The following is a 138,554-nucleotide window of genomic DNA, read 5'->3' as shown; positions in this document are numbered from 1 at the left end:
ATAGAAAGGTTCAAGTTAGAAGGAGTTGTGATGAGTGTATCTATCAAAATAATGATTATTTTTTTATTAAAAAATTATTTAAATTTACCCAGGAAAAGTAACTTTTTCAAAAAATAGACTACAAAATTAATAAATCCACCATTCACAACTCTCTCTATCTTGAACCTTTGTAATTTGAAGGGTTGTGAAGTTTAGTATATCCCACATGTGTGTGTGTGTGCGTGTATATATATATATATACCAATTTCGGCGGCGCAAGATCTACCCTATCTTATCCTACGGATTTTATCATAAATAGGCAAAGATAACAGAGTTATAAGCTATTAATTGTTGGAGAAGTGTAACATAATATAGAAAAGCACTTATGAGAATTAAAGCAGAAATCCAAGATATATCAAGAACAATCCACGAAGTATGAGTAAGATTGCGAATTTAAAAGTAAATACAAATTTCAACTGCATCATAGATTAAGAAAGAAACAACATAACTTACTGTTTACATATACATAAACTGGCAAAGTGTTTCCACTCGGAGGGATAGTAAGAAGATAGAGAGGAAATATTACAATCACACATTTAAAGTAGTAAGAGGTTACCGACTTGATGTACAGATGACTGAAGAGAATAAACCTACTGTCTACAGAAAATAGAAGAAAGCAAAGTAGAAGAGAGAGGCAAATGAGAAAGTATGAAACTATGAGTCCATATGTTGAGCTTGCTTCATATGCTTTCTTTGTAGTCCTTGCGAAGTCTGTCTTTCCTTGGAGAAGGGAGGAGGTTTTTATAGGCACATGACGAAGTTGGATGCCTTCGTGTCGAAGGAAACTGTGTGGCTGAGGAAGGATGTCGTAATGGCGAAGGACGCTGAGTGGCTGAGAAGGATGCCGTAATGAAGAAGGAAGCTGAGTGGCTGAGAAGGGATGTCGTAATGGAGAAGGAAACTGAGTGGAGTCACATGGATGGTGAAAGCGGACACATGGAGGACGCAGGAGGTGGCCGTACATTTGTGATGGTGATGGCGAATCTTTTGTGCGAGATGGCAGTCGTATGTGCAGGCGTCAGGGAATCAGGAGAGGCCACGTATGCAAAGGTATGGCCTTGATGTGACTCGAAATTAGTCACATCGGAGGAAACGGAGCATCTTCACTGTGGAGGGTCATATCAACTTTTATAGTGGATGGCTTTATGCTTGTTAGGTCATATCGATGTTTATAGTGGAGTCATATCAATTTTTTAGGGGTTATATCAACTGCAGAAACTACCGGGCCGGGCTACTCATCGGGTCTTTGACTGAAATCTTCGAGAAGCGGGTTGTCTGACTGTATAGTTTCTTCTGAAGTGGTTGGTCCTGGATTTGGTGCTGCGAAAATATGAAAACGTTGTTCTTCCAGTTCTTCTAATGTAGCATTTGGATGTGACCGTCTCATCTTTTTGAGATACGCAGAAAAAGTGGGAAGACTGACAGTATTATTTTTTTGAGGTTGCAGTACATCGAATTGAGGAGGTATGCGTTTGAGTGTCAAAGAGGAGGGTTTAGTACTGTAAATATCCCACCATTTGATTTTGATGGTTTTACAAAGGCGAGGGACATATTCAAAATTATTGGTATTATTTTTAGAAAGAGTGTAATCCCATTTTAGAATCCATGGGATTTGATAGATAGCCATAAAGTATAGGTGATAATCATCTTGGGAAGTGCATGTATTATGAATGGCAATTTTTTCTTGAAAGGCTTGAAATTCATCTGGTAATATTTGAGTATGTGATCCCCATATCAGGAACCAATGTTGGAACCAGCTAGGGAACCGTTCCAAGATAGAGAATTTAAACTGGACATATCAAGAATGAGTATTATTTAGATTTTGATATGCAAATACCTTATGTCAGGCCTCAATATACTCAGCATACTTATAATATTTGTATTGGAATTCAGGATTTGCTAACTTTTTGCATTGCTTAGGGTTATTACCCCAATCTTCATAAGATAATAATTTTTTAATTTGTAGCTTAGAATATGCATATAGCTTAGTATTACGTTGATAGAAATGTACGATGGATACTGAACCAGTTTCCATGAGTACAGCCTCATACCATTCACGAGTTTTGGCGCCATTGGTAGGGTTCAAGTGATTAATAAGATATAAGGGAGCTAATTTATTTGGGTCAATGTTTATATGCTTGTCGCATATGGGTATATCAGCCAGAAATGCGGTTTCAACATAAACTGACTTAAAAGCGGAGGGAGTTTGTCTATTTGGGTAAGCAGCTGGAGTAAATACAGGACTATAAGTTTGTATTGGACTTTGAGGAGGAGTCTGGATGAAATATTCTGGTACATTTGTCGACCGCATGGGTGACATAGGTGTTATTGGTAAAGAAGAACTGGGCATAAGAGGCCCAGATATGGGACAGGGTACCAAGTCCATTTTTTGTTTACCATGATTGTTACCTTGAGATGTATTCATATTTGTATGAGTATTTTGCAAAAATAACTGTAAACCGTAAGGAATACTATCTGGCTCAGGTAGTGGTGGTAATATACGGCCCGCCCTGCAGAAATTCACGGGTAAGAAAGTCAGGTAACAAATTAGTAGAGCCGGGAAGATGTTCAATAGAAAAATCAAAAGCAGATAATATCGCTTGCCAACGGGCAAATATTTGTTTGGAAACAAGATTTTGAACATCCTTTTGCAGAATGTCCTTAGCAGCTTTACAATCAAGAAATGTTGATTCAAAATATCACTTTGAAACTTAGTAACACAGTGTATAATGGCAAGTAATTCTTTTTTGATTGTAGAATAATTCATTTGTGTATGATTTCATGCTTTAGAAGTAAAGCGAATTAATTGCTCAGTAGAATCACACCGTTGTTTTAGTATACTGCCGAGACCTAAATCAGAGGCATCGCATTCAATGATTTTAAATACAGTAGGATTGAGAAGTGTTAAGCAAGGTAATTCTTTGGCCTTTTGCTTAAGTCGTTGAACAGCCAAAGTATGGATCTCATTCCATGGGGGAGGATTCTTTTTTAACCTATCATATAAAGGTTTGGCTTCTATGGCAAGATTTTGATAGAAATTACTAATATAATTAAGACACCCTAGAAATCGTTGCAATTCTGTTTTGTCTAAAATTTTATCAAGGAATTTATCAGCAAATAAAATTGATCTATCAATGGGGATAATTATACCTTGATTAATATTATGTCCTAGAAATCGGATTTTGGTTTGGAACAAATTAAGTTTTTTAGCAGAAACAACTAAACCAGCATGTTTGATAGTATTGATGAAAGTATGAAGATGTTTGAAATGTTGATATAAGGAGTCAAAATAGACCAGTACATCATCTATGTAAACATTCATAAATTTATAATAAGGATTAAAGACATCATTCATAATTTTCTGAAATTCAGATGGAGCATTTTTAATACCAAAAGGCATTACGTTCCATTCATATTGTCCGAATGGTACATTAAAAGTAGTTTTATATTTATCTTCTTCTTTTATCTGAATCTGCCAGAATCCTGATTTTAAATCAAATTTTGAAAAGATAACAGCATGTACTAATCGGTCCAATAAATCTTTTTCATTGGGAATAGGATATCTTATCCATTTTAAGACCTTATTGAGAGGTTTATAGTTGATGACTAATCGTGGGACTCCTCGTTCCTGTTCAGCGCTTTTATTGACATAAAAAGCAGAGCAGCTCCATGGAGATAGGCTTGGACGGATAAGTTTCTTTTGAAGGAGATCTTTGATCTCCATATGACATGTTTGAAGTAATTCAGTATTCATTTGAATAGGATGAGCTTTCGTTGGGATTTTTGTTTCATTAAAATCGGGTTCATATGGTAATCCGACAATATGCCGTTTTCTATTCCAGAAAGCAGTTGGTACTTCATGACATATTTATTGTTCAATAATATTTTTAAGTTGTATTTTTTATATCATATCTTTAGTTTGGAGTTTTTCCGTAACAACCTTATGTTTGATTTCAAGTTGTAATGATCCTAGAAAATCCTCTTTTTGCTTGATATGATTTTTAACTGTATTGATCTCTTTGATTTTTGGTTTATCAAGAACATCGAATTTAATATGAGTGTCATGAACACTTGTTTCAATTCCTGATTGAATAATTTTTATTGGATATAAAAGAGTGAGAAAAGGTACTCTAAGGATTACAGCTTGGCTGAGTCCTTTGACCATTATGAAAGTAGTTGGGAAGCAGTGGCCTTCATTGCAGATTTTGCATTTGACAGTTTGTATTTGATAAGCAGTATTCAGGATTTGGGTTGTTTTATCAAAATATTTTGTAGGAACTAGTCCTTCATTGAGGCAGTTGAGATCTGCCCCTGAATCTACTAATGCTAAAGATTGAAATTCATATTCATCACTTATGACTATTGTTACTAAGATAAACCATTTTTGTGTAATGACTTTATTCAAAACATTTACAGATTTACTTGTTGATGTTTCTCTATGTTGTGGATGAGATGTTCTGATTAGGTGATCAAATTCAATAGAATCGGTATCAATATCTATTCCTGGGGTTTCATTTTGGAGTTCTAGAATTTGTATCTGATTTTTTAATTGAGCAACTTCTGTTTTGACAATATTTACTTCTTGCTTAAGATCAGCAATGGTTGGTTCTTTTTGATAGGTTTCATGCTGACTTATACGTTTCATTATATCAAAAAAATTATATTCATCTGGAGGTTTGATTAATGGAACAGGTTTTGATTTTGTTTTAGCAAGATTGATAAACTGAGTAATTACTTCTCGTTTTTCATCAGGGTCAGAAATTTTCTCTATTAGATCTAATATGAGATTATCTTCTTTTGTCAAAGTATGAATATTAGAAGTAGGAATAGGACATTTACATATGTCAACATCATTTTCGGAACTATTGGATGTATTTGACCAATAAAGGTCTTCATCATGGATATTACCAAGAAAATATGTATTACTACTGGATGAAGTAGTATCCGAATATGAACTAGATAGAGAAACGTAGATTTGGATAATATCATATATTTTATTTCTTATTTGTTCATCTAAGATTACAGCAGCAATTTTCTTTTTGACTTTACATTGGCTTTTGTAATGGCCAACTTTTCCACATTTATAACAGACAGGTAATTTTTTATCCTTTCTTTGGGATGATTTATTAGAAGCAAATCTTTTTGTAAATTTCTTTTTCTTTTTAAAAACATTTGGAGGTTTATTGGGAATTCTCCTTCAGCACAGATTTCTGCCGATAATTCTCCTAAGGTGTATTGGGAATAGATGATTGTACCACCATGCTTACCTTTTAAGCGTTCTTTCACCTTTTCGACAAATAAATTGGGTAAGCTGGCTACGAATTTTTCTTTCCAATGATCTAAATGGCTATCTTCTCGTATAAGTAAACGAGAAAAGAAAACGTCTTTATGCCATTTATAATGGGATAATGTATGACATCTAAGGTTTGATAAAAGATCAGCAGATCTTGCTGCTAAGATAGCAGTATTGCCTATAAAATGTAGGGCGATGGTATAATATTAAAGTATTAACAACATCACTTTCAGTGTATAACACATCTTGGCTGTGTTCATTCTTTGCTGTCCAATTTCGGGTATTTGTCAAAATCTGTTGTTTTGTTTGATCATTGAGGTGGAAATCCCACCATCCTCTAAGCCAATCAGTAAATCCAGACACGATAGCTTTGCTATTTCCTGGTCATGGCTTCCAGCCATCTTACATGCTGATGCGTACATTGTCATATGTCGCATAGTATCTAGTATTTGGTGATCTGAAATTCCATCAATACTCCAATTACTGATGGTTCGACCAGTATAGGTGGATGTATGACTAACTAAATCTTCTTCTAATTGTATGTCAACCGGGATTGGTCTCTTGTAATATGGTCTAGCATTTATAGGCTGCCAGTTTTTACTATAATTGATTCGATAAATATTGTCTGAAGAAATACTTTGTTCTGTGAATGCCTTTTGCATATTTGACAGAGTATTTTTAATTTGAGGTTCAGGGTCTTCTTCTTGAATAGCCATATTATCATGGACAGGAATTTTAGCTTTTTCTCTGTCTTCTGAATTAGCTCCAGGGCTTGTTTCAATGATTGTTCTCTTGGGTTCTTTGAGTTCTAATTTAGATAATTTGGATATTAACTGATCCATGAGAGTTTTATTATTAGCTCCTATAAAGAATTTGTCTTTATTTATTTCAGGGGGAGGTTTAAAGAGAATTTTCTTTAGTTCATTTTGTCGTGTGGGAGTTAACAAATTCTCGATTCTAACCGTTTGTTTTTCAAGAGTTTGAAGATAAAGGTTTGTATAATTGTTTTATTCAATTATATGGGGAAGTAATTCAATACGAGACATATTTGCATTGTTTAATTTATAAGGAGTAGCTACAGTTTCATAAAGGACCATTTGGTTTTGAGAGGTTGATTCTTCGTCCTCATTGTCAGTTTCTGTGGGAGTTTTTGATGGCGCTCCCTTGATTTTGAGGCTTTTCTCAAGATGATGGATTGAAGTAATCGGTTTTCCCTCTGTTGTCTTAAATACAGTATATTGATATTCAAGTGTTTGAAGATGAAATTTTGGTATAGGAATAGAGTATTGGTGTAAAATGTCTTTTAACCATGTGAAGAAACAAGTACTTTTGTTTCCTTGTTTTCGGAATTTGTTATATTTTTTATGAAATAAAGATATTAATTTTGGTTCAAACGTATCAAGATACCATTCACTTATATCTGTATTTTCAACAGATAAATAGTCATTTTCAATATATTGATTATCGAATTGTTCTTCAAATTGTAAGACTTGAAGGAAATCAGATTCTTCAGGTTCTTGTTGAGCCTGTTTATATTGTGGAATAATAATATTATCTGGTGTTCTTTTTAATCCATCAATTTGTAGTCTCCGAGGAGTACTACTTGTGGATGGAGGAGTCCTTAAATGTGGACTATGGGTATATGTGGTAACAAAGTGTCTTGAAGGTTCAATTTTGGGAGAAAATTGAAGAACAGATATAGAATCTATTGTGGCAGTAGGAATAGTAGTTCTATTATTAGTAAATTGGATTTCAATATTTCCGTCTGTATGTTCTATAATTTTATCTGAAATATTTTGTATAGATGTTTGGGATGGTTGGTTTTCATTATGAATAGACCATGATTTTGGTAATATAATGCCTGACCAGGATATTGTTTTTGGTATGATGGTATTGAATTTTTCTATATTGGTTTGGAAAAATATAGTTTGTGCTCAGGTGTCTACTTGAAGTACATTAGGACATAACGTATTCATTACTTTGTAATAAATGCGACAGACAATGGCTATATTTTGGGAACCTAACATCATGTCAAATCCTTGAGTTTTCAAGTTTAGACTTAAAACATTTAAGATATTTGGATCTGTAAGTGATACAGAATAATTAGGAAAACAATTAAAATATATCAGTCCGCTACATATGTTAGATTCAACCATTCCGAGTAATGAGTCTGAAAATCTATTATGTCTAGTGTCACGTAGACATACCAGAATAGAATTATTAAGTTCTAAACGAGTTAAAGGTTTAACTGCAATTTGTATTAAATCTATATGGAGATATTTATAATTTTTTGTTTTATGGACTTGTAATATTTTATTAGATAATAATTGGAAATCTTCTTGATTACTTGTAACAGATAGAGTCTGTTCTACTGTTTTGATAGCATATCTCATTTTAAGATCAAAAGTACCTTTTTTATAAACATCAGATATTGGAACCTTTGGTATGTTCCAATTTTGAATTTGGGCTTCTATATCATTTATGATAATTTCTTCTTTATTTTTAATTCTTAGAGTATTACTAGTTAAACTAATTGCTTTATCCGATAGATTCTTAATAAATTTTTCCATTATTAGGTTGCGGTTGAGTGTTATCTGGACAGTCCTCTGTGACTACTTCTTATGTCTTTTTCGACCTCAGCGGCTCTCCTGGCCTTAACGGTCTTTAGACTGGGTGTCTGAGCGTCTCTAACCTCAATGCTCGGACCAACTTTCTCTAATGGATTAATTTAGTAAGTTTCTTTAGATACAGTAACTAGTGACAACTATTAATACTCTTATTAAGGGTGTGGCTCTGATACCAATTTCGGCGGCGCAAGATCTACCATATATATATATATATATATATATATATATATATATATATATATATATATATATATATATATATATATATATATATATATATATATATATATATATATATATATATATATATATATATATATATATATATATATATATATATTGTCAGCTTGTTGATTATTTTTTATTTAAATCTTTTCTTGAAATTTTTTCTTATAATAGATAGGTAAACAGCACACTGTTGTATTTAATTATTTCTTGTAAAATCCTATAATAGTTAAGGATGAGCAGAACTATTCCTAATAGAGGCAATAGTGAAATATCTATAACGATCCATTGAGCATAGCTATGTTCTCCAATTTTAATATTGAACAGAATCTTAAATTGCATAATTATAGATAAACAGATGGTATAACTGAAACACTCATTGTATTCACAAAAACTTGTTACACCCTGAAAGTGCAGAACTTTTAGTACATAACTTTATACAGAAATATTACACCCTGAAATTATGGCGACAGAATAGAAACTTATGAAGAAAGCATAGAGGTTTTTGTTTTTCAGAGAACAACTAGAAACAATTAGGGGAGTATCAGAGCAAGATATATTACATAGAAAAGATAGAGAGTATATTCAGAGAAGAGAGAGAAGGTATACTAAAGAGTATCACAGGGAGCAAAGAGAAGCAGTATATCACATATTAACTGAGAAAGGTAAAGATAGAACCTGGTTATTTTGAGCTATGAAGGTCAGAATAGCTCTGATTGCACTATTACGTCTGGAAAGCTGTTATTTCAAAAGAATAGATTTTCAGAGATGAGGTGTTGAACGAAAATTTGAAGAGGTTGAAGTTTGAAGGTTGCATGTTGCAGAGGTTGAAGGTTGCAGGTTGCAGAGGTTGAAGGTTGATGGTTGCAGGTTGCAGAGGTTGAAGGTTGCAGGTTGAAGGTTGCAGAAGTGGAAGGTTGCAGAGGTGGAAGGTTGCAGAGGTTGAAAGAGAGTAGGAGAGAGTGAGAGGGTATATATATATATATATATATATATGGGTGTGGTTTCTATAAGGTTGCAACCTTAAATAATCTAATTAAGGTGCATCTCCAAAATTTATCAAAACATATAATTTTGTTGTAAAAAATTATTAGAAATATCTGAAAATTTAATTTTCTATCTAATTATAAAGTTTTAAACTCAAAAAGTGGCTAAAATCAAGTAGATCTATAAACATATGAAAATCTTGAAAATTGACAGTCTAGATAATGTGTTACAAGATGTACTATTTTTGGGATTCGAAAATCTTTATTTCTTTCATATTCATATATCTAGATGTTGAGATGATTAATTGCATGGTTTTTCAACATTAAAATAACTTTTTTCGATAGATTTTTTAAACGCATCTGTAATTCTACATTTTCAGGTTGCAACCTTATATAAATTTTTTCTATATATATATATGGTGTGGTTTGTATAGAGCCTAGGCTCTAAACAATCAAATTAGAGCCTACCTTCAAATAGCATCAAGAAATATGGTTTCAATACCGGAAATCTTTTTGATAACCTTAAAATATATTTTCATCTTTATTTATAACGTTTAAAGCTTAAAATATAATGTAGATCAATAGATTTATGAAAACTTGAAAATCTTGAAATTTGACGGTCCAAAAGTGTGTTACAAAATACACTATTTCCAAAACTTGAAATCTATTTATTTTTATCACGTCCATGCATCTTGATATCGAGATGATGAATTTGTGGATATTTGGGCATCAAAACAATATCTTCTAGTAAAATTTTTGAGGTAGGCTCGAATTTAATTGTTTAGAGCTTCGGCTCTATATAAACTTATATATATATATATATATATATATATATATATATATATATATATATATATATATATATATATATATATATATATATATATATATATATGCATACCGGATTTAGGGATTTTGAGAATAAAATGGGACTATTAATGTATTTATGTTACCGATGCAAATTGTGAGTGATTCAATGTTTTTTTTTTTATTATTTTTATTTTCTCGGATTATATGTCATTATTTTTCCATTTTTTTAGGAAAAATGTTGTTTTGAAGAATATATTTTTTTAAGGTCGTAACATTAAAATTTATGAGGGGTTTGATTTTTTAGTTTTATAATTTGGAGTTTTTTATTTTTTTGAATCATGTTTGATGTAATATTATAATATTGTGTTAGAATTATACATTAATAACAAAATTGTGTAGTTTATTTCTTATTTGTGTACATTATAAATTACATAACGTTATAAATGTAACAAATATCTTTTTAATTATATGATATTATAAGACAACTTAAATTTATCCATATTTGTATTGTAAAATATGAATGAATAATTCCAATTTCAGTCGTAAGGTATTATAATTGATTAGCTTGTGATAATCTTTTACGAGTAATGAAAATGAATAAATTTTAAAGAATAGGATCCCAAATTAAGTGAGGAGGACCACCAAATTTATGGTCAACAGACATTGAAACAGGCAAATAGCATATCCATCTTGGTGTGTTTTAGCAAATAATGGAAGTACATAATGCATCATTTCTATTTTATTTAAAAACTCAAAAAACACTATTTTTAGGGGTTTTTTAATGATTTATTTTAAATTTCTTTGAGGCGGATCCAGTCGATTCTCCGATTCAGATCGACAAACCATCAATTCAACCTAATTTTGTAGTGGCCAATCCAAGTCACCATTCCATTTTTTAAACTTTAGCCTAGCCATAATACGTTACCTGGAGGTCCTAATTTTTTAAGGGTTTTTTTATTTATTAGACAAGTTTACAAATATATCTTCTACTTTTAGTGTATAAGAAGGTCACAATTACTCTTGTCAATAAAATTTTAAATTCTTGTGAGTCTATCATATTCAAAGTTAAAAAAAAACCATAACTTAGTGATGTACCCCAAACGCTCCAATTTGACATCAATAGCTCGAGTATTTGTCACCACATTTGTAACAAAAATAAATACCTTATGAGATGCAATTCCTTTTTTATTTCCATTTTATCTCTATAAATAATAAGTTTAATCTTTCATATGCCTAAAAGCACAAACATCAATGGATAGTTAAAAAATCAAGCTTTCAAATTGCCCAAATGCGTCATATTTTTTTTTTTGACAGTTGGAAGCTGGGCTTTCAAATAGCCCAATCACATGTTTCGGGTTGTCTGAATGTGAGACTTTCAAATAGCCCAAACACATTAATTTTTTTTTCGTGCTTTGTGGTTCGAAAATTACAATTACAACTTTGAACTACAATAAATAGAAATACGAAACCAAAAGAGTTGGACCTTAACATAATACCACTCAAATTTTGAACCATACGGTAATAACGCATCGTTTTCCGGTCCACATGTAAATTTCTCTACAACAAAATCACACGTATTGAACATGTGCCTAAAAAAATAACATCGACAGTCGGTGGATGTACAATTGTTCAAAATATTTAGATATTAAATTAGGGGAAAATGAGATTTTTTTCTTACTTTTTATAATAAAAATTTGGATATTAAATTAGGGGAAAATGAGATTTTTTTCACTTTTTAAAATAAAAAAGTGTTACAGTCTCGACACTATAAGAGACAAAAAGTTATAAGATTGACAAATATTGATCAAAATAAATGAATTGTTCAACATTTCAATTTTTTTTTTAATTTTTAAAAAAAAAACCTTCAACATATCAGAATTGGAGTAGTTGAAATGGGGCAAATAGCTAAGTAGCTTATCTATTAGGAGATACAGTTCCCAAAATTATATTAACACTACAATATATTGATTAGCACTAGACTATAACATTAAGAGTAATAATCTTATAGGACCCTCTCAAAAACAATATTCTTTACTATTTCATGCAAAAAAAATTTGGAAGTTATACTATTGCATCATCCAAAAACATTTTTTTTACTTTTGAATTGCCCAAATATTTTAAGCTTTTTGTATGTGGGTGACTCGAGAGGGAGACATTCAAATTAGGAATTGGGGAAAAAAAAAAAGAAAACAAAAAAAAACTTGAAAGTCTAGGACCTTACATCAATCAATATGGCCAAAACATGTGACCATACATAATTTTTTCTAGTTTATCTATATAAAACATTTTAAAATCAAATTTAGAATGGGCCCACCCCTTATTAAAACACACCCAACAAATACAAATATAAAATGTTTTTTTATAAATTAAAATTTTATAAATGTATTTTTGGTTATTTATTTTATTAAATTATCCTTTTCAATTATAGATAAAAGTATATCCCAATATTCAAGAAATTTTACTTTGGACTTTGTGCCTAAACAATATCCTATCCTCGACCTTGATTGCAAATCTAACAGTCAATGATGACGGTGACTTTTTTTGTACACTTTTTTTATATTTTATTTAGGAGTTGTCTATAAATATATCATTTATCTTTTGTACATGGAGATCACAATCATTCCCATTTATTTGACGTTAAATTTGATGACTCATTCCCACTTATTAGGTATGTTAAGTTAGATGGCATGGGGTGAGTTACTAAGTCCAAATATATATTTTTTAACTTTGCGTCTATTCAATAATACTATTACAACTACCTATTTTGAAATTTAAGGGACAAGAATGATTGTGATCTCCATATACAAAAGATAAATGATATATTTGTAGATAATACATTTTATTTATAATAAATTATAAAAAAATTATACCTTAATTATTTGATTATTGAAAAAAACCTCAAACCTTCTTAAACGTCATCCATACCCATTTTCTGAAATTTTTATGTTTTTTGACCAAAATAACCTTCATGGTAGTATTGAAACCATGAATACATTACAATAAACTCACTACCATGATGATCATAGGCGGTATAATATTTTGAGACATCACGGCCCTTAAACAACCGTAATGGTCCTTAAAAGGCATCACAACACTAAAAAAGGTGTGATGGTTGTTAAGGCATCATGACATTTAGTCGTGATGCTTACGTAACAATAAAGCAATTAAATTAAAATCATGATAGTCCAATAAACCATTACGGTTCTTTAAGTGCTGTGATGCTTCAAAACTGTATTTGATTTACAACCTGCTATGACTCTCACGGTTTTCAATATGCCGTGATGGCTCCATGATTCTAAGACTATCGTGAAGGTTATTTTTGTTTACTTACCCAAAAAAGAGGTATGGACGGTTTTTGGGAGGTTTGGAGTTTATTTCCAATAATCAAATAATCAAGATATTTTTTTTTATAAATTTATTTATTCGATAAAAATCTTTTGTATTTTTTTAATAAAGATAGTGGTAAGTCAGAAAGAAAGCATAAAATTAATACCTCTTTTGTATGTAAACGATTAGTACAAGTCATTGTTACCTTGGATGAGGTTTTTATAGGGCTTAGGCTTTATGAAAATAAAATAAAGCATCACTTCAAATTTTCATCCGAAAAGCATTTTCGCCGACATAAATTTTCATGATGACTCTAAAATAAATTTTCAACGTCAAGAATAAAATTCAAAGCTCAAAAAATAATAAAGATCTTGTAAATCTATTAACACTTGTTTTTAGGGTGAAATATACAATCTAGATCATTTATTATAATATACACTATTTTTAGAGTTTGAAATCCTATATTATTTTTTATAACCATAATGTTCATACTATAATGATTGATGTAAAGGTTTTATAATGCTTAAATTACAACTTCTATAGGTTAGGAGGTGAAGCTTTACTTGTTTTGATAGGCTATAGCCCTACCAAATAATTTTTCATGAAAGAATTAGGCTTGGGTCAAAATGATAGAGGCTAAGGTTTCATGTTAAGCTCGGGTCAAGATGGTACAGGCTGGGTTTTCATAGCACAACGTTTCTTTTTCCATTCCTATGTTGCCTTATCAAAAAAAATAAAAAACCATTTTTCATGATAGCACAACGTTTCTTTTTCCATTCCTATGTTGCCTTATCAAAAAAAATAAAAAACCATTTTTCATGAAGGTAAAATGGACACGCAAATTCGAACTATTTTCGCGCTCCGAAACCTTACAAAATATTTATTTTTATTTTTATTCTGCGCAGCGCGTAACTCAAGCCGAACTCCGGACCTAAGATTTATCTCTTGACCCTGGTCACGAACCTACTGGTGTTTTATATACAGAAGAAAGATAATTTTTACAGTCCCAAAAGCATTTGGGTGAGAACTTATAAAAACACTTTTACTTTTTCTAAAATTTGCGGGAAGGTTTATGGTTTGTTCATGATACTATACTTAGAGCGTTGCTCTTCAAGTGAGAACCCTAACCCTTTCATGAGAGACAAATAAAGACAGGAAAATCTCTAACACAAATACTCTCTCTCTTGCAAAGTGATCAGGTTGCTTGTTTTTGTTTTCAGAAGAAGCGGTAGGGAACCAGGGCACAAAGGGTTTCAGTCAGTAGTTACGATCAACTCTTGATCTTTGACTTTCTTCTGCATTTGCTCTGTTCCTTATTTTTAGGAATTTTTTAGAGCGGTTTCTCGTCTTTATATCCATTTCAGAAACGAGGTTTCAGTCATTAGGTACCATCAACTCTTGATCTTTGTTTTGTTGTCATTTTTTCAGAGCAGTGGGTTCTTAAAATTGATGTTTTGGGTTTTATTTTTCATAGAATTTAGTTTGTGAATTTAGGTATGTAGGATCTATATGGTTTGAGCTTTCCCTTTGATATGTTGAAAAATCCATGTTCTTAAAATCACATGGTTTTGTATTTTCATTTGAAGTTAACGTGGCATCTGTTACTCAGGTATTGTTTTACTCTGCGGCTTTGCCTCTTGTTCGGGAAGCTAAATGGCTGCATGTAAAGGAACTTCCCTGGCTCTAACCTGGCAGGTATGTTTTCCTTTCCTTATAAATTTGCAGAGGTTAAGTTTTCTCTTCAATTCTGTAAGTTTTTGCTCGAATATAGATTATTATTATTAACAATTTTAACCTTTAATATATGGGAGAAGAAAGTACAACCGACTGAGAAACATAGGCTATCCACAAGGCGGAAGGTCCATGTAAACGAAAACCCCTTTAAAGGAAAGGTGGTGAAAAACACAGAGAATCAAAAAGCCATCTTCTTAAGACTTACATCGATGTAGAATCAAAGCAATGGCCAAAAAAGAAGCCGATCCAAAATATAGATTATTATTTTTTATTCATATAGAACCAAGAACATAGATTCTGTTGTCTCATGTAGACCACTTCAAAAAATTCTTATTTTTCTTTGTTTTCTTTTTCTTTTTCTTTTTGACTCCAGTCCTTCATGGCACTTTTAAAGTTGAGTTTCCTACCTACTAAGGGAAAATGTTAGGTTCTGCATATCCATTGTTATGTAAGCTTATGGGCTAAAAGTTATGGGACTTGGGCCTTTTAGCTGGAGAGAAAATTCCATACAAATAAGAAAATCTCTTGCCTTTTTTGCTGCATGGATACTCTTTTATGCATTAGTCTAATACTTCTTTGGTTTTGCGTTTAAATCTTTTTGATAATGATGCTTGATGTCTGAATTTCTTTGCCATGATATTTTGTGTGCATCTTTGGCATTAAAGTTTTAAATATTTTTGCTTTCATGTGACTTTTTTTTTTGGGGGCATTAGTATTGTGGTAATGATTATAGGTTGTTATGTTACTTTTTACCCCCCTTCCCTTTCCTATCTTCCATGTCTTTGTTTTTGTGGTTGAAAGACTAGCTTGTCCTTGTCAGTAAAAAGTCATTTTCTCTAATGCTTTCATCTAATTCAATGGCACTGTGTTTGTTAGATCCATTTTCTTTTAATGCGGGCTACCTAAACTTTTATGTGTTTCATATGTTGCAGCAAAACAGGACATTCTGGCCTTTTGCTAGAGGTTCTAGCAAGCAAAGGCGCTATATAGTCTATCAAAGAGACCTCAATCTTCCTTCACTGGGCTTTCTTAGTCAAAGAATTGGATCACAAATTATAGGGTCACGAAAAACCGGGGCTATGCTGTCGGAAAGTAAACAAGGGCTTATACGTGAAGAAAACATGGCTATGAAAAATTCAGGCGAAGTAATACATTTTTATCGTCTACCTTATCTTAGAGAGAGTGCAGCTGAAGAGTTTCTCCAAAGAGTCCAGATGAAGGTCTCAAATCAAATTGTTGGTTTGGAGACTGAGCAATGCTTCAATGTGGGGTTAAGCTCTCCCCTATCAGATGACAAGCTTGACATTCTCAAGTGGCTTCTTCAAGAGACTTATGAGCCTGAAAATTTGAAAAATGAGAGTTTTCTTGGTGGAAATAGAGAAGGGACATCCACTGTGTTGATTGAAGTAGGGCCTCGTCTTTCTTTCACAACTGCTTGGTCTGCGAATGCTGTCTCTGTTTGTAAATCGTGTTCTTTGACTGAAGTGAATAGGATTGAGAGGTCAAGAAGGTACTTGCTTTATCTCAAAGAAGGCAGTGTTCTATTACCTGAAAGCCAAATTCAAGATTTTCTTGCAATGGTGCATGATAAGATGACTGAATGTGTATATTCCACCAAACTGACATCATTTAAGACAGCTATGGTGCCTGATTCTGTCACTCAAGTGCCAGTTATTGAGAAAGGAAGGGCAGCACTAGAAGAGATAAACAAGAAGATGGGGCTTGCGTTCGATGAGTATGACCTTCAGTATTACTTAGGGCTTTTTAAGGATGATCTCAAGAGAAACCCAACCATTGTGGAGCTCTTTGATATTGCACAGTCTAACAGTGAGCATAGCAGGCACTGGTTTTTCAATGGGCAGTTAGTTATTGATGGGCAACGTATGAGCCAAACCCTTTTTCAGATTGTGAAGAGCCCATTGAAGGCAAATCCAAGCAATTCAGTTATTGGTTTCAAGGACAATTCCAGCGCAATCAAGGGATTCTCAGTGAACCCACTGCTTCCTATTTCATCTGGTGTTATCTCTCAGTTGAGTTTATCTGATCGCACATTTGATATTCTATTTACAGCTGAGACGCACAATTTTCCCTGTGCGGTGGCTCCATACCCTGGTGCTGAAACTGGAGCAGGGGGTCGAATTCGTGACACCCATGCAACAGGAAGAGGCTCCTTTGTTGTTGCCTCCACTGCTGGTTATTGTGTTGGAAACCTTCGAATGGAAGGTTCTTATGCCCCATGGGAGGATCCATCCTTCATATACCCTTCAAACTTGGCTTCCCCTCTTCAGATTTTGATTGATGCAAGCAATGGGGCTTCAGATTATGGCAACAAGTTCGGGGAGCCTCTCATCCAAGGTTATACGAGAACTTTTGGTATGAGGTTACCTAGCGGTGAAAGGCGAGAGTGGCTTAAGCCTATAATGTTTAGTGGGGGAATTGGACAAATAGACCATGAACTTATATCTAAGGGAGAGCCAGAGATTGGTATGTTGGTTGTGAAAATTGGGGGCCCAGCTTATCGTATTGGAATGGGTGGTGGAGCTGCCTCTAGTATGGTCAGTGGACAAAATGATGCAGAGCTCGACTTCAATGCAGTTCAGCGTGGAGATGCAGAAATGGCACAGAAGTTATATCGTGTTGTTCGTGCTTGCATTGAAATGGGTGAGAAGAACCCCATTGTGAGCATCCATGATCAAGGGGCTGGAGGCAATTGCAATGTTGTGAAAGAAATAATTTTCCCAAAGGGGGCTGAAATCGATATTCGATCCATTGTGGTTGGGGATGAGACAATGTCGGTTTTGGAGATATGGGGTGCTGAATACCAAGAACAAGATGCTTTGCTTGTGAAGCCTGAGAGCAAGGATTTGTTGCTTTCGATATGTGTGAGAGAGAAGGTCTCTATGGCTGTTATAGGGTCCATCAGCGGTGATGGTAGGGTTGTATTGATGGACAGTCGAGCTATTAAAGAGTGCCAATCTAAGGGGCTTCCTCCTCCTCCCCCTGCTGTGGACTTAGACCTCGAAAAGGTCCTCGGAGACATGCCCCAAAAGACCTTTGAATTCAAGCGAGCATTCAATGCAAGAGAGCCTCTCGATATAGCCCCTGGCATTACATTGTTGGACTGTTTGAAAAGAGTTCTTAGACTTCCTTCAGTTTGTTCAAAGCGATTCCTGACCACCAAGGTTGATAGATGTGTGACTGGTCTTGTGGTTCAACAGCAAACTGTCGGGCCTTTGCAACTTCCTCTTGCCGATGTTGCAGTGATTGCTCAAACTTATGCAGGTCTCACTGGTGGTGCTTGTGCTATAGGAGAGCAACCAATAAAAGGGTTATTGAACCCAAAAGCAATGGCTAGGCTAGCCATGGGGGAAGCCTTGACAAATCTTGTTTGGGCTAAAGTAACTTCTCTTGGTGATGTAAAGGCTAGTGGGAACTGGATGTATGCTGCTAAGCTTGACGGTGAAGGAGCAGCCATGTATGATGCAGCTATGGCTCTCTCAGAGTCAATGATTGAGTTGGGTATAGCCATTGATGGGGGAAAAGACAGCCTTTCAATGGCCGCACAGGCATCTGGTGAGACTGTTAAGGCCCCTGGAAATCTTGTTATTAGTGTTTATGTGACTTGCCCTGATATAACCAAAACTGTGACCCCGGATTTGAAACTCGGGGACGATGGTTTATTGCTTCATATCGATTTGGCGGAAGGGAGAAGAAGGTTGGGTGGGTCTGCCCTTGCCCAAACCTTTGATCAGATAGGTGATGAATGCCCTGATCTTGAAGACATTTCCCATCTCAAGAGAACTTTTGAGACTGTTCAGTCACTAATCGAAGAGGGCTTGATCTCAGCTGGTCATGACATTACTGATGGGGGCCTAATTGTGTGCCTTCTTGAGATGGCATTTGCAGGTAATTGTGGGTTACATGTCGAGCTTGACACAAGGGATGGAGACCATTTTCGAGCTCTCTTCGCGGAAGAATTGGGTCTTGTTCTCGAGGTCAGCAAAGCAAATGTCGGTCTGGTTATGGAGAAACTCGATGCTTCAGGTGTGTCAGCTCAGCTCATTGGACATGTTACCTCCTCGCCATTGATAGAGCTACTGGTTGATGGGGTGCCCCAATTGAAGGAAAAGACCTCATTTTTAAGGGACTTTTGGGAAGATACAAGTTTTGAGCTTGAGATGTTCCAAAGTTTGGCTTCTTGTGTGCAATCAGAGCGGGATTTACTCAAGAGTAGGCATGCACCCACTTGGGGATTACCATTCACTCCAAGATTCACTGAAGAAAAGCTTATGAAAATGGGTTCAAAGCCAAAAGTTGCCATTATTCGTGAAGAAGGGAGTAATGGGGATAGAGAGATGTCCGCCGCCTTTTATGCAGCTGGTTTTGAGCCATGGGATGTGGCTATGACTGACTTGCTTAATGATCGGGTTTCTCTCAAAGATTATCGTGGTTTAGCCTTTGTGGGTGGGTTCAGCTATGCTGATGTTTTGGATTCAGCAAAGGGTTGGTCAGCTTCAATTCGATTCAATTCTTCTCTCTTAAGTCAGTTTCAAGAGTTTTATGATAGGCCAGATACTTTCAGTCTTGGTGTATGCAATGGGTGCCAACTCATGGCTCTGTTGGGTTGGGTCCCAGGACCCCAAGTGGGTTCAAGTGGCCTTGAGCCATGTGGTGATGTGACCCAACCAAGGTTCATACACAACGAGTCGGGTCGGTTTGAGTGTCGATTTGCTAGTGTTACAATCCATGATTCCCCCTCCGTTATGCTCCAGGGCATGCAAGGGAGCACGCTTGGAGTATGGTCGGCACATGGAGAGGGGAGAGCCTTCTTTCCAAGTGATGGGGTTTTAGAGAGAGTTTTGGGTTCAGGGCTAGCACCTGTTAGATATTGTGATGATGATGGTAAAGTAACTGAGGTGTATCCTCATAATCCCAATGGGTCACCATTAGGGATCGCTGCTCTGTGTTCACCAGATGGGAGGCATCTAGCTATGATGCCGCATCCCGAGCGTTGCTTCCTCATGTGGCAGTTCCCGTGGTACCCAAAAGATTGGGGGTTTGATAGGAAGGGACCCAGCCCTTGGTTGAGGATGTTTCAGAATGCGCGAGAATGGTGTGATTCTTCTTAGTTCAGGTTTTCAATTTATCATGTGACATGGTGTCACAGGTAATCTCTCTCTCTCTCTCTCTCTCTCTCTCTCTCTCTCTCTCTCTCTCTCTCTCTCTACAGTTTTCTGGCTATGCTGTCCACTCTAATGAATTTGGACTTTAGATGCGCTTGTCAGCTTTATACAATCTGTTTATTCTGCCATTATTTTTCACAGGAACAATGAAGTTCCATTTTCTGAACACTATATTCACTTATTTATGCGTTCCTCAGATATTTTGTATTTTTGAATGTTTTGTAAAAGCTTATGAGAGGGATCACGATATCCTTTACTAGGTTTTCAGTGCCAATGCCATGGCTTCATTACTTGTTTGTTTACATTACTACAAAAGCATTATCCTCCAATTCAGAGGAATAAGTAGAGCATAATGGGAAGCTAATAGATTTTATACTCCCATGGGAGCACATATTACTTTCACTCCTTTGGCTAAAATCCTACCCCAAGTTTGGGGTGCAAAGTCCTAAACCTATCAACCAATCTGACAAGAAAAAGAAAAATGACATAAGCACTTTATATGTGCCTAAAAAAGTAACATCCTAAGATTGAACAGAGCTTCCAGTTTTTGGATTGTCAGATTTAAGTGTTTATGAACTCAAAATCAATATTTTTTATGTTTTAAAATATTCATTTGGTGACTCTAAAGTGGATCCAAAATTTTCAAATAAAAAGTCGTCCTAATTAGTTGTTTTACCCAGGGGAGGAAGTATATAGTTTGCTTCTGCAGAAGTACAGGATACGGTATACATGCTCAAACATGAAATTGTTTGTCAAAATTTCAGCAACATAAGTTTTTGAAACAGAGGAAATCTAACATTCTAAAGCCTAAATTTATATTTTGCCTATTATGATACTCGATTTCAATAAATTATGGATCAGATTTCAAAGGCGAAATATTGGCGCAACTTAGATATTCTGAATTTTTGTTCCTAAAACAAAAATGAAATAATGATTTGCTCAAATGCTTCTATTAAACATTGACTTGACAGAACTACCATATTTTCTCCTTGGTTATCCCACAAATATGGTTTGGGAAATTATAGCATAAGATTGTTTCCTTTTGGTATTGTATAATTTGTATCCTTTCTTTACTATAGGCAAATGGTCTTATGGTATACAATCCCATATAATTTATACTGCACCTATATTTATTTTCTAGTCTTCCATGTTCTTGCTAGCTGTTACACAAAGAGAAAAAGAGTAAAAAAGAAGGGATAAGAGTTATTGCCATGTTGATCTGTTTGCCTCTTCTTTTTTGGGGTTAATGGATTGCCGCAGTATTTTTTGTGCGGTTAGTGACTTCTTTTTGTGAATTTCTCCACGGTGTTTTTTTTGCTGCAACTCCCAAATAGAGAGGTGGGTTAATTACAAGTATAATAAATTGTTGGGTAATGTATTAAGATTTAATGGTGCCCCCGTGACAAATCTAGTGAAGCCTTTGTAGGGTGGTGACTTCCTTTGTGAGATTATAGTTTATTGTATGGTTTTTAATTTTCAAGAATCAAAGTTTTTTTTTGTTTTTTGCAACTCCGAATAGTGGGGTATAATCTTATAATGTTCTTGTGGTTTTGCTCAGGTCCATGTGTGAAGACAACAGATTTCAATACACTATTAAACATCAGTTTTCAACTTTTCCCCTTTTATTTTTATCTTTTTATAGCAAAAAAAATTCTCTTATTTCAATAAGGTTATATTTATTTGGAAATGTAACTTTATTAGTCACTAGTGATGTTAATAACTAATAACTATTTATTTATCTTTCATGAAAATTGTTGGTAACTATAGAAAATGAATTGAGGCGTTGCTGTGCACAGAATATTTTCGCATATTGTCTTGCCTTTGGTTTAGTTGATAAACAAACATTGGTTGCTTGGTACTAATAGACATGGAGATCACTAACGAGAGAGAGAGAGAGGGTTATTTAGAGATAAATAAATAGTGTGCTATGGACACCTATATAAATGTCAGTATCGACAAGTATTGAAGGTGCCTGAAAAGCCATAGCCATATACGGCTAGACACGTCTTTCTGATTATTGGGTTTGTATAGAACCTAGGTTCTAACAATGGAGCCTACCTTCAAATGGTGTCAAGAAATGTGGTTTCAATACTAGAAATCTTTTTGATAGCCTTAAAATATATTCTCATCTTTATTTATAAAGTTTAAAGCTTCAAAAATAGTTTAGATCAACAAATCCATGAAAACTTGAAAATTTTGAAAATTGATGGTCCAAAAATTCGTTACAAAATACCCTATTTCCAAAACTTGAAATTCATTTTTTTCTTATGTCCATGTATCTTGATATCGAGACAATGGATTTGAGGATACTTGGGCATCAAAACCATCTCTTTTAGTAAAAATTTTTAGGTAGGTTCTAATTTGATTGTTTAGAGCCTCGGCTCTAAAAAAACTTTTCCCAAATAGACTAAACGGCAAGAGTTTAAATCTTATAATAAGCCCTTTTATGCTATTCTAATATTTCTAATAAACTAAAGGTGTCATGTGGACACATATTGACACGACACACAAGGCTAAAGCATGAGATAAACTACAAATCTAGATATAATCCGAATTCTGATGTAAATAAAGAAGTAAAAGTATTGACATACCAAAACAAATAACAAGAATTGTCCGAGCTCCAAAAGCTTCCTCTTTTACAGCTCTAAAAATAAATAAATGAACAAATGTTAATATCTGACAAAAAATATGATATCCTGCAAGGGCCCCACTAACTCAACCCAAAAAAAATAAATAAATAAATAAATAGCATACAAAAAAAGACCTGTTTAAAGCAAAGCTATGAGAGGTGCACGTTCCCGCCAGATACTCCAGGGGCATCCTTTGGCGGGCTGATGGAAATCCATAACAATGAAATGGTAATGGCAATGAGCCCCGACCAGACATACACAATTGTCGGCGTCCTGCCCCTCCTTCCCATCAATCCCTTCGCAAAAGGATACATATGAGCAAGCACCCAGAAGCTGAAAAAAACGCCCCCTAAGAGCTTACTCCACTGCGGGATCTCACTGTAAAGTGTCCGAGAAAACCCGACAGCCACCGCCACCAAATTCACCATCATAATGGTGATGGGTGGGATCATCAGGCTTGTCCATTTCACTACGTAGAGGTCGGCAAAGGCATCGTCCTCGTCCTCTGCGGTGGACTTGGAGGTGAGAGTGAAAGAGATCTCGATTCCAGCTATCACCTTGAGCAAGCCTTGGATCACCGCTGCTAAGTGTGCACTAGTCCCCCCAATGAGCCAGAATTGCTCGTTCCTCCACCACTCCTCGAGCCCGATCCCTGACCACTTCACTTCGAGTATGGCAAGCAACGAGAGAGTCACTGTGATTATTAAAAGATAGACCAGAAAAGTGATATTGAGAGTTTGGACAATGAAGTGACCGGAGAAGAGAGAGAGGGCTGGAAGGAAGCAGTAAACGATGAGAAAGATCGAGGTGAAGGGGTAGATGCCCACGTTCATGTAGGCAATGCGCTGCAGGAACTTCATACGTGTGGTGGCAAGTAATGCATTGTTCCGAGAGAAGAAGATCTCGACAGAGCCAGTAGCCCACCGTAGAACCTGGTGCAAACGGTCTGTGAGGTTGATGGGTGCAGTCCCCCGAAATGCATCGCGCTTTGTGATACAATAAACTGAGCGCCACCCTCTATTGTGCATCCTGTATCCCGTGACAACATCCTCTGTGACTGAGCCATAAATCCAGCCAATGCGCCCGCCCCACTCGGTCTTGTCCTCATACCAACATGAGATGACCGTGACGGCCTCAGCCACAGTGGGAGCATCAAGAGGCTCTCGTGGGACCAAGAGAGCACCGGGGGGGCGCCCGTTCTTGACTGCTGGGTGGTCGGCAAGTGGTCGAGCTTGGAACTCGGCCACTGGGATTGACTCGGATAACATAGCCGAGTTCCCAAATTTTTTTGGGTCCACAAGATCATCGCTACCTGCGGTAAGAGGCTGGGTCTCAGACTCCCCCTCTGGTGCTGGCGTCATCAGGGCCCTCGACCTCCCCTTCTCCTTGTGGTGGCCAAAGAGGCCCATGTAATCTGATGCTCGAGGTGGGTTGAAGCCATAAAGTGCATAGCGTCGAAAGAGGCAGCCAGTGCCCACATAGACAGGCCCCTGAAGGCCGTCTAGTGCACGCATGTTACCATCAAAAAAGACAGTGTTATGGTTTGCATAGCGGTCTGAGGGGTCGATGCCCTCGAAGCGCTGGGGGAATTGGATATAGCATATTCGATCGCCTCCCCGATCCATCATGAAGCACATGCCCTCTCGGAGGGCAAGGCAATTGTAAATATAGTGGTCACAGTCGAGGTTGAGGATAAAAGGGCCATTGGAGAGGATGGCAGAGGCTCGCACCAAGGCATTCATGGCACCGGCCTTCTTGTTGTGGTCGTAGCCAGGGCGTTTCTCTCGAGAGACATAAGCAAACATGGGGAGGCGCACATCAACATCTGTAAAGTCAAGAGCGTTCTCATCCGGATGGCCATGGACCGGGTCGCAGCGTGGGACCTTCAGCATCACCTGTGCATGGATGGGAGCACAGTTAGCAGCATTGTGCATGTGGCACCGGAATCGGCACCCTCACTATGTAGTTGCACGCACCGACTCTCTCTCTCTCTCTCTTTCTCTGCATGCAAATCTCTCTTTCTATTCTGTGTGTGCAATCACTACTCTATGTGTACGCTCGTACCCAACTTTGCATGGGCGGTGCACGAGCAACACCATCGATCTCTCTCTCTCTCTCTCTTGCATGAGTCTTTACCTGAAGGATTCCAGCATGGTCTCCCCGAGAGTGGTCCGGAGCTGGCACCGCCCATGTCCCAGGCCAATGCGTCCCGTCCGCCATCCACATGGCCTTCACCACCTTCACCCCCTCCAGCCCCCCTTCCCCACCTGCCTCCCTTGCTTCCCTTGCTGCCTTCACTTCCTCTCTCGCATTATACGCATCCGACCTGCGCCTAATAGCATCAGGCAAACCATTAATCCTGACCTTAAACTCATCATACTCCCTCTTCACCCTCCTCCTATCTCTCACAAAGTCTGGTTTCATCTTATTCTTTGTAGGATCCCCCTTCACTGAAAAATAACTATCAGGGTTTCTCGGCTCAATCCCATGCTTTCGACAAAAAGGAACCCACATTTCAGCAAAGGCTGCTGCTTCAGCCATGGCCTCGAATGTTAGGAGAGCAGCCCCATCATCAGATATATAGCATGAGAGCTTCTCGACCGGGAAGTCAACAGCTAGGATTGAAAGGATCGTATTGGCAGTAACAAGCGGGGGCTCCTTCTCAGGGTCAGCTGTGGAGACAAAGACATCAATGCCTGGGAGGTCAGACCGACCCATGGGGTTGGAGGGAGAGGGTTGCTCGAATTTGTCGCGAAGGGCAGTGAGATCAGTGGCTCGGTTGATGGGGTTGAGCTTGGGGAGTTGGTCTAGGATCCACGAAAAGGCGAACCAAAGCTCACACACAACTGACATGCCCCATAGCCACATGGCATCCTCATTCGGGTTCTGGACTCGCCATATCAGGAAAAAGAACAGCACCACCAGCCTCACAAATATGAGCAACCTGCGCAGTTCTCACCATGGTTTCAACGAGCATCGTATCATATTTCCTTTATCTCCTTTAATTATACTGATTTATTTGTTTATTAATGTTGAGATTGTTAGAACTTAGATGTAAATTTTTAGGAAAAGTATGCCATAATCCACTGATATGAAACCAAGAAATGCATGAGGTGATTGCCAGCGAATTAAAATATGGATGGTTATGGAAAGGAGTGGGAAACACCAGAACATGACATTGGAATGGTGGATCCCAATGTTTCATCCGGTGTCACGGGACTCAGAGAAGTCAACTCGGCCGAGTAACTTGGCCTTGTCCTAGTGGTGAGGCGAGTTCCTGGAGGTGAGTTCCTGGCAAGTTAGGTGCCCAACTTGCCAGGCCCAAATAACTCCTAAAAAAATATGAAAAAATTAGAAAACACTAGTTTATTGGTTAGAAATACTTCTTAGAAGATTCTACTAGTTTTTAAGATTACGCACCAAAAACAAGAAGAAAAATATCATTTGGAAATTTGTATATATATGTTTTTGAAATATTTATGGTACAAATCAAAATTTTCAGTAATTCATCTTTTACAACCCTTTTTCATCTTATCTAGTCTCCTAATGATTTCTATTGAAATTCTTAATTTTATCTGATATTTAAAGATTTGTAAGAAATTTGTATCTTTTCTTAACCTTTTTTTTCCCTTTTATTGGGTATACATAACACGGCCGAGTTACTCACGTCGGCCAAGGGCTGAGTACATCTGTCCAGCCGATCTTCTGAAAACTGGTTTCATCATTAGTCCATTTTATTGGATGATGATGACCTCAATGGATTCTGGTTTCATACGTTGCCACTGGATATGATAGTATACTTGCGCAATTATTCCACCCTTCAAATCATTTTTGGGCATTTACTAATTCTCTCTAATTATGGTGCCAGTCTAGTGCAAACAAACATGCTCTTTTTTTTATATATATTTTTTTCCCTTCAAACTTTTGCTAGAGAGATAATACATGAACAAACAATCTTGGTGGAGGTTTACACAATGTAGTATCAGTAAACCCCATTTAACTACTAAATCCAAAACAAACTTCATGCAAGCTAAACACCTTGGTGATGGTTTTAACACCTCAAACAAACAAGTAATAAACCACGATACAAAAACAGTCATAACAGTTTCTTCCTCAATGACACTGGATATTTAAGAGCCCAAAAAGTTTAAATTATCACACTCTTTGGAAAAATATAGAGAAGTCCTCCACATTGAACCGCAATCAAACCAAAAACAACGAATGTTTGAGCGTACCGGTAAGGGCTAAGCACTGCAGCCGGGATCTGGACCTTTCGAGTCAAAGGTTTCCATGGCTTGTCCATAAAATCAGCCATGCTAACTCCCATCACACCATCACCGTCTCCATAGCCATCATCCTGAGGCCAGTATGCATTGCCATACCCATATGTCCCCTTTGTCTCAAACAACCATCTATTATGATCAAAATCCCCTGTTTGACTCCGCAATAGCATAGACTTACTCGACTTCATAACCGACATCCTCCGATCCATTTTCGGGTTTATCCCATTTCCGGTGCCACCAGTCCCACCATTGTTGTAAGCCTCCTCTTCTCCCCTATCCTTTCTCATTACTCTTTTTGGGTCTACTGGGTACATTGAATTGGAAACATATTGTTGCTGTTCCCCTGGTTTCGCGGAAGCATCAGTTGTCATGGGCTGGTTATCTGGAGTAGGAGGCATGTGGACTGTGTAGTTTATATAGTCATTGGAAGTGAACTCACCCGACATGTCTAAGTCATCATCTCTTGAGAGGCTAACGATGCGACCACTCGACGTGCGCCTCGCGAATTTAACAGTGGGTGGGGGCCTTGAGGCAGAGTTCTTTGAAGGGTTGTGACTTAGAGAATCCATGGTAAAATATGGAGTTCTTTTTGTTTGTATGGGAACTGTGGGGAGAGAATGATAATTTGTTAGGACATGCAAATATAGGGCTTGAAAGATAGTCAGGGATTTTAGCTTCTTGATTTAGGCTTAATTGGGAAAATAAAAGGTTACGTTTTCTGTAAATCTATGTAGCCCCTTTTTCTTTGTTCTTCCCACTTGGTTTCTTTATTTGGAGGAATATAAGGGCCAGTTTTTCTCTATGTCCTTTTCCTCCTTTTTCCTACTGTTCTTCTCACTTCAGTGAATTCAGATTGGAGATGAGAAACGGCTTGAGGTCAAAGAAATCTAAGGATTAAGAATAGCTATAAGATTTTTAGGTTGAACCGAAAGGAGTTCTCTTGGTTTTGTGTTTCTCTTCCTTTCTAGGTTCTCTCTTTCTAAGTTCTATGAGGCTGAGCCCGGGATTTCAAAAAGAACAAGTATTCTGTTTTTCTGTGTTTTCCCTTTCCCTTTTTTCATTTTGGTTTTTGATGCACTATAGTTTTAGAAACAAAAAAGCTGTTATAATATAGGTCCAAGTTTCAAGGGTTGGGCCTCTTGGTGTAGGAGAGTGGATTCTTTTCACTTAGTCTCAATGTACAAACCAAACTGCACATTGATGGTTTCGCACTGCAAGGCATAGAACTGCAACAAAAAGAAAATAGAAGAATGTCACTTATGCAGAAGAGGGAAAAAAAAAAGGAAAAGAAGAGAAGATTAACTTAAATATATTCACCAGATTGCTAATTAAAAAACATAAATATTCCTCAATTTTTTCGCAATGAAGGTATGGAAAACATCTAAGCTTCAAATAATTGGAGATGTGGAAACAGCAATCTTCAATTTATTAATTGGAAAATTTTCATAATTTTTTCAATATGAAGATGTGGAAACAACTAAACTTCGAACAAAACTGATTTTTCTCTTTCAATCTTATTCATGCATATGACCGATAAAATAGCATTTTACTCAATTAGAAAAGACAGCTAGAAAAACACACAAATGCAGAGTTTTAAACATGAAATCTTGCTCAACACTGAAAGTGAGGGCATATTCACCATGTAAACCTCCATAACCAGAATGATCTATACAAATACAACCGTCTATCGATTATGACGGTCCCTGGATTTTATAGTGAAGCAGAGAAAACACCAATTTTCCAGCACAAAACAAAACAATTCAGTTACATTATTGATCAACAAAAGAAAACAATTACATTAAATCACATGGCAATTGGCCCAGAAATTTAATTGGGTTCACAAATATAGAGAAAAATCATCAAGTCCCTGACTTTTTTGATGAAGCAAATAAAACGCCAATTTTCTTGAATTACAATTGGGTACCAAAAAATGGAGGAAGAACATTAAATTTTCAGGAATATACATCATTTCTCAAATCTCAATAACCTGGTGAAATCTAATGTGAATCCAACATTCTCAAAACTAAAAAAGAATTAAAAAAAAACCCAAAAGTTGCATACATGTAGATGGAGCCGATCCGAAACGGATTGTGCAGCGCCAGAGATGAATCCTTCAAATTGTAGTCGGGTGTTCTAGAAAGATAATGTGCTATGGAGAGATAGAGAGAGCAGGTGTTTTTGAGAGAGAGAGAGAGAGAGAGGGGGAGAGAATGAGAAAGAGATTCACAACAAAATGTAAAGAGAGGAGAGAAGAGAGAGCAGAGGACAGGAGCAAAGAGAGAGAGAAAGAGGTTCACAGTAAATTGTATGGACAGAAGAGAGAGAGAGAAACGCGGGGAGGAGAGAGAGATTTATTGTGGTTTGGCGGGAAAGGGGGAGGGTTAAAAGAAATGCGAGTCGAACGCCCCCTTTCCCGCACAAAGCGGGGAAGTGGTGTCAGTGTCATGCCCATCTTGCCAAGAGGTTTGTCCTCCCGCCGGACCAAATTATGCATTTAATTCCTCCAGTTAAACTCAATCACTATATCCTAGATTATGGATCCTTCCATCCAAAATCCATGTTTTCGATGGATTTTAGTGGGGGGACGCACATCGACAGATGAGTCCACTAACTCATAAAAACCCCACCCAGAATTTAATTTATCCAAAAAAAAATCGAAATCATGTATGTTCGAGGACAAATGATGTCCTAGTCGAGTTTTAGAGGGTGAGACCCTAAGTGTTGAAAATTTAAAAATCTATTATTTTTATAACCGTGTTTTTCTAAATTAAAAATAAGTATAAATAATAAACCACACTTTATAATGTGCCAAAAAATTAATGCGTGAGAAACAAAAGCAGTCCGATTGTTTGAGATCAGGTCAAGTTGTTGAAGAAATCTGGGTCCACATGAAAACTAATTATCCAGTGATTTTTAAAAAATAAGCATCTTTTTAGATGAGCTGCAAAATATTTCACTAAACGAAAATTGTTTCGTGAGGGCTGGACCGCACTGTATATGCGGTCCAAAAAGTGCAAAGCATCCATCTTAAGGATGGATGCAAGTAGGTGTTCCATTGTTTGGATGTTTTTTTATTAGAATTATTCTTTTTAGTTATAAAAATTTTGTTTTTTCATATTTACCGTCTAAATCTTAAAATCTATCTAAAAAATAGATTTATTAAGGAAGTAAATATACAGGATATTCCAGACAGAGCAATGGTGTTAGGTATTTATTTATTATTCTCTCCTTGGTATTTATTTATTATTATCGGCTTTGCAGGTTACAAGGGTAATTGGAAGCCACGTAGTAAGCATGATTCATGACATAATTGAGGTGTGATATTGAATTTAAAACGAAAGCTTACTTATGGACTGGTTAGCATGCCCGCACATGTATAAATGTGGGTTTGACAATAGATATATTTTTTAAATATTATTTGATCTTAATTTTTAGATAATATATAATCGTTAACATGTAGATCAAGAATATGAATAAATAAATAACTTTTGAAAACAAATAATAATAATTATATTAAAAAAACATTTGAACCGTTAGTTACAATTATTTTTAGATGGAACACCTATTTGCATCCATCTTTAAAAAGAAAATTGTTTCATGCGGATTGGACCACATTTCTACATATGTGGTCCAGATAGTGTAAAGTATCCATTTTAAAGATGGATGTAAGTAGGTGTTCCATCTAAAAACAATGGAAACAAACGGTCCAAATGTTTTCTTACTAGAGTTATATTATTTTTGGTTTTTAAAATTTATTTACTTTTTCATATTCATGATCTCCATGTTAGAGATTACATGCCCTTAAAAATTAAGTCTTAAAATTCATCTAAAAAATAGATTTATTAAGAAGCCTTCATTTCTACATATGTGGGGCTGACCACATGGAAACCACGTCCTCTTTGAAATGGATGCTTTATACCTCTGGACCGTATATTGTACAAATGTTGTCCAGCCCGCATGAAACAATTGTTCCTTACTTATTCCCTATAAATAAAAAAATAAAAAAATAATATATTATTTTATAAAAATAATTATATAAGGTATTATGTATTAAAATTATATCGAAATTGGTTGTTCCAATGCTGAAAAAAAAAAATCTCAAATTAATCATCTAAGTCTCGAGATGTATGTGTATGGAAAAGAATAAAAAAAATACTTTGTCATAAAAATAATACATCCAATAGTGCATTATCTAGATAATCTATTTTTTAAATTTTAAATTGTTTGTACATATGTGCAAAATGCATAGCTTTCAATTTCATATTTAGGGCCATGCCATTGCAAGGCTTTTCGTCATTGAAACTCATCTTTCAACATAATCTTAATCTTAAGGTACGTATAAAGTTTGACACCTTATGTAAACCTCATCTTTTATTTATTGTTTTTAGGTTGTCAAGGTTTTATGTTTCAATTTTGCATGAAATTTATCATAATATGCTTAATTTACCGAAATTTAACATTTCACTTATTTCAACTATTCTAGCTAAGATATTATGGTGGAATTTTTAAAACTTCAATAAAAATGTGTAAAATATTGAATATTATGCATTTTTGACAAATTTCTCATGGTAGTATTGTATTTTCTATTTTTTATTTTTTTTTAAATCATTGCAAATTAAAACTAATATTGATTTATTCATTTCAATAAACATGCAGAAAATGGAATAATGGAATTTTCTCATAATTTATATTCAACTCAACCGGAGTATCTTTGGATATGAAATGGCATCAAATATAAAAATAAGTTAGTACCAAAAAGTGATAATCAAATTTTAAAAAGGAAAAAGTTTTTATGAGGCGCTAGATATTACAAGTAAGTTTGTTGCCATCTTTATTTTTCCATATATCATAGAGTTACGCTAAATTTACACCGTCACACTAAAATAGATTGCGTCTAACATAAGGAATTTACTTCAAATGCAATTGTCACATCATATAAACCACACCCTCATAAAAATTAAAATAGATTGTGTCTAACATAAGGAATTTACTTCAAATGCAATTGTCACGTCATATAAACCACACCCTTATAAAAATTAAAATTGAGGTAAAGTAATTGGAAAAATATCTCCATACTTCCTACTTTTAAGTTTTATATATTGATAAACTCAATATTTCAAAATATACATTGGGTCATAGAAATTCTAAATTTTGTATCTCCTAACCTCTGAGCTGACTTTACTTCTTTTAAACCTTTGTTTTTTTTTGCCCCAAATAAACATAAAAAAAACATCATTTCTAAACACCACACCTAGATTTTACTGACAAATTGAAGAGTGAACCTATGAAAGTTGCGTTTGTGCACCTAGAAGATATGGGTGGAGTCAATTTACTGTGTCATGATTTCAGTGGTGACAAAACTCTGGTTTGGGTCACGTTGGCAAAGTTGCCAAAGGGGAATGTAGCAGCGGTGTAAGCACTTATGATAAATTTAGTGATGTTTGTGAAGAAAATTATGAGATGATTCCATTAATAAGAATTCTGACCCATTTGGAGGGGTTTGTGGTGAGAATTATGATGTGGGTATAGCCATAATAGTTCTGACAAAATTAGAGGGGAATCTGAGATGGGTAACGAGGCTAAGTGCTTCAACAAAATTAGGGGGGTTTGAGAGTGAACTCTAAGATGGGTAGCAATAAAAGGCAATCAGATAAATTTAAGAGGGTTTGTGGTGAAAATTCAGAGATGCATGCCGTGAATAAGAGCTCTAATGCCTTAAGGACAAAATAAAATGAAAGTATAGAGCTTGGAAGGAAGTTTCAAACTGCAGTAAGCTTCCATAACTGGGAATCTGCAGAGCGTTTGATCCCTTTGGCTGATATGGCAAGGCTGAACGATGCTGTATGTATTCCATTGGATTCAATCTGGTTTTTTAGTACAGAGTCAGAGCTTCATGGAATTATTGGTTTGATTAGAACGTTTATTTCAAATGGAGCAAATGATTTCACCAGAGCAGCCTTGAGGCCTTCATTTCTCGCCTCATGTGTCCCAGCTTGGAGGAGCCTCACAATTTCCACTTCTATTCCCCGCTAATGACAAGGAGAGAGAAAGAGATAAATTTAGGGAGCAATAAATCATGAGAGCTTTATAACGAGAGTGTTTTTTTTATACTTGTTAAGGCTAAAAAAATAGTTAAAAATGAATAAAATTAGTTAGGAGGTATATTTTAAATCTTTCAATCTATTAAGATATGAAAGCCAAAAATAAGAGGTACATGGATATTTCCCCTAAAATAATTCCCCTAACCCCAACAAAGAGGTTATTTTCCCAAAATAAAAATTTAAATAACAAAAATGTAAGTGCTCGACAGTTTAGGTGTAGTTGTATAAGGTGTCAACCTTGAACAATCAATCAAAGTAAGGCACACCTCTAGCTCATGCTAAAAGATGCAGTTTCAATTTTGAAAACACTTATGATGGCCTAAAAACCTATTCGTAAACCAATTTGTGAAATTTAAAACTTAAAAAATAATATCGATTGAAAAAAATCTAGGAACAGATGAAAAAGTTGAAAATGGACGATCCAGATAATGTGCTATAAAATACACTTATTTTAGACTTTAAAATCTTTTTTTTTTAATATATATATTCATACATCTCGAAGTCGAAATGATCACTTTTAGGGTTTTTCGACATCAAAACAAACTTTTAGGGTGGATATTTGAGTCACACCTAATTTCTATACTTCAAGGTAGATAAAGTTTTTCCTCATTCAAACACCTCCAATAATCGAGGCTGTTTATAAAAGGGCCATTTATCTTTTGTACATGGAAGTCATTAATCATTTTTACTTATTAGATGTGATGATTCGGAGTGAGCCACAAAATCTGTAAATATTTTGTTTGGAATTTTTTATTTATTCAACGACACCGATACAACTACCTGTTATGAAATTTAAAATACAATATTAATTGTGACCTCCATGTACAAAAGATAAATGGTCTCTTTACACACAATCTCCTAATAATCATAAATGACACCATAAAACCAAAGCAAATTTCTATTTCTTTTTTAAAATTCTCGAAATAAAATTCCCTAAAAGAAAACAAATAAACCTCACAGGTAAAATGAAGCCCAATTTTCTCTAAAATCAAGAATAAAAATTTCCCAAAAATAAATCCAATATTTACCAAAATTTCTCAAAAACCTAAAAAATAAAATAAAATGTCAACGACTCATCTAAATTTCCCCTAAGAATGTTTTAATACCAAATTCCAAAACTTAAGTACTGAATTTAAAAATAAGTGCAGTTGGCATTAGCTATAGAAGTAAGGTGCACCTTCAAATTTTATCATGGTATATAATTTTGATGTAAAATGTTTTTAAGATTATCTTAAATTTTATTTTTATATCTAATTATAAAATTTTAAATTTAAAAAATAATTAAAATCAAGTAGATCTATAAATAAATGAAAATCTTGAAAGTGGACCATATAGATAATACGCTGTAAAATATATTATTTATGAGATTTAAAATTTTTTTATTTTTCATGGTCATACATCTCGATATCGAAACGATCAAAAACTGCTTTGTTTTTCTACATTAAAACTGCTTTGTTTTTCCGATGGATTTTTCAGGGGCATGCGTAGTTCTACATTAGAACGTTGTTTGTCTTTTAAAAAATGAGGAGAAGAAAAAGAAAGAAATTATTTATTTATTTATTTTGATCTTTATCATTGTGTGGTGTTGTCTGTTGACCAAGTAAAAGGGGCAAAGAGAAGCCGACACGTCACGCACCTCGGGTACGGAGGTGTCCCGCCTGTTTTTATGGTATTGGTGGTATCTGTGCTTTGGTTTGTTACCGAGGTTTTCATTGTTGGTTATTTGCAGTTCTGCACCTCTCATTTTCTCTCTCTACTCTCTCTCTTTTTTCGTGACCCTTCTACCCAGTCGCATCTCTCTCTCTCTCATTTCGCGGCCTTCTCTCTCTCTCTCTCCAATTGTGGCTTTCTCTCTCTACACCTGGGGTTTCTCTCTATATTCTCTTTTCTTATTTGGTGACCTTTCTAACCAGTGACCTCTCTCTGTTTACCTCTCTCTCTCTCTCCATTTGTGGCCTTATCTCTATATCTGGGGTGTTCTCTTTCTCTCTCTAAAGTTTGGGGCAATTCTCTCTCTACATTTGGGGCATTCTCAACCACTTCCGCACATTGTTCTTCCGACGTTTAAGGTTTGAGTTTTCTCTGTCCTCTTTTTTCGATCATGTGATTATGCTCTTTGAATTGGACGTAATTAACCATATTAATTAATCAGCTGTTGAGGTTTTCTGTTTTTTTTTCCTCTGTTTTTATTTTGTGGTTTAATTGTTGAATTTGTCATGGTTTGGTGTGTTAATTGATTGGCTCGGTTATGCTATTTCATGGGTTAGTAATTGCTGATTGTTATTTATGAAAAAAATGGATTTTGGATTTGGGTTTTGCTCCTTATGGAATGTGATTGTAAGTTATCGAGATTCCTGATGTTTTCTTTTTGGTTTTCATGGGATCTGTTTTGATTTTGATTACTTGTGGTGAAATTTGTGGTGTCATAGCTGTCCAGATTAATCATTTGTTCAGTTTGATTGCTCTGTAGTGGAAGATTTGAGCTCTCTCTCGATTGATTGTTTTCCTCTGCTTGGGTTCTCATCCTTGGCATGCTGGAAACACAAAACTGAGAAAACTTTGATGCTAATATGTTAAATTTAGAGCTTTGTTCAGAACTGTTTACTACAAAAGCATCTATTACACCACACAAAATATGATATCAAAATTTCAATTCTCACCAGAGCCTAGTTTTTCTCTCCCGATTTTCATTTTAAAAAATTATGGCTTTTTCTCTAATTTGATATAGAGGCTCTTAGTCCCAAATGTAATCCTATTCTCTCAAAATTTAAATTGCTTACTCTGTTATTTGTTAATCTGGCCGTCTTATTTCCGTTAATATTAATAAGCTTTTGCTCCAGATGCAACTTTATTTTCAATTAAACTGGTTCCTTTGTTATTTGTTACCTCAATCATCTCATTTATGTTTTTGCTTATGTATTAAGCTTTTTTATTGGGCAGGTTACTTTTAGAAACTGCAAAGTACATGGTCCTCATTTGATGGTTGTATCAAGTTTCTTAGACATGATCGAAGTTTGTAAGGGGAGTGAGAAACTCAATTCTGAATGATCAGAGTAATTTAAAAAAGTGTCACAAGCTTATAGGAATCATGGGGTTTGTTAATTCTGGCTTCTCTTCAACAAGCACACAATTCGAACAAGCCCGAGTTAGTGGAGGAGGTAGAAGGTAAATCTAAAACTTTCTGCTCATCTTATTGTTGTTTTTTAATCCATTTTCACATTGAAGGCACAGGTTTGAGCTATGACCTCTTAACATCATATGAATAAGCGCCATTGTATAAATTGCATTTTGATCCAACAAACTATGTAGAAGCATTTAACAATAAGCTGGGGCCATTATTGTGCTATTCATAATTGAATTTTTTTATTTTATTTTTTAAATGTGGAACCACAGTGCGTGTCACCTCATGTAAATTCATATTGAATTATTGGATTGATGGATCCTATTGAAATTGAGAAAGGTGGGTAGTTTTGAATCCAAGAAGCCACTTCTGAATCAAAGCCTTTCTTTTCAAGACAGAAAAAAAGAAGGAAGCACCACCCTTACATGAATTAGTGTTTTCATCTCCTGAGAGAACACCCATGTCTTGATCTTTGTATAGCTTCTTTGCCACCAAAATGGCATCTATGTTGGGTAGTTGAGCATGAGTAGCAATAGCATAATTTGGTCGTTCTTGAGTTGATGAATATTCTTCACTTTTTCCATCTATTGCTTGTTTCTATGTACCATCTTAGAAGAGGCTTTCGAATACCACATCATGTTAAGTTTAAGAATTAGGAGGTGACCCTGATTCTTTCCAAGCTTCACCTACTAAATGCGAAAGATCATTGTCCAGGAGGAAATGATACTAATTAGTTACTTATTTTATTGCCACAGTCAAAATCTCAAATTTAGCTATGGATATGCAAGTTCGCCAGGGAAAAGGTCTTCCATGGAAGATTTTTATGAGACCAGAGTGTGTGGTGTTGATGGACAAATTGTTGGTCTTTTTGGCGTATTTGATGGTAAGTGTTAAAATTAGTAAGCGATCTAATCTTGTTAGAATTTCTTAGCAGGTTGATGAGTAGTCGGAAACAAACCTTGGGCACATTTTGTGTATAATTTGCAATTGTTATAGTGCAATATTTGTGGATAGAAATTTCTTTTATAGTTGTATCTCATGTTGGATTTTTTTTCTCAACATTTGGAATTTATGGTGAAATTTGTGTTCAGGTCATGGTGGTGCACAGGCTGCGGAGTATGTGAAACAAAACCTTTTTAGCAATTTGATAACTCATCCGAAGTTCTTTTCTGATACCAAATCAGCCATAGGTTTGGTCCTCTCTTTTGACCCCCAAATTTATTCTATAATTGTTGTTGGGTGATCTTATGGGCCTCCTTTTTACTTGTAGATCTTTTTGTTTCATTTAAAACTTAATATTTTTTTGGTCTCCTACTTTTGCAGCCGATGCCTATAATCATACAGACTCAGAATTCCTAAAGATAGATGATAACTATCAGAGAGATGCTGGATCAACAGCATCCACTGCTGTTCTTGTTGGTGATCGTTTGGTAGTTGCGAATGTCGGGGATTCACGGGCTGTTATTTGTAGGGATGGAAATGGTAAGCAACAAAGTTTAACCTTTTTTTTATTACAAATTATCTCTTCTTTATGTTACGAATTCATCGTTTACAAATAGTGACTTGCCTTCAAATTACATTACTATATAGACTGATAGATTGATGGAAAAGATAGATAGATAGTTTGCGTATGTGTTTGTGTGTAGCTGTATGATTTTCCTCTGAAACATGCTCATATGACGAAACCAACGTATTGTTGATTATGCAGCTGTAGCTGTCTCACGTGATCATAAACCAGATCAAAGTGACGAAAGGCAAAGAATTGAGAATGCTGGAGGGTTTGTGATGTGGGCTGGTAAGATGACAATTTGATTGCTATTTGTTTTTCGACTTCGGATATGAAAGAGTGAGTTTTTTCCTCTTAGTGGGATGGGTGGGAGGCGACAATAGCTGGGATTCAAAACTTGAACTAATTTGTGCCCTTTATACTCAAGTCATCAAGTCTAACCCCAAGATCTGGGAAAATTTGTTCACCAAAGGTCTTATTTACCATGACACATGCCATGGAAACATTATGCTCGTAAGGTTACCATCATCCAACATTTAAGTTAGTGACATATTTGGTGGGAACCACAACCATTACTATTCAAAACACCGATGTGATGAATATGGTCCCCATGATCACACTATTTCCCAAGTCATTTAGTATATTTTCCCTTTTATAAACATACCTTTTCTCATGGTAATTTGGTCGAGGACTGATTAGTATGCCAATTACAGGCACTTGGCGAGTTGGGGGTGTTCTAGCTGTCTCTCGTGCATTTGGTGATAAACTCTTGAAGCAATATGTTGTGGCTGACCCTGAAATCAAGGTCAGAGAACTATCTAATGATAAATGACTTGTTTTTCATAAGTTAATCTGTCATGGTAGAGAAAGTCCTGCATCATGGGTTACTAAAATGGCATGTATTTTTTCTCATTTTTTGGAAAATTGTTATTCCACAAAGTTGTTGATGCATTTGATGGATTCCTTGATTATAAATACATTAAAGTTGGACAGTTTGACTTGACGGATGTTGGTTTGTGAATTTTAGGAGGAGGTGATTGACAATTCTCTCGAGTTTCTCATTCTTGCTAGTGATGGTCTGTGGGATGTCGTTACCAACGAGGTTTTTTTCCAGCCTTGGGACTTCTTTCCGTTCTGATATTCAATTGCTTGTTCTTCTATGAGAATAGTCGCTGTCAATTTCTAAGGCCTATTGTAGGCAATAATTACATAAACCCACGTGGTTATACTTTAGCGTAAGCCCCTCAGAGAAATAGGGGTCCATGATCTGGTCTAGGTGATAAATAAAAAAGTGAATTCATGCAAAAAGTGGGAGGAGTCCACCATTTTCAATGAACGTAGGTCATCCCTATGGTTGAAGATGGATCTGGGCTTTAAGAATTCAAATTTTTTTTTTAAAAAAAATTTTTTATGTTTCAAATCAAAGATGTGTAAAATTTCGGCCCAATAAATATGTATTTTGGAGCTCGGCTTATGCAGGAACTATATACGCGTTAGCTTATAGAATCTTGGGAAATTGATCAAAATATCTCTAAGATGAACATTTCAAAATTTTATCCATTTGTAATTCTTCCAACTCAAGACCATGATATTTTTATGGGTTATTCTAAAATTAAATAAAATGATGTGGGTAAAATGCTAAATTAATCATCTCATGTGTGTATTTTGATAAATTACCCTAGAAGCTATCTTACCTATTATATATATCAGTTTTGAAGACTAGGATGCTGATTCCATAGAAGATTAGAGACCATGCACAAAGGAAACTTGGCACTTATACGTATTAAGCAATACAATACTACCTAAGAAGAATCTTATTTGATAATGCATAATGCATGTACTCGTTGTATGTTGGTCAACTATAGACAAGGACACACAGACCATTTCCTACTTTGAAGATTTGAATGGACTAGCAAGCTTGCTTTTGAATTAATTGTAAGACTTCTTAAACACATGTTGCTTTGAACACATTTTGCTGTAAAGGTTACCTGAATTTGCTCTAAGATCTTTACCAATGGTGGTGATTGAAATTGCGGTGCTCCGGATTGGGTCTCAATGGGGACCGACCTGGTTCCTAACTAGAACCGGGAATCGGTCTAATTTTGACAAATTAATGCGGTTCTATTGGAGAAGAACCGGGTGAGTCTATCTGGGAACCAGGCAATCCGGATGTGCTGAATGTCAGATTCCCATTCATTTTATTTTATTTTCTTACTTATTTTGTTTTCAGATATTGTTTATATTTGGACCAATGCCCACTTTGGAGAATCAATATGATTCAATTCGGGTCAGGGATCCAGATTGGCGCAATTATGACCAATCCAGCCTCCCGATCTAGGTTTTAAAACACTGGCCAAGAGCATAGAGAAGTAGCAATTTGTTGGTGCTTAGTCACATGGATAGAGATTGCATATTTTCAAAATTTTCATTGATGACTAAATTTAGATATAGATGATATATTCTTAAGTCTTTTCATATTCAGGAGGCTGTTTCCATGATAAAGTCCATAGAGGATCCAGAAGAGGCATCCAAAAGGCTAACTCAAGAAGCTTATCGCAGAGGCAGTGGAGATAATATCACTTGTATTGTTGTGCGTTTCGAGGCTGGGCAAGGGGAGACTGGTCCATGAAATTCTTTAAAGGCGTGCTCTTTCTCCTGGTCCAGCAAGACCATGGATTTCCATGGGTTTCAGGGTTGTGTAATAGTTAAATCCTTACGTTTAAGATCGAGATTTGAAGGCAACATGATTTGTTTTGTTCAATTCTATTTGCTCTTTGATGTAATTTGTGACCTTGGAATAATATGCCTACAACTGTCAAATACCATTTACCGGACCTTTTTTTTTTTTTTTTTGTGAATTATTCTTTTTTTTTTTTTTGTGAGTTAATTGCTGATAAATTATTTTAAGTGTTTGCATTATTTGATATTGAAATGCATTTCAATATCAATTCTTTGTACCACCAGCCATGGCCTCTCTTTTAACATTTGCTTGTGTCTGATATTGGCTCGTGTTTATTGTTTTATGGATGAGCACATACTACAGTATAGGCTACACAATCTAGATTGAAGGAAAAAGTAATAAAGACTAGATTTGTGCATCAGTAAAGTATTTTTCTTCTGGAAGGGATAGGGGTTGGGCCATCCTGAATGAGGTAAAATATGATGGCCGTTTTAAGCCATCCAGATCGCCTTTTCTCCTTCAATCCGGCCGCAACTCATTCTGTGCTATATAGGCCATTAGGCTTATAGAGTGATATTCCTAATCTATACAATGTGATGTGAAATTTATCTAACATGGATCTTATGGCATATAATCAGCTTCTTGTTATCAAATATGGATCTTATGCTATAGAAATCAGCTTCTTTCGGTGCAAAATATTTTTATTGGGTGGATGGAAATTTGATAAAATTGCACGAGTGTTTTGGTTGTTGGCTCATGGGCATGTCCGCGCATCAAATACTGCTACTTGACTTGTACACCCAGAAAGAAATTTAGTTTCTTTCAATGATTTAAAAAACGTTGGGTTGGCAATAGAGACTCACTCGGTCCGATTTGGAAATCAATCATTTTGTTTCAATTTTGTATATATATAAAAAATAGTCAAATCTAAAAAAGAACCAAATGTTAAAACAGCGATTTTCTATACCAAAACGACGATCCGAACTGCCAATTGATCAATCTGAACACGTTTTTTGCCTGTTAATTAGTTTTTCAAATGATTTTTTAGCTGGTTCACTGTTTTTTCCACAGCAAAATGATGATCCAAATTGCCCATTCTTCGATCTAAATTGGTTTTCAAGGTGCCTCTAAACAATCAAATTTGAACCTACTTTAAAAATTTCACTAAAAGAAGTTGTTTTGATGCCCCAATATCTTCAAATTGATCAGACTCGACATTTAGAAGCATGGGCATGAGAAAAAAACGGATTTCAAGTTTTGAAAAGTGTATTTTATGACGCATTTTTGAACCGTCAGTTTTCAAGATTTCATAGATATGTCGTCCTACACTATTTTTTAAGCTTTAAACTTTATAAATAAATATAAAAATATATTTTAAGGAAATCACAAAGATTTCCAATATTGAAATTACATTTCTCGATACTATTTGAATGTAGGTTCTAATTTGATTCTTTAGAGCCTAGGCTCTATAGAAACCGCACCATTTTTTTGAAAGGAAAAATTTATAAAGAGCCCCGGCTCTAAATAATCAAATTAGAACCTACCTCAAAAAATTCACTAGAAGATATTATTTTGATGTCCAAATATCTTCAAATCGATCATCTCGACATCGAGCTGCATGGAAATGAGAAAAAAACAAATTTCAAGTTTTGAAAATGTTGATCGTAAAATGCATTTTTACACAGTCAATTTTTTAGATTTTCAAGCTTTCTTAGATATACCTAATTTAGGCTGTTTTTCAAGCTTTAAATTTTATAATTAAAGATAAAAATATATTTTAAAGATATCACAAATATTTTCAGTGTTAAAACCACAATTCTCGACACCATTTAAAGATGGGCTCTACTTTGATTGATTAGACGTCAGCTCTATGCAAACCGCACCCTTTTTTGAATAAGTACTTTATCTATGAGATGAGATTTATATGAGTCGGTCTTACCTATTTACATGAGTCCTCTCTCCAAAATCTATTAAATGGATTTTGGATTTAACATTTCAGGGAATGAAAATCTCAACCACAATATAAACTTGCAAAAATAAATGAATTTTAAAAATACAAATAAACATTCTTTGATATAGTTTTAACACAGTCGATTTAAATTTTTGTGGAGCTACCATTTTTTGACATGCATCTTGTGCATAAATGCATCCCCTGAGCACAAACTACTTTTTTAACAATTGTTTTCAAGATTACTAATTTCATGAAAACATAATCTCCAAAATTTTGACACGTACATTTTTTTCATCTCCATATTTAAAAGGCATGCATGCGGTAATCTCTTATATTTATCATATTTAAAAACTAAATTTTAATAAAGAAAACTTATCAAAATTTTATAAGGGATTAAATATTTAATGTTTTACCCCTTTACAATTGTTCGAACTCATAATCATTTATCGAAACTCGTGATCATATATCTTCGTAAAAATCAGCAGTCATGTAGAATGTTAAATGGTTCATGTATCATGTTTGCATTTAGAATAAAGGAAAAAGTATAAGGCTGACGCCCTAACCAATCAAATTGAGGTGTACTTCAAAATATCAGTAGAAGAAGGTGTTTCAATGCTGAAAAACCTTCAACAGAAGGTGTTTCAATGCTGACCATGAGATACATGGACATTAAAAAAAAATGGACTTCACATCAAAATAGCCTATCTTGTAATGCATTATCTTTTCAATATTTTTAAGTGTTCTTATATATGCTTGATATACACTATTTTTTAAGGTGGAACTAGAAATTTCATAATTAGAGATTGAAAATAAATTTCAATCCATTTTTTGATGCCCATATGTGAAGGGCCTTACTTTGATTGATTAGGGCCCCAGCCTATACAAACCACACTCATTAGATAACTCCCCCAGGTAATCACAAATCAAGTGTTCATCATATCTATTCAGAACTGCACGAATAAATTCGCTCAACTCCACTAAAATTTTTCCTTTTTTCTTCTACATTTCCTGAATCATTACTTTATACATCTTTACATTAAACACCAGAAATAGATATTTATAAATTATAAAAAATTGCAACATAAACCATGATAATAAAAAAAAGAAAGCAAAATCAGAAAAATAAAACGAGGTTAGTTTTTCTTGTCAAAGAACAAAGTAATAATTCAATAGATAAATGAGAAATAAATTTGAAAAAGGCAAATATCGCTCAGGTAACCGCTCAGGATTGAGCTTCACACCAAAGCATCCTCTTTCAGAGAACGCCATTCGAATTACACTATTTCATCATCGCAATATTTGTATAAAACATAGTCAATAAATAATTTAAGCGAAAAATGCAATAAAAAAAAAAAACCCTATTTCCATGAACTCTAAAACCCCAAATAGACAAAATGTATGAATCTAAGAACTTCAAATCTCTGCAAATAAATAAAAAATTATAAATATGTATAATCGTAAACCCTGAATAGATGAAGTGGAGAAAGGCCGAGACCGTGGAGGACAGAGCCATTCACCAGATGATTAGCAGCCAAAAACCCTAATTGGAAATCTCTGTAGGGGTATAAATAGGGTGGGGTTCCTCTAGGTGCCCCTGTCATTATCTCTAATGCCGGTTTGATATTGTTTTAAACGCCGGCGATTTGATTCCCCAGCCAAGTTGCCACCTTGAAAATTGGTCGGGACCGAATCAGTCATGGATCCCTCAGTTTTCATTTTTTTTAAAAAAACTATTCAATATTTTTAATTTTTTTTAAAAAAATTTCCTATTGAGTTTTTAAGTTTAGAACTCAGTTTCTACGCGGGCTTATTAATTAATTTATTTTGGAGATAGATTTGAAGGCTTAAACTTTAAAGATATGAAAAAATAAATAAATTTTGAAAACTAAAAATAATAATTTTGATAAAAAAATTTTTGGACCATTGTTTTTAGATGGAACACCTTCTTGAACCCATCTTTAAGATGGATGCTTTACACTTTCTACTCTACATGAAACAATTTTCCTTTAGTTAATTTATTTTTAAATATTTTTTAGATGACCAATTTGAAATGATTTGGGATCCAACAACCTCCGACAGATTTATAGGTGAACGATCTACCCTACTAATCCATGTTCTAAAACACTACAACCAAGGTTGAAAAGTTTGGACAAGTGGGTTGCTCCATAAATGCTGAGTCGAAAGGGCTGAGTATGCAACTTGGCTTGACCAGCTTGACTGGCTTGGGGCCTTAGCATCAGTATTGTAAGCCTAAGCTTCATGGTGAGGTCTTTCACTCCATTCTCATCAGAGAGTACGGACACAAATCCCTACTGACTTACACTTAAATAAATGAGCTAAAGTGGTAACATCCCCTCACACATTACGGTTTTCGATCCTATCAATAACACCTTCAAAATTATATTTCCTAATCTATTTGAAAAAAAAACGGGTAGGGTTTGTCTTTTCCGTTGAATTACTAAAAAAAAAATAGAAAGTATGAGACAAATTTTAAAAAATTTAAACTTTTTAAGTAAGGTTTAGGAACTTTATAATATTTTTAAAATAAAAGTTTTATGATACAAATCATTTTTTAATATGATTTATAGATGTATTAGGTCGAATCCAAATTAAACCTGGTGGGGTACCTATTGGTTCTGTGTTGTCAATTACTTATAGGGAAAAGTTTATATAGAGCTTAGGCTCTATACAATCAAATTAGAGCCCACCTCAAAAATTTCACTAAAAGAGGTTGTTTTGATGCCCAAATCCTCAAATTCATCATCTAAACATCAAGATACATGGACTTGAGAAACAAATAGATTTCAAGTTTTGGAAATAATGCATATTGTAAGGTATTTGTGCACCGTCAATTTTTAAGTTATTTAAGTTTTCATAGATCTGTTCGATCTACACTATTTTTGAAGCTTTAAATTTTATAATTAAAGATAAAAATATATTTTAAGGTTAGTAAAACATTTTCGATATTAGCACTACATTTCTCATACACTATTTGAATGTGGGCTCTAATTTTATTGTTTAGAGCCTCGGCTCTGTACAAACCACACCTTACATCCTGCTAATATTTTGAGGAAAAAGTTTAATATAGGGTTACATTATCTGGACCGCCCATTTTCATGATACTTGATTTGAATCATATTTGAAGTTTCAAATTTTAAAATTAGAGATAAAAATAAATTCTCGCACTATCTTAAGAATTATCGGAACCAAAATTACATCTCACAAAAAAATTTAGAGGTACACCTTATTTTGATTGTTTAACCTTGTAACCTTATTCAAACCACACGTAGTTATAAGTTTGAACCCAATTTTAGAGGTATACCTTAAGACTTTTATCCAAGGGAGTAAATGTATAATGGGCTCCCTGGGGAACTTGTAATCTTTTGGCCTTGGTGTCGTTTCTCCCTCTAGCATTTCTATTGATTACGCCTCCCCCCCTCTCTCTCTCTATCTCTCTCTCTCTCTCTCTCTCTCTCTCTACGAAATCTGCCTTTGATTTCGCTCCTCTCCCCTCCCTCTCGCTCCTCTCGTATCACGAATTTTTGCCATTGTTTTCTGCCCTCTCTTTAAGAATTCTGCTATTGATTTCGCCTGTCTCTCTCTCTCGCTGAAATTTGCATTTGATTTATCTTTCGCTACGATTTTTGCCATTTTTTCTCATCAGCATATAATGGAGAAGTTCAATAGAGGCCTTCTTCTGTTTTTGTTCCTATTCTTCTCTCTCTGTTTGGCTTCAATGGCAGGGAAAGCAGAGCGTCGTTTTGTGAGAGAAAGCATCTCTTCAAACGACATTGTGATTTTCTCCAAATCCTATTGCCCGTAAGCTTATCTCTCTCCAGCTCTCTCTCTAGATTTGATCAGGTCCAGGGGTTTTTTTTTTCTTTTTCTCTCTATCACTTGCATTTCCTGTGTATTTTTTTGGATATGGCATGTGAATCTTGTTGCTTATGCCCAATTTATATATCTGTTATAGTGGGACTTCAATTTGCTTAGTTTATTTTGTTTTCTTCGTCAAATTCAAAAGAATCATTTGGTTTTCTCATGGATGACGAATTTCTGTGCTAGAAAAACGCTCGGAAAATTTATTGGGTTTTTTTTGTTCGAACAAAAAAGCAGCTAAATTGAACAGAGAGATTTTTCTTGTTTGATATTGATTTTGAGATGAAAAAGGTAATACTATAAGAATTATCTCATTTATCGTAGAGATCAAAGTATATTTTAGGTTTATATTTATTGCCTGTTACATCGATTATAGACACGGATTCATATGTTAGTATGTGACACGGATACAAGTGTCAGATATGTTAATATCAAAATTGACATTTCAGACATGAGAAGACTGTATGCCACTTAAAAAAAGGGGGAAGTGAGATTTCTTGAGATAAGGTACTTTTATATCATAACTTCAAGAAAAAATGTTAAGACAAAGTGTCCAGGCTGCTAAAGTGTGTAATCGTCTTCTTGGTGTGTTGACATGCACAGAAAACCTTTGACACGCATGTCCATGTTGCATAGCTTTTTGTGTAGTAGAAATTTATGTTTTTTATTGAACTTTCCATGCCTTGCTTCACACTTGGGGTTCAAAAGTTCAGTGATATTTATATAATCGAATGGATAGTTCAATGCCATTATAACTGAAATTTGGAAAACTACAGGGCTTATAACCATGCCCGATAACTTTAAAAGGGAACAGTTAGAGTTGACAATGTGCATATTGTGAATATTATGTTGATTTTATGCTCTTCACCTCTATTCAAATTTCAACATCCCTTTGTATCTTCATGTTAACATATGCATGTTTTCTATTGAGCTCTCCATTCCTTGCTTCAAACTTTTAGGGTTCAAAAGTTCAGTGATATTTACATAATTGAATGGATTGTTCGATGCCATTATAACTGAACTTTGGAAAACTATGGGGCTTATTACCATGTCCAATAACTTTGGAAACCTTTGTATCTTCACTGTTCTAGTGTTATGCAAGAATGGCTAACACAAATTGATTTTGGGTTTTCAATATAAGTATATTAGGAAGAAATACATTGAGGATTGGATGTTGTAGGACTGGGATCCATGACATAAAAATTGGGCGGTAAAGTAGATATGATGCATATAACAATGTTGTTTTTATATTCACAATATCCTTTGTCTTTTTCAGTTCGCATTTTCTTTTGTGGGGTTTAGTTCGAATGATCTTTGTCTTGGATAGCCATAAAAAGTAAAAACAACTATCTTGATTTCTGTAAAACAATGCTATGTATTATATATTGTTACGGATATAGAATTTAAAATGGTTGCACCTAATGACGTATAAATTGGTTGAGTGTCCTTGATGGTTAAGACTTAATTTGAAATTCATTTTTTTTACTGGATTTCTTTATTTCTTTGTGGATTATTTTTTATACATAGAAAAATTTCTATGTTAATTGTTGCAATGTACTTGTCTTAATCACATAAATGGGAGAATATTTATGACCTTGAGAAATCCGGTCGAGAAAACTTGGTTGGGCTATGAATGACTTATTCAGGTAAGCTTTCCTATTGTTGCTGGCACCAAGTAAGCATTTTAGTTCTAATTTTATTGACTTTTTGATTGGCGGGTAAATACAAGAAAAATTAATGTTGGGGTCTAGGATGTGATACAAAAAGTATTGGGGGGCAAGATGTCTACAAAGTTCATTTTGGGGGGATATCTATAATTTCCCTAAATATGATGAGTTTTCTCACTGAGTACTAATAACATCAACGTCAAGTTATAACGTGATAACATGGGTGGATTTTTAATTTTTCTATTTTTTAGTTTATGATTGACCATAAAATTTTAACCCATCTATTCTTTGTTCATGTATCTTAAACCACTGCTGAAATTTGTGATAGACCTTGGTAGTAGGATAGCTTATCTTGATTAAGGGTCATCTTTATGTTTCCAATACATTAAATGGTAGTTCCTGATAGGCTAGCATTGTTTATGAAAGCATGATAACTACAAGGAAAAGAATTACCTTGAGTAGCAAGAATTTCAGTAATATGACATGCTGCTGCATAAATATGGAATTGACGTATCCATGCTATTTTTAGCTAGCTTAATTAGAGAAAGTACAACATAGAAGTCTCTGATACTTTTTTCCTTCTCTGCAGCTATTGTAAAAGGGCAAAGTCGATTTTCAAACAGTTGAACAAGACACCTCATGTCATTGAGCTTGACGAAAGAGGTTAGCCTGCTAACACCCTAATTATATCTCAATACTTTGTGTATGGCGCTGTTGACGAGACACTCATTATAATATTTTTCTTTTTCTCATAATGGGATTGATAGCCTTCTAACTTATATTATGGAAGTTTTGCCTTCTACCTATCTCTTTGATTATCGAAATAAATGATTTACTGTTATGGATAAAATTGTCAAGGAATTCCAGCTCCATTCCTTCCTTTCCATATTTTCTATGTTTCTAACTGATTTTACCACTATAGCAATTGTTAGGTGCAATATGTCATTAAATTTCAAATATCATTTTGTAAAGTGGTATTCTAATGGATTGGATGTTTCTATGTTTTGGATGTTTCAAATATCATTTTAGCAGTGATGCCCATACATCATATTTTTTTTTCTTGAAATTTTGTTCCTACTGCTGTCCTTATATTTTTCACTTTGTCTTACTTCTCAAATGTTTGAGATCAGCCTCAAGGTTCGAACCTAACGTCAAGTATGTGACAACAAGTACCTTCCAAGAACCTAAACATGGGGAGCATTATTGGTCAATGGAACATAATCCCACTCCAACTATGTTTCTTGTGGTGAAACCCTTTCAAAAGCATCAATATTTTTGTTTCATTAAATTTCTCCTTATCCGTTGATCCTTTGAACTTAAATGCTTAGGGTCTTTTTGGATAAAGACGTGGAGCTAATGAATTGCTCCTGAAGGAAAAGTTAGTGTTGTTGAACATATCGGGAGAAGAGTAGAAGACATCCATACTCACGTATATAAAACAATAATGGTGACCAACCAATTGGGGGTCTCTATGTTCTAACCAAAAAGAAGATGGGTGGAGCTTTAAGTCATTTGAACGTAAGGTTTGATAGAAGTCAATTATAGTGAAAAGTACATCAAGGAGGATTGCTTTCCTCCATCATAGCAAAAACTAGCAACTTTTGTGTTACATCCTCAAGAATGATTTTGCTTTTTGTTATGGCGTTATAGTTGTTCCATGTATTGTAGTCTTCTTGCTTTTGTTCAAGACTCTTTGATATTTATGTCATCATCATCCGAGCTTTATCCCAACTATTTGGGGCAATGTTTCAAAAATCTCTAGTCGGCACCTAGGTGACCAGGGGGGTCCAGGCGGCCCAGCGCCTAGCGGGCACTTAGGCAGGCGCCCAGAACTTGGGCGGTCCAATAGAAAGAAAAATGTTAGAATTTTTATCCATAACTATATACCAAATCTAACAGTATAATTATATAACTCATAGTCCATAATCCATATTTTCATGAATGAGGAGAATTTTGATAGTCCATAATCTATATTTTCATACAATGTGAGAACCATACAAGCATACACACAAGAGTTAGATAATAGAAACTAGGAACTAGAAACTAAACATAAGAAAAAGAAAATATACTGAAATTTTCAGAAAACATACACTCTAGGACTCAATAGTCAACAGTCAACACCAAGAGTCAAGCGTCTTCAACTCTTCACTCTTAGTCATCATCATCATCAGACGGAGTAGGGTAAGCCCCATCATATGTATAAGATTTGAGGCCATCATCATTATTGTCTTCTCCCTCTTCAACATAACGCTCGTCTTTCTCTGTTTCTTCTAAATCTGACTCTTCCTCCTCTTCTTCTACTTCCCTCTTACTTTGTGCAGATGAGTCCATACAAGTCTTGGTTGCTATACCCTTTTCTTTCGTTTTGTACTTCCTTAAACTCAAAGATTGTATAACCTCCTCCCTGGTAGCCCCATGAACATTTTTACACGGGGCAACATCCCCCTTAATACCGGCAAGGTATTTTTTGAATTGGTAAATGCCCTCATTAGTATCCTTTCCATAATAATAATATTTAATACGATTTTTGTCATTCGGATTCGGGTTATGACCATACTTCCAACTCGGATCACTACTTCTAGAAGAACCTAGAGAAGATATTTTTATAAACAAGGCTCATTTTCATCATTTTCTGGTTCTACTAAATTCACAGATTGTTTAATTTCATCCTGAATAGCTTCAGGAACCTTTTTACAAGAAGCAACATTCCCTTTAATATCGGCAAGATGTTTCTTGAATCGATTAATAGCCCTATTGATATTTTTTTCACAAAACTTACACCTTATACAATTTTCATCGTTTGGTTTTGGGTTATAGCCATACTTCCAACCCGGATCACTTCTTTTAGCAAAACAAAAAATAGACCTATCCAAATGACAAGGATTTTGTTCCTGTTTGTGTTTTACTGAACTCATATATTAGTGAATCTCCTCTCTGATAGCTTCAGGAATATTTTTACAAGGGGCAACATTTCTCTTCCTTTATTCTGATAAGATGTTTTTTAAACTGGTTATATCCATTTTGGCCCTTTTGTATCCTATTCACAATAATTGCATTTTATGTAATTTTTGTCATTTTATTCGGGTTATATCCATATTTCCAATTTGGATCACTACTTCGACTAGATCCTGAAGAAGACATCTCAAAATAATAGAAGCAATCTAAAAAATAAAGTTTTGCACTTATTTTGATTGCTCGAATTCTAAACTCCCACCTCTGAGATGTTTTCTAGTGCTAAAATATTCAAAAACACTATCTAATAGGACTAAAAAACTCTAAAACTAAATATGATCTTAATGGGTGATGTTTGGATCCATTTCCTATAACTTTGAGAAATATTTCGATCCAATGAAAATCACAAAATCTAGTCTTTTTTTGAGGTTTCTCTCTCTAAAATGGGCTCTAGTGGGTTTAGGTTTTAAATGAATCGAAAACTCACCTTTAAAAACAATTTTTTTTCAAAAAAACCCCAAAACAACCCTGAAGAAATGGTATTTCCACCCCTAGGCGGCTGCCCAAGAACCGCCCACCTAGTTTGGCCGCCAAGGCCTTCTAGACCACTTAGGCGTTGCGCGGTCTACTTTTCAAATCACTGATTTGGGGTCGACTACATGAATCTTATTTCGACATTCTTCTCTATTAAGGGTCATATCCTTAGTAAGATCATAAGTCACCATATATTTTCTCATTATTGCCATCCATATTATTTTGGGACTTTCCTTTGCCATTTTAGAACCTTCCACTTGAACCAAGTGATTGAAATTGTACCTCTTAACCAGTGTTGTATTGGCCCTACGCTGCACATGGGCAATTCACCTAAGTCTACTTTCTCTTATCTTATCACCTATTGGAGCCACATTTAAATTCTTTTAAATGTTTAATTCCAAATTCTATCATTTTTTCTTTTGTCGCTAGTCCATCTCAACATCCTCATCTCAGCTACACTCATCCTATGAATATATTATTTCTTGACTGCTCCACATCGGTTCTATAAAGCATGGTTGGTCTATAACTATTCTATTGAATTTCCCCTTCAATTTTATTTAAAGGTGGCGATCACATAAATCTTCAGATGTACATCTCTACTTTGCCCCCCAACACTAATTCTATACGTGACATCTTCCTCAAGCTCTCCAATCTCTTAGATTATCGACTCAAAATATAAAGAATAATCTCTTTTAGGTATTTCTTGGCCATCAATTTGAACTACTTCCTCTTTCCTATTCCTATTATTACTAAACTTGCATTCTATATATTTTGTCTTAGTCCTGCTAATTTGAAAACCTTTACATTCCAAAGTGTCATTCCAAAGTTGTAACTTTGCATTGACGTCACCTCTAGTCTCATCAATCAAAACTATTTCATATATGAATACATATACTGTGGTACCTCAGCTTGTAGGTGCCTAGTTAACTCGTTTACAACCAAAACATTCTCTGATGTTTATATCATCATTATTAAAATCTATAGCTAGGATATAGAATTTTTATATTTGGACCTGTATATTCAGTTTTAGATATATACTTGGTGTAAGCACAAGCAAAACAGGGCAACAACATACGGAAGGGGTTCATATAATCTGTGTGTGTTTGTGTGTGCGCACTTATGTGTGGAAGGGGTTAATATAAGCTCTCTCTCTCTCTCACATATGGAAGGGGTTAATATGAACTCTCTTTCTCTCACTCATGTATGGAGGGCGATAATAGAAATTCTCTCCCAGTCATATAAGGGAGGGGTTAATATAAACTCTCTCTCTCTCTCCATGCTGGACGAAGTGTTGTTTACTCATGTTCACGTTTATAATTTTGACGGATTAATTTTTACAGATGATGGAAGTGATATTCAAGATGCTTTGGGTCAGATGTTCGGGAAGCAAACAGTACCTCAAGTGTTTATCAATGGAAAGCGCTTAGGTGGATCAGATGGTAAGAACATTAATTTCTCTCATGTTTGTGATGTTCCTAAGGGGAAATATATAATCCAATGGAGTAAAGTATGGCCATCCATCATTGGGAATGGATGGTGGGTACGCCTTTGTTTTACCTGCCATTAGCACTCCTGCTGAATCACTTTCTTCATTTTTGCAAGACACTCCTGTATATTTCTAGTTGACACAAAAATCAATGACAAACTAATAATTTGTATGTTTTCTTATACTGAAATCGTGCATTGATAATATCTCAGATACTGTGGAAGCCTATGAAAGTGGAGAGTTGGCGAAGCTCCTTGGAAACAATTCTGGGGATGACCTCTGAATTAAAAAAAACTTAGGTGATTTTTTTCTCATTTATGAGTATATATTTAGCTTTTGTTCTACTTTTCTCTTGTTGATTTTGTTTCTTCTCTCCATTTTTGGTTTTTGCAGAGTCTCTTTGGCGATGCAGTTGTGCTACCTGTTAAACAGGTGCAGATGATGGGTTTTTGGATTGAAATAAAACAATGATAAATTATCACATATTAGTTTCATAGAGTTGACTTCTTATCGTTTTTGCATTCCTCTTTTATTTTTTATTCAAATTTTGGCTTTTAGAAACGGCCTTCACATCCATCACTAACCCGCTCACTAACCTTCACTGAAACCAAATTCCCTGACCCATCACCAGAATCCTCCCTCTCTATCAGACTACTTTTCCCACATTTGAGAGAGGGCATGGGGAGTTTGAAAGTTGCAAGAGTTAGATGAGAAAGTTTGTGTTTGTGAGAGAGAGAGAGAGAGAGAGCATGGGGATTAAGAAAATTGCAGGAATTATAGGTGAGAAAATTTGTTTAGTATGTCCAATCTTCATATATTGTTGTGTATATTGTTCTAGCAAAAAAAAAAAAAAATATTGTTGTGTAAATGCATCCTCATTGACAGACCTAGTATGATTGGGTTAAAGCCCATAGCTGAAGGCAGTTGCATCATATGTGAGCTTGTGGGCTCCAATCCGTCTAACCTACTCTCTCTCTCTCTCTCTCTCTCTCTCTCTCTTAAAAAAAGAAAAAGACGAGAGAAAAGAGTAAGAGAGAGCAATCCTAGAATTGTTTACCAATAATTATCGAGTGTGTATATTATGCTCCCTTGTAAGCATAGTTTACTTTTAGTCCCTCGTTTAGCATATCTACTTGGGAGGATTGTTTCAATCAAAATTTTGAGAACAACTTAAGAACTACTAGATAATATATTTTTTTAAAAAAAGATCTTTAATTTTCTAACTTTTAGCTCTCACCATTTGAAAATTAGACGTGAAAATTAAACGGTCTTTATTCAATATCAAGATGTTAATTTTTGGAGTGCATAGAGGGTAAAATTAGGAATTTTTGAGGTTAATCTATTGGTTGAAGAGGTTACACCCTCAAAATTTTGGGTCTTAAAATTAACTCTCCATTGAGATTTCATCTGAGGGAGTAGATGGATATTCTACTTATGCGGGAGTAGATTAGAGAGAGAGAGAAAGAGAGAGATTAGAGTTCTAGTTAATGAAGGGCATTTCATCGAACCATGTAAAAATAGACAAAGGTTTAGTTCAAGGTTACTTTATTACATCGAGAGAAAGAGAGAGAGAGGAGGTAGTTTATCAAACTCAGTCTCTCAGTGTGCTCACACCAAGTCGATTAAGTTGTTTTGGTAATTAAGAAAGGGAAATTACTAAAATTAATTCCCTGATAAACTAGTCTATTAACTTTATAAAGGGTTCAAGGTACACATGTATATTTTGTACAACCATTTGTAGTAATATGATGAAACACTATTAAAAAATCATGCTAGGGCCACATGTTTGATCCTCATTTTAAAATATATATTCTTTTTATTATGATAAATAATTATAAAAAAATAAAATTTAAAAATAGGTGCACTTGGCATAGGGATGCATTTGCAGCTGTAGAAGTAAAGTGCACCTTCAAATTTTATCATGATATATAATTTTGATGTAAAATGTTCTTAGGATTATCTCAAAGTCTATTTTTATATCTAATTATAAAAATTTAAATTTAAAAAATGGTTAAAATCAAGTAGATCTATAAACATATGAAAATATTGAAAATGGACGGTGTAGATAATATGTTGTAAAATGCACTATTTTTGAGACTTAAAATCTTTTTATTTTCATGGTCATACATCTCGATGTCGAGATCATCAATCAAAGGGTTTTTCAACATTAAAACTACTTTTTCCGATGGATTTTTGAGGGGCATCCGTAGTTCTACGTGTTAAGGTTGGAACCTTATATAAACTTTTTCCTTTAAAAATATACATTAAAAAGTATTTTCTTCACCAAATTAACAAGGGCCGTCCTGTTTGAGAGATGCTTATATCTAGGCTGTAGTGAGATTCCTTTTCTTTTCCAAATTTTGTGGATAGATTTATTATTAGATAAACTATATATATATATATATATATATATATATATATATGACTTTGAGTTAGAGTTTAGATTTTAAAATTCACCCAATAAAAGGTCTAGATTCATTGTAGAGGGGGGCCTCTTTTGGACGGTGTAAAATGACTTTTTTTTAAAGGATTGATTGTTGGGCAATAACGAGTTTGCAAAATTTAGGATCATATAAATGCCACGAATATGATTTTCTAGAAATATAATTTCATTATATTACAATAGGAAATGTATACAATGAGACTATTTATTTTTTATACAAGGAGGTTACATTTGAAATCGAATGGTTGAGGGATGCTTAAGTTTGAAATAAAATTCCTCGAATTGTTGTGATACACTTTCATTAATTAGATTTCACATCTACTTGTTAAAAATGATTGTAACCTCTATGTACAGAAGATAAATAGTTTTTTTTTGCGAAAGGGTCATATTCATTAAGGTAATGAAAAAGCAAGATACAAAGAAGAAAAAGAAAAAGAAATAGGAAAAAGAATAAAGGATAAAAAGGAGAAAAACAAAAAAGAAAGAGGAAAAGGAATAAAGGATAAAATGGAGAAAAACAGGAAAAACAAGGAGAGCCCAAAATAGGCCCTTAAGAAGCTGTGGCTAGGGCAACTAAAGAGTCGGCTTCTGAATTTACAAGTCTGTGAATAAAACTGTAAGAAGTTTCCCGGTCTCTCAAAGCCCACAAAATCTTATCCATGGCACCACTAAGCCTTCAAGGTACGAGAGCGGTATGACAACACCAACCAATAACATTTGCTGAATCTCCTTCGATGATGATCTTAAACAACTAAAGGTCAAGATGTAGCACCAGTGTATACAACTCTGCTTCATGAATGGAGTGGTCTCATAACATACAATCCCATTACGATAATATAGTGACATGAAATCATATCATATGTGTCTCTATATATAGGGAGTATAGGGAGAGCCACTGCACCAAGGCGATTAATCTTTTTGGTAATTAACGTAGGGTTGCCAAATTTGATCACTTATATAGCAAGCTCAAGGGCATTTCAGTAAAAAAATGTCCTAGGGATGGCAATGGATGTCCTAGACACGATGACTAGACATGGTTTGGGTTTGGGTATTGAACCCAACGGGTTAGGTTTGCGTCCAAATAGATCCTACCCGATCCAAATGGTGTTATTAATTAAATAATATTCAATATATAATATTTTAACAAATATAAATATGTATTTTTAATTATAATATTCAAATAATATATATAAAAAAACACTACAAAAGTTCCAAAGATGAAGTTTTGCTGTACTTCGACTTCGGCTTTATCACCCTTCAAAGTTTAGGTCTCTCGGGTTTCAGTTTCATGAGAAATATTTTCGTGTACCGACTCGACCCGTTGCCGCCACCCCTAGATTCAGTAATTCGGAGAAAGTGCATTCCTAGTCATGGTTTCGCGCGAGAACTCGGCCCTAAATGCATAATGATACCACCATTTCCCCTTAGAGAGAGCTCTTAGAGAGAAAAATAGATACATGTCTGAGAGGGAGAGGTCTTAGAGAGAGAGAGAGAGAGAGAGGTGGTTTTCTCATTAAAACATTGCAGAGCCACAATGGTGGGCGGTAAGAGAAAGAGAAAGAGAAACAGCTCCGAAACCCATATCTCTACCCAAAATCTCTTTCCTCAAATGCTTGCTGCTTACTCAATGATTCATACTGAGCAGGGTTTGTCCACCCTCAAAAAGGTGCTAAATTTTTATCTCAGATTAATTAGAACACCCCCAAATGGCTCCCTGGCTCCTCAGGATATTTTACCAGATGGGGTTCTATCGCTGTTTCCTCTGCTACTTAAAACCAGGCAAGTTTCTTTCTCTAATCTCTCTCTACTTAACTTCAACATCAATTTCCTCCTTATTATTTGCGTATTTCTACCTAGAAACAAATTTATATGTAGAATACTTTTACAACAGTCTAATTTGATCCTATGATTGAAAGCTCATAAATTGATTTCTTAGTCTTCATCTTATGGGCTCACTATACAAAACACTTATTTTTATTCATTTTTGGAGCTTTGGGTTTCCTTTTCTGCCTATTCTTTTTCTCATGGACTAACAAAAAAAAACCCATCTTTTTGTTTGATGTTGGGAGCTTTGAATTTCCTTTGAGTTATTGAATTGCAAGATAATTACTGGGTTGTTATTAAATTAAGCTGAAAAATTCAGGAAATAATTTTTTTTACATTGGGGTTTTTTCAGATACCCAGATGTAGCTGTAAGGAGCGTAGAGATTGTTGGAGCAGTTTCTCTTTGGTCTTTAGAAGCTAATATAAAGTTGGTTTCTGATGAAGAAATAGTTAATGCAATGGTATCCATGCTTGAGAGCAATAAGAGAAGGGTGGTCATGGCTGCGTGTAATGCTGTTATGGATTTGGCCACAACCACAATTGGAAGTGAATCTCTGTGCAAATCATCTTCCATTGAGAAGATATTGTGAGTTACTAGCATAGCTTTTTTTCTTCTTTTATGTTGTTTTATTTGGCGTCAATCCCTGCTTTTTCTGTTCAGTTTCTACTTCAATTTTGTTGGACTCATTGAATAGAGTGAGAATGTAACCTAATTGCAGTTATTAGGAGTTCATAAATTGTACACTCCATTCATCAATAAAAATTCGATCATCGAAAAAATGAGTTAATACATTTCTTTGATCCATTCCGTTCACTGAGAAGATATTGTGAGTTACTAGCATGGATCTTTTTTTTTTCTTTATCTTGTTTTATTTTGTGTGAATCCCCGCTTTTTGTATTTGATTTCTAAATCAATTTTGTTGGACTCAGTGAACAAAGTGAGAATGAAACCTAACTACAGTTATTACGAGTTCATAAATTGTACACTCCATTCAATCAATAAAAGTTCAATCATCAAAAAATGGGTTTATAAATTTTATTGATATCTTCATGATGTTCATTTCGAGCTATATTCTATTAGCAATAAGAAAATTCATGAATTACACTAATGGTGGATGTCAATTTAAAGGTATTTCTTTTTTATTTTTCTGGTTTATCATTGATTTGGAGTAAGGTTTAAAATGTTTGCATTACGGAATTTTAGATGAAAAATGGAGTTTCCAATTTCTAGTTCTTCTGTACTCACAGAAAGAGAAAGGGACTGTACTCAACATTGGCTGTCATTAAAGTTGAAATATGACCGAACCAAATTACCAGACGCTTGGTAGGCCATATATTTTCTTCTATAACATACACGATTCTATAAGGTGATAGTGCCTATCTCTCGCCCATAGTTTCTATCTCTATAAGGTGATAGTGCCTATCTGTCTTGGTGTAATTTCTAACTTCAGTTTTGTGTACTTTATTGCTTTCAGCAACAATAGTGAAAACTTGTATAAGATAAATGTAGAATTTCAAATCTCAAAACACATGCAAGCTATGTGAAGTACTCCGCATAGTTTGAGATGTAACCTAATATTCATTTGCAGTCGAAAAAGACCATTGTCCTTTACTCTTAAATCTGCCGTTTCCTGTTCTTTGTATCATTTTTCCTTTTCTTTTATTTTGTTATGGCTGCTTTTTGATTTCCGATATGCAGGTATCTCTTATAGAGAAATGGTGCAAGAGCACAAGTGTATAAATATATAGATGGCAATTTATTATTGGTCGGACATAGAAATTCCTGCAGAGGCATTCTCCTTTATGGATGAGACCATCAGCCTAGTTCTTCTATTCTTTAAGAAAAGTTTTAAATGATTGAGCACTTTAATGGAGAAAAGCTCTTTTTCTCAACATTTGGTGTGGCATTGAGTCCCTCGCTATAGAAATCATAGATATTTCTTGAGGCATGAATCCAAGCATGCACACACACACATGCACCAAGCCTATGCAAGAGATGCTATGTATGATTTTGTTTGCAAAGAATTACTTGAAAGCATTTAATTTGAGCATCTGCATGCAGATCAGTGTTATCCGGAGTAGACCGGCCATCGAGCCGATCAAGAATCTCAGTCTTTGATCTTCCGGAATCTTTGCCCACCCACTATTTGGAATTCATTCGGGAGCACTTTTTCTCCATTATTTTCTATAATGAATATGTTCATCAAGTTTTATGTATAGTTCTCACCTGACTTCTAATAGGTCTTTATTTTGTCAGGAGCTGCACTGTTCTAAAGAATTCACTTATTGTTTGAGTTGGTTGAGTGGAAATCATTGTTTTTCTGAGGGAGACTCATTCCTAGTGCTAGTTCTTCAATCACTGGAAACCCTAATTAAGGCTTGTGACAAAGATCGCTTGGTGAAAATCCCAAAGGAGCTAGCTACTTCCTCATTGGACTATCTTAAACAGTTATTGGGCAAATTGCAGGAGGGAAAATTGCAGGATTTGCCAAAAATAGAAACAGATTGTCCAGAGCAAAAATGCCAGCCGAATTCTAAGAGATGGTCTGATCTGGCTGAAACCATATTTAGGCTCTCAATGATCCATTGTTGCTTTACTACTTACTCAGTTGATGCCATTAAGGAAAGCATATTTGGAAATACAGAATGTTCCTTTGATATGTTTTTGACAAACCATTGGGAGGATTCACCTGTACTGTTAAAGAAGAAATCTAAGGCTTCAGATGATTATGATAATATCATTGGCTCGTTAATTCAGTCCATTAATTCTGAAAGTATTGAAACCATCCTTGGTTCTATCTTACGAGGCTTGGTTCCCTGCCCACCTATTGCATCAGATGAATTGGAGATTCTAAATTTCCTCAAAGAGGTCCACGGTAGTATGGGTGGCCCATTAATATATGGACAGGACATTCGACTTGTGAAAACTGTCAAGGAATTGACTTCGTTACCAGATGAAGAGAATTTGGGGGAAGAGATTCATTTTACTGTTGAACTCAAAAGCTCGTGCAGCATCATTGAGAACACCAAAGAGGTTATGGAGCATGAATGTAGAGATGCTTATTACAGTGGATATACAATTGCTCTTCGTGGTGTGGAGTTCCGCTCTGATAAAGTTGCTGCAATTGCGGATAACTTAGCTGTGATTTTTGGGCAACCATCTGTTGGTGCGAACATTTATCTGACACCGCCTAATTCTCAGGGTCTTTTGCGCCATTATGATGATCACTGTGTATTTATATGTCAACTGCGTGGGAGTAAGAGATGGGCTATTTTTCCTCGAACAACTCTTCTACCTCGCTTGTACGAACCTCTAAATACCCTGCATGTTTCAGATAGTGAAGGTTGCAGCGGAAAAACCAAAGAAATTTTGCTCAAAGAAGGGGACATTCTTTATATTCCCAGAGGCTGTGCTCACGAGGCTCAGACAGTTATGGGTGACCCTGAAATTGTTGACTCTCCCGAGTTCTCTTTACACTTGACGCTCGGTATTGAGGTTGAACCTCCATTTGAGTAAGACTCTATATTTTTTCTTGGACCCATCTAACTTAGTTGAAGAATTCAGGGAAATGTTTTCAGTTTTATAGTTGTATTTCCTGTTATTTTTCGCGAGAGATATTTGAATTGAATCTAGCTTCTCCCAACTATTTGAGTTGCTGTAATTGTTTTCCTCTTGCATTTTAGTTATTAGTTTCCATATTCCCAATTTGATGAATAGTTGTCTATCACCAATTATTGAATTAATTGGCTTGTGATGATTGGGACCAGCATTGATGTGGAGATATATAATGCATTATGGCAGTTGCATTTGCATGTGTTGGTCTGGGGTATGATATAATGCATCACCAATCTCTAAGATAGCATAAACAGTTGGGTTTGAACTTGTGTGTGCGTGGGAGGGAGATGGATTAATGAAAAGATGAACTTCTATGTAACGTAACTGCAGGGAGGGAGGGAGGGCGGGAGATGGATTACTGAAAACATGAACTTCTACATAACATAACTGGAGGGAGGGAGGGAGATGGATTACTGAAAACATGAATTTCTAAATAACGTAACTGTCCTGTCTGTTCCTTAGTCCATGATTACACTACTTCTGTTTCAATAAATTGCTTTGAGATTCTTAATATTGTTCGCGATGGTAATTAAGCCTTTATACAAATCATATTCTTCTCCATGTAAAAGTGTATGCCTGCCAATGTCACGTCGGCATCTTTGCTTCTTGCATTTGCTGATACATGTGGTATCTATCAATGATTTAGTTACTATCCTCCAAGTTTTAAAATCCAGATCAGGTGGCCGACTAGGTCACTCGCTGGATTCTTCCGGATTGGCCAATTCTCCAGGGTCAAATAAGAAAGAACCCAAAAAAATATTAAAACTTTAAAATCAATGGGACTTAGGCAATTTACTAGGTATGTTCCATTAGACCTGGATCACACACCTCCGAACCTGATCCAGATTGGCGATTTTTATGTCCCTGCTATTCTCCATTGCCCTAAAATTTCGATTAAATCATTTTGTTGAAATAAAAAAAATTCAGATTCTGGTCTGAAATGTTTTCAGATTTCTAATGTTGATTTTCGTGTAGGTGGGAAGGCTTTACTCATGTTGCTCTCCACTATTGGTGCCAAAAAAGGGAGAGATTGGCTCCTCCCAATGTCGGTTGCCAAATTTTTTTGAAAAGCATGTCTATTAATTTGTTACATGTATCAATCAGGCTTGTCGGGAGCCATGACACAATATTCAGAAAGGCGTGCTTGGTTTCTGCAATCCCTTTGCCTTCAAACTTCGATCCCATTGTTAGAGAGAGAGAAAACACTCTCTCCCTGAATCCAAAAGCATGTTTCTCTCACCTTATTAGCAAAATACATGAAGAATGCAGTTTCACGGATGCAATTGCCAGTGTAAAATCTGCTATTGAGTACCCAGCAAGAGATTCTCTCCATTGGATGAGATGGTTGGGACACATTAGTGCTTTGACTAATAGTAAAGACGGGACTAACTGCAATAACCCTCTATTGGTCTTCAAGGACCTGCTTCAAATGAATGTCTCAGAGGTTGCAGAAGTGGAAAAACTCTTTTTCGAAGCCAAATCTGATTTTTGCTCGAGCATAATATTTGAGGATGTTATTGAGAATTACAATGTGCTATTAGACAGGTATAGAAATGTAAGGAAACAATACATGAAAGGAATGCTTTCGCTGCAACGTTTTTTATAGCTGAAGTTGGACTTCCCAACATACTTTCAAATTCATATCGTTGAGGTCAGTGCACTATCTTGTCAACTTTCGTCGTTCCTTTGTTTAACATTGTATTTTCTGGTGTAATGTAATTGTTATTTGGATTGATGCACGCAATGGTATAATTCTCATCAATAGACAACCTACCTTCCCTAAAAATGTGTGTATGAGAGAGAGAGAGAGAGAGAGAGAGAGTTGTTATTACTACTTGCATTTGAAACATAGAAACTTCATATTTTCTCATCTCCAGTAATTTTATAAACAAGATATAAGCACAAGATGTGGAGAATCCAAGATTTTGTATTTGATTTTGGTAACATAAAAAACTAGAAGGACTAGGGTTTGGGATGTTTAGGGTTTGGAGTAGGATGGGTTGTTACTCCATGATAATCAACCTGGTAAATCAGTTCTTCTTCACTGGCCTCATATTCTGCCTCTGCAGCATGCCCTTGTGTTCCTTTAGGAATCTTCATTCCTCCATCAATCTTCATATCAGTAAGTAAAAAAAAAGAAAAAATCATTAATGTTCAGAAATACCTAAATCATTAATTTTTCCTACAAAAGAAGGAAAAAAAGAACTTGGGTTTTCTCAAAAATCTACTGGCCAAACCAACCTTATTCTCACGATCCAATTTGAAATGCACCAGTTTTCTGTGATCTCTTTCTGCCATGGGTTTTTGTTACGATAATTAGGATTCAAATTTTTTGAAAAACAAGTTAAAAGAGATATATGAATACAGAAGCTGAGAGATTGTACCATGTTGAAGTGTGTATGCAGGCGAAGTTGCCAAACCATGTAAAAAGAGAAGGCATGTGAACAAACAGAAGAGTATTCTTAAACTTCTCATGCTCTCTCTCTCTCTCTCTCTCTCTCTTCAATTGCTGTGATTCCAAGGAAGCAACTGAATAAGAATTAAAGGAGGCGAAGAGAGGGTGGTAAAGGAAAGATTTTTGTGAATGAATAATTGAAGGAGACATGTCTGAGTCGATGGCTTGGAGTTTTATGGGGCATGGGAAAATATACTGTGTAACCTCCAATTATTGCTGATGAAAGAGAGAACAGGGCATGGCTGAAGGTTTGTTGGGAAGACTGGGTATGAGAGAGGTTTGGGACAAATAGAACCCATGTGTGCTGTCTCTTCTAGGACAAACCACACATATGGGAACCCGTCATTGAATTTCTCTGCCTAATCCATGCTAAGTTACCAAGTAGTTAAATATTTCTTAGGACTGTTTTCTCAGTTAGGAGGGTTTTTCCCATGGCTTCCTTTAGATTGAAAGTCTCATGGTTTGTGGGTTTCTATGTTTGCCTCTCTCTCTCTCTCTCTCTCTCTCTCTCTATATATATATATATATATATATATATATATATATATATATATCTGTTAGGTCAGTGAGATTTTCCATGGTTGCACCACCACCCACATTTTGGAGTTTTGTGGAACCTGTCCCTTTTTCTGCAGGAATACTGTCTCCACTTTTTAATGTAAAAACTAAAAAGTGAGTACAGTGCTTATAGGTTATCATATACCATAATGATCTACATCCTAATGCATTTATTCCCATAATGCTATTGTTGGTGGGTACTAATGATTTGTAGATTTACGGCCTGTTTGGATGACAATTAGTTTTTCAAGGAGTAGATTATCTCATCTGAAACTAATATACTCTACCTAGTAAATATTTTGTTACAGGGGTGTATACCTTGCATTGTATATAATGTTATTTAAATATTGGAAAATTATATGATGAGACCAATTACTTTGATGCAAGGTGATCACAATTAGTCTTAACCGTTGGATATGAAATTGGGTGGTTGTATTTATTTCATTGACCAAGTTCAAAGTTCAAAAGAAATTTTTTCGAACTTTGTGACATACCTAAGCTATCAAATTTCATATCGGATGGTTGTAAGTAATTGATGTCATTTATATACCAAAGATAAATAGTCTCATTGTATACAATCCCTTAAATATTTAGCCTTTTCATCATTTTTCAATTATTTTTTGTTGTTTCTTTCTAAAAGCAGTGATTTTCAGCAAGTTACTTTGAATAAAACAGAAATAAATTTCCAAAAAGATAAAACACATATGTGAAACTGCCTGTAAGTTTATTTTGGATAATTTTGAGTGACACTATCAAATAATAGATAATTCATTGTCAAAATTAATTTTACTAAAATAGTGATTTATCATTAATGAGTAAATCTGATTTATCCTTCAGATGTATAATCTATTACCAGTAGGTACTTTATTTGTTAATCTTAGAACTCGTACATGCCATGACCGAAGCTTATCTAGAGATGCTGTGGATGCCATTTATTTGACGTTGTGGCAGGAAATATTTTTGGCGGCATATCCCATAACGGTACATGAAATCAAGCCCTCACTTTCTCTCACTCGCATCTACCTCTTGCACCAGGTCAGTCATACTATGGTGGCATCTTTTCTTTCACATCATCTTCCCGCACACGCACACGCACACGTACACGCCTCTCCCCCTCTCTCTCACACACCCACACACACACCTCCCCCATCTCCTTCCCTCTCTCACACACAAATGCACACACCTTCCCCATCTCTCTCTCTCACACACACTCTCACCTCTCATCTCTCCCGCTCTCACATGCAAAAGCACGCACGTTCCCTGTCTGTCTCTCTCACACACACACACCACACCCACACTCACCTGTCACCTCTCCCTCTCTCACATGCAAACACACGTGTTGCCATCTCTCTCTCTCTTATGTGCCAACACACTTCTTGTGTCCCTCTCTCTCTCACAGACATGTACAAACACACTCCACCCTCTTTTTTCTCACACATGCACATCTAAACACACCTCCCCTCTTCTCTCTCCCTTCCTCACCCCCTTCTCTTCCCCTCTGTGTCACTCCCTCTCCCCCCATCTCTCTCTCACCACTTTCCTTTTTATCTCGCTCCCTCCATTTTCTCTCTCTCTCTCTCATACACCCCTCTCTTGTCCACACACGAGTACAAACCCCTCCCCCTCTTTCTCTCTCTCTCTCTCTCTCTCTCAACCCCTTTTAGCCGGCATGGTAGTTGAAATGACAATTAACATCTGTAGGATTCCTAATCCTTTGTCCGATTATCCAAGAATTTCTCCCAAAAAAGTGGATTGCGTTTCTTTACTCGGATCATGAGGAATTGATGTCTTTCTTTCCCTTTGAATGGTCGAAGATGACACCAAATCATATGTGGGAACCACAATATCTTGGACTAATGACCAAGTCTAGTTAGTCCAAGTCTTAGCCATCCATGAATCATTACCCTAATTTAGTAAAGTTCATTTCATCATATGGAAAAATTATTGCATAAAGTCTCAGTCAAAATATATGGTGGCTTTTGTCCTACTTTTAATGGTAAATTTGTTGTTTGATTAATTCAAAGTTTCAGTAAAAGAATAAAAAATAAATAAATTCAAGAGATGACCTTAAAAAAAAAAAATAGTAAATAAATTTGAGTGATAATTTTTTTTTTCAAGATTTGGACTACGCTCCACACATGTGGTCCATAATTTATCCTAAAGATTCGAATTCATTGGCTCCTAGTGATTCTCAAACATAATTTTCTCCCTTTGAATATTAATGGTGCAAAAGTTCCTAGGATCCTTCTCATCAAGGATGAAGAATGTAACATATTTGATCTGTAAGTACAAGATTAAGATAACCCCACAAATTTGTTGTAGAGATCATCATCAGTTGTTTTCACAATCAGTAAGACAAGAGAAGAGGATAAATTACCAAATCCATCTTTCTTTTCCTAAAGATTCACCAAAACATTCGTAAAAAAAGTATTGGAAAACATCATCTCAAAATTATATTTATTAAAATAGTCTCCATTATTAAAATTATGGTAATCCAACAATAAACAAGGACCACCTAACACGGTTGTGATCTTCCTCTTTCGATTGTTAACTTGGTTATTTTGGTAGTTATATCTTAGTCAAGCACCACTTATAGAGCTATAGCGGTTTTGGTAACCTACCAAATGAGAGAGAGAGAGAGAGAGAGAGAGAGAGAGAGAGAGGAAGTGCCATGAAATTCAATTCATTGAGAGAGAGAGGTGCCATGAAATTCAAATACATTGAGAGAGAGAGAGGTGGCTTGAAATTAAATAATTGAAATGAGAGACATTCAAATACATTGAGTGAGAGAGAGGACATCTAATTAAATCATTGAAAGGAGAGGGGTGCAGGAAGTTCAATTCATTGAAAGCAGAGAGAGAAGCTATGAAGTTAAACTCATCGAAAGACGCGACGGGAGAAAGATAGTTAGGGCTTCTTTGATAACCGGAAGCAAGTTCATCAACGGTAAGTTGGAAGCTCCGGAAGAACTGTAAATTAGTAAGTTGGAAGTTCCTGAAGAACTGTAAATTAGAAGTTACTTAAAAAATTCATGGTTTTTGTGTTTGATAATCTCTTTGGGAAGTTAAGAAGTTCATAGTTTTGTGTTTGATAATTCCCTCGATATATGGTAAATATCTTATATTTTTATTTACATTGATAATAATTTAAATATAAATATATAACATTTATAATATATGATATACTGTATTTTATATTTATTTTTAATATATATATATATATATACATATATATATAACATAATAATATATTTTTTTATTTATTTTATTATATAATATATATTTATATAAAACAATATAGTATATTATACATTGTATTTTATATTTATTCTATTAATATATATATTTAGTATATTATATTATAAATATCTATTATATAAATAAAATATGATATATAATAATATACATAAAATAATATTATATATATATATAAGCCCAATGGCCCAGATTGAATCTGGGTCGATCTGATGGCCGAGAGTATTTGAATTTTAATTTATTTTTTCTACAAGTTCAAATCACTTAGAAATTTTAGGTGAATATTCTTCTCATCAAGCTGCACTTAATAAAAATATATAAAAAAAATAATCCGTAAAATTTAAAAAGATCAAAATACCCTAAAAAATTTACAGGGGTATTTTGGTTATTTTTTTCATGTAAAATATTTTTTTTAATATTTTTCTAATATTCACCTATTTTTTATCAACACATGTCTATAATTTCAAGTGATTTGGATTTGTAGAAAAAAAATTAAAATTAAAACACTATCGAGCGTCTATGATCGTTAGATTGGCCTCGATTCAATCTGGGCCATTTGAATCATTTTTTCTTGTGAGTCCATTGACTCACATAAGCATTTTCCTATCGTTAGATTGGCCTCGATTCAATCTGGGCCATTTGAATCATTTTTTCTTGTGAGTCCATTGACTCACATAAGCATTTTCCTATATATATATATATATATATATATATATATATATATATATATATATATATAAATATATATATATATATATATATATATATATATAATAGTATAATATATTATATATTGTATATATTTTTATTATATAATATTATAAATATCTATTATATAAATAAAATATAATATATATTATACAATAGATCATATTGTATATTATACAATAAAATATATATATTTTAGGGGGTTCATAAAAAAAAAAAAAAAAGTTTCAAATTCAAGTTCCAACATTTTGGGTTGGAACTTTTTTTTTTTTTTTTTTTAAGTAAAATTGGAACTTGAACATTTTCTTAAAATTTAATTTGAAGTTCAATTTTTTTTTAGAAAGTTAAGACATTTTCTATTATCTACCACGCCCTTGTTACACAGTATGTGCGTGTTTGGTCGAACACGCAGGCCCTTATTAGAGTTTGTGCGTGTTGGGAGGGGAAGGAGAGAGAATCAAGTATTAATCGAGAATCAAGCAATCGTAGAGAGTACGAGCCACAAGAATCAAATGAAACGTAGAGAGAGAGAGTCGACCACAATGAAATGAAACGTAAAGAGGACGACGACAAAGTCCGCTATCCTATGTGTAGAGAGAGAATGAACGTCGCTCATCGTCCACAGTGTAGAGAGAGAGGAAGATGACACTGCTTGTCCATGCTTTAGAGAGAGAAAACATCTCCAATTCCTGATGAAGAGAAAGAGAGAGAGAAAGAGAGGGGGTGCCACGATGCTCAATCCATCGACATGTGGAAACTTGGGGACTAAGATTTGTTTCTCTCTCTACAACCAACGTGGCCCTGAAGGAAACACTTATCTATAACCCAACCGTAGCTTCTCTCTCACTCTTAAACCCTTTCTCACTCCAAAACTCATGTCCCCTTCTCCTAAAGCTTTTCTTTGTTTCTCACTCGTAAGACCCGTGCTTTCCAACAATTCTTCGAGCTCTCTCTCACTCTAAAACCTCAAATACTCTACAACCCATGCGCTCCAACAATTAATTCTTCGAAGACTTGTTTCTCTCTCTAAAACCCATATCCCCTATCCATTCTCCAACCTTTTTACTTGTCAATACCCGAGTAGCTCTTTCTCAGTTTTAAAGCCCAATCTCTTGATTCTTTGTGTTAAATATAGCTTTGCCAGTCTTCTTTAACCAACAGTTTCTCTCTCTAAAACCTCATATATTTTTTGGTTCTATGGTGGCCATGGAGGAAGATTCCTGCAAACCAAACCTGGTTTTGAACTTGGGGTCAGGATTGTACGAGTTGCAGAGGAGAGAGGGCAGAGGAAAAGAAGAGGAGGTTTTGAGCAGCACAAGGAAGAAGCTGAGGCTCTCCAAGGAACAAACTGGACTTCTCGAACACAGTTTCATGTCCCAAAGTACCCTTAATCCGGTGTGTTTACATCCCCTCTCACTCTCTTCTCTCTCTCTCTCTCTCTCTCTCTCGTTCTGAACTTTTCATATGCAATTGGTTTGCAGAAGCAAAAGCAGGCTTTGGCAAAACAACTGAACCTACTACCACGCCAGGTCGAAGTATGGTATCAAAATAGGAGAGCCAGGTTTGTCTCTCTCTCTCTCTCTCTCAAACTTCCAAATTAGGAGACCCAGCTTCTCTCTCTCTCTATCTCATTTTTTCCACTCTTTAACACTCCTCAAATCTCTCTCAATTATGTAGAAATTGTTTTAGTTTTCTCTTTTTTTTTTTTTTTTTTCTTTGGGTGCGGTTTGTATTGCGCCTAGGCTCTAAATAATCAAATTAGAGCCTACCTTCAAATAGTGTAAGAGAAATGGGTTTAAATCCTGGACATCCCCGCCTTAAAATATATTTTTATTTTTATTTATAAATTTTAAAGCTTACAAATAGTGTAAATAGGAAACTTGAAAATTGACTGTCCAAAAATACATTATAAAATACACTATTTTTAAAGTTTGATATCTTTTTTTTTTTTTTTTTTAGTTCTATCCATGCTTGTTGATGTAGATATGATCAATTTGAGGATATTTGAGCTTCTAGTTAAATTTTTGAAGTAGGCTTTAATTTGATTGTTTAATGCCTCGGCACTGTGGAAACTTTTCCCTTTTTGTTTTGGTAAATAAGGCATAAGCTCCACTTTAAAAAACAAAGGAAGCACTTTCTATATAAGTCCTAGGTCTTAAAAAAAAAATTTTAAAAAATATATATATAAAAAAAGAGAGTAAAGCTTCACCTTAGAACCTCACTCAAAAAATATTTTGGGCATGGGAAATATATATATATATATATATATATATATATATATATATATATATGAATATGAGAGTTCTAAAATCAATTTCCTCTATTAATTATGAATTTTGTAGCTCAAAAGAGGTTGTGGTTTGTACAAGGTTGTAACATCAAACCATCAAAATACGGTGCACTTCCAAATTTTGTCATGAGATGAATTTTGGTGTCAAAAATTGGTGTAAAAATCTATTTTTATCTCTAATTATATAATTTGAACCTCCAAACCCATTATTTTCAGTCAACATGAGCGCTGTCTGTTTGGTAGATAGTAGATCCAACACTCAAGATCTCAAAATCACTTGTTTTAAGAACTTCCTCTTTTACAAATCAGTGAATCAAATATCAAAATTTCAGCGCCTCTAACAATGTATTTGGGAGCTGCGCTTATAATTGTAGCTCTAAGCATGTTTAACCTATTGGATAGGCCTGGGGCCGGTCCCAGCCTGGAACGGCCAAGGTGGCCCTGATCCTAGCCCATAGGGTCCTGGCTCGGCCCGACCCAGACCAGGTCAAAGAGGTCCTGGCATGAAAAGGGGTGGGCCACGTGAACCGGTCGGGCCTTTCCATGGCCCCAGCTTGACTGTGCCCTGCCGTCATATAGTGATGGCCTGCCCTCGGGCCACATTTTGTGGCCTAGGCCCTAATTTAGGGCGCCCATTGTCACCCTTGGCTTTTCTTTTTTTTTTTCTATTTTTTAAATTATTTATATTTGATTCTTTTAACTCACTTTGTCCTTTTTTTTCCAAAAGACTTTTGTACCGATTTTCCATTATTTGATTATGAAGGAGTAAATCAAAGCAAGCAGAGGCTGAGAGAGACCTATTGAAGCAAAAATGTGATACTCTGAGAGAGGAAAATCAAAGGCTTCTCAAAGAGCTGGAGGAGATGAAGGAGGTCAAGTCGACACACGTGCCAATTCCATCCCGAAGGGTGTGTCCCACGTGTGAAAAATTGGGGTTCAAAGGTGGTGAAAACAATGCCTTCACATTGACCAAACCCAACTTTCTTAGAGAGAGAATGACCAAATTGCCATGCTATGCCTTGTAATGATGAAGGATATAAGCGTACAATTTACATGTACAAAATATATTTGATACTATACATTGATATCTTTTATACATCTATACTTCGATACATGTAGCACGTAAAATATGCGTGTTGTACATTGGATGGTATACTTTGATACATGTTGCATAGAAGAGAATGCTGCATATGAGTTGCACTAGATGAGGATGCACATCTAGCATAGTTTTTGTATGTTACGTGTAGATGATTGTATGGAAAATTACAAAAACCCTCTCCGAATGCACTATTCACTCAATTTACCCCCATCCAAATTTTCTCTCACGTTTTTTTTCCCTTAACAAGCTTTCTTCGTAAAAAATCCCCCCAATAAAAAGTTATAAATTTTTAGACAGAAATGCCGTTACCGTACAGTGAACGTTCAATTGGCGGTCTAGAGACCTAATTGCCAGAGTGAAGATCAATATCGTTGGGTGCTGTAGCTCCAGAAAAGTAACTGTCAGAGCGAAATTTACCATACTACCAGAGCAAGATCACATAGTGCCGGATCGAATTGAAAAACCGTCGGAGTAGTATGAAGCAATACAGTACTGCCGGAGCGGATGTAAATAACTCCATATTGCAGACACTACTACCGGGGCAAATGAACTCACTCCTGGAGCGAATGAACTCAGTGTCGGAGTGATATGGCTCTAGAAGCTTAACTGCCAAAGCCTATTACTGTAGTGCCGACGTGCCTTGCCTTAATGCCGGACCGCTATATAATGAATACGAAAGCGCTGTGGTTCCAGAAGCCTTACTGCCAGAGTGTGCATACCAACTGGCAGAGCGCTGGTACAAACTGTCGGAGCGATGTATACCCACTGCCGGAGCGCTGTGGCTCCAGAAGCCTTACTGCCGGAGCGTGCATACCAACTGCCAGAGCGCTGGTACAAACTGCCAGATCGATGTATACCCACTGCCAGAGCGCTGTGGCTCCAGAAGCCTAACTACCGGAGCGTGGAAAACATACCACCGGAACCGAATCGTAATTGTTTACTGTCGGAGCGACTGCGGTTCCAGAAGCTCTACTACCGAAGCGAGAAAAGGTTATTGTCGGAGCGTGCGTTTATACTGCCAGATTGTACTTGTTTACTGTCGGAGCGACTGTGGCTCCAGAAGTTCAACTATTGGAGTGAGAAAAGGTTATTGCCGGAGCGTGCGTTTATACTGCTGGATCATACTTGTTTATTGCCGGAGCGACTGTGGCTCCAGAAGCTCTAGTATCAGAGCGAGAAAAGGTTATTGTCGGAACATGCATATTGTCTACCGGAGCGGATTATTACACTACCAGAGCGCCTGTCCAGAAGCTTTACTACCGGAGCGAAGAATTGTACTGCCGGAGTGACATGTGCAGTGCCGGATCGTGGTGTTGTAGTGCTAGAGCGAAGTGTTGTCACGCAATGGTTTTTTTTTGTTTTTTGTTTTTTGCCATTTGTTGTGTTGTACGTTAGAACTGAATTAGGTGTTTCTATTTAGTGATGTTATATGTTAGCCTTTGGTAGTGTTGTATGTTAGAACTGAATTGGTGGTTTTTATATGTTAGCCTTAAAGCAGTTACACTTCGCATTGATGGCTTCATAATTTATCACCAAAGCCACCGATTTGTTTCAAACATATTGATATAATATCAATCATAAAATCCAAAAATACATTTGTTTCAAACATCTACGTAATATATCCTTCATTGATGTAACATACCCTTCATTGCAGAGTATGTAAAGAGAGATCTCTCATTTATGTAAAGAGAGATCTCTTCATTGAACATACCCTTCAACTACAGTTAAAGAGAGATCTCTCATTTATGTAACATACCCTTCATTGAACATCTGTTTCGAACATTCATATTAAGTCCAAAAATACGTATCAAACTCAACATCAAAATATGACCAACCATATCATTTGCCTAATATCTACTTTAAAAATACAAATGAATGACGATCAATATAGACCATATTTTTTACCTAACATTTGTTTCAAATATACATATCCAAGACTAAAATAAAAAAAAATCAATTCCTCCGCCGCAAATTCCACCTCGATTCCTATTGCAACGTCGGCGCTTGAAATTGATTAGCTTTTTGCTTTGTTCTTCTCTCATCTTCATACTTACTATCACCATCATCTCCTCCATCATCATCATCTTCTTCTCCATCATCTCCTCTATCATCATCATCTTCTCTATCGTCATCCTCTTCTCCATTGTCATCTTCTTCTCTTTTACTTTCATCACCCTCCTCGACACCTCTCCCCACATAAGTGTTATTCAGTAGCAGATCATGAGCCATCTGTACGTAATGTCTGGATTCCCCGATTAGTACTTTACCATCAAGTGCAGCTTGTAACAACTCTATACATGTATGTCACTGCAAGTAGATAGTGTAAACAAACAAAATTGACCATCATATATGTATTTCATAATTTTAAATTATATTAAAATGATAAAATAAAAAATACATATAATAAATATTATACCAATCTATTATCCTAGGATTAACCTACAAAGGGTTGTACATGCGATTGGCTTGCGACTGCGATGGGCGGCGAAATGGTGTTTTTCCTTGCGTAAACATGTTGTACCAGGCCATGTAGTCTTCAGTAAGTACTCCACCAAATTTATCTAAAGGTGCTTTAACAATGTTACGTTCTCGTTGTTTCCAATCTTTTATCTGCTTACCCAATTCGACAATCCAGTTTGTGGGGTGTACACCAACTTTCTCCCTCCTATCCCACTTGGGTGGCGTAACAGGAATACCTTGCATCTTCCCAAATTGTTGGAAAACGCGATCAGGCATGTAATACTCCGCAACGGTGAAACTAATGAGGTATGATCGACACATGAAGTACTCAACAATTTTTTGCGACTCCTCATATGGTTGTCAAGTCACCTACAAAAATAAGCATGAGATATTAACAAGAAGGAAGACATTCTCTATTGAACAAGATATTATCTACTATGTTATAAGGACACATGCCAATCACTAACCATATTGAACGAGATATGCTCAAATGAGTTGTTTTTGTGCCGTGCTTGTTTCTTCCACATCCAAGCCCTAAGCATCTCTGGGTTATGACCAATGCAGGCTTGGTAGCTAGAGCTCGAAAATGCTCATAGATCCAACACTGTAGAAAAAGAAATAAACGTAAGAGGCTATATAAACTGTATGATTGGAAATATATATAATAGAAATAGTGAGAAATACCTGTAGTAAGGTCGTTAACCCACTAAAATGATTATTTTCCCCACCTGCGACCTTGGACAATGAACGATATAAGAAAGCAAGAGCCGCAACACCCCATGCATACTTCCCTGCCTCATAAAAATCTTGAAACAATTGCAGATATATTGAAAGTGTCGAACCTTTAGATGAGTCGGCAAAAATTGTTGTGCCAACTAGAGAGATGACATATGCTCGTGTGTGTTACGTGAGTTGTAATTTTGTGTGTTTTTTTGGAAGTTGGCCAAATCTACTCCTCAACCATGTATGATTTAGACACATCAAGGTGGCATCTTTAGGGCAATCTCCTAGATACTCATTGATAAAAGAAATATAGTTTTCAGGCCTGATGCCGGTTACAGGCTCATCCGTCACTGGTATCCTTAATATCTGTCATACATCATATAATGTTGGACTCATTTCATCGAAGCTTAAATTTGCATTATTCGTGTCCTTGCACCATTTCCCTATAAATGCCCTCACTAGGTTGCAATCGATACACGAGACCCCAATATCCATCAATGGGCTCAACCCAATCTTATGAATTAGTGGTAGCTGTCGTTGATCGAGCTTCCATTTTGCTAAGGCTTGAGTTGATTCATTAATATGAAGTATATTTCTCTCCTAAAATGAAAGTTAACAAGATATTGCAATAGTCAGTCACTTGAGAAATACCTAATTAATGTAAATCATTTAGTAAAACAAATAGACAATCGTACCTCATACCAATTACCTGATGAAGTGGATGGCTCTCATGTACCTCTTAGTTGTTCCAGGTGTTGCATTGCTAATTAGATTATCATAATTGGCATAACAAGTTAACCACAAGTAGCATATCCAATAAGAAAAGAGATAGAACATTGACACGTACTATCCAATAAGAAAAGAAATAGAACAGTGGTATATCCAATCCAAAAAGAAAAGAGATAGAAAACTGAACAAAGAAGATAACTAAAAAAGAGAGAGAAAAATGACATATACAATATATGTGTTTACAAAATGGCATATCCAATACAAAATGGCATACCCAGTACAGTGAAGTGGGTGCTACAATCTAAAAAAATGCCTTCGAGTGGGTGCTTAATATGTTGCCCTATTGTGACCAGTTCTTTTGCACTTACTACAGTGAATAAGTCGAACTGGTACTTCCTGTGACTCGATGCGCTTCTTTTTAAGTCGGCCAGATGGTCGTCTTGAATGAGGTGGAAGTACTGTTATTCCATCTACAAGAACTTGTGCACACGTACGCCCAGATAGATCGATCAAGGTAATTGGCACGATGAGTTCGGAATATGTTTCACGAAACTTTGCAGCCGTGAAATAGTCTTCACAATAGTCGATCGGATTCCTATTCATCCATTGAAGGGCTTTACAAGCATGTTTTCCGTGCAAACCCGTAATTTGCCAACCCCGGCATTCACATTCTCGTGCAATTATGTTCACCTTATAATTCAGGTGATCATCCATAGCTTCAAACACTGCTCCACTTGACACACTGACCCTAACGAAAAGGGATTGCTTTATGATTTTATCAGTTCCTTTTGCGTGTGTGGGGTAAGTGTTGTGGTTGAGGATTCAACTTCCAAGTTGCGGGTGGCCATTAGTTTCATGATTTATCTTCTAATCAAGTCAACGCACTAGAGAATTGGCATGTCACTTGCTTGTAGAATCCACTTGTTATATGACTCAGCCACATTAGTTGTTACTTGATTATATCGTTTACCCCTGAAGAGTGATGTGACCCAACTGTCTGGAGATGCTTTCATGAACTACTTGAATGCGACATCAGAAATAGATCTAATTTCACTCATATTGTCAAAATACTCTTGTGGCATGTATGCTCTACGTGCTCCGACAAAGTATTTTACAACTGCCTTCTTAATATTATTAGGTACGACTTTTACTTCTTTCTTGAAATTCTCCGATAAATGACGCTCATAGAAGGCATGATGGACATTCTAAAAAACTTGACAGACAATATCAACTAGGCCAGGGTGTTTATCAGACAAAAAAGTGCTTTCACGATCTGTCCCAATAACAATCTCTAGAGATTCCATAAACCACAACCAGTTGTCGGTACTTTCGGCATCCACAATAGCGAATGCAACATGAAACATTTGTTCTTCTCTATCGGGTGAGTTTGCAGCCAGTAAAGTTCGAAGGTATCATGCCTTCAGTGATGTCCCATCGAGAAATATCAATGGACAACACACACTTTAGAAACTGTGTATTGAGCCATTAAAGCTTAAAAACATTCGACGAAATCTGCCATTTTTCCATATTTGTCATGTCGTATAACTACCAGGATTCGTCTCCATTACTCAGTTTACATATGTGCGTAACGAGTTGTATGCCTCATCTTGTGAACCATATATGTCTTTGATGGCCGTTTCTTTCTCTCGCTAAGCCTTGCAATAGGATATTTTTAGCCCATAATCTTTAGACAAATCATTCATGATTTCTTTAGCCTTGTACTGCGCAGTGTCGCTTAATTTATCCTTGATTAATGAAGCAATAAATTTTTGTGATGCTTTTCTCTGTACATCATTGTTTGTCCCAATATTACATGAGTGTTCTTTTTTCCATGTTTTGATGTTAAAGACATTCGTCCTGCCAAACTTCGAAGCATATATCTCCCATTTGCATCCATCACTCTTGCATTTCGCCCTTATGCGATACATCTCCTTTTAACAAGATGATAAGTAAAATGGTGTGCTATAGCAAACTTGCTAAGGGCTTCTCGGAACTCATCTAGAGATTCAAATTCTTGGCCTATACCCCCATGAACTAAGCGACATTGGTGCATTGTTTTATTCGGAACTAGAGACCAAAACATTAGAGGATTGGGGGGTTCTGGCCTCTTCGATTGCCCTTGGGTTACATGAAGTACTTCCAACCCTTTGTTCACTCCCATCAAATATATAAACCAAGACATTATTCTCGCCTTCATGTGCATTCAACATCCTCTCAATATCATCGTCAATGAATAGATTCACAATAAATCTTCTCTTTTTCAAGACAAAATACCTCAATGATATCAAGTGTATGTCTAGCGAGAAACGCTCTGCTACGTATTTTCGCAGGTCATCTAATCTAGTTCTACTTTCAATCATAAATGTACATGCATCACTACCAATATAATCCAAAGTCCCATCGATATTTGATTGGAGTTGTCCACCATAAATACAATAAATCAATCTTCTATTAGTCATTTTCTTTTTGTCCTGCATAAGATTTGTAATAATTTACACCCCACAAATAAGATATTATAAAACACCTATAGGCAAAAATGAACAGTGATTTCGCCTTCTCTCATCACCGTCCAAAGTTCATCGTACGGTCACTATTGTCCGATAGTGTTTCATTTTTCATTTTTTTTTACAAAACGAAATAGCCTAAAATTTGGAGCTTATGTTCATAAAAAATAGGTGGATCTATAAAAAAATATCAATAAAATATTTTACATGAAAATAATTGACCAAAATACCCCCGAATAGTTTTAGGGGTATTTTAATCAATTTAGTTTTCACGAATTATTTTTTTATATTTTTATTAGGTGAGCCTCAATAAGATGTACATACGCTTCAAATTTCAGGTCATTTCGATTTATAAAAAATAAAAATAAAAAATAAAATACTACTAGACAATAGTGTCTGTGCGATGAACTTTTGACAGTGGGCGTTGGGAAGACTTTTCCTCTATATATATTCAAGCACGTTGGACCGCATGACTACATATGCAGTCCAAAAAGTGTAAAGCATCCATCTTAAAGATGGATGCAAAGAGGTGTTCAATCTAAAAACAATAGAAACTAACATATCAAATGTTTTTTTTCTAGAATGATTATTTCTAGTTTTTAAATTTTACTTATTTTTTCATATTAATGATCTCCATGTTAGAGATTACATGTCCTTAAAAATTACGTCAAAAAATTCATCTCAAAAACAGATTTATTAATGGGTCCACATATGTAAGTCTGCATATATAGGCTTGGCTATATAGAATCGGGTACATATAGGTCAGAAAAAAGTTTATATAAGGTTGCAATCTTAAAATGTAGAATTAGATATGCACCTTAAAAATCGGAAAGATTGTTTTAATTTTGAAAAACCCCTTAATTAATCATCATCTCGATATCGAAATGCATGAATGTAGAAAAAAAAAAGAAGAATATTTTGGGTCTCATAAATAGTATCACTTGCAACATGTTATCCAGACCATTCATTTTCAAGATTTTTATGTATTTATAGATCTACTTGATTTTATCTATATTTAGAGTTTAAAATTTTATAATTAAGTATGAAAATGGATTTTAAGATAATTCTAAAGATTTTTTATATAAAAATTAGAGTGCGCCTTAATTGGATTGTTTAAAGTTACAATAACCGAGGTGGACACATGGTACTAATTGGGGAGGCTTGGAGATTAAGGAAGGTATTTTGGTGGGTCGTTCACCGAAGTGAGTCTTCGCATGCCGGTCTCCTCTTGAATTTTGACTTTTCTTGAGTGATGGCGTATGACACTCTCTGCCCCCCTCTCTCATCCTTTCATTTCTCAGATCTATGACTCAGCTTGCTGACGCTTCAAATTGTAGAAGTACGGTTTGCAAAAGTCTTATCCGGAAAGGCGATTTGGGGTTGGAAAACCATCTAATTCATCATGTAGATATAGACATTGGGATGTATGAATATAGAAAAAATAATGATTCTTATTTGAAAAATAGTATATCTTATAACATATTTAAACATAGGGATATGTGGATATAGAAAAAATAATGATTCGCGTTTGAAAAATAGTACCTTATAACATATTTTTTGAAGGGTCCAATTTCAAAATCTAAAACTTCAAATTTTATAGTTAGAGATGAAAATAGATTCTCATATCTTATGATGAAGTTTGGAGGTATGACTTATTTTTTATTGTCTAAAGTTGAAACTTCATACAAACTTCATCTTGAATCTTGCTGTCTTCACACCTCTCTGTCTCTCTCTCTCTGAACATTTTTCTCTCTGTTTTGTAAGTACACTTATCTAATTTCATGAGTCTCTCTCCCTACACCTCTCTCTCTCTCTACGTTACACCTAGCACGCCGGTCGTCATGTCTTTCATGTTTTTTGTGGAGTCATGATTCTCTCATCTCATTTTCATACAGGCGAAGGGAGACTCCCTCTTTGCATTACGAACATTCCCTGTGTTGTTTCCTCAAAACCATAGTTCCTTCCCCTCCCTCTCTGTCTCACACACATATATAGGGTGCGGTTTTTATAAAGTGGCAACTTTAAACAATTCAATTGAGGCGCACCTCTAAATGCTTTATAATATGTAATTTTGGTAAAAAAAATCTTAAGATTATCTCATAATCTATTTTCATATCTAATTATAAAATTTTAAGTTTAAGAAATGGTTAAAATTGAGCAGATCTATAAATATATGAAAATCTTGAAAATGGATGGTCTAGATAATGTATTGCAAGATGCATTATTTTTGGGACTCAATCTTTTTCTTTTCATATTCATACATCTCGATGTCGAGATGATCAATTAGAGGTATTTTCAACGTTAAAACCATCTTTTTTCGATGGGTTTTTAAGGTGCATCTATAATTCCACATTTTGAAGATGCAACTTTTTATATAACCTTTCTCCAAATGATTTCATGCAACTGTTGTAGATTAATATGATTCAACTTTAAAAAACTATCTTATGGCCATTTGTTTGATCCAAATTTTGAAATATGCACTCTTTTTATTTTAATGAACAATTAAAAAAAAAAAAATTTGAAAACACAACCTATAAAGTATTTTTTTAGCCCAATTAACATGGGTCGTTCATTTTGGTGAGATGCTTAGATCTAGGCCTTAGAAAGATTTTTTTCCTTTTCCAATTTTTTTGGATGGATTGATTATCATTATATGAACAATGTTAAAAAAGAAAAAAATGATTTTGATTTTATAAAGGCTAAGATCTTGAAATTCACAAAATGAATGGTCTAGATTCGTTTTTGGAGGGGACCCATTTTGACCATATCTAGGGTTCAAATTGAATTTTTTTTGGGCCGGGGGGGGGGGGGGGGGGGGGAGAAGACGGAGTAGATTATTGAGATGAAGAGAGTGTATGTGCAAAATTTGGGGTCATACAAATACCACAAACATGGTTTTCTAAAAGTGTCGTTGCATTATATTATGATACAACCGTTGCATTATATATAGAGCAATGATCCAATGCAACGGTTGTATTATAGTATAATAACGACACTTCTAGAAAACCATGTTTGTGGTATTCGTATGACCCTAAATTTTGCACACACTCTCTTCATCTCAATAATCAATCCTAAAAAAAAAAAAAAGTTTATTTTGAACCCTAGATATGGTCAAAATGAATCCCTTCCAAAAACGAATCTAGACCATTTATTTTATGAATTTCAAGATCTTAGTTTTTATGAACTCAAAATTATTTTTTTCTTTTTTAACATTGTTCATCTAATGCTAATAAAGTCATCCAAAAAAATTGGAAATGAAAAACTCCTTTTAAGGCTTAGATCTAAGCATCTCACCAAAATGAACGGCCTCTATTAATTGAGCTAAAAAAAATACTTTCTAAGTTGTGTTTTCAAATTTTTCTTTTTTTGTGATTGATCATTAGAATGAAAAAAATGTATATTTCAAAATTTGATCAAACAAATGGCTATAAGATGGTTTTTTAAGGTTATTATATCATATTACTATACAACGGTTGCATAAAATCATTGCTCATATATATATATATATATATATATATATATATATATATATATATATATATATATATATATAAGTCTTCCAAATGCCTATAGGAGAAAATAAATAGTGATTTCGCCTACCCTCATCACCGTCTAAATTTCATCGTGTGGTCACGAATGTCCGGTAGTGTTTTATTTTTCATTTTTTCTACAAATCAAAATGACCTGAAATTTGAAGGGTATGTACATCTTATTGAAGTGCATCTAATAAAAATATAAAAAAAATTATCCGTAAATTAACTAAAATACCCCCAAACCTTTTTAGGGGTATTTTGGCCAATTTTTTTCATATACAATATTTTTTTTATAATTTTTGAAGATTCTTTTAATTTTATAGATACACGCTCCAAATTTCAAGTCATTCCGATTTGTAAAAAAAAAATGAAAAATGAAATACTACTGAACAATCGTGACCGTACGATGAACTTTAGACGGTGATCGCAATAAGCGAAATCACTGTTTATTTTCGCCTATAGACGTTGCGTAGTGTTTTCTTTTATATATATATATAAGAGTTCGAACGCTTGACCAGGCTGCCTCAAACCATGTCGTACTAAGCTCGTGCGTAAGGTTTACACACCAAGCTCATGTAGAAACACCGAATGGAGAAATTCTCCCGCTTATCATTCAAACATGGCCAACAAACCAGATGCTTACCAAATTCAGCTGCGACCGAAAGCACCCATCACCGAATACTGATAACAACTCCTGTTTGCATTCAGAAAGGAATAAAGAACCATACATGGCATTTGTTCATGTGACATTGAACACCACTCTGAATTACAACAGAGATCCTATCAAAGGAAAATGGTACAGTATCACATGGATTGATAATTCATTGACCCATCCATCCTCCTCTTTAGAAGCTCAAAAATCTAAAATTCCCAATCTTACAACTAACTCGCTCCGGAGAAAAAACGAATCTAAATGACTTATTCAAAAATTGAATTTTCATTTATACATTGAACTATGATCACCATAGACAAAATTCATCCACTTTTACTTCTTGAATTCATAACCAAAGTTGCATAAATCAACTCATTCCATGCATCAGGCACACCAGGAAGACACCAATGGCTACAGTCCTGCACTCTCTTTGAAACCCTTTGTCCTGCTGTTAAAGTCTTGCTATAAATCGATGGGTGTGCATCTTTACGGTAGTTTGTTAACCTCGTTATATTCAAGAAAATCACCGGAGTTTTCATTTCATGGATAACTTCCTCAATGACTCGCATCTTTACGGGATAGTTCTCGAGGTAGTTTCCTCTAGAGATGGGTTCAGTTTCTCCATTACATGTTCCACCTGAGTCCCAGTCTCCTCCTCTGAAAGGTTTAAAGTGTTAGATAGATAGAGAGAGAGAGAGAGATGATTGTGGGTATATATATTCTTTTTTCCAAAAAATAATGCTGTAGTCTAATGGACTACTGAAAACATATGGGGGTCATCACTCATTACCATTTGATGACTACAGGCCAATGGAAAACTGTTGGGGCGGTATATCTCTTAGGGAAAGAATACCATAGTCCATGAGCATTGAAAATCACAGTTTATTACGTTAACACCAATTGATGACTAAATGCAATGAAAAAACTGTTCAGGTTGTTCAATTTTTCCAGCAAAATGTACTATTATCAAATGGACCATGGAAGACAGGCAATTGGGGTCACTACCATTTGATGAAATCATGGGCGGCAATGGTGACAGACACCAACAGCCACTGTGGTCCCAATGGACTATGTTTTTTCAGATGATCCATTGTACCATTGTATACTTTCTGTTTTCCCTTTTTCATTTAAGAAAATGAAATAAACTCCTTGCCTGAAATGAGCATTTGAGTAGCCACGGTAGAAGACCAAGTACTTTTTGGGATCTAAATTTTGGTCGATCCACTTTCCCCACGTCCTCATGGCTCTCTTATATCCTTCAAGCGAGTCAAACTGTGGGTATATATAATCTCCTTCTTGATAGTAGTCCTTCCTATAGATCAAAAAGAAAATATAGTACTGTTTACTGATGATATATCTACAGAGGAAGATGGACAAGGACTTCGTGCACTTCAAGTGAATCAAACAGTGAGTATATAAAATCTCTCCTTGATATCGTCCTGACAGATCACAAAGAAATTATAATACTTCTTACTGATGTATATGATCAAGGCACCTCTCTGGGGTGTTACAAATCCATAAAAAAATATGTATATAGCTAGGATGTTTTTTTTTTTTAGGAAAGGTATCTAGCTAGGAAATTAAAATAAAAGATGGGAATATGTACCCTTTAGATGTCTTCCCGTGTGTCCACCAGTGGCCAGTATTAAATATCAAGATATCCGCATGCTTCCATCTAGTTGATGTTCGTTCGATTTGATCTATCATCAATGTGGACCGAGATTTTCCCTTTGAAGTTAGATGAGTCCCTTCTCTGACTAGAAAATGAGAGCGACTAAACTCTATCGTAGAATTATAGTCCTGTTGGGTTGCAATAAGATAAAAACAGATGTTCTAAGTCACTCTCACAATAATTAAAAAAAGGAAGGGGGGGGGGGGGGGGGGGGGGGAGAGAGAGAGTACCCAACAAATAAAATGTCCTGCCCAAGCAAAAGATAAAACAATTGCGCCTGTTTTAAGTGCATATAAAGGAACCAAGAACTACCATGAATTGGAATATATAGTATCCTCTGCCTTTGGTTATGCGGTACCCATGTCTCTCATACATCCGGCTCTTATTGGGTAAAGCTTCATGCAAAAGGCATACCATCGACTCGAACTGATTCCTATTCATGGAATCTCCAACCAGCATCAGTCTTTTACCTCTGATTCTCTCCAAGAAATCAATTGCATTGAACCTGCGAATCAAAGGAAGAAGAAGCAATGATGTGATACATAAAACTAAATAGAAAGGCAAGAATAATATCACGATGTTATTAGGAGGATTAACAAATAGGCGACACTAAGTTTGTAACCAAGTAGTTTGAATTCATGCTCCAAATTATGATCAATGCATGGTTCACATGATAGTTTGAAGACAAAGCTGTCATGTTCACTTCAATGTATCAGTCTCAATCTCAGTTGAGATTGGACTTGGAATATGATATATCTCTCTCCCCCCCCCTTTTTTGCCTTTCAAATTCACATTATATTCATCAAGTTTACCCAAAGTACGTATAACCAGGAACTTACTCCACAGAGGGGAAGAGCAAAGGAAAAGGTGAAAGGGTATAGAATGGCAAGTAAATAATAGGCAAGGGATGATACTGAAACTTAGGGGGTCAAAGGACCTTGATCTGTAAAAACCCAAGACCACTCTAATGTCCTAGGCATCATTCCAGAGATAGGAAACCATGTATCTTTTATGATTCCTGGGATTTCTTCTCCTCAAGGGCGTTCCAATATTAAGTGAATTTGTTCTGCAAAAATGAAGTTTTTTTCCTTTATCAGCTTGTTCACATGCTTTTCATATTTTGGTTTGTATTGTAGCATATCCTTTGCAGTTTGCAGTTTGCACCAATGGACAATTGATGGAGCTCTAGTTTTTTCTCTCTTCCTCCGGATAATAATATTGAAGTCATACACAAATTAGGTGATAATGTGTGGAAAACAGTCGCATCAAAAAAATAATGTTGGGATGTGTTTTTGACTTGTCAAGAAAAAATAATAATGAAGTTTTCCTTCCAATTCTAATAATTTCTACATGCCATGAATTTTAGCTAGTCCCCACCATCACATTGGGACACTGTAGCTACCTCCTAATTATGTACTAGATTACGTTTTGGAAAATGTTTCAGGCCTTCACTATAAGGATTGTATACAATGAGACTGTTACCTTTCATAAACAAGGGTCACGAACATCCCAATGGTTCAGATGTAAAATCAGATGGTTGGGGTGTCTTGACACTCCAAACAAAGTCCGAGGAAAATTTTCCTGGACTTTGAACAGGGTCAATGGTACACCCCCAGCAGTCGAATTTCACATTTCACAGTCAGAGGTGATTATGAACTTTTTCATACCAAAGGTAAACAGTCTTACCATATATTTCTCCTATTCTGTAACATACTTAAGCTGGCCCACTTTTCGGAAAAAGCCTTATTCATGCAAAAGGTAAACAAGAGTGCGCATGTACACACACAAATACATACATATACAAATATCAAATGAAACTTAGTTTGACAGATCGACAAGTAGATTATTGTGGTAGTTCACATCATAGAAATGCAGCGTTTGGAAGAAGAGGAAAGGAGGAGGGAAAACTTCATTAATGATATGGAGGAGGCAGAAGTTTGCTTGCATAATAGGTTGAGGAAAAGGAAATTCTACTCCTTCAATTAGACAAGGTATGAACATATAACGCAGTTTTGCACACTCAAGTTCCAAACTTCCCAGTTAACTTACTTCAAAAAAAAAAGTTTCAGATTTCCAATTCTATGGATAAATCTATTAATTGCATGCTTATGATGGTGCAGGAGTTGAACAAAAAAATACATGGTATCTTAGACAACAGTGAGCTGCCATTTATGTGAAAATAAAGACAACCATGGAGCCAAATGATTCAACTCGAGGAAATGTAACATTACATTTGGGAACTTCGCTTCTCTACCAGTGATCATCATGTACCAAGGCAACTTTTTAATGATCTCTCGAAACTTCAATGAGAGGAAAATGCAATGTTTCTGGGACCTGAAGTCACTCATCCAATCAATAATTTAACTTAAGAAAGGAAAATACAAGAGCTTATTTCACACTCACTTTGAATCGATGTTTAGGAAATCGCCTCGGCCAAGGTACTCAGCCCTTGACCGAGGAGAATACCTCTGCTGAGTCTGTGTAAACCAAAAACAAAGGATAAAAATTTGTTAAAAAATACTAAATAAGATGAAAACAAAATCTATAAATTATGGATTATTAAAAAACTTGATTTACACCTTGAATATTTTAGAAAAATTAAAAAAATCTGAAAGTTCCCAAATCGTCTTAAAAATTATTAAATCATCTAAAAACATATTACTAATGACCTATTAGTGTTAACTATTTTTTTTGTATTTTCTAAGATCGAGCAATGATCCAATGCAACGGTTGTATCATAGTATAATGCAACGACACTTCTAGAAAACCATGTTTGTGGTATTTGTATGACCTCAAATTTTGCACACATACTCTTTTCATCTCAATAATCAATCCCCAAAAAACAAAAGTTCAATTTGAACCCTAGATATGGTCAAAATGAGTCCCCTCCAAAAACGAATTTAGACCATTCATTTTGTGAATTTCAAGATCTTAAGCCTTTATAAACTCAAAATCATTTTTTCTTTTTTAACATTGTTCATCTAATGATTTTAAAGCCATCCAAAAAAATTGGAAATGAAAAAATCATTCTAAGATCTAGATCTAATCATCTCACCAAAATGAACGGCCTATTTTAATTGGGCTAAAAATATACTTTACAGGTTGTGTTTTCAATTTTTTCTTTTTTTGTGATTGTTCACTAGAACGAAAAGAGCGTATATTTCAAATTTTGGATCAAACAAATGGCTATAGGATGGTTTTTTAAGGTTGTTGCTTCATATTACTGTACAACAGTTGCATAAAATCATTGCCCTTTAAGATTTTTATCATTTTTTGCAGATCTTTTATAATTTGTTGTGGGTTTTTGGGGTTGGGCGAGTTGGACACCCAACTCGCCCCAAACTCACCTTGCCACTAGGATGAGGCCATGTTACTTGCCCAAGTATGAGTGGACTCCCGCAAGTCCCCTAACACTGCTTTGAATTAAATATTGTAAAGTGGTTGATAAACCTTTTGAGCTTAACGTTTAAGCTCTAAAAAGAACATGTTGATTTTTCACATCAATCCAACTATATACAAATGCTTAGTTTTTAAGCTAAGGTCCACAGCCACTGTAGCTGACTAAGCTCAGGGAAGCAAAGTCCTACTAAGCTAAGCAAGCAAATACATGCCGATGGTAGGTGAAATGTCATATCTGACCATTACCAGATCAGATGTGTACATTCAAGAGAACTTAAGTGTGGCTCCAATAAGCGATAAGATGAGAGAAAGAAGATCGGTGTGTAATGCAAACCCAGTGTAGCACTTGTTAGGAGATGCGAGTTAGTTCAAGTGGAAGGCTTAAAAAGGGCAAGAGGTAGACCCACAAGGATATGTATGAAAAAAGATATGGAGACTTGTGGCCCCACAGAAGGTATGACCCTTGATAGAGCAGAATGGCGGACTAAGATTCATGTAGCTGACCCCAAATAATTGGGAAAAGGCTTTGATAATGATGATGATCGTGATGAACGGATCAGATGTATCATGCAATTGAGCTGGTCATTCAGTTTTAGCAATTAACAGGTTATAGCAGTTTAATTACCCAAAAAAAAAAGTTATAGCAGTTCATCCCATCAAAATATACATCATATCGACAACCATAACTAAAATTTGATCCCTCATTTGCATTGATGAGAACAAAAATTTTTCATTGCAAAGATTCCAAACGAGTTATAGTCTATTATTCCCCTGACATATGCACAATCAACAAAAGCCACCATAATATCTGACTACCAACCTGGCTAAGTGCTGCTACATCTGTGTAGCTGCCACTAATTGACCTGGTGAATAGGTTCTTTTTTGTTTGGATCTACTGAAAAACAAAAACTGCAGAAGTAGTTTTGATCTACCGAAAAACATTGGTTTTGCCTGCTCATAAGCAGCCAATGTCAATTCATAGTTCATGCTTCATATAAGACCATCATTAAGGAAGATAGCGTCAATGTTGCATTCTCGAAAGTTCTCAAGAACTCATCCTTGAATGGATGTGCAACCCATAACGATTGAAATGGACTGAGGAACCCAATAGGAGCCTAGCATTGATCCTATTCCTGATATTTTTTGGGTATATCCTATTCCTGATATACTGAAAAAAATTTACACACAAACAAAGGATGGAGATTGTAGCAAGTAATACTTCATGCACATAACGAATGAAAAACAGAGAAACAAAACAGTCTTTTGTTTCCATTTATTCGTTTCTACAAACTTGAAATCAAGGAATCCAAACTTACAATGTACATTACCATATTGATGACAAAATGGTCAGGAATTCCATAATTGATAGTAATACAAAAAAGTACCAATAATTTTGTTGGTTTGAAGAAGTTTAAAATGTATTGTCTATGATTTCCAGCAAGAAATATACAGTACCAACCATAGAGGCAGTTTAAAAGAATCAAAAGCTCTCATCCCCTTATTAAATTTCTCATCCAATTTATGAGAATCCTCAACACAGGCATTGTATGCAAGATATGAAATAAAATCTAAAGAACCATGTTAATTAATTGCAGCATCCATAGATCCCAATCATTTCCTCCTTTCCAAGCTTAGGTCCATATAACCCATTCCAATTAAGAAATTAAGAAGAGAAAAAAAAAAAAAAACTCCGGTGTCATATGAGATTAAGAAAATACATGGGATAAGAACATTTGTATTCAAATCCACACTCTTTGTACAATGATGCTTATCGGTACTCAAATCCATGAGTTAACTTATAATTTCAGCTTATATGAAAAATTTTGAAATTGTAGCAAAGAGCTAACAGTAGAGAATCCTCAAGGCATTATTGAAAAGAGAGAGAGAGAGGCTAAGGAAGAAGCAGAGGGGAATCCTTACCTACCTTGGAATTTCACAACCATCTGGTTTCCATCTCCAATTCAGATAATCAACATCAGGCCTACGATTCTCTTGACAACTGAAAGCCTCATCTACATAAGGGCAAGAACCAGGTGGATAAAGGGGGTAATCATCAGCCTTAACCCATTTCCCAGTATATATATCACATTTCTCCATAGCCCCATCAATATCCAACTCAGTTTCTCCATTGAAACCAGGTTTTTCCTCCAAATAACCAACTTTCTGAGTGGTTTCTTCAACAGGGACGCCATTAGTGGCCGAAATATCAACTTGGGTAGTCTCAAAAATCGAAGAATTCATAGAATAATTACTCTGATCACTGGATAGGAGTGATTCAGAGGTGACTGGTTTTGGGGTTGTGTAAACTGGAACTGAATTCGGTTTTTTGGTGAAGAGTGAGAGGGAGTTTGAGGAATTGAACCAGAGATCTCTGTTAAGCGAGAGAGTGGGTACCAGTTCATGTTTGACGAAGAAAAGAAACCCAACAGAGACGAGAGAGAAAGCTAAGAGAGAGAAACGATTTTTCTCAGCAAACCATGCCATGAGAGAGAGACAAGGAATGAACAATGGCTGGCATTACAAAACGAACAAATTCAGAGATGAAAAAACACGAAAGAAAGAGAGCGAAAAATACAAAAATAAAGTGTTAAAAAGAAGGAATTAGATATCTAACAGAGAACGAATACCGAGAAAAATGTGGGAAAAGGGTAAAGAGTGTCTGAATCGAAACAGGACGCATGAGCAAATCTACAGAATAATATACTTTAGATCACCGAATGTCGTCAAAAGAACAGGGGAGTATATCCTAAATTAAACGTTATATTTTTTCCCAATGCCATGACCCTCCTTGGGCACGTGGCTCATTTGCGTTTTAAGAAGAGAAGTGATCCTACGTGACCTTTTTTGTCAAATTTAGTGGTGGTCCTTTTAGTCTTACACATATAAGTAGAAGAGAGTCTTATACGATAATATACTTTAGATCATTTTTATTGGATCATATAGGACCTTTCTCAACATTAAGGATCATCATTAAATTTGATACATATTTATAAAAAAATCAAATCCCACACCCATGTGATAACTTTTTTAAAAATCCATGCTAACTTTAATCATTATCCTTTGGGGTCATGCACACATAGGCAGGAGAGGGTCCTATAGGATAACTTTAATGGTAATCCTTTGGAGTTATACACACATGGGTGGAGGAGGATCCTATAGGATTATCAATCATCAGTGAAGATCCTATAGGTCCCTCCCCCACCCATGTGTGTATGATCCTAAAGGTCAGATGATCCTATAGGACCCTCCCCTACCTATGTGTGTATGACCCGAAATGATTACCATTAAAATTGGCACAGATCTATAGAAAAATCAAATCTCATACCCATGCGATAACTTTTTTAGAGATTCGTACTAACTTTTGGTGATTCTTTGAAGTCCTATATATATATAGGTGGGAGAGGGTCCTATAAGATCATTACTATAATGCATTTTTTATTTATTATTATTTTAGGTTGTTTTTAGACAAAAATACACGATAGTCTTCGATTCGTGAGGCTTCACAATCAACTTAGAATCGTGAAAGAATTTTGAACAGCGTGTTGATTATTGGGTTGTTAGAGATTATGGAGTCTCATGGCCTTTTAAAGGCTATGATTCTTCCTTTGACCATCACGGTGTTTAAGACACCGCGATGGTTATGAGTATACTAGACTTTCAAAATCATCATGGTTTGTAGAGTGTTGTGAGGCTTTTTTTGTTACCTCACGGCTTTTGAAATACCGTGATGCTTCTCTTGACCATCATAGGATTTTAAATATTGTAACGGTTATGAACGTACTAGAACTTTAAAATCATCATAATTTGTAAAGTATCGTGATGCTTTCTTTATAAATGACAGTCTTTGAGACACCATGATGTTTCATTTGACTATCAGGTCATTTTAAACACTATCATAGTTATTTGGGTATTGGAACTTTAAGAGCATCATGGTCTTTTTTCCACAACCATAAGAGTTCTAGGTCGCGACCATGATGCCTTCATGAGACCAACATAAAAACTATTTTTGTCAAAAAGTACAAATAATGGAAAAATAGAGTATGAATAAGATTTTAGAAAACTTGAGTTTTATTTTTAATATTTTTAAAAAATGTAGATTTTTTTATAATTTTTCTTATTTTTAATATTATCTTAAAATACATATTGCATTTATGTCATTAATTCAAATAGACGGTGTTCTATATCCCAACCTTACTTCTACAAGGCTACCGCCTTATACAAAATCATACCTTTCTAGAAAATGTGACTAAAATTGTCAAACCCACTTCAAAAATTGATTGGCCCAATCAATCCATTTATCAACAAAATGTGGTTCTTTAAAAGACACAATCTCAATGGAGGACCTGTTCAACTATTTTCCAATAAATATTTAAGAATATCTACTTGGAACCCAAAAAAGCTAAAAGAATTATACTTGCGTAGGAGTGACTATCAACTCTCTCGGGTTAAAATCCCATCAAGATTAATTTAATGACTCCAAATTTTGGGTCTTCGACTTATATATTTGTTTTAATAAATTTGTTTTATTTATACCCTAATGTCTCAAGATTGAATAGGGGCCACTCGATTTTTAGAATGTGAAATCTAAATGTTAAGAAACTCAAATTTCAAAATTGTCTTTTGAGAATAATCATCTAATGACTCTTAGGTGGTTTTCAAAATTTCTGATCGAAAAATATCCTACCAAATAGGTCTTTTAAAGTATATAAAAGTATGCTCTCATGGAAACATGCAATACGTGCTCTAAAAAAAGAAGAAGTCATTTTGGATATGAGAGAGCAAGGAGAATATGTCCCTTTCCACCGCCCATTTATACGTAAGTCAAATCCCCATATTTATTTATATAAGGTGCGGTTTGTATGAGGTTGACGTTAATGGCACACATTCAAATAGTATCGAAAGATATTTAAGATTTGGAAATCTTTGTGATAGCATGAAAATTTATTTTTATATTTAATAATAAAGTTATAGTTTTAGAAATAGTGTGGACCGATAAGATTTATGAATACTTGAAAATCTTGAAAATTGGTGGTCTAGAAAATACATTATAAGTATTTCTTCCAATACTTGAAACTCATTTTTTATCATGTTCATATATCTTGAGGTTGAGACGATCGATTTGAAGATTTTTGAAAATCAAAACAACCTCTTCTAGTGAATTTTACAGCCTAATTTAATTGTTTATGGCCTCACCCTAGTTTATAACGAAGTGTGGTTCTTTAGAATCAAATTGACTTACAATTTTTTATTTTATTTATTATAATAATAATAATAATAATAAGACGAGACTCTTAAGGTTCCAATATATCTCTATTTTGGACTTAAAAAGTCCAAAGTTTAAAACTTGGGTGAAAAGCTACTTAAGGATTTTATTTTATTTTATTTATGTATTTATTATTATTATTACAACACAAAACCTTTAAGGTTCTGAATTGTGAAGGTCCGGTGTTGGAAAAAAAAAAGAACTTTAGTAACTCCGCACCTTGCGGTTCTGAAATTGCTTTGTATTGAAAAAAGGAAAAGGACTTTGGGACCTAAAAATCCCAATTTTTGAATAAAGGTATCAAACTTTGGACCTTCAATATATATGAAAATAGGGTAATTTTAGGAAATATTTTTTTAAAAAAATAAAAATGTATAAAGCATCCATCTTAAATATTGATGCAAATAGGTGATCCATCCAAAAATAACTGATACTCACTGTTCAAATGTTTTTGTAATAGAATTATTATTTTTAAAATTTTAAAATATATTTATTTTTCCATATTCATGATCTCCATATTAGACATTACATGTCTTTTAAAATTAAGTCCAAAAATCTATCTCAAAAATAGATTTTTAAGAGGTGATTATTTTCTACATGGACTCATAAAAAACCATGTCCTTTATTAAAAAATGGTAATGTTGAGGGATGCACGAGTGATTTTTTCTTTTAAAATCTGTTATTATTTTCATATTCCTTACAATATAGCAGTAAACAAAGAAATCAGCTAACTCGATATTGGTACGGAGAAATAGAGCTACAAAGTTATGTCAAAGAGAGCAAAGCTCAAAAAGAAAAAACAGAAGCGATGATTTGTTCGTGTATGACCCAAAAAATGGAGTTGATGTAAATATATGTATTTGCATATATATGTGTAAGGCGAAATTAATTCAATTATATTAACTTTTAAGAGAAACAGAGATTTTAGTTTACAATCCAAACAAAAATAACAAAGGAGAACGAAGGTAATTTTAGAATGTATTTTGGAAAAATTTTCTTAATTTTTTTTAAAAAGATGAAATAAAGTAACATTTTTTTTTTCAAAAATTATAATTTATAAAATTATTCCGAAAATCAGGCATTTAAATTTGAAAAAATATCTTATTATCCTATATTTTTAACTTCTATATCTTGTCAGAGTCAATAATTAAAAATATTATTTGTGAACAAAATGACTTCATATTTTCTATCTTCCAACCTCTTAAATCCTTTTGATCATATATTATTGACCGCAACAACTAATGAAAATGGCTCTATCTCTTTTTCTCTCTAAAACTCCATCTCTCTCTTTCAAAACTCCATTTCTTTATAAAAACCCAAACTCTATCTATCTCTCTCTCTCTCAAACTCCATTTCTCTCCCTAAAACTCAAACTCCATCTCTCTCCCTCTAAAACTCCATCTCTCTCTCACACATAAGAAATGTGCTCGTGTTCGAGCTCAAGCTAAATCCCTTGGTTGGTAAACTCACCTAGAAGCGAAGAGAGAGAGATTGAGTTTTAGAGAGAGAGAGATGTAATTTGAATAGGGTGTCATTTTAGTATTTGTTTGAGTATAAAATTTTTGATTAAAGAGATCTAGAGGTTGTAAGATAGAAAAGATGAAGATCTTTTACTTAAAAATAATATTTTTAATTTTTGAGTCTAACATACATGAAAATTAAAAATAAAAACATTTTTTTTTAAAATATGGTATAAAGACAGTACTATTGGTTTTACTAAAAATCCAATCCCTTTTTATATAGAGAATTTGTGAGTAATAATCCCTCCGAAATTACAAAAATACCGAACTTTTTTTGTAATTTAGGAGCCTTCCCCATTTTCCTTTTATACCAAAAGTCCATGTTATGAACTTGTTAATTCCGTACCACTCTCTTTAACAGCGGCAGATGGAAATGTATGCGGTAGTGGGAATACCACTTTGGTGCTCCTACATTTTAGGAAGCATCGAAATGGAGTTTGTATCGTAGGGCGTCAACCACTAGATTTTGTTACAAGTTTACAACCCGCGAATTGTGGCATTGAAAAGAGCGTCATAATTCTCCGTGATATAGAGTATATATTTAATGTATTCAACATTTACAGATCGTCTAAAAATAAAATAAAATAAAGGAGTAGTTAGAGAAAACCCTTTAGGAATACAACAAAAACACAAAAAAAAAATGAAAATGCTGTAAATTACGAAAACAACTTTTATATTTTGTAATTTAAAAAATTAGGAAGATATTATCGGTAATTTTCATTTGTATATTTTAGAAAGAGAAATGATCCTATAAAACCCTTTTACACCTATTCGTAAAACCCCTTAATGAACATCATTACATTGATACGTAAAACCCCCGAATAAACATCATTAAAATTGATACGGATCTAAAAAAAAATCAATTCCTACGTGCATGTAATAACTTGTTTTTTTTTTTTTTGAAGTATATGACCTATACGACCGTCTCCCACCTGAGATTACCACTTAAATTCGGCCACTTCCGACGAAAGGCCGATATTCGGATGGAGAGAGACTGGTCGCCACACCTGGAGAGAGAAAGATTAGAAACGGACAGGACAGGACAACAGAACGACGCTGGTTTTTGGCGCCTAGAGAGAGAAACACCAGAGAGGGGCTATTTTCATTCTTTAAGAGAGAGAGAGAGGGAGAGATGGACTTCACCGTTTTAGAGAGAGAGAGAGGGAGAGATGGACTTCACCGTTTTAGAGCGAGAGAGAGGGAGAGTGGTGTTCAGTCTTTGAGGGAGAAAGGCCAGAAGTGGACATGGAGTAACCCGCGTTATTTGAGCTGGAATTCCCCCTTGTTCAAATCGAAACCTCCTCTCTCTAACCAGCCAAAAGCTTGGAGACAATGGGCGATCAAAACCAAGTTTTAAATCTCTCTCCCTCTCTCTCTCTCTCCAACAATCCCATATCCCCCTCGCCTCTCTCTACAACAATGTCATCCCTCTCTCTGTCTCCCTCCAACAATACCATATCCAAACCTCAGACAAACCCAACTCTCTCTCTCTCAACAACAATTCCATGCTTCCGTCCCTCAAAACAAACACAGCTAACCTCACTACACAACAAAAAAAAAACCACTCTCTTTCTAATTCTCTATCTCAAAAGTGAATATAGGGCCTCTTTCATCTTTCCCTATCTCTCTCTCTCTCTCCCTCTCTTTACTGCAACTCCATCCTGCTTCCAAATGTCTTCAAATCTCTCCCTCTACCTCCTCCCAATCCTCCTACTCTTAATGCCTCTCACAACCAGAGCCTCATCTCTCCCTCTAACCTCATTTCAATGCAATGGGACAACCCTCCCACCTCCATTGCAGAAAACCCTAAACAAAACTCTAGATTGCCTTGAATCCTCAACAAACTCCTCAAGCCGCGGCTTCTGCATCAAAGGAAAAAACTCTAAAATCTATGGTTTTGCCCAATGCAGAGGCGATCAAAACCCTCGAAATTGCTCCCTCTGTATCAGTGAAGCAAAAACCAAAGCTCTAAGCGACTGTAATGGCGTATCAGAAGCTAGGGTTTACACTGAGAACTGCGTGCTCTTTTACCAGGATAGAAAATTTTCCGGCACCGGTAATCCTTTTCCGGTGAACGGGCCGGAATGCGGCGAAATCCAGGAAGTCCCGGTGAACTTTACGGCGAAAGTTTCATCTTTGGTTGCGGAGCTTGTCGCAGAGGTTGATGGGAAGAAGGGATTTGGGGTTAGAGGTGATGCCGTGGCGGGTGTGTATGGTTTGGCACAGTGTTGGAGCGTGGCAGTGGATGGTTGCCGGTTGTGTATGCAAAGGGCGGCAGATGCTTTGCTTGGGATTTGTTTGCCGAAAGTGGAGGGTAAGGTTGTGTATGATGGTTGTTTCTTGAAATATCAGAATTACCCTTTAGTGAGAGAGGCCCTTATTGAACAAGGTGAGGATTTGCACCTCTCTCTGTATATTTTACATCTCTCTCGATTTTTTATTTTTTATTTATATTTCTTGACCATGTTATTGTTGGAAAACCATACACATAAGAGGGAACCACAATTTTCGGTCATTGTTCTTTGTAATTTATATTCATCTTGAGACATGCACCCATCATATTTTGATCGGATAGGTGGAGCAATATCACATGCCAGTACAAGCAACGCTTCTGGCCTTAATTGATGAATGATGTTCTTGTTTTTGTCACGCTATAATTAATGAAAAAATTTTATATAATGATGCTACCTTATAATGTAGAACTACGATGCCCCTAAAAAATCCATCGAAAAAAGTGGTTTTAATGTTGAAAAACCCTTTGATTGATCATCTCGACATCGAGATGTATGACTATGAAAAATAAAAAGATTTTGGTCGAAAAAATAATGCATTTTACAACATATTATCTACACCATTCATTTTCAAGATTTTCATATGTTTATAGATCTACTTGATTTTAACTAATTTTGAAATTTAAAATTTTATAATTAGGTATAAAAATATATTTTGAGATAATCATAAGAACATTTTACATCAAAATTATATACCATGATAAAATTTGAAAGTGCACCGTACCTCTACACCTACAGATGCATCCGTATGCAAACTGCACCCATTAATGAATGATCTTTTTGTCGTGCCATAGTTAATATATGATATTATTTTCGACTCACTTTCATAGGTCATATCAAGACTCATGTTTTATTAGAGCTAACCAAAATGTCGAGATGGCTGTTTTACATTGGTAAATGAATTTATAAAAACTGATCATGTAAGCCTGTCAGGCTATGGAATAGTACAAGCTTAGACTGAAAGCTTCCGAAATGAACAAAGAGCCGTGAGTGTTGGATTCCTTCCTTTCCCCCCAGTGTTTCGACAAACAAGTGGACCTCATCTAGTCACTCCAAATAGAAAAAAAATGGGTACACTTTGAAAATATTGGGAAAAGTGTGCTTGCCGTTCTCTACTGTCCAGATCACATCCTTTCCTTCAATCCGTGCCATTGGGCTTATGCTACAAGATAAACCACCTTAGATAATTTTTATCTAGAATATAATAGGGAGAAAAACTTTATTTAAAAATGAATTTTGTTCATGGATATAATTTTGCAAATCCTTATTCATAAATATTTTAGTAGTGTATGTATTTTATTTAGCACACATTAAGAGGTAAAGTATACTAAATAAAATACAGGCACTACTAAAATATTTAAGATGAGAGAAAGTAGACTTATGTAGGCTAGCCATGTGCGGCGTAGATCTAATACTACACCTACAAGGATGAGCGATTTGATTTGTGTGGAAGGTTCGAGAAAGCATTCGAAATGTTAAAAAGGACATAGATGGAAGTAGTGAGGAGAAATATGGTTACTTATTCTCTGGCTGAGGGAATGGCTTTAGATAGAGCATAATGGCAGAACAAGATTTGTATCGCCGACCCCAAATAGTTGGAATAAGGTTCGGATGATGATGATGATGACAACAACGATATGTTAAGAGATCAAATGTAATGATAATAGTAGTGGTAACAACAATAACGACTATAGGAGCAATAATGAAGACAACGACGAAGACGACGTCAAAGATGATAATGATGATGATGACGAATTGCTTGCTTGCATGCATGTAGGTGGTGCTCCAGCCGGTGAACCAGGGCCTTCATCAATCACATCAAAGGATCGGGATCATCAGAAAACCTCTGCAATAGTTCTCTTTGTTGGGGGATTGATTCTTTTGGTGTTATCAGTCACTTCCATTCTTTGTTTCTTGAAATCCACCAAATTCCAGGACTTTGTGAAGAAGCTGAGATCAGAAAAGCAAGCAACAGGTAACTAATTGCATTGGATGAGAGACAGGGAGGGAGAGATTGTTTTCTTGTTCGTTGAACTTATTCTTTGCTTCCTTTCTAGTTTTGTATGCGCACGACAGACACAGAATATGTCTTTTCTATTTCTTTGAACTTCATCCTTGCTTTCTATGTAATTTTCTACATGCACCATGCTAGTGCACTCACTCACACAGAAGAGAGTACGAGTAATGCTTAAATTTGTTTTCTCTTTCTTCTATTTTACTTCTTTTATTTTAATTTTGTAGCTGCAGCAGCATATTGTTTTAGTGGAAACCTTCGAATGGTGAGCTACTTCAGCTATGCAACCCTAAAGAAGGCGACCGACAATTTCAAACAAGAGAACATGCTTGGTTGTGGAGGATTCGGTCCTGTCTTTGAGGTTCATTTTTCGATGAGTTAGTGAAAAGGATACATTTTTATCACTTCAATGCATAACTTGCAAGTTTATTTTAGCGGCTAATTTTTCATACGTTCATATCAAATTGTAGTCAATACAGAAAAGCGAAATTTTATTTTTCTTTGATGCTGTTATTTGAGCTTTGGTGTTTCCCTTGATTCTTTGCTTGTGTTTCCTTCTTTTTGGGTTTGAATTGTTCAGGGAGTTTTAGATGATGGGCAGAAGGTGGCTATAAAGAAATTGTCTCTAAACAAATCTCAACAGGGTGAATCTGAGTTTTTAACAGAGGTTAGACTGATAACAAGCATCCAGCACAAAAACTTGGTTCGCTTGCTCGGTTGTTGCTCTGATGGGCCTGAACGACTACTGGTCTACGAATACATGAGCAATGGAAGCCTAGACCGCATTCTATATGGTCGCGCCATCTAAATAAATCCTTTGCCAATTATTCTCCTAATGCTAATAATATTATTTCAATGATTTGATTAAGAACCCATGAAAATATATTGCAATTGTTCTCAATGATTTTCACATTCTTTGAATGACCGACTTAAAACCATTGAAAATGTTTGGTAATTACTCTGCCGATGCTTGTAATATTCTTTGAAAAGTTTTACTTTGGGATTATCTTTTGAATTCGGGGATTATGAAACTGATTATAGCGTTTTATTGGAATTTGGAAGCAGGCAAAAGTGATAAATTCCTTAATTGGCAAATTCGATACCAAATTATTCTTGGAATTGCAAGGGGTCTGCAATACCTCCATGAAGATTCACATTTCAGAATCGTTCATAGAGACATAAAGGCGAGCAACATTCTTCTTGATGCTAAATTCCAACCTAGGATTGGAGATTTCGGGGTGGCAAGGTTCTTCCCTGAAGATCTATCTTACCTTAGCACAAAATTTGCAGGGACATTGTGAGTTATTTTGCTTCTGATCCATATATTTGTACTTCATTTGTTTAGCATATAAAGGACCAGAAAGACGTGTACAAATATAAAACAAGGATACATGGACGAAGAGTTGCTTAGTTCTCTAAAGTTTGGTAAGTCTGTTTTTCAGAGGATACACAGCTCCAGAGTATGCAATTAGAGGAGAATTATCTGAGAAGGCTGACATTTATAGTTTTGGAGTTCTGGTACTTGAAATAGTGAGTTCCAGGAAGAACACCGATCTCACTTTATCACCAGATAAACAGTATCTTCCAGAATATGTAAGCGTATAATCCCTCCTCTATGAAATTCTCTTTCTACATTAATAGAATCAGTTTTTCTTTTTTCTTGTTTCTTTTAATCATTTCTGTAGCATATCTGGCATTCAAGCACCAAAATGAGTATTTGGGTCAAAGGTGATCTGTTTGAATGGTTGTAGTTATCAGAAATCCTTTTTTTATTCTCTTCAAGTTTGAGCCACGAGCAACGAGGAAACAAATCTGAAATTGCATTCATTTAAATTCTCTTTATGACCTTCTGGTGCCCTTGGTACATTAGCTTAGATCAATGATAACAGTTTTTCTTTTCTTGCTATTTACTAATGGGTGTGGTTTATATAAGGTTGCAACCTTAAACAATTCAATTATGGCGCACCTCCAAATTTTATCATAATATGTAATTTTGGTATACAAAATTATTAGGATTATCTCAAAATCTATTTTCATATCGTACTATAAAATTTTGAAATCTAAAATTGGTTAAAATCAAGTAGATCTATAAACATATTAAAATCTTAAAAATGGACAGGTCTAGATAATATGTTGCAAGATGCACTATTTCTGAGACGCAAAATCTTTTTTTTTTCAAATTCATATATCTCGATATCAAGATGATCAATTAGAGGGTTTTTCAATATTAAAATAATATTTTCCGATGGAATTTTGAAGTGCATATGTAATTCTACATTTGAAGGTTGCAACCTTATATAAGCTTTTTCCTTTTCTAATATAATTGGTATTTTATAGGCATCATGTCTACTGAATATGAGTTGCCTCTTCATTTTCTAGAGTTTACCTAAATTTCCACTTTATTTTTTGTGCGCTATTGTGGTCAAATCGTCCTATAGCTACAATCTTTTCCTGGTTTTCCTTGTGAATCTTGAGAAAATATATATATTTTGATGGAAAACTATAATGATAATTACCTTCATTCTTATACCAATGTTAGTAGTTTGGACTAAATGTCTAATGAACATACGGGGAAAGAACCTTCCATGTTAGTTCCAAATTATTATTTTTTTAAAATGGATGTTCATTACATGATGCAAGACAAGTTTGTTCTCTTTGAATGATTTTTATTTTTTGGTAGGTATGGAAGCTACATGAGAGATTGAGGATTCTTGATCTAATCGATCCAAAGTTGAAGGCTGATGGGTTTGAAGAAAAAGATTTTATGCAAATAATTCATGTGGCTCTATTATGTCTTCAACCAGATTCCAGCCTCAGGCCACCCATGTCGGAGATTGTGGCCATGTTTACATGTAAATCCGATATGCTGGTGACTCCTGTGAAACCGGCTTTTATGGTGAAAAGGCATCGACAAAATCAAACACACTCTTGGGAGACCCTCTCTGATGGTTTTCCTTCGATTCGAAGCGAATCCCCTTCCTTTCCTCGACATATAAGTTGGGGCGCACCGCGCACCCTAGAGATCCCATAGGCCATTCTGTTTATTTCTAGTCAGAAGCCTGTTATTGTACCCAAGCTATGTATTGGACTTACTAGGGCAAAATTAAGCATGCTTTGCAAAGGGTAGTGCTAGGAATGATTAACTTATGGAGGATTTGGGTAAAGAAAGGAGAAAAATTATGGATCAAAGAAAGTGAAGAAATTTTTAGCCACTTATAATAAACAGTCCAATGCCAAAGGAAATACTTCCATTCATGCTAATTTCTCAAGAATGAGCAGTTCAGTAGAAAGAAATATTTCCATTCGTGCCAATCAAGATGAGAACCATCCATACAAAACAAAGGTATCTACTAATATTTGACAATTACAAACTTTACCCGAAGGCCAACACCTTATATCATGCTTTAGAAGACACTCCACCAATGGGGCAGAGCACCAAAGTTGAGTCCTTGCAGCAGCGAGCAATTCTTGAGTCAGAGCCCAAACAGATCCACCAGGAATAGGAAAAAAATAAAAATAAATAAATTGATGCTCTCAATGCATCTCAGAGTACAAGGAAAATATTATTATTCTCCTCACCTCTCCAAACATAGAAAACTTTCAACGCACCACCTCACACTCAACAAAACTATTGCTCATCACTATAATATATATGATATAAGCATGAATCATCTATTACATCCACCCTAAATCATGATATTCACTTTGAAAATATGGCCAATTCAAGAATATTCCACCTCCGATGAATTATTGCCTACTTGCCTGTGCTTCAAAGAAGCTGAGTACTCTAGGTTACCTCTTGATGATGATAATCGCGATAATGAAGATGACAGTGAAGAAGATGATGATGATGAATCTGCTGCAAAATCTGCCATAGGCGTATCATATGTCCCATTCCTAAAACTCGTCGAGTTAAGAGGCGGTCTTGGGTGTTCAGGATCTTTGTGGCCCTGATCTGCCAGCCTCTTTAGAATGTTCATGATGGTGGGGAAAAGCCTTGTAGAAATTGAGAGAAGCCCAGGGAGCTGAAACCACTCAAAGCACATATAAAACTTAGATATGGCATCCCCGAACAAAATCTCAACTAAGGGATATCACTGATTATGGGGGTAGGGATCTCCAATGTAGCTTGCTTATCATCACATGTGTGTGCGTGCGTGCGAGAGAGAGAGAAAAGATAGGGGCGGGCCGAAGGGTTGGGGGAGAGAGAGAGAGTACTACTCACAATGCCATTTCGGAATTCCCCAGGAATGTCAAGCTGAATCCATAAAGCTTTGGCCAATAAGAAAACAATCAAAAGCACTCCCAAGTAAAGGGGATTCCTATTCATCAGAACATGAAATACCATTTAGTGAGTTTGAGAAATAGCACATCTCACAGAAGAATAAATGTGATATATATACACACGATTATTATCAGAAGCAAAAAATCTTTCTGAAAGGTGATGAGAATGTTGGGAGTTTCATGTCCAGTAATTACCTCAATAGTGTCATAAATTCGTTGAAGCCAAGGACAACCATGGCAACAATCGCCCATGGAGGAGGTAACCAGTTGTTACTACGCCTACTAGCTTCCTGAAAATGTTAAGAGCATTAAAATAATATAATATTAAAACAGGAACTAATAAAGTCATACACACACACATGTTTTGTGTGCATGCGCACGCGCATGAGAGAGAGAGAGAGAGAGAGAGAGAGAGAGAGTCCATAGTTTTGTCATTGCAGATAAAACTTTTGTAAGAACAATCACTGAAAATTATACAAGGAGCAAAAGAAGTTCAGCTTTATTGGGTAAGATAAATATTCTGTTCTGCTTTCACCCCTTTTTTTTTTAATTATTCTCAGGTAACTTAGACAATCATCACTAGAACTGTTGCAGATCAGGATGTTTACTCCCATTGTTTCCTTGAAAGGGGACATTACTTCAGACCAGACTCTCAAACATCTACTAAAAAATCAATAGTTATAATACAGATACTAAACATATTGACAGAGGTTTGCAGAGCTCTGAACTTATCAGTAAAAAAATCTCCTTTTATCAAAACCACTAAAAATTTCTTAAGATATAGGGACGAATGTTCAATTTAAAATAAAACAATGAATGGGATGCGTAATTCCTAGAAGGAAACATGCCTGTGCAGCAATAGCTTGAGTAACTGTGTATTCTGTCTCTGTATTCAACTGCCTCCACAAAGACTTGCACTGGACAGGAGTTATTAATGTACTAGTTGGAGGTACCTGGTCAAAGAAACAAAATGAACAAAATAAACAAATAGATGAATCTCAAATGAATTCATTCGTGTCTTGGGTAGAAAAGTGTGTGTTTGTGTGTGTGTGTATGGGTGTATGAGAGAGAGAGAGAGAGAGAGAGAGTTTGAAGCAAAAATGATTAAGCTTCTGTAAGTACCTCTTCCCATGTGCTTGAAGCAAGTGGATCTGCAGATGTGATACTCCTGTCCTTGCTAGAAACAGCGGCACTGGAACCATCCATAAGAGAGGATGACAACGTATTCCCAATCTTATCTGGTTTCTCATCCATACGTATAGCAGCCATTACAGATAGAAGCTTCAGGGACTGAAATGCGAGCAACTGTTAGTTTCTGTCTTTGCATCCTTCATAACGTGCCAAAAATAGTCAAGAGCTTGGAGAAAACAATGGAAAAGTTTTCTTTTTATTGGTGAAAACAATGAAAAAGTCGGTGAAGAGGATAACATTAAGCTGGAGGGTTGGAAATGAAAAATGATTTAGGCGGTTCACAATTTCGAGTTTAAAATTATTGGAAGTACGTTACACTAATCTCCAAAATACCTTGAGGTGCTTTATTAACATTTGAAATGATTATGGTGTGATGTCCATTTCTAAGAACAATTGTGGAGAATGGAGACAAGTACATAGAATATTAGGGCCAAGACATAACATTTGGACATCATTTGATTTCAAAATTTGGTCTAATAGAGTTTTTTTCTTCCCCCATTTGTAATTGACCAAATAGCAATATGATCAGTTGCCAATTACTTATTGTTTCAATTAACATTATAATTTGTTATTCTGTTATGCAAGATGGTCGTGGTGGTGGTGGTGGTGTGAGAGAGAGAATTCGAATTTTTCCAAAAACAACTTGAGTTAGTTTTGCAAAGAAAATCAATTTGGGAGTGCAATGGCAATTGCAAATCATTTCAATTTTGAAAATAAACAAAATTTGAAAATAAACAAATCTTGAGGTCAAATTGCAAGTGACAATTTCAAATAGGTCCAATTGCAGTTTGGCCTGGAAATCAAATGGTGCACTAGAAATTGTGAGTTAACAAATCAGAGTTTAGTCATCTCAAGAAGATTGGAGAGCAAAAAAGAATTAAAACCAGACCCAAGAATTTAAATAGCTGTCCCTACAGTGAGCACAAGGAAATCAAAGAAAATATAGCCAGAAATTTACAAAGCAATTAGCAACGCCTAGAAATATATATCCTCTTATCCTTTAATCAACATTGCTGCCAAAAGTATAATTCAGCATTTCATATGTAAAACAAATTTCAAAACTTCAAGAAAACTGTAAAACAAATTTCAAAACTTCAAGAAAACTAAATACCGAAGAACGAGCATCCTTGGTGATCTTCCGAATATCTTCCTTCCCCGTCCAAACTCTAGGCATCGAGTCACTATCATGACTGAACACTGTTGTAAACCTGTCAAACAATAGAAAACTCATTAAATGAGTAACCACATTGAATTTTTAATTAGAAAAGAACAAAAAAGGAGCCAATGTAAAACAAAGGGCAAATTGAATCAGTTTCTTACCTATCCTTCATGCGCATGAGAACCTTTCCAGCTTCCTCCCTGGCTTTCTTCTCGACCACACTTCTCCCAAACACAACAAGATCGGCCACCATTTTATCCACAGTTGCTTTTTCTACTTCAAAACCAGTAATAGCAGCCGAAAATTCTGATACAGCTGCCTCAGTCTCACGTTTAAGGAGCTTCCGTATTGATGCCCATGTATCTTGACCAGCAGCTTCGAGTAGTGATTCCACAGGTTCAGCTAGGGCTTCAGTAATTCGCTTCTGTAGAACAGAACATCACCAAACCATGACGTAATCAGAAAGGGTGAAATAATATAAGGGAAAAGAATTGGTGGTCTTGCTAGACTACCATCAACCATTGTTCGCAAAATCGGCCGATCTAACCGCCGACCGCCCGGTTAGATCGAAACCAGCCGGTTCCGGTTTTGGGCAGTTAGGGTGATCAACCGGTATTTTTTTAAAAAAATTCAAAAACATATATATAAATTCTCAAAAATAAGGAATTTGATTTGCAATGCATTTTTAAATATTCTTTACATTATGGTAAAGATTAAAAAAAAATTTTGTCATTAATACTCACTTTTATATTTTCCCATCTTTTTTAGAAAATTGTAAAAATAGCCCTTGGAAAATATAAAATGGGTTAAAATCCATTCTTTTCATTAATTTTCAACTTCATTTGAATGTGTTTTGTTTTAATCATTCTTTATATGCTATTCATATTTTATTAGATTTTTTTGTATTTTTTTAATTTTTTTTCAATACTTTTTTGACTGCCCGGGACTTGCCTAGTTAGAATGGTTGAATTGGCCGGTTTACCGGTTAGGCCAGTTAAACTGCTTCCAGGCCTATGTCCGGTTAACTGTTCCAGTTCGATTTTGCGAACACTGCCATCAACACATGCTCCACAGCACAAAAATAATACTTGGATCTTTTATCTGAAAAGTTTCAGATCATCCTACTCATCCCTGAGAGCAATTTAAAAAGAAAATGATTTGGAGATCAAGAAAGCCCCAGATCAGATCCCCCTCAAAGATTGATCTGGTTGTCCATTTGTGGGACAACCAGATCTATGGTTTCCAAGAGTTCAGAACCTTTTTGCTTGTTATATATCTGTCGTCCATTTGAGGGACAACCAGATCAAGGGTTTCAAGAGTTCGAAACCTTTTTCATTTTATATATCCTTTTCTCCTTTGAAATTGTTCATGAAGCGAATCAGTCTAAAGATTTTCAGATCAAAGAAGTCCCCCTAACTATGTTATAGGTGCAACATGATATTAGTAGGGCGGTCTAGCAAGACCACCCTAGAAATGTCCGTAGTATATTCTTGAGTATTACAAACCGTCCTAGCTGCTATCAATCTATATCCATTCTGCATTCATTCAGTCATTAATGACGTCTGTCCATCCATAGATGAAAACATCGATGGACAGATGGAAGGGATGGATGGATGGCATTGGTGGATGAATGGATGGATGGATGAACCTCAATTGTCCTATGATTTAGTATGGGAAATGAAATCACAAGGAAATGTAATAGCGTAAGAAAGTATCTATCTTGCTTAACTCCAAATGGCTACCTCATGAAGTGCTGTAATTTCTGACAGTTTGGCAGCTCGAACGGATGCTACATGTGCTTCAATATCACGTCGAAGCTTTTCACGGAATTTGGAAGACTCCCAGTTAGCTTGCTTAATAGCCACATCTGGAAGCAACACATGATACAGGGCAATTTAAACACCATCATACACTTGATAAAAAAAAGGCACTGAAAACCATGAGAATAAATTCCATAGCAAAAGTGAGATTCATTTCCCAAAGTCAACAGATACCTAGGAAAAGAAAAAAAAAAAATTGTTGATACTGTACTTATGGATCACTAAAAGTGACAAGCACACATGCTGTGCAGCCATGCACACACAAACACTACAAGAAAGCAGAAGTAGCCTTAAGTGATATAGAGAGCAAGAAAGAAAAATTTCGAGGGCACAAGTACTAGAGGTTGCATTGTAAAGCAGTATGAGAATTAGCAATAAAAAAAGATTCTAAATTCACCTGCACATCCCTGATCAAACTCAAGCATAGCAGACTTGGTACAATCACTAACAGATGAAGCAAACTCTTCACCTCTCTTGAGTGACTGTTCTAAAACATCTTTAAATTTTTCTAGAGTTCTGGTGCGGAGATGTCCCAACATGGCTTGGTAAGCAGGATGCACAAGCTATAAAAGGCAAAATAAAATTCATGAGAAGGCATGTATGAGGAGCCTATGTCCTTTTTTTTTCCTGAATTTATGAGCTTATATCCTAACTAATGCAAATTTCAAACTAATGATGCGCTCACGTACAACTTCAATTTCTCATCAAAAGAGACAAAAAATTTCTGACTTTCCAAAAGATTTGCCAAAAGAGCATTCCTTCATTAAGTATTTTTGTAATTTGTGGTTTGCTACACCATGCAAAATTAGAACGCAGCATCAACGAAGAATTTTCCATCAAAGGATGAACATCAAGAAAAAAAAAAAAAGTTAACTTACATGCAATGCTTTAGACTCTAGCTGTTGTCGCTTTGACGACCTTACACCCTCATCAAAGTAAATAGCTTCCATGTCGTATCTGTTGGAAGAATGTTAATAAAAAAAAAATTCAACCGAGAATAAATAAATGCTCGAGGTGTAGAAGTTATTCGATCACTATTTCGAGCATCAAACTATCCCATAGAAAACCAAAATAAATTGTTGACATCTACATCTTTTTGTAAAACTAATAAAAGAAGTGTCAGAATATAGCCAATCAACCACTTCAGGGAGGAACTTGCATAATAAACTTAAAAAAAAAAGGGAGACATAGGAAATTTGAATGAGTAGAAAGTGAGTAAAAATTGAGACGAGCTTTCCTAAGAAAGGCAGTGCAGACGTCTATAAGTGCAGCTGAACTAATCAATCATTCGCACATGGTGATGGAATAGATCGACTCTGATAGAAAACACCCCAAAAACCCCCCCCATCCAAATGGTCCTATCAAAGCCGAACATGGGATAGTCTGGATAATGAATACTTTGAGCCAATTCAGATTGTCAAACTTCCCATCCCTTAGAGCACCCTTAAACCACAGTCCAATAAACCCAACCCACCTTTCAGTTCATAACATTCCTTATCTAACCATTAAGCCTGAAGCCTCAATACGTATGCTAAACTTGAAAATCAAGAGCTATACTTATCAGTCCCACAGTCAATGCTGTCTAAGAACTAATCTTGCTAGCATCCCCCCAACTTCTTCTTTTTTTTATTTTTTTTGTTTGATTGTTTATAAGCATCCGCAATGTTAAAGCTTAACCCCTAAACAATGAAAGTCCAAGCCCCTTCCTGTTTCTTTCATGAGCACTCCTTACATCCAGACTTCCATATTAATCCTTACTCAAGACTCTCCTCTAGCTGTTCACCCTCTACCCGAGCCCCCATTATGGTGCAAATGAGATTTTGAATTTCCAAGTTGCCCCGGGATAACTCTTTTGTGTGCATTATGCCATAGACTGGACAAACACTATGATAGAAATGTTATATTTAGGGACATATAAACGAAATGTAATAGTGCCTCAGCAAGTTTTTAGGTTGTTCACTGTCAAAATAAAAACAGCAATCGCCATTGTTAAGGGAAGTAGTTTGATACAGAGGAAATTACGGAAAAGGGAACTGGCGTACTCTTGGAAATATGTATCCAAAATAGAGCTAAGTATTTTGCCGAAGCCGGATACTGGACCAGACTGCACAGCTTCCTCCAGATTAAGCCAGCCCTAAAGGTGCATCCAGAGTAGGAAATCATGTAACTGCAAATTTCATAGTTGCTACATGAAATACTACCAAGAGAACAAGTCCAGGGAATTAATGCTCAATACCTCATCAGCAGTTAAACGGCCAAGCTTTTCATTTGCAATCTCTTCACAGCGAACTGTAGCAACCATGACCTAAATGACAACATTGTAAATTGATAGTATCACCCCAGAAGACAATTTCAAAGGGTTTATGATTATCTGCAGATAGCATTAAGAAAAGAAGATGTGAATTACATTACCTTATGAGCAGGTAGATCTAGGTCTTTGTTCTCTCGAATAACTTTCCATATCTGCTGAGCACTAAAGGCAAATCCAGAGGCAGGAATAACACCTCTTCTGTCACCAGCAAGTCCTCCAGGAGCAATGGAGTGGAAAAACGGCTGCCTTAGAGATGCAACCTTTACAAGGCATAAAATAACAGAATCATTACAATAGTACCTGGAGTTTTTTTTTTTTTTGACACGGTAACATAGGAATGGAACTTGAGATGTTGTGCTATGAAAACCCAGCCTGTACTATCTTGACCCAAGCCATATTGCTAACAATAGCATACTTAGAGTTTAAACAATAAATTTACAGGCAAAAGCTGCTACCAAGGATCATGATTAATCTCCCTCTTATCATTCTAATTTGTAGATGATAATTTTGGCATCTTTACAAACCAATCAAGAATAACCCATGATCCAAGAAGTACTTATGCCCATTAAGTGAAGAAACTCTAGCAGATCGCTACATAGAATACAATATTAATGTAATAGTTGCAAGATACCTGCTCCTTAAATTGTTCTTCCTTCTCTTCGAAGCTGGACAGAGCAGTGACTTCCACCTAAATATCATTTGCTGTTACAATCATACAAGGACATAGATGCAACAAAAGAGTAGACTAATAGGCATCCACTCACATTAAAGAATTCACTAAGTGGAGTTTCCTTATGAGCTTGGGGTTTAGAAACGGTATCCCATATCTGTAAGGAAAACAATTAGGGAAGTGTCAGTTGAAAGATGGAAGTCAATAACAAAATATTTTAGATAAATGTGGAAAAGGTACCTTCTGTATGTCTTCCCTGAGAACTGGTTCCAAATGCTCTAACGGTGTCTATATGCAACATGAAACACTAAATAAATACTTATAAAACTACATGAAGCATGGGAAAACTCGTCCATTGGAAAGTACAAATGGCATATAAATGTTGAAACTACATACCTTTGTCTTGTCACGAATAACAAATAGCAATGTTGTTCTACGCGGACTAAATAAACGCATCATGACCTGGCAAACAGAGAACCATTCAGCAACAGATGCCAAACAAATCTATTCAAGGAAAGAGAATTTTTGTTTTCAACAATAAAAGGAGAGTTATTATTATTATTTTTTTCATCAGGTTTCTTAACCATTGAAGACTTGGCAATATAGAAATGCCTAAATTTCTACTTATCAGGAAAAAAACAAAAGAATTACCTGGAATACGGTCTTTAGAAGTGGTTTGTTTGCAGCCTGCTCACGACCAATATCATGACACCACCTATTTATCAACATTTGCCACAAGGAGTAATTCATATGAAGCACTCACATTTCCGGAATCCAATTTGTAGCCAGATACATGATGACTATATGGAAAAATAAGTATGAGAAAGCTCAATCATATAAAGATTTACAAGACTCACATGTTTATCAGTACAATATCAGAAACTGCCAAAGCAAAAAGAGCACTCTGCTTCTCAAAAGCAGTATCATCCTGAAAAGATAGAGAACACTATATCATTGCCATCCCACAAAGAATTATCAGAACACAGATAGTAGTTGCCAAACTTTCAACAGAAAGAAAAATATTCTGAGACAATGACTATGAATTTCACAAGCACATTAGTGAAATCCTTCTATCGACAATTCAGGAGAACCAAAGTTGGTTCATGACTAACTTTGACATTTATGTCAATAAATAATATTTATATAGCAGTTCGGCAAGTAAACTGACAAGTAATCATCAGAGATTGTAATATTAAATGCTTGATGTTTTAAAACACTGGATTGGTGGGGTGGATAGCACACCCACTGATCCGGCCAAAAAAGAAAAAGAAATATTAAGAGGGCTGTTTAATATATACGGAAAAGATCATGTCAGCCAATGGGCTGATGCAATAATATACGCCCAATGACCCAGATTGAATATATGCTGATCCAATGATCACAAACGTGTTTCATCTTTAAATTTTAATTCTTTTTAAAAATCCAAATCACTTGATATTTGGAGCATCTACCCTTGAAAAATAGGCGCACCTAATAAAAATATTAAAAATTAATTCACAAAAAATAAATTGACAAAAAATAATTCACAAAAAAAAATACCTCGAAAGTTTTGTGAGTATTTTGGTCCATTTATTTTCTGCGAATTAGATTTCTAGTACTTTTATTAAGTGTGCCTTAAAGAAAAGATTGGACACTCCAAACTTCAAGTGATTAGAATTTCATAAGAACCGGTAAAGATTGCAAATAGCACTACGCCAGTAAATTTTATCAAAGTGATTAGAATTTTATCAAATAGCACATGCCTACACTGCACCAGATAATGAACTCTTACATGAATAATTAGTGCTCTTCTAACACTACCCAATGTGTAAAAATGAAAGCCAAGTGATCAGTACCATATTCTGTTTTACAGTCCACTTCGGGGATTGCTTCCATTAAAGCAGACGAGTAAACAAATTGGACCCTATGATTCGGAAGGTCAGAATACAACTTGTTTTTTATTTTTTTTGAGGAAAATCAGAATACAATTTGTTAATTTGTTCATCACTAAAAAACTTTACAAAAGAAATAACTATAAGCCAACAGAGATTAACAAATTACCAGATGATATACTAGGAATTCATATTCTACATTAACCCTTTATACCTTAGGTATAATGCATGCTTAATTTTAGTACTTCAACGACGTATTATTGCGTTCTTTTTGGTAAGAGGTATCTTCTTGGGTGATTGGACATCACACCCAGTAAAATAGGTTAATATTCCAAATCATAACTTCATGCTATAAGATGGTTCCATAGCACCAGTCTCTCAAAAAAACATAATTACCTTTGGTTACCCAGACATTTGAATTCCTCGGGTATTATTCTTAGTTCATTCTTCTTCAATTACTTGTAATAATTGTTTTTTCTTGCAGGCACATCAAAGCATCTATTTTCTAAGGTCGCCATGTCAGAAACTAACACCCATATCCATAGCCAAATAAAACACTTCTTTTGAGTTACAAGAGTATGTCACATATTTCATTTCTGAAGCAAAATTGACATAAGTTCATTGTTGCAGCTATGGAAGCAACACCATTATAACAGAGGACGATGAATTTTTCAAAGAGTATTTCTCAGGAAGAATAACAATGTACGGTGCTTCACCTCTCCTCTTTCTCTCCCATCAGTACCCTCCAAATCCATGACAATTGTGCAAGGTTCAATACCAACACATTTCGCTGCCCAAATCCCTTTGGTAGTTTGACTCCTGGAAAAAAATAAGTGAGTGGATAAAATGTATATATTGATAAACCACATGTTTGCATTCCATGCATCATACTAAATACAATTTTTATAAGCTTAAGATGGAACATGATAAAAATAAATGAGAAACCCACCTTCCTTTAAAAGCATCCATTTCTCTGAAGTTTGTACCAAAAAGATGGTTCAACAATGTGCTTTTACCTGTTCAAGAAGAAGATAAATCACTATTGTAACAAAAATGCTATTACTATAACAAAAGAACTCTAAAAGACAATAGCTTTGTAATTCACCATGACTGCTCTTTACCTCCAGCAAGGTACAAACCACATCCACAACAATAGATACATTCACAAATTTAAAGAAGAGCCTTAACTTTCTGAGCATTGATGTTGATCAGAAAGTAGTACTTTGTATGTGGATCAGAATAAAGTCCTACAGTTGAATTTGACAGTGTTAAGATGTGGAACACTTCCTGAACATTGTCAAATACAACTTTGTATATTCGTAAAAGCCTTCTCACACAATAATCCCTCACTCCTCCCCGCGTGCGCGTGTGTGCAAGAATGTCATCTCTTTAATGCATTCCTGAAGTTAAATATAAGAACATAACTTACTTAAAATTGTCGAAAATAAGATTTCACATGTTAAAAGAGCACAAGAAATAATGAAATTGTAAAAAAACCATTTCAGTTCTTTTCCTTTTGTTTTTTTTTTATCATCTATCATATTTCAAATGTCAAAAAGCGCAGAAAAGACTTGAAAAATTAAAATCAGAAGGCATCAGCATCAAAGAACTGCTACAAAAGACGAACACCAAAAAAAAAAAAAAAAAACTAAAGATTACCCTTTTACTTACACAAGAAATGAGTACAAGTTGCATCTTGCTTTATAGGTGATAGAATGAACAAAGTTATACAAAGTACAATTCTCAGGAATGGTTGCTAAAAAATCATTAACTAAACACGATGACAGAAAATCACAGTTCTAAAAAGAGAAGGAAACAACCACCAAGTCCATGAGAATCAGTTAATTAAGGAAACAAACATATCACATTAAAAAAATTGGCCTATTTTAAATTCCCCATGACAATCAAGCATATCAAATCCTGCCACTCAAAATTCTCTGTGGATGGCTTTTCCCTAAGGAATTTCCGCTATAACCATGCACAAAAATATCCACTATTTTTTACATCTACTATTTTTCACATTATAATCATAAATTGTCAACAGCAAAACAAGAACATTTAGTTTAATAGCAGTATTCAAATGCCACCCTTAGACGTTACAAAAAATACTCCATTGTTAGGATAGTGGCAGTATTTCAACCATATTGTAATCATAAAGGTAAACAGTGAAACAACAACAAATTCACATACCACTACTTTGAGGGCCCATTATTGAGACAACCGCATAGGAAAGACCACAATCGCCCAGCTTGACAGCTTTCATATAATCATCAAGATCAGACTCATTAAAGACACCATCTCCATCGATAAGCTGGATAGAACAGCACTCATCCATTCTATGAAACCAAACTTGGAGTATGAGTACAAGTAGCAATTACCAAATACATATCCACTCACCAAATTCTTAGAAGACCACAAATCATGTTCTCTATGCAGTTGTACTATTACATAGTTCTAAGCCATCTAATGAGTACATTAGTCAAATACAAATCATTTAATCAAGTGATTTTGAAATTCACAAGACAAAACAGAAATAATGAGGAAACATGTTTATTGCATCAACAAGTTCACACGTGCTAATTTTCGAACTCCTATATCAGGATCACCCTTTCCCCAAGCCACGAAAAGAGTTCAGATCACTTAAATAACCTAAAAAAGGGGGGGGGGGGGAACTCTCATGCATAGTTGAACAAACATAAAATACAGACCACTTTTCTCCGTCTTAATGTTCTTCTTTTTTTTTCTGAGTAGGCGAATTTCAGTAATGCATGTTTCCACTCTAAGTTGTCCAAGTAAGCAGAAGCCCTAAGAAGAAATCTCTTCAATGAGATCTAAGCTCCCAGCTTCTTCTTCCCTAGTCAGATCAAATATATTGGTTTCCCAATCAAAAACTCCATAAAACATGGATTTCCACCTCACTACGCACAAACTTGATTGAGAAAATAATGATACATAATTTCTTCCATATTTCAATGTGTAGGCTCAAATTTTAACATGATCATTATAAATTATTTACTACACGAATAAAAAAACATTTAGCCTCACTTCTTCCCCATCGAAGCAATTCTTTACTCTACGCCGCAATGGCTCTGACCCTAAAACCTAACCCTAAGTACTAGAGAAGATAACATAGTCAGGTCATATAAGAGGATTTGATGGGAAACAAGAGTATAAACCACAAGAGAGGAGGCAAAAAAATGTTAAATATGGTCCTAAAACATGCTATAATGAAGGCTTTACACAAGCCTCAAAATGGTTTGGTAACTATATGATGGGGTTCTCATCGGTATAATAATGAGATTTTCACGGGATAATACCTAAATGGTGAAAGATAACAAATTTTGATGCACAAGAAAATGTGTTTCTGAAGTTGGTGTTTCTAGAATTAGATCCATTGAAGTACTGCTCCTTTCGGGAAGAAGAAAGTGCCTGACCATTTTCTACATTTACTGAAAATGATAAAACTTCCCTGAAATTCCCTCAATGGCTACAAATACAATACACAGATATAATTTACTCAGTAAATCAACATGAAAAAACCCGTAATCACCGAGCCAGGAAAAAAAAGGAAAAAAAAAAAAAATCAACAGACCAGAATAGTAGTAGTTAACTCCAAATCAAAAAAGATAAAACAAGTACAGAAGTAGTTAATTTGATGAATTTTTCCTCAAAATAATAACCAGAAAATGAACAGAACAGAATCGATCAATTGCATTACTATCGCATGATAATGGACATGAGGGAATAAAGGAACTTCACTGTATGCAAGAATCAAAAGAACAAATGCAAAGGAACCCTAAGATTGATTCATTAATTTTTTTTCCTTTCGATAATTAAGATTGAATCATTATTCATTACATAAAAAAGAAGTAACAGAATCAAGGGATCAAAGACACAGATCTCCTAATTTGAACACCATTGAACTCGTGCATGCTGTTCCTCCAAAATTAAAAGGCCAAGATGACAAAGATAAGATAAATCAGGATTCAAAGGGATAGGAGAGATAGTATTTGTAGAGAGAGAGGAGAAAGATTGGAGAGAGGGTAGGTGAAAGAGATATAGAGAGAGATACAGGTACCTGTAGACTGGGCGAGGTAAAGCTTCAGACGAAGAGAGAGACGCTTTTACAGAGAGACTGTAACTCGATGGAGGCTTGAAAGCTTAATAGGGAGCCGCCTCCTCTTTGAGAAATTTGTAGATCTCTTTCTGTTAATTCAGAAACGCAGCGATTAGACTTGTTATAGTAAGAAACGCAGGAAACTTTTGTGTTATTACCCCAATGGGATTGTCTAGAAAGAGACGATTTATCAACCTTAAAATGTAGAATTACAACGACTCAAAAATTCATTAGAAAATATTTTTTTATTGTTGAAAAATCCTATAATTGATCGTGTCGTACATTGATATATATGAATATGAAAAAAAGAGAAAATTTTGAGTCATAGAGATAGCGCATTTTGTAATATATTATCTAGACCGTTTATGTTCAAGATTTTCATATGTTTATAGATTTACTTGATTTTAACTATTTTTAGAGTTTAAAATTTTATAATTAGAGACAAAATTGGATTTTCTGATAATCCAAAGAATTCTTTACACTAAAGTTACATATTACGATAAAATTTGGAGGTGCGTTTTATTTGGATTGTTTAAAGTTGCAACCTTATAGAAACCAAACCTTTTATCTTTGATGCATTGAGGTCACGATCATTCTTACTTCTTAGATGTTAAATTGGATACCTTAGGGTGAGTCATGAAGTTTATGTCTATTCAATGACACTCTTACAACCACCCATTTTGATATTTAAAAGACAAGAATTATTGTCACCTCTATGTGCAAAAGATAAATGGTCTCTTTGTAAACAATACTAAAATAATTTGATATTTGAGTCTACTGTTTTAAATATTGGATGAGTTGGATGAATCGGCCTTCCAAATTCTAGTTTAGTTTGACGAACCAGCGATCCAAAACAGTAATCGGAATGGCTCTCCAATATGAAAATCAACCCAAAAGAATAATTAAATAATAATTTCAATTTTGAGAAATAAAAAATAAAGAATAAAATATGAAGGGATTGGGCGATTCTATGCCAATCCGAGTCACCTTGTCTCCTAACATACTTGCTTGGTTCACCGGTAGAACTGAACGAGTCGTTAAATTCATAATAAGTTGGCTCCTACTGATTCCCCATCCAAATTGGGAAATTCTGAATTTGAATGAGAGGAGAGTTACATATATTTCCAAAAAACTTACCAAAAATACACCTAATTTATCAACTATTTATTATAGGGTGTGGTTTCCATAAGGTTGCAACCTTAAACAATCCAATTAAGGTGCACCGTCAAATTTTATCATAACATATAATTTTGATGTAAAATATTCTTAGGATTATCTCAAGATCTACTTTTATATCTAATTATAAAATTTTAAATTCCAAAAGTGGTTAAAATCAAGTAGATCTATAAACATATGAAAATTTTGAAAATGGACGGTCTAGATAATATATTGCAAGATGCATTATTTCTGAGTCTCAAAATCTTTGTATTTTTCATATTCATGCATCTCGATGTCGATCAATCTGAAGGTTTTTCAACATTAAAACAACTTTTTCCATGGATTTTTGAGGTGCATCCGTAGTTATACATTTTAAAGTTGCAAGCTTATTTTCCTTTAACATTTTACTCTTTTTTCCACTAAATACAATTAATTTATCAACTACTTAACATTTTGCTCTTTTTTCCACTATTCTGACTCATGATTGTTTGGTGGAATTTTGAGGGTACTTTCAAAGTAATCAAATGAATTTTCAACAAAATTAATTTTTTTTTTAAAAAAAAATATGGTTAACCTTTTTCCTGAGCCAAAAGAGAAATATTTCTACAAAAAAATTCCCCATCAACAATGGAAAGCCTTTCTATATGTCACCATACGTATATTTTACATTTGTTTGGTGATTTGTAGGCATCTCAACTTTGATCAAACGGCTAGTTGCGTGCTCAAAATAATTTGTAATGTCATAATTAATGAGTGATAGCTTACTTTCAACCATTCAATGCATAAATTATGTGAAGGAGACATATAAAGAGCTCCCCCATGATAATTGGATTTCAATTGATTTATATTTATTAGGGGTGGCAACGGACCGGGCCTGACCCTAGCCGGGCCCTAGTTCTCATAGGGTTGGCCCAGGCCCAACTCAACCCTAGCTGTATTGGGCTAGGTCAGGGTAAATAAAATCAAACAAAAGTTAAAATAAAAAACAAAGAAAGGAGGGCCAGGTCGGACAAGCCATAGTCAGGCCCAACCCAGCCCTAACCTCTGGTCGTGATTGCCCAACCTTGCTTTTTAAGGGCTAGGCCACCCGGCCCATTGCCACCTCTAATGTTTATCTCTCGTGCATGTAAGTACATGCAGAGATGACTTTCAACGACCCTAGGCCCTTCATGATCACACAAAGAGTGACATTGAACTCATGCGACAAACTAGAAACCACGTTGTTTACTTAAGTGATTTGTATACAATAAAATTGTTTGCATTAGTTACTGGGGGATTGTATACCCTTAAATCATTTAGTAACAAAAAGGTTATATTACTTTTGTTATGCGATGTGAAATCATGTGGACAAGGGTATATTATTTATCTTCATGGTTTCAATTTTTGTTTTTTTTTTTAACTTTGAATATGCTCAACGTTAGTGGGTCAATTTCGGATCTGGCGGCCACGGTGCATGTGTGATCACTTTGTAACAAGATTAACAATCTTATTTTATATTTTCTCTTAAGCATCCCATATCCCTGCTAGAAATACTGACTCGAGAAAGGATATTGCATATGTTTCATCAAATATGAAGTGATTATTTTGGTCTTTCAACATGTGCATCTAACTTTTCTCTCTCTTTTTCAAGCTAAGTGCATGACTTCATGTGCATGTAACTTTTGAGAACAAAATAATTTCTACAAGATGCGAATGCTTGCCTTGGAATTCAATGAAGCTTCTGTCTCTCCTTAGCTATATGTTTCCTTTAACAGAGAACTGGAAACATTAAGCATGGAGGCTAAGCTATAAGCTCTGAAAAATCAGAATCGACTTTACAAACTCCAGTATTGACCTAATAAATTTTGTATCAATGGTAGAAACGAAAAGCAATCCATGAAAACTAGAAAGAATAAACAAACACAAAAAAAAAAAGACAACCAACCACAATGCAATGATGTACGTGATTCGGCAATGTGCCTACGTCCACGAGAGATGAGAACTTTTTTACTGGCAATGGAGAATAGGGTTACAAAAAAAAACTCTCTTCCTCCCGCCTCTCTGATTACATAGCAATATGCGTTTTTCCTTTAACCCTAGATAAACCTCCAATCGTAAGAACATATATGAAGTTTCAGATATATGGTATAAATTACCGAAATACCCTTATACGGATATATTAAGTCTCAGCCCTACGGGCCTTCGGCCTTTTGGGCTTTCAATGGCCCTTCCGAGTCGTCTTTTTGACTCCACCTTGGTAGATCTAGTTCCTTATAATACAAGACATCAATCCTCAACATCAATGTCACAGGTTTCAATCTTGCAAAATCTAGACCCCTTATTATCAGGAAAATGGCAAGAAAACTTACCAACGAAAAAATCCATTAACATTTTGAAGAGGAACAAGCAAAATTTTTACAAGGTTATTAATTGTCATGTCCACAATCACTGCTGATATAATTGGCAGCTCCACAATCTCTCCTTCTCTCTCTCCCCCTTGCAAAAAGGTCGAAGGTAAGGGTACGGGAGGAATTAAAAATTGTGAAAATGGACCAAAGAGATCCAAAATTTAAATAAAAATAAATATGTCTTAAACCAAAGAGATATCAAATGTCGTTCCATCTAAGGACTAGTGCAATAGGATATATATAGTATAAAAATTGTTAAGGACTAGTGCAATAGCATAAAAGTATTGTCTAACACTGGAATGAAATCATTTATCGAAATCACTGTTTTTAAAAAATGCCAATCTAGATTGTAATCACTTGATCCAAAATGAGAATAATTGGCAGCCCAGTTCTCAGTCAGAACCGATAATGGGGCATGTTCTCACATAATCATAGGGTTCCAAGTTTCAAAATGCTAATCCAATATAAGTTCCATAAATTTAATGAACTCCCAATTGCAATTTACCATAAATTTTCTATTTTAAAGGCAAATAGTTTGTATGGACATGGTACATTGTAATTTGCCACGTCTATAAAATAGTAATATTAATTTCTACACAGAGGTTATGAACACACCAAGCTGTTAGATCTGGAATTACAAAAGGTATGTGCCATTTTTTGGCACAAAAATATAGAAAAAAAAATTATTGAAATTTCAACACAATTAATGGTATTATCTTGAGGTGCGTATTAAATTTCACATCTAATGACGTGAGATCATTGTCTTTTTTTTACCTAGATCTTTTTTCACATGAGACGACTCAAGATGATTGTGACCTTACTTGTCAATGTAAATCTCTTTTCCAGACTTCTAGCACAATTAATGTTAAACCCCCGGCTCCCTGCTGGATCTCGTACTTGAGATGATTGTCACCCTTATGTACAAATCATTGCATATATCTCATAATTGTAATGATATTTGATGTTTTTGAAACTAAAGGATTTTAATATTTTTGAAATTAAAGGCCGAATTTCATGTTTTGGACCTTGATATACAATGGATTTGCTTTATCCACACCCAAACCAAGGAATTGTTTATGAGGATAGAAGTGCATTGGGATTTTATATGAAAATCATCCCTTTTTGGAAGTAGAGAATTGGTTCTCACCTCCCACACATTCCTTAACTTTTTCCTAGGTTGCCTTTCATTATATCAAAATACTTTGGAAAAATGAAAAAATGTAAGATCCAATGAGAACATGAAAGCCTCTCTCTATCTCTCTCTCTCTCTAAAGTGTAGGATCCAATGAGAACAGGAAAACCTCTCTCTCTCTCTCTCTCTCTCTCTCTCTCTCATTCATAACCCATGAGCTAATAAAATTCATTCTTCAAGCTAGAGAGGGAAGCCTTCATGGAGTTTCCCTCTATTGACCTTTTTATACTTTTGAAATATTAAATAAAGGCAGTGAGTTTATGTAACGATTTTACGATGATGTAATGGAATGCATCTTAAAAAACTTGTGTTAAGAGGCATATATTTGATCCTAATTTTCAAACATAATATTTTCATTCTAGTAAAACAATTTAAAAATTAAGCTTTGAAAATACCTTATTTAATAGAATTAACCAATGAACAAAGAGATCTATTAGACAAGATGATTAGATCAAAGCAGTGAGTTTAAGAGCAATTTAATTATATATAAAAAAGTTGATATAAGGTTTGCCACATGAAGTTGTAGAATTAAGGTGTTAAAAAATACATTGGAAAAGGCTATTTTGATGTTAGAAATGATAATCTAGACACCGAGACGTATAAATACATGAAAAAAAAGAAAAAGATTTTAAGTCCTAAAAATAGTGCATCTTGCAACACATTATCTAAACCATCCATTTTCAAGATTTCATGTGTTTATAGATATTCTTGATCTGAACCATTTTTGGAGTTTAGAAATTCATAATTAGAGATGAAAATGAATGGAAAGGCCATTGTAAGAATTTTCAGCACTAAAATTATAAAATTTGGAAGTGCACTTTACTTGGATTATTTAGTAGATATTAATGGTGACATGAAAACCTCCCCTTTAATTGAGATGCAAGTATGGTTGTCTCAATTTTTTTGGGGTCCTTTTAATGTTTGTTTCTTTTTTTGGGAAATGTATATAATGAAATTTTTACTTTTTATACTCAAAGATCACAAACACCCCAAACTGTTAAAAGAAAATCAATTGGGGTTGTCATTTTTCTATAAAAAAAAAATGTATGCAAAGGTTTCTTAAGATTTCAAGTGCAATCAATAATAGATACACAACCACTTGGTTTCACATCTAACTATGCTTAAAAATGATTGTAGGCCATATAATATGCTTCCCTTTTCTTTCATGTTCTTCTTTTTTTTCCATGCAAGCAGCAACATAAACCATGAGGATGTGAAGACATTTTTGTAATTATGAGTAAAACATGTATGCTAATGCAAAACACTAAAGGCTATAGCTCAAAAGGCAAAAAGGCATAAGAAATCCAGAGGAATATAATGGCAAACCATAAGGGTAAAACGGTCAATGCCCCTAGATAAAGGGCGCACGCACCTCAATACGAATGGGAAAATCCAAATATCCAATCCAAATTCGCGGCCAAAGTTAGGTTCCAATTTCAATATATGACGTGTATACTATGCTCCATTGGGAGCATAGGCTGTATATCTACTCTCTTGGGTTGAAGACCAGCTGGGAAGATTTTTTCTATCTCAACTTTTGAAAACTATATAAGAATTATTTTTATAATAATAATTTGGATTTTGAATTTTCTATCACTTAGATCTCACCATTTAAAAGTTGGACATCCTCTGTTCAATTATTACACATAAGTGTTTTCAAGTACATAAACTAGCATAATTGAGATTTTTTTTTTGAGATTAGTCTAAAGTATATCCCCAAAATTTGGAGTCCTAAAATTACCCCTAGAATAGGCCTTAAAAGAGAGAGTAAATGGGATTAAGAAATCTGTTGGCTTGGAGCAATATGCAAGGTGTGGTCGGGTATGGCCTAGGTTCACGACAAACAAAATAGAGTCCATTTAGAATCTCATTGCGAAAATGCAGTCCGATGCCAAAATTTCTACTTTATTTCAATCTCTTTCACTGTAAAATTTGAAGCTTCATAATAACGTGGTGGTTCTGAGGTTTTTTGAAAATAGACGATACACTAATTTTAGACTTTGAAATTCACTTTTTCGGATTCATAATACTTGTTGAAGTTGGTGGTGACATTTGAGGCCATACACTAATTAAGTGTCCCCAATATGAAAAAACCTTGCTCAATTTTTAATATTGGACTAAACATCAAGCTTTAGGATTGTTAATCACAATACTATTCATATATGCCACCAAAAGGTGGCACCTATAATACATAATAGTATAGGTGGAATCCCAGCCGTCATATCTTTGGGGGTTCAAAATAAGAAAAATATCTCCATACCACATATTTTTAGATTTCATTTCACAATATACCCAACCTTTTAAAAGATATCTTGAGACCTAAAATTGTAGATTTTATTTCTTTTAACCCTCTAAGCTAATTTAAATATGTTTTTTGAAGCCAAACAAATCTAAAAAGACATGTCATTTCTAAAAGCCATCTTCTCAAATTTATTTCTTTCCACACACCCCTTCTCTATATGTTTCTCCCATCTCTCTCCCCTCACTCTCTCTCATCCCGCTCTCTCTCTTCAAGTTTCTACAGAGAATGAGCGACATAGGAAGAGAGAGAAAAAGAGAAGTTTGGAGTATATAAGTGAAGAGATAGATAAGTTTGGGTTGGATTGATGGAGGTGAGAGGTTATCGGGAGGAGAGAGAGGTGTTTGGAGAAACACAGGTGGAGAGAGAGATGCAGGAAGAGAGAGAAAGAGAGAAGTTTGGGTATATAAGTGAACTGAAAGAAATGATTGGGTTTAGAAAGAGCATGTATTTCCCACATTTGTTTATATTAAAGAATATGTTTAAAGTGGCCAAAGGGTTGAAAGATTTCTTTTGAAACCCTGGGTTTATCCAGAAATGAAACTTAAAAATAAAAGATATGGAGATATTTTCCCTTCAAAATATACGTCACTATTTAAATTTTAACCAAATTTCTAGAAATCAAACTGAGATGAAATTTTGGTGTATGTACTTGACACCAACATGAAACATATAAAATATATAAAAAAATGTTTTTAAATAATTTAAAAATAATTTAAAAACATGAACCAAATCACCCTCATCATTTTTCATGAATATTTAGGTCATTCTATATTTTAAAAATATTTATTTTATATTTTTGTTGTATACCTTGTTTTTTAATACACATGTCCAAAATTTTATTTCGATTTGATTTCTAGAGAAAATATTAAAATTCAGATAGTGATATGTATTTTGAACCATCCGATAAAAATCAAACGGTTGGGATTCTACATATATTACTATTCATTATATGTAAGCCATTGGTAGCTTTTCTTTCCTTCATATATTTCCCAATGATAAAAGATAGGTAGTGATTTGGTATGTTGTTTTTGTTTCAAAAGTCAGAACACATTGCTTAACTTCTCCATCCTCTCAAGGGTTTATTTTTCCCTATTTCATTTTTTTTCTTTGAGCTTTTGGGCCAACCCACCTTTGGCTCTTATTCACATGGGCTGCCCCAAGTGCAGTCTTGACCGGGCCATCCCTACTTCAGGGTGTGATGGCTTGGCACTTGACCATATTTTGTGGCCTAGGCCCTAGTTTTTTTTGAGTCGGCTAGACCGGATTTGGCAGAACCAGTCCATGGCCACTCCTACTCATGGATTGTAGATTAGCTTAGCTCTCTTAAATATGACTTGTCCATTATATACCATGGCATGCTTCAACTCAAGGACAAGCAAGCATATTATGTACAAGATACGTAAAGGCAATTGTTACTTTAAATGATTATCCCTCCCTTAAGGTCCTAGGATACTTTTGTCATTTAAAATTTTGGGGATATTAGAGAAAAATGCGATTACATATGCAATTTAGAAGTGCTTGAAAAATTCACGCCCAGGGATTGAACATGGATTGTAGAATTTTTGGACGATCAAATCTTGGTGGGTGCTAGCTCGAAATACCTTTTTTTAGAAACTACAAAAAATCGTTCGGGTCTTTTATTTGAGGGAGCAAATGTACAATTTGCCCTTGTAGGAACACAATAGACAATTGTTCTCAATTTCTCATATTTGAATTTTGGTGTGGGCAAATATCACTTAATACTCATGGGAGTCATTTTAATCTAAGAAGGCATATCAGGGTGGCAACGGCTCACGTTGGATTCGGACCCCAAAAACTATTATGGGATACGGACCCAAAGTCACGAGATCCGGACCTGGAACCTAAAAATTAAGTTATCTATGTACATAAACATATTCTAACATATTTTTATAAATCGGGAAATGTGAGACCCAGACCTAACCCACCAGGTCTAATTTTTAGACTCATATGCGAACCCGGGTTGGGTCAAATTGTCGGGTCTCAGGTCGGGTGGGTCTGAGTCCATTGCCACCCCTAAAGGCCTAGGACGTGGGAAAATACCTGATGGTCTATATAGCCACACAGTAAAGTCCTATGTCATATACATGACTAGGTACTACATTCACCATTCTTTGTTAGCCTAATTTCAAAGGAGTTTTCCAACTTTTTATATCCCTTTAGAATAGGCTGTCAAGGAAGAAAAAATAAAGGAAAAGCAAAAATATGAATGCCTTGGGACTTGAAATGTAATCCATGCAAGATTGATGGAGAGCAAACTGTGAAAAACAAAAAACAAAAAACAAAAAAGATTCTGAAGCATTATATCGGTTAAAAAATAAAAAAAGGATTTTTTTTAATATTGAAAAAAAATTGGATGGATTTAGACTCTTCTGAAGATTGCATCATTATTTTAGGTCCTCAAAATTTTGGAACAAACTCCTAACTAGTGTTTTTCCTTAGGTTGAAAATGTGGATCTGGACCCTGTGGGAGCATAAAACCATGGAAAATTAAAAAAATACACCTACAGTTTCAACTATTTGTCATTTTACCATTTTTCAACTACTACAACTTATAATCATGTATCTTTTGATGGATTTTTTAAATTAAATAAAAATAAGCAAAATTTTAAATAATTTATCTCAAGTGTTTTTTGATAAAATTCCCGAAATTATTCAGTTAGCAAAATACATTAATTTTGGATCTCTCTTTTGAAAGGGTTTAAACGTGAGGTTCTATTATGTTTTTTTCTCTCAACTAGTATTATACTACTGTAAGGTCAAGGCAACATAAACTAGGGTTTTGGCACATGCTTGCTTTTTGGCATTGGAGAAAAGAAAAGGAAAAGGTCTTAGCTTTAATGGTGGCTTTTTCTTTTGTTGCTCATGCGGTCGTGTTGGAAAGCTTTTTTTATGACGTGTCATGGTGACATAGCCACGTGCTTTTCCCTTGATTTGAAAGAAACGTTTGATTTTATTTTGTCCTGTATATTGTGCTCCCGCTGGCGCAAACAATCCATTTTCTTCTCACAAAAATTTTATTGATTTGGAGTTTTGGTATCCACTTTAGAATCACGAGATGAGTATTTTCAATAGTTTAGATTCGACAATCCAAAAATTAGACAGTAATGTTATTAAATTGGCTACACCAAGTGGCCACTTTTTTTTTTTTTTTTCCTTTTTGGGGGTGGGGGTGGGTTTCTTTTTTTTGCCTTTTTGGGTTGGTTGGGGGGTGGGGGGGGGGTGCGTGGGTGGGTGCCTCGGCTAGAGTTGTAAATAAAATATTAACATTTTATTGAACCTTATTTTAAATAGCGTATGGCAAATGCAGCAAGTCTTGTCATCTGATAGATATAAACAAATCCATAAATTTGGAATTGAGCACAACGAGCCGGTATTATTTGTACACAAAAGTCATAAATACTCCAATTTGTTAGATGTAAAATTGGGTGGTTGGGGCAAGTTATTTCCCTGAACAAAAACTAAAGTTTGAATTTCACATATAATAGTTACGTTATTTCCCTGAACAAAAACTAAAGTTTGAATTTCACATATAATAGCTAAGAGTAAATGTGAACTATTTGTATCATAGATAAATGGTCTTATTATATATTTTCTTTAAAGATATTACAAAAAGTTTGGTGTTTTCTGAAAATCTTCCAAAGGGGTAATTTTCTTGCAAACCAGTATTTGGATTTAGTCATAATGATGTAGTAAGCAAATTAGGCGAGGAAAATTTTCAAATAAAGTGAAAAACCACCAAGTTCAATATGAAGAAAACCTTTTTGGCAATTTAAAACATTTATTTAAAACTCCAAGAAAATGGACATATTTTTCATGGTAATGAAACTATATCCCACAGCATGATTTTGTACGAAAAGGTAAAAGTAAATAAAAGACAACATGCTTTTCACAAACCCAACTTCTCACTTCATTCTTTGTCATTTTGTAATAATAATCAATGTCCTAAGGGAAAAAATCAATAAAATTTGAATATGCACAAGAAATCCAACCAATATTATTGTGGTCATAAATACACCATTACATTTAGATTTACTTTTATTTATCTAGCTATGAAGCATAGTTGGGAAAAAAAGTTCAGATGATGGTAATCAGATTTAGAAGCATTTGGTATGACTCCCAAAAGAGAAAAATAAGACATTAGGGTGCGTTTCATAACGGAAGTGCTATGTTATTTTGGAATCGGCTGCTCCCTGCAGCTTCCTAAATATTGTAAGAAACCGAAAGCAGGCTTCCTTTGCTACCCATTGGAAGCTGCCGCTCTGGAACCTCAAGAAGGTGCAGCTTTTGGGCCGCATTTTCACGAACAAAATGCACCATAAAAGAAGTAGAATCATATAACAAATCCTCAATTATGCTAGACTTAGTTGCCTACCAAGAAAGACAATGACTTAATCATAATTGTTTTAAGTTAATATCTTTTGCAGCAATCACACTTTCCTGAAGGGATTCTGATAATAGAACCGGAATATGCAAAAGAACTATTACTATCTCTGTTATAACTAAATCCATCTCAGGGTTAGTATTTAATTGCTTTTATCTAGTTATGAAGCATATGGCATAATCCCCAAAAGATAGAAAAAAAAGAAGACATCAAAGGCAAAAGGAAGGAAAAACAAAAAAAGGCAAGAAATAAGTACCTCAGTTAAGCAAGATTTAGTTGCCTACTGAGAAAGACACTGCAACTTAAATAATTATTCATAAGTGATTCACATAATTTCGGGGGCAGTCAAGATCTCAAAATCTCAAAATCCAAATTGAACTTGAGGCTCTCATTTTTAATAGCTTGTCTCTTTTGCAAGTCTTCTAACACAGTCTCCATGGCCAAGTCAGGATCATCACAACTGCCCATGAACAACTCTGCAATCTCAGCTGGTGTCACTTGAACAACTCTTAAAGCCTCCTCCACCTCCTTCATCAGTGGGTGCTCTCCACTGAGTCCACAATAATTATTTGCTAAAATCTTAAATGCCTCAAACTCACAATAAGATAACAGTATATGCTTGTCCATTCTACCAGGCCTCAGCAGAGCTGGATCAAGGTTCTCTTTATGGTTAGTGGTGAAGATCATTATCCTCTCCCCTCCACAGGAGGACCACAGCCCATCGACAAAGTTGAGAACACCCGAGAGGCTCACCAGGCTCGTTGTGAACGCTGCCTCGTCGGTTTTCTCCCTTTGCCCTGGCTTTTCCTCTCTTTTCTCCTTCTCCATCACTCTCCTATTCGTGAGGTCCAAAGAACAGTCGATGTCTTCAACAACAATGATTGATTTGCTCTTCGTGGAAGTGAGGAGCTCCCTCAGCTGGGAGTTGTCCCTCACAGTCCTCAACTCGAGATCGTATATGTCAAAGTCCAAGAAATTGGCTATGGCTGCAATCAAGCTAGTCTTACCAGTACCCGGAGGCCCGTAGAGCAAATAGCCCCGCTTCCATGACCGTCCAACTCCCCTATAGAACTCTTTTCTGTTAACAAACCTCGTCAAATCATCCTTTATTTCGGATTTGAGCTTGGGATCAATGGCTAACGTATGGAGCGTAGAAGGATGAGACAGAGTCACAGAGGACCACAGCCGGTTATAGCGATCGCTGATCTTGTTGACATACAGCTTCATTTCTCTGTTCTTCATGGCTAATTGCTCGGCCTCGGTGATAACATAAGGGATATAGGAATTACTCACGATGTCGCGATACTTCCGATGGAACGAGAGCTCGAAGTACCGATTCTCATAGGTCTGAGAATATGGTTGGTCCCCACTCTTCTTCTGGGTGCAGTGAAAGGTCCATTGAAGGGGAACACCCTTATAAAGGTCAGTGAGTTTTTGGTGAGAATCCATTGAAAAGGTATGGGACCTAGAGTTTTTACCCTTCCAAAGCTTTAACACATTAGCTGAAGCATAGCACTTTGGTGCAAGGTAGGTTTGAATGGCCTCATAGGGCTCATTTGTGTGGCCTGATGCATTTTCCTCAACAATTATGGAGATATTGGGGTGGAAGAAGAAGGTGAAGAGCTTCTTGGTCAAGCGGTTTATTGCATCTCTCACTTGGGGTGGGAGATAATTGTGTAAAATCTCTCTTAGAAACACAATGGAAGCTAAGACTGAGCCCAGTGATTGCCAATCCATTGTTGCTCAAACAATTGCTTTGCTTTGTGTATGAACAAAGCGTGTTGCTCGAGGGGTCTAAACTCTAAAGGTGAGAGAAAATGACTGAGAAAATGTGGACAAGGGCTATAAACGATGAGAGAAACAAAGAGGAAGTGGAGACATGTTTGAAGTGTCTAAAGATGAAGGAGAGAGAGACAGAGAGAATGCAAGGAAGGTGAGGAAAGTCAACAAAAGTTGGGCTTTTTTCTTGTGTTTTGTATTTTCCCCTTGTTTTTTTTATTTATCTATTTTAATGGCCATTATTTTTGTGTGGAGATCCTAGTGAGAGGGCCCATACTATTTGTTTTATGTGACAAGTTGGACAATGTTCACGTTTCCGTTCCTTCATCACGAAGATTCCCTTGGATGTTCCATGTTTTCCTCTATCCATTTTTTTTTGCTCTTTTTATTTTTAATGAGGGTGTGGCTTCTATAAGATTGCAACCTTAAACAATTCAAGTAAGGTGCCCCTCTATCATAACAAGTAATTTTGATGTAAAAAATTCTTAAGATTATCTCAAAATATATTTTCGTATCTAATTATAAAATTTTAAACTCCAAAAATGGTTAAAATCCAGTAGATCTATATGCATATGAAAATCTTGAAAATAGACGGTCTAGATAATGTGTTGCAAGATGCACTATTTTTAGGACAAAATCTTTTTTTTTTCATATTCATACGTCTCGATGTTGAGATGATCAATTAGAGTTTTCAACATTAACAACCTTTTCCAATGGATTTTTGAGGTGCACCTTTAATTTTTAAGGTTGCAACCTTATATACACTTTTTCCTTTTAATAAAGGTAAAAACATATGCTTATGTTCTCCTAATGGAGCGAGCATATTGTACTTATACTCCCCCCTGGTATAATATATTGCAAAGTGATTGTTAGCTCAAAACAATGTGGTTGTTAGTTGAATAGTTGCACTGAATTTTAGAAAGATAAAAAGAATAAGATAATAATTTCAAAATATTAAATATATTACAAAAAATTTGTAAAACTCTGCTCATCCGGTCTAATCGTTCACGATAGACTAATAAGCTGGCCAAAAACTAGACAAATGCTGATTTTTATTGCTTTTCGACTAAACTTGATTTTGCTTTAGACATATCAGCCAAGGCACCGGTTGAACCAGCCAGTCCAATCCGATCATGAATTTGCAGCTCCCGGTCTAATGGTTTCCATGGATTTAGAATCTAAAACATATAATGAATCACTCCATCATTTCTCTAGATGGTGATGACCTAATGGACCATAGATTTCTCACCCAAAGTACTAATTACTGATAAACTATTTTCCAAAGAGGAGATATATAGATCTCAAGTACTCACAAAAGTCAATCTCATGATTGCGTGCTCTCAATATTCAAGCTTGCTAGGTAGCACAATTCTGAACAAACCCTCCGTGTATCCAATTGGACATTATCATGAGATGGTTAATTGGCAGCATATGAAATGTATCCAACACAGAACCAGCAATTAGAAAATCATCACTCAAGCTTAGACTCGCCCGAGCTGCTCGGAACTGGCAGTATGCCAATCCGGACCAGGTGAGTTGGAACCGAGCCAAACATTTCTTATATATTTTCATTGAAACTTGGCCGAGTCGACAGCCCAACCTTGTTGAGTTGGGCGATTCAACCCAGCAGAATTGGACTCTGACTTGAGCTCAGGAACCTGAAGAGTCCAATCCCAAGTCCGGTTTTCAAACACTGTATATACTATTCACTCATGTGGGTTGGCCTGATGGTGGTCAGGCATTTTGTTAGAAACCAAAATCTATCTATGATTTCTATGCAGAAAAACAAACATTATCAAGGTCAAACTAAAGCCATGCACTTCTAAAAAGACCTCTCTACAAGAGATATCAAGATCCATTCTCTTGGGGTGAACTTTTTTATTTACCCAAAAAAAACCATGCAATTCCCATCCAGGCCATGAATTTGTAAATTTTTTGAAATAATGGAACAAGCCACTGCCAAAGATGAATTTTGTAAACCCTATTTTGGCCCCATTATCAGTGTCCAGGTAGGAATGTACATATACAAGATAGGGGATTGATCATGTGGCATACCATGTGGCTACTGCAAGATTCACCAATGATAAAATAGATTTATATAATATTTCATACTTGTCGAGCCATTAAATAACCTCTACCAATGATATTTCTCACAAATTCTAATTTTGTCGAGCCATTAAATAACCTTTTCTTTTAAAAGTAAAATAAATTGCAAATTTCCGGAAAAGAATAAGATAGCCAATGCCAAAATGCTTGTATCTCTTCATAAACTGATAAGCTACGAGAAGTAAGGAACCTCCAGACCAACATATGGAGGAATTTTAAAAGAGAACTGGTATGTAGTGTTTCCTATCCCAGATTCATAGGGTGTACTTCATATCAAACTACACAGAGGACAAAGAATGCTTCAGTGATAAAACAGCATCAAATGTAGAGAATTAATAATAGAAAGACACAATTTAACTGTTTTCAAGAATAACAAAATTTTAAAGAGACAAACAAATTCAACAGTACAGAATATTTCAAATTCAAAATGATTTTCAAGAAATAAATATTCTACAGATAGTAACAACAATTTATGTTGGCTAGGAAGTTGAATCAGAAATTAGTACAAACCTTCATGTTCGTGATGGTGCAGTGATGAATATAATCAGAAGTAAATGGTAAAGCTCTAGTTTGTAATGATTCCATCAGCATGATACTTTCATCTGTAATAAACCCAGAATGACACCGGTGCTCACCTTTGCAGGTCAATAGAGCACGGTATTCAAACAGACTCTGGGTGATCCATGAGAGAGAGAGTTCAAACAAAGACATGGCATGAAAAAACTTGATGAGGAGCATTTTACCCAGTTGGGACTTGGAAGACATTACTGTTGAGGGGCACATTGATGGCGGGATCAATTCATCTCAGATGGCTGCTAAACCCACCATTACATGCAGCAACCTTATCCAAATACAACAGTAAACAACAACCCCATCTTCCTCTCATACTTCTCTCCCCTTTCTCCTACTTCTTTCATCATCATCATCATCCAAGCCTGTTTCCAATTTGAGGTTACTTACATGAATCCTGTTCTTCCATTTTTTTCTATCAAAAGCCATACCCTCAATGAGACCAAAAACCACCATATATTTTCTCACTACTTCCATCCATATCCTTTTGGGTCTTCTTTTTTACTTTTTAGAGTTTGAACCAAATTACACCTCCTAACTGGTTATATGTTAGATCTACGCTGCACATGGCCAGGTCGCCTAAGTCTACTTTCGCTCATCTTATCGCCTATTGAAGCTACACCTAAGTTCCCTTGTATGTATTCATCCCAAATTCTATCTTATCTTGTCTTGCTACTCATCCATCTCAACATCCTCATCTTAGCTACACTTATCCTTTCTTGTCTTGCTTCTACTTCTTTAAAGAAAAAAAAAAAATACTGCAAGATCTTGATTACAATATTAGAAGTTCTTCTATAATCAAAATAAAGAATGAAGAATCCAAGAATAATTCCCCTAAACCAATACAATTCATATCCCCTATTCCCCAAACGACTACAACTGATACAAATTTGGAAAGTAAATGAGAATCCCAACAATCATTAAGATATTTTCATTTTTTTTTTTGTGCATGAAAATACAGGAAGATACAGAAAATTTCTGAAGAACAGACTTGGCATGAAAATGCAGTCTGCAAAATATTACTACAGAACTGAAGTTTCATTTTTCAAATCAAGCTTGGTCCTTTAACCCATGAAGTTTTCTAAAACCTTTTATAGTACATGAATATGAATTCTTATAGTATCTAAGGAAGCATATACCACTATGGGTGAAAACTCTAGCTATTCAATATGTAAATTTTCACGTGAAATTAAACTAAGGAGGCATTTTAGCATAATGCAACTCAAACAATGTTTACATGGAGTATATTCTATGAAACCTTCCTTCAAAACAAACAATCCAGTTTATACAACCCCATCAACTCATGAAGGAAACTCAAATAAGAACTTAACTGCAGAGCACATAGCACATGCACATTCTTTCCAAAGTAGTACAAAACAGGGCCATTGGCAACATAAATATTTTTCTTAATGTCTAGTAGCATAAGAATTCTTTTATGAAAACAAAACCCAAAAGATGATGTTTAGAATGGGAGTGGTTCATAGGAAAACTAGTATAGTTCCAAGCCCAAAATATCACACAAAAAAGATGTGTACATCAGACACAAGAAGTTCACTGTGATCCAGTATTCCAGTCACTAATCAAGAATATTTTGTAACTATGTACTCTTGTGATACTGTGCACTTTCAAACAATGGTCCCATTCAATTTCCACATCAACATCTCCATAGCTTTTGCAGGATCACCACTGTACCGCATAAACACTTCAGCTATCTCAGCAGGTATGATATTCAAATTGTTGAGCAAGTCCTTAATCTTCTGCATGTTGGTTCTAATACTAACTTCAATCTCATCATTCTCCAAATCGAAATATTTATTTGTGAGTGCCTCAAAGTCCAAAGGTCGAGTGTAAGTTAGGGTCATGTGCATGTCCATCCTGCCGGGCCTCAATAATGAGGGGTCCAAATTTTCTATATTTGTAGCTGTAAACACCATTACCTTCTCACATAGGAAACAAGAAGACCACAATCCATCTATCAAATTCAAAAGCCCAGTCATGGTGATCAAAGCCTCCCCTCCTCCAATTTTTTGTATAATATAACCTTCTTCGACTCTCTGATTCTCTGCTCCCTCTCTCTTAACAACCCATTTGTCAATATCCTCGAAAACAATCACTGACCTCTCCCTCGTGGATATGAGAAGTTTCCTCAAATGAAAATTATTATGTACACTACCCAAGTCTATATCATAGAGATTAAAGCACAACTCATTGGCAATTGCAGCAACTAAGGTAGTCTTTCCCGTTCCCGATGGTCCATGGATCAAATAACTCCTCTTCCATGCTCTACCTGCCTCCACATACAACTCCTTTGCTTCGCTAAACTTCACCAAATCTTTCTTCAAACTATTCTTTACCTCATTATTCACGGCTATCGTATCGAACGTAGAAGGAAGATGAAAATCCACAGTGGACCATAAACCGCCATCACCATTCATCGATCTATTGGTACACAACACTCTCTTCGCTCCTTGAACTTCAGCTCCCTTCTCAAACACATATGGGATATAAAATTCAAGTGCAAGATCATGGTAATCCTTATGAAACATAAGCTCAAAATACCTTTTCTCTTGCCTTGAAGGACCACTGGAACAAAGTTTCCATTGCACCCACATTTTCTCATATTGGTCCCTAATAGTCTGGTTAGTTTGGACATCTAATGAAAAAGCTTGGGGGTTCCTACCCCGAATTAACTTGACAACATGAACTGATTTGCAGAGTTGAGAGGTAATGTAGGTTTGAACTAAACTGAATTCCTCACAATAATAACCATCAGAATCGATCTCTTCAATAATGATACAAGCATGTCTGTAATGGGAACGGATGAAACGATGGATAACTCGATCAAAGGCGTGCCTTATTTGTATTGGGGAAAATTTTGCAATCAATCCAACCAACACTACAATCGAACTAATCTTAGCTCCCAAACCTCCCATGTTGGTCAAATCTATAGTGCAAAGAGTCTCTACAGATGCCCAAGAAGCTAAAAAATACCAGAAGAAGAAGAAGAAATGGAGAGGTGAATTGTAAGTGCTTAAGAGCCTTAGCAATGAATAAGTGAGTTATTCGTGTTTAGGGATCCTTAACAATGGAAAGGTGAAGTCAGAAGCCATGCCCTTCTTCTGAGGAATGAAGAGGTGGGTTCTAAGTGTTTTGGCAGCCTCAACAATGGGGAGGTGAATCCTAGTTCATTACAATCAGAATTGAGAAATGAGAGGTGAATTCGCCTTAACTGTTTCTGAAAATTCTAACTAGTGGAACCTTATTCACAGAGAGAAGAGAAAAAAGTGAGAAAAACTATGGATAATAGAGGACTTACTCAGAGATAACAAGCATAGAGAGAGACAGAAAGAAAGAGAATCCAATTATTCATAAACATTTAGGAAGCATAAAATGCATGGAAAATGGAAATGTCATGGAAAGAGCCTTAGACGGTTTCTGATAATTCTAACCAAAGGAAAGCCACTAACAATTCACACAGAGAGAGTAGTGAAAGAAACAAAATAACAATTCTAATTCTCTTGCTAGAATGCATTAGAATGAACTAATCTCATTCTCTCACTAGAATGCACTACAATGAACAAACGCTTTTTCTTGAGCCATTGTTTGAGGCGAGAAGTTGAGAACACTTCTAATTCTCTCTAGACCAGTGTCCAGTTATAAAGAGTTTTGAATGGACGGTTGGAAGTCTTGGGATTATATGGATAAGGTGTCAAAATCACTGTGGAAAAAGGTTAGCCCTAATGCATGCACGGATTGCCCATGTGTTATAATCCTGCGAGCATATACCGTACACCTACCCCCACCTAATTAAGAGGATTTTTCAATGAACTGCCTAAGAATCACTAATCACTAGATGGTTATTTTCAAAAGGAAATATTTTAGTTTTGAGTCACTTAGATCTCACCCTTGAAAAATTGGACAATCTTTGCTTAATCTTGAAACGTTATTTTTTTAAAGTGCATAGAGAGTGCAATTTGAAAATATTTTTATCAAGGTTAAATTCTAGAGTATCTCTCTAAAGTTTGAACTTTGTGTTGACATTGCTTCGAGTCTCATGGATCAAAACTATGATGTTTGTGACTTCATACACCATAGAAGTAGACTTTGGTGGGTGAAGTGGAGATGTGTTACTAGAGCTTTATGTGTTCGTTTCAAGCCAATGAAGTTGAAGGAAAAGTTTTATAGGACAACTGTGAGACTAGCTTTGCTTTATGCTGCATAATGTTGGGCAGTCAAGAAACAATATACCCATAGGACTAGTATAATCGAGATAAAGAAGTTGAAATGGACGAGTTACAAAACAAAAAGGGATAGAATTTTAAATGAATACATATAGGAGAATTTAAGTGTGACTCCATTAGGCAATAAGATGAGATAAAGCAGACTTAAGTGGGCTGATCATCTAGAACATACCCAATACAAACCGGTTAAGAGGTACGAGTTGGTTTAAGTGGAAGGCTAAAAAAAAGCAAGGGTAGGCCAAAAAACATAGTAAGAAGTAATGAGAAAAGATATGGGACTTGTGGCCTCACTAAGGGTATGACCCTTGATAAAGAAGAATCGTGGACCGTGATTTGTGTAGCTAACCCCAAATAATTGGAAAAAAAGCTATGATGTGATAACTCCGTTGATTGTTTATATCCCAAAATTTGGGGTCTTAAAATCATTTCTAAAATAGGTTTTACTCGATAGAATGAATAGATAACATACTCAAGCACAAACATTAAATCTTTTGGCTAAATTGAATCCATATAATTATATAAATATATGGACCATTCACATGTATGTTATTGTATACTATGATACTATTTATCATTGTTACAAATAGTTCATAATCATTCCTAGTCATTAAATGTCAAATTGGGATGTGTCAATGAAATTCGAGAATATTAATTTTTTTTCTTTTAATCTATTCAATGATATATATATATATATATATATATATATATATATATATATATAGAATAGGTTTTACTCGATAGAGTGAATGGATAGCATACTTTGGCACAAACATTAAATCTTTTGGCAAATTGAATCCATATAATTATACAAATATATGGACCAATCATATGTATGTTATTGTATACTATGATACTATTTATCATTGTTACAAATAAGTCATAATCATTCCTAGCCATTAAATGTCAAATTGGGATGTGTCAATGAAATTCAAGAATGTTAAAGAAAAAGAAAACTTTGAATCTATTCAATGATACACTTATATATATATATATATGGAAAAGCCTTCCCAACGCCTATAGACAAAAATAAACAGTGATTTTGCCTATGCTCATCACCGTCTAAAGTTCATCATACGGTCACGATTATCCGGTAGTGTTTCAATTTTTTTTTTTATAGATTGGAATGCTATGAAATTTAGAGCGTGTGTACATCTTTGTGAGACGCACTTAATAAAACTTTTAAAACAATATTTCACAAAATATAAATTGACTTTGCTTGTACTTTCGTTTTTGCATCAGCCTAACTATATGCCCATCTTTAATAAAAAATTTATTATTCTTCACAAAAAAGAAAAGATAAAACATGGCAAGAAGTCACCATTTTTGTACAAATTTTCATTTTTTCCACTTTCTAATTTCTCTTGACAACAAATCTTGGAGCCAACCATATGAAAGTATCAAGTAAGAGTGAGGCCTGGTGGAAGCCATATTTAGGCTCCAAAAAATTGAAATATTTTAGAAAAGGAGAATTGTTTCATGTGGGCTGGATCACATTTCTACATATGCGGTCCAAAAGCATAAAGCATCCATCTTAAAGATAGATACAAATAAGTGGTCCATCTAAAAACAATGGAAACTAACGTTCCAAATGTTTTCTCAATGAAATTATTATTTCTAGTTTTTAAAATTTATTTATTTATACAGATTAATCATGTCCATGTTAAAAATTATATATCCTCTAAAAATTAGGATCGAATTCTATATAAAAAATAAATTCATTAAAGGGCCTGCATTTCTACATGTGCGGGCTTCGCCTGCATGCTAACCGTATCCTTTAGAAAAGCTACTGTTTCTTAAAAATATTAATTTAGTTTAGTGATCCTTTAATAAAAGTAAAACATAATAGAAAGCATAATTAGGCTAGGATGGCAGGGTTTGGTGCTAGGTCTAGATCATGATAATGGATATGGAAAATCAGGTCTTGATCCTAGAGATCCTGACCCAACCAAGTTTGAGTCCAAGTATAGCTTGAACCCATATAGACGTTGTCATGCAACCCAACCCGTAACCGATAGGATATCCAAGTCTGACTCTAAGCCTTGTACATAGCGGGTCCGACTTGATTAACCTCGGCCCATCCGGACCTCCCAAGTCCTCAAGCTCCCACTCTAGGATAGGTAACCAGACCCATTTGCACCGCTACAATAGCATTCAAGGTAGAGAATGATAGAGAGTGTTTAGTGTAAGGATTAATGGCTAACAACCGGCTAAGCACCTTATCTCATCCTCCTTTCTTCAACACATGACCCCTATTGACACCCAGATTAGATCAATGCTCCCTTTCGATTTATAAAGACAATGTTTTTGTACTAGTGTTTTAGAATTTGGATCCTAATAAGTCTGTATTAGCATTCCGGATTGATAAATCAGCCATAAATCAAGCAAATAAATAATAATAAAATTACACACTTGACTATCAGGCAATTGTAATATGTCTGGGAAAAAAAATCATCTACCAATAAAAATCAATCTGGATGGAAAATTCCTGATACAAATTAATGTTTTAAAACACCCATACGAACATATTAATTGAGCAAATCGCCCAGCATTTACTATTCAAGTTGTCACGTGGATGGATATTCGCAAATGACATTGTACTTTTAACAACTTTTTCAAAGAAAATGGCTTGATAGGGCTGTAGCCTAATCAAAATAAATAGAGCCTCATCTCATGACTCATCCAAAACTGTGATTCAAGTATTAGAAAATCTTACATCGATCATCTCCACTCGAACATTGTGGTTGCCAAAAAAATGAAATTTCAAGCTTTAAAAATGATATATATATATAATAATAAATTATCTAGATCATTTATCTTACTCTAAAAATAAGTATTCATAGATTCTCAAGATCAGTATATTTTTTTAGTTTCAAATTTAATTATCGGTGTTGGAAATTGATTTTTGAACTGTCATGAATATTTCCATTGCCGAAAATGCTTTATAGATGAAAATTTTAGTTGACGCTTTAGTT

General features: G+C 35.2%; 9 protein-coding genes, 1 long non-coding RNA gene and 1 other non-coding gene across 22 annotated transcripts; 5 read left to right on the top strand and 6 right to left on the bottom strand.

Moving 5' to 3' along the window:
* The first annotated feature begins 14,307 nt into the window (after window positions 1-14,307).
* On the top strand, window positions 14,308-20,483 carry PUR4 (purine biosynthesis 4). The gene is made up of 3 exons (XM_088853042.1): window positions 14,308-14,692; window positions 14,917-15,002; window positions 15,974-20,483. Exons 2-3 carry the CDS (start codon window positions 14,961-14,963, stop codon window positions 20,168-20,170), a joined length of 4,239 nt encoding a protein of 1,412 aa, XP_088709168.1. The 5' UTR covers window positions 14,308-14,692; window positions 14,917-14,960; the 3' UTR covers window positions 20,171-20,483.
* A 2,298-nt stretch (window positions 20,484-22,781) lies between these two features.
* Window positions 22,782-29,498, bottom strand: CSLD1 (cellulose synthase-like D1). Of its 2 annotated transcripts, XM_020668064.2 has the most exons (5): window positions 29,199-29,498; window positions 27,090-28,363; window positions 24,991-25,798; window positions 22,989-24,749; window positions 22,782-22,868 (listed from the first exon to the last, which is right to left on the bottom strand). In XM_020668064.2, exons 2-4 carry the CDS (start codon window positions 27,704-27,706, stop codon window positions 23,004-23,006), a joined length of 3,171 nt encoding a protein of 1,056 aa, XP_020523723.1. In that variant the 5' UTR covers window positions 27,707-28,363; window positions 29,199-29,498; the 3' UTR covers window positions 22,782-22,868; window positions 22,989-23,003. The 2 variants fall into 2 exon arrangements, with proteins under 2 accessions (XP_020523723.1, XP_006845742.1); XM_006845679.3 differs by having other exon boundaries at window positions 22,782-24,749.
* A 5,465-nt stretch (window positions 29,499-34,963) lies between these two features.
* On the top strand, window positions 34,964-40,691 carry LOC18435635 (putative protein phosphatase 2C 59). Of its 2 annotated transcripts, none has more exons than XM_006845678.4 (9): window positions 34,964-35,307; window positions 36,179-36,403; window positions 37,115-37,242; window positions 37,451-37,549; window positions 37,683-37,841; window positions 38,068-38,154; window positions 38,580-38,671; window positions 38,894-38,968; window positions 40,349-40,691. In XM_006845678.4, exons 2-9 carry the CDS (start codon window positions 36,327-36,329, stop codon window positions 40,493-40,495), a joined length of 864 nt encoding a protein of 287 aa, XP_006845741.3. In that variant the 5' UTR covers window positions 34,964-35,307; window positions 36,179-36,326; the 3' UTR covers window positions 40,496-40,691. The 2 variants fall into 2 exon arrangements, with proteins under 2 accessions (XP_006845741.3, XP_088709167.1); XM_088853041.1 differs by having other exon boundaries at window positions 36,163-36,403.
* A 5,083-nt stretch (window positions 40,692-45,774) lies between these two features.
* Window positions 45,775-53,523, top strand: LOC18435634 (glutaredoxin-C4). The gene is made up of 5 exons (XM_006845677.4): window positions 45,775-46,316; window positions 48,633-48,706; window positions 52,870-52,968; window positions 53,228-53,314; window positions 53,409-53,523. The coding sequence occupies exons 1-4, from the start codon at window positions 46,168-46,170 to the stop codon at window positions 53,296-53,298; spliced, it is 393 nt and encodes a 130-aa protein (XP_006845740.2). The 5' UTR covers window positions 45,775-46,167; the 3' UTR covers window positions 53,299-53,314; window positions 53,409-53,523.
* A 3,149-nt stretch (window positions 53,524-56,672) lies between these two features.
* LOC148779635 (uncharacterized) lies at window positions 56,673-63,826 on the top strand. 7 transcript variants are annotated; one of them, XM_088853034.1, is made up of 5 exons: window positions 56,675-57,237; window positions 57,635-57,868; window positions 59,524-60,795; window positions 61,874-62,549; window positions 63,293-63,826. In XM_088853034.1, exons 1-4 carry the CDS (start codon window positions 56,993-56,995, stop codon window positions 62,502-62,504), a joined length of 2,382 nt encoding a protein of 793 aa, XP_088709160.1. In that variant the 5' UTR covers window positions 56,675-56,992; the 3' UTR covers window positions 62,505-62,549; window positions 63,293-63,826. The 7 variants fall into 7 exon arrangements, with proteins under 7 accessions (XP_088709161.1, XP_088709160.1, XP_088709159.1 ...); XM_088853039.1 differs by having other exon boundaries at window positions 56,692-57,237; window positions 59,540-60,795; XM_088853037.1 differs by having other exon boundaries at window positions 56,995-57,237; window positions 59,345-60,795.
* On the bottom strand, window positions 62,739-63,377 carry LOC148779636 (uncharacterized). Its single transcript, XR_016045419.1, has 3 exons — window positions 63,283-63,377; window positions 63,140-63,189; window positions 62,739-63,010 (listed from the first exon to the last, which is right to left on the bottom strand). It is a non-coding gene; the product is annotated as an uncharacterized LOC148779636 (long non-coding RNA).
* An 18,064-nt stretch (window positions 63,827-81,890) lies between the features above and the next one.
* On the bottom strand, window positions 81,891-89,605 carry TBL5 (TRICHOME BIREFRINGENCE-LIKE 5). Of its 3 annotated transcripts, none has more exons than XM_088853032.1 (5): window positions 88,855-89,605; window positions 83,848-84,040; window positions 83,470-83,663; window positions 83,017-83,175; window positions 81,891-82,520 (listed from the first exon to the last, which is right to left on the bottom strand). In XM_088853032.1, exons 1-5 carry the CDS (start codon window positions 88,875-88,877, stop codon window positions 82,187-82,189), a joined length of 903 nt encoding a protein of 300 aa, XP_088709158.1. In that variant the 5' UTR covers window positions 88,878-89,605; the 3' UTR covers window positions 81,891-82,186. The 3 variants fall into 3 exon arrangements, with proteins under 3 accessions (XP_088709158.1, XP_011623949.1, XP_088709157.1); XM_011625647.3 differs by having other exon boundaries at window positions 88,859-89,605; XM_088853031.1 differs by lacking the exon at window positions 83,017-83,175 and having other exon boundaries at window positions 88,859-89,605.
* Window positions 89,606-94,700: 5,095 nt separating this feature from the next.
* On the top strand, window positions 94,701-101,265 carry LOC18435627 (cysteine-rich receptor-like protein kinase 2). The gene is made up of 7 exons (XM_006845670.4): window positions 94,701-96,106; window positions 97,786-97,983; window positions 98,250-98,383; window positions 98,603-98,816; window positions 99,088-99,319; window positions 99,465-99,615; window positions 100,703-101,265. The coding sequence occupies exons 1-7, from the start codon at window positions 95,050-95,052 to the stop codon at window positions 101,051-101,053; spliced, it is 2,337 nt and encodes a 778-aa protein (XP_006845733.4). The 5' UTR covers window positions 94,701-95,049; the 3' UTR covers window positions 101,054-101,265.
* Window positions 101,254-115,539, bottom strand: LOC18435626 (protein ROOT HAIR DEFECTIVE 3 homolog 1). 2 transcript variants are annotated; one of them, XM_088853029.1, is made up of 23 exons: window positions 115,407-115,539; window positions 113,519-113,664; window positions 112,278-112,344; window positions 112,045-112,147; window positions 110,315-110,385; window positions 110,109-110,172; window positions 109,854-109,919; window positions 109,698-109,745; window positions 109,552-109,614; window positions 109,419-109,475; window positions 108,889-109,047; window positions 108,713-108,781; window positions 108,519-108,610; window positions 107,355-107,433; window positions 106,874-107,039; window positions 106,399-106,523; window positions 104,818-105,080; window positions 104,609-104,705; window positions 103,429-103,596; window positions 103,151-103,259; window positions 102,502-102,592; window positions 102,248-102,344; window positions 101,254-102,047 (listed from the first exon to the last, which is right to left on the bottom strand). In XM_088853029.1, the coding sequence occupies exons 2-23, from the start codon at window positions 113,661-113,663 to the stop codon at window positions 101,745-101,747; spliced, it is 2,502 nt and encodes an 833-aa protein (XP_088709155.1). In that variant the 5' UTR covers window position 113,664; window positions 115,407-115,539; the 3' UTR covers window positions 101,254-101,744. The 2 variants fall into 2 exon arrangements, 1 of the variants encoding a protein (XP_088709155.1); XR_016045418.1 differs by lacking the exon at window positions 106,874-107,039.
* Window positions 115,540-127,001: 11,462 nt separating this feature from the next.
* LOC18435625 (AAA-ATPase At3g50940) lies at window positions 127,002-128,705 on the bottom strand. The gene has a single exon (XR_016045417.1). It is a non-coding gene; the product is annotated as an AAA-ATPase At3g50940 (transcript).
* Window positions 128,706-132,660: 3,955 nt separating this feature from the next.
* Window positions 132,661-135,007, bottom strand: LOC18435624 (protein HYPER-SENSITIVITY-RELATED 4). Its single transcript, XM_011625562.3, has one exon. The coding sequence runs from the start codon at window positions 134,272-134,274 to the stop codon at window positions 132,967-132,969; it is 1,308 nt and encodes a 435-aa protein (XP_011623864.1). The 5' UTR covers window positions 134,275-135,007; the 3' UTR covers window positions 132,661-132,966.
* Window positions 135,008-138,554: the final 3,547 nt, after the last annotated feature.

Source organism: Amborella trichopoda, chromosome 12 (assembly GCF_054954075.1).
Source record: "Amborella trichopoda isolate Santa Cruz 75 chromosome 12, AtrichopodaSantaCruz75HAP2 v2.0, whole genome shotgun sequence".
Taxonomy (NCBI): domain Eukaryota; kingdom Viridiplantae; phylum Streptophyta; class Magnoliopsida; order Amborellales; family Amborellaceae; genus Amborella; species Amborella trichopoda.
Note: the sequence above shows the minus strand (reverse complement) of the source record. Positions and strands in the feature narration are given on the sequence as shown.

Bases quoted from the DNA above. Each gene is read 5' to 3' on its own strand.
- PUR4 (XM_088853042.1), top strand. From the start codon at position 14,961: ATGGCTGCATGTAAAGGAACTTCCCTGGCTCTAACCTGGCAG. The intron at 15,003-15,973 runs GTATGTTTTCCT...CATATGTTGCAG, and splicing joins CCCTGGCTCTAACCTGGCAG to CAAAACAGGACATTCTGGCC.
- CSLD1 (XM_006845679.3), bottom strand. From the start codon at position 27,706: ATGGATTCTCTAAGTCACAACCCTTCAAAGAACTCTGCCTCAAGGCCC. The intron at 25,799-27,089 runs GTACGCTCAAAC...AGAACTGCGCAG, and splicing joins GCAGTGCTTAGCCCTTACCG to GTTGCTCATATTTGTGAGGC. The intron at 24,750-24,990 runs GTAAAGACTCAT...ATCCATGCACAG, and splicing joins ACCATGCTGGAATCCTTCAG to GTGATGCTGAAGGTCCCACG.
- LOC18435635 (XM_006845678.4), top strand. From the start codon at position 36,327: ATGGGGTTTGTTAATTCTGGCTTCTCTTCAACAAGCACACAATTCGAA. The intron at 37,842-38,067 runs GTAAGCAACAAA...TTGATTATGCAG, and splicing joins TATTTGTAGGGATGGAAATG to CTGTAGCTGTCTCACGTGAT. The intron at 38,969-40,348 runs GTTTTTTTCCAG...TTTCATATTCAG, and splicing joins GGGATGTCGTTACCAACGAG to GAGGCTGTTTCCATGATAAA.
- LOC18435634 (XM_006845677.4), top strand. From the start codon at position 46,168: ATGGAGAAGTTCAATAGAGGCCTTCTTCTGTTTTTGTTCCTATTCTTC. The intron at 46,317-48,632 runs GTAAGCTTATCT...CCTTCTCTGCAG, and splicing joins TTCTCCAAATCCTATTGCCC to CTATTGTAAAAGGGCAAAGT. The intron at 48,707-52,869 runs GTTAGCCTGCTA...TAATTTTTACAG, and splicing joins CATTGAGCTTGACGAAAGAG to ATGATGGAAGTGATATTCAA.
- LOC148779635 (XM_088853034.1), top strand. From the start codon at position 56,993: ATGGTGGGCGGTAAGAGAAAGAGAAAGAGAAACAGCTCCGAAACCCAT. The intron at 57,869-59,523 runs GTGAGTTACTAG...GACTTCTAATAG, and splicing joins TCTTCCATTGAGAAGATATT to GTCTTTATTTTGTCAGGAGC. The intron at 60,796-61,873 runs GTAAGACTCTAT...ATTTTCGTGTAG, and splicing joins GAGGTTGAACCTCCATTTGA to GTGGGAAGGCTTTACTCATG.
- TBL5 (XM_011625647.3), bottom strand. From the start codon at position 89,418: ATGGCATGGTTTGCTGAGAAAAATCGTTTCTCTCTCTTAGCTTTCTCT. The intron at 84,041-88,858 runs GTAGGTAAGGAT...TTTGATTCGCAG, and splicing joins GATGGTTGTGAAATTCCAAG to GTTCAATGCAATTGATTTCT. The intron at 83,664-83,847 runs GTAGTTCTTGGT...GCAACCCAACAG, and splicing joins ACTATATATTCCAATTCATG to GACTATAATTCTACGATAGA.
- LOC18435627 (XM_006845670.4), top strand. From the start codon at position 95,050: ATGGGCGATCAAAACCAAGTTTTAAATCTCTCTCCCTCTCTCTCTCTC. The intron at 96,107-97,785 runs GTGAGGATTTGC...GCATGCATGTAG, and splicing joins AGAGGCCCTTATTGAACAAG to GTGGTGCTCCAGCCGGTGAA. The intron at 99,320-99,464 runs GTGAGTTATTTT...TCTGTTTTTCAG, and splicing joins ACAAAATTTGCAGGGACATT to AGGATACACAGCTCCAGAGT.
- LOC18435626 (XM_088853029.1), bottom strand. From the start codon at position 113,663: ATGGATGAGTGCTGTTCTATCCAGCTTATCGATGGAGATGGTGTCTTT. The intron at 109,048-109,418 runs GTATCTTGCAAC...TGCCTTGTAAAG, and splicing joins AAGAACAATTTAAGGAGCAG to GTTGCATCTCTAAGGCAGCC. The intron at 103,597-104,608 runs GTATTTAGTTTT...CTCGCATTTCAG, and splicing joins CCAAGGATGCTCGTTCTTCG to TCCCTGAAGCTTCTATCTGT.
- LOC18435624 (XM_011625562.3), bottom strand. From the start codon at position 134,274: ATGGGAGGTTTGGGAGCTAAGATTAGTTCGATTGTAGTGTTGGTTGGA.